At 44.7% G+C, this 140999-nt stretch overlaps 2 protein-coding genes across 4 annotated transcripts in view; one reads left to right on the top strand and one right to left on the bottom strand.

Moving 5' to 3' along the window:
- Positions 1-19415: 19415 nt before the first annotated feature.
- FAM169B (Protein) lies at positions 19416-76563 on the top strand. Of its 3 annotated transcripts, none has more exons than XM_087704366.1 (9): positions 19416-19581; positions 30604-30737; positions 36507-36606; positions 48116-48201; positions 49151-49325; positions 61679-61861; positions 65779-65907; positions 71585-71652; positions 76107-76563. In XM_087704366.1, the coding sequence occupies exons 1-9, from the start codon at positions 19539-19541 to the stop codon at positions 76314-76316; spliced, it is 1128 nt and encodes a 375-aa protein (XP_087560492.1). In that variant the 5' UTR covers positions 19416-19538; the 3' UTR covers positions 76317-76563. The 3 variants fall into 3 exon arrangements, with proteins under 3 accessions (XP_087560492.1, XP_087560491.1, XP_087560493.1); XM_087704365.1 differs by having other exon boundaries at positions 71573-71652; XM_087704367.1 differs by lacking the exon at positions 61679-61861 and having other exon boundaries at positions 71573-71652.
- Positions 76564-132950: 56387 nt separating this feature from the next.
- Positions 132951-140999, bottom strand: part of LOC148048485 (intermembrane lipid transfer protein VPS13C-like) — a 21266-nt gene continuing 13217 nt past the window's right edge. The window contains exons 23-32 of the mRNA XM_087707601.1: positions 139006-139162; positions 138563-138685; positions 138192-138295; positions 137689-137856; positions 136930-137234; positions 135730-135874; positions 135050-135206; positions 134479-134603; positions 133488-133657; positions 132951-133206 (exon numbers count right to left, since the gene is read on the bottom strand). Coding sequence (XP_087563727.1) covers positions 132951-133206; positions 133488-133657; positions 134479-134603; positions 135050-135206; positions 135730-135874; positions 136930-137234; positions 137689-137856; positions 138192-138295; positions 138563-138685; positions 139006-139162 — 1710 coding nt within the window. The remainder of the gene's footprint in view (positions 133207-133487; positions 133658-134478; positions 134604-135049; positions 135207-135729; positions 135875-136929; positions 137235-137688; positions 137857-138191; positions 138296-138562; positions 138686-139005; positions 139163-140999) is intronic.

The raw sequence follows: 140999 nt of genomic DNA, 5'->3' as shown, positions 1-140999 counted from the left end.
AAAAATGGTCATCATACAATTTCAGTGCCGTTGTAAGTATGACTGGTCACTGAACGAACTGATGTGAATTGAGGATTCTCTGTAATGAAATGCAACTGAGTTGACTTCGTGCCTAAGGCAGGACAAAAGCTCAAAGCTTTTAACAGGCTTTTCTAACCTGGTGCTTCACATCAAACTGACCCTTGTGCCTATTTAATAACATAAAACGTCCAATAAATCAGAGTGAACACGTAATTCCAAGAAGTTCAGAGACAGGCAAGCCCTTTTCGTCATCAAGTGGGAATGGTGGGGAAAAAGCATGGAGAGCATGGCAGGATGGCATGGGAAGTGACAGGGAGGATGTTTTTCCCTGTTACAGATGTGTGAATGGGACAAAGTAAATTCCTGCAATAAATTGCTACAATATCCTCCTTGCAGTAACACTGATTAGCTCAGCTCAATAAACTCTTTGAGCCAAACAAGTAAACCATTCTTGCTGGCAGAGTAAACACATTAGAACAGGGCCAGCTGTGTTTTTCCCAGGGCATTAAAAGGGCAACGGACAATCCATGCCATCCTTCAATAAGTATTTTATTTTCTCTCCTAGAAACTACTCAGATCCTGTTGGGCAAGTGGTTGGGTAACCAATTTTAAACTCTGTTTCTTTTTCTCTGCAAGAAATCAAGGATAAAGACTTGTGATAAAGCCAAAATATGGTTGTATTTTGGACTGTCAAGGGCCCTTCCGATTCTCTTGTTCTGTTCCTTCTGCCAATTTCCAAAGCTGTTTTCAAATAAAAGCTGCAATATTTAATGATGTCAACATGGATGAGGTTGAGATTTATTTGTTTTTTTATCAACCAAAAGAATTGATTCTTTGGGTGTAGTATATAGATGGACCAATGGAGAATATGTAGAAGAAAAGATTGAGATTTACACAGTACTTGAATCTTAATGCAATAATAGACAGATGATGATTGATTGATTGATTGATTGATTGATGTAGATAGATGGATGGACAAGCAGACAGACAGAAAGCTAGGGAGATGATAGAAGAAATAGATGAGAGAGAGACAGCAAGATAGCTAGAGAGATGATAGATATAGAGAAATAGATGATAGATATAGACAGATGATAGATAGTTAGATTATAGATAGATAGATAGATAGATAGATAGATAGATAGATAGATAGATAGATAGATAGATAGATAGATATAGAGATAGATTTAAAGATAAATAGACAGGGTTTAGGCATTTTCAGCAATGTTTTCGGTACAGCTAGATGCAATTAATAAATTCTAAAAAGAAACTAGAGTCCTATTTGACTCATTCGGGACAGCTGTGCCACAGAGATTTGTCTTATTTCTAATTGTTTCGAAGCTGGATTTTCAGTGAGAAGCTAAGAAGAAACAATTCTCTATTCATTAAAATGATTAAGGCAATATACTATAAACAAAATCAAAGGTGATAGTAAATGGAGATATGACAAAAAAGGTTAGCATAAGAAAAGGCACAAGGCAGGGCTGTCCATTGTCCCAACTATTATTTATACTGATACTAGAAGTATTAAACAGAAATATTAGAAAAGATAAGGATAGGAGGTATGGAAATAAAAAAGGAAGAATATAAATTACAGGCATTTGCAGATGATTTAGTTTTTATTTTAGAAGAACCCAAAAAACAGGGCCTAAATTGCTAAAAAGAATAGAAGAGTTTGACGAAGTGGCAAGTCTGAAAATAAATAAAGAAAAAACTAAGACCTTAGTAAAGAATATTATGGAAAAGCAAATTAATGAATAGAAGAAACCATTCTGTGTTTGAGAAGGCAGAAGGCAGAAGGAGTTAAATAGCCATGATTCCAGAGATGTGCATAATTAAAATGATCTCACTTCAATATGAAACCTGTCCCTGTTTGGTAAAGTGTTTTTGCCCTGACCAATAGGGGAAAGGACATTTGGAGCAGATGGTTAGAGAATATAATACGAGCAGCTGTAAGCAACTGGGCTACCAATGGTGACAGAGAAGAGCATTGCTGTGAAGAACTGAAAGCTTTATTTAGGAATCTGAGTTAAATTGGATAGGGTAGGGTAGGCTAGGATAGAATAAGTATAGAATAAGAATAGAATAGAATAGAATTCTTTATTGGCCAAGTGTGATTGGACTTTGTCTTTGGTGCAGATGCTCTCAGTATACATAAAAGAAAAGATACATTCGTCATGAATCATAAGGTACAACACTTAATGATAGTCATAGGGTACAAATGAGTAATCACATCATACTAGGAAACAATATAAATTGTAAGAATACAAGCAACAAGTCATACAGTCATAAGTGGGAGGAGATGGGTGATAGGAACGATGAGAAGACTAATAGTAATAGTAATGCAGCCTTAGTGAATGGTTTGACAGTGTTGAGGGAATTATTTGTTTAGCAGAGTGATGGTGTTCAGGGGAAAACTGTCCTTGTGTCTGGTTGTTCTGATGTGCTCTGTAGCCTCGTTTTGAGGGTAGAAGTTGAGACAATTTATGTCCAGGATGCGAGGCGTCTGTAGGTATTTTCCCAGCGCTCTTTTTATCCAATCCTCGGATTGGATACGAACACCGTGGTTGTTAAGGGTGAACCTTCAGGAAAAAAAAGAGACTTCTTTTATCCAATATAGGTCCTCGACTTACAACACTTTGTTTAGTGACCGTTCAAAGGCATGGGGAAAAAGTGACATGACCGTTCTTTACAGTTACGATTTTTGCATCATCCCCATGAACATGGGATCAAAATTCAGACGCTTGGCATCTGGTTCATACTTATGACCGTTGCTGCATCCCAAGGTCATGTGATCCCCTTTTGCGACCTTCTGACAAGGTCCACGGGGAAGCCAGATTCACTTAACAACCGGGTTACTGACTTATCAACTGCAGTGATTCACTGAACAACTGTGACAAGAAATGTCGCAAAATGGGGCAAGACTCACTTAACAAAGGTCTCAATTAACCACAGAAATGTGGGGCTCAATTGTGGTCGTAAGTCAAGTCCTTATCTGCTCTTTCACCCAAATCTTGTGCTGAAAATGTCTGGCATAGATATACTATTTCCAAATGGAAAATAACTCACTAGAGTATTGCAACCTGCTGGGGAAGTCAGATTCTATCTCCGTGGGATTTTAAAAGAACAGCGTGCAGGCTCTCTTCTATATCTCTGCACTCAGCCTCTTCTGAAAGTCTCTGTTGACATCGAGGGATTTCACCCTCTTGCCCCAAGGTGGAAGGACTTGTTATCATAAAAAAAAAAACCTACCTAGCAATGCTGCCTCCCAGCTCAGCCTCCAAGGGGGCAGCCACTTCAGATTCCAACTTTTCAGTTTCACAAGCAAGAGATGTTAAAGAAAAACCGATGAAGCAAGAAAGAAAGTATCGTCACACTGATACTTGAATGAATGAATCTCTCTCTCTCCCCTATCTATTTACCTAATCTCTATCTAACTGTCTGTCTATCTGCCTGTCTATCAATTTTATCTGCCTGTCTGTCTATCTTTATCATCTACCTACCTACCTACCTACCTATCATCTCTATCTCACTCTCTTTCACTAATCTCTCTCTCATCCCCCCCTCTCTCCCCATTTCTAATCTCTCTAATCTCTCTCTAATCTCTCCCTGTCTCCTATCTACCTACCTAATCTCTATCTGTTTGTCTGTCTATCTTATCTATCTATTTAGTCTGTCTTTCTGTCTATCTACCTACCTACCTCTCATCTTCCTACCTACTTCTCATCTCTATCTAGCTCTCTTTCACTAATCTTTCTCATCCCTCTCTCTCTCATCTTTCCCTCTCCCTCTCTCCCCCCTCTCTAATCTCTCTCTTTATTCTCTTTCTCTCTAATCTCTACCTCTCTCTTCATCCCCCCCTCTCTCATACAATGAGGTATAACAGAATAACATTTTCAGTAATAACTGGACAAAAGATAGTCCCATCTTTCCTTAAAGAGCCGAGGTGGCGCAGTGGGTAGAGTGCAGTACTGCAGGCTACTTCAGCTGACTGTTATCTGCAGTTCGGCGGTTCAAATCTCACCAGGCTCAAGGTTGACTCAGCCTTCCATCCTTCCAAGGTCCATAAAATGAGGACCCAGATTGTTGGGGGGCAATATGCTGACTCTGTAAACCGCTTAGAGAGGGCTGAAAGCCCTATGAAGCGGTATATAAGTCTAACTGCTATTGCTATTGCTATTAAAAACCTTCAGTGATGGAGCACCCACAACTTCTGGAGGCAAGTTGTTCCACTGGTTAATTGCTTTCAGTGTCAGGAAGTTTTTCCTTAGTTGCAGGTTGCTTCTCTCCTTGAAATGCATCTAAAAAAAAGGGAAAAAAGAAAGAAAATAAGGTTTCTTTCCTAGGAAAAAGCAGAGGTTGTCAGTAAAACTGCTGAATTTCTCCAGGAAAAATGGGAAGCAACTGCAAAAAGGAAAACAGCTAGGAGGGGGATACTGAAATTAACTCAATTTGCTTAAGGACTGCATGATTCGCTTAACAACTGTGGTGATTTATTTAACAACTGTGGGAGAAGAGGTTATAAAATGGAGCAAAACTCACTTAATAACTGCCTTGCTTAGCAACAGAATTTTTGAACTCAATTGTGGTGTTAATCAAGGACTACAACCTCGACAATTGAATGTTTGAATGTTGAATGTTTATTTCATTTGTATGCTGCCCTTTTCCCCCGAAGGGGGACGCAGGGCGGCTCACAACTCAAACCAGGGAAGGGGGGATACAGACAAATTAACAACAACACAAAACAATACATAATTTAAAACACGCAACAATCATACCATTCGAGCTAGGGGCAACGGTTCTTTAGCCCCAGGCCTGCCGGAACAGCCAGGTTTTAAGGGCTTTGCAGAAGGCCTGGAGGGTGGTGAGGGTGCGAATCTCCACGGGGAGTTCGTTCCAGAGGGTCGGAGCAGCCACAGAGAAGGCTCTCCTCCGGGTAGTCGCCAGTCGACACTGGCCGGCGGATGGAATTCGGAGGAGGCCTAGTCTGTGGGATCTAATCGGTCTGGTGGAGCAGCAGGCGGTCTCTCAAGTATTGAGAGTGAATTGAGCCAAAATTCTCTTGTCAAGTGAGATATTTGTTAAGTGAGTTTTGCCCGATTTTACGACCTATCTTGCGACATCTGTTAGGCACTGAGTTTTATAAATATGAGCATGACAGTGTAGAATAATCATATCCAAGGACCAGTGGTGGGTTTCAAAAAAATTTGGAACCTCTTCTGTAGGTGTGGCCTGCTTTCCGGGTCCACTGGTGGGACCTCTTCTAACCGGTTCGGTAGATTTGACGAACTGGTTCTACCGAATAGGTGCGAACTGATAGGAACCCAGCTCTGCACTGCAGCTGATAAGCTAGTAACATGGTTGTTAAGTGAATCTGACTTTCCCATTGGCTTGTCAGAAGGTTGCAAAAGGGGATCCCATGAACCTAAGACACTGCAATGGTCATAAGTACGAATTAGTTGTTAAGCATTTGAACTTTGATCACATGATTATGGTGAGGCTCCAAAGGTTGTAACTGTGAAAAATGGGCTTCAGTCACTTTTTTCAGTGCTGTCATTACTTTGTACGGTCACTAAATGAATTATTGTAAGTCAAGGACCAGGGGAGACAGGATAGCAATCTTCCAATATTTGAGGGGCTGCCATAGAGAAGAAGGGGCCAAACTATTTTCCAAAGCATCCGAAGGCCAGATAAGGAATAATGGATGGAAACTGAACAAGGAGAGATTCAACCTGGAATTAGGGATGAATTTTCTGACAGTGAGAACAATCAACCGGTGGAGCAGAAGTTGCCTTCGGAAGTTGTGGGAGCTTCATCACTGGAAGCTTTCAAGAAGAGGCTTGCCTGTCATCTGTCAGAAATGATATAGGGTCTCCTGCTTGGGTGGGGGGGTTGGACTAAGTGACCTACAAGATCCCTTCCAACTCTGTTAATTAAGGACTACTTGTATACTGTCCAGGGGGGAAACTCTGATCATCAAAAACCTGATATTCTCCCTTTACAACACACACACACACTCACACTTACTTTGTACAGTCACTAAATGAATTGTTGTAAGTAGAGGACTACTTGCATACACACACACAAACACACACACACACACACATATACATACATATATAATACATACACAAACATATCTATCTGTCTGTCTGTCTATCATCTATCTCTATCCACCCATCATCCGTCCGTCCGTCCGTCCATCCATCCATCCATCCATCCATCCATCCATCCATCCATCCATCTATCTATCAATCATCTATATCTATCCACCCATCATCCATCCATCCATCCATTCATCCATCCATCTATCATTATCTATCTATCATCTATCTATCCACCCATCATCCCTCCCTCCCTCCATCCACCCACCCACCCACCCACCCATCCATCTATCATTATCTATCTATCTATCTATCATCTATCTATCTACCCATCATCCATCCATCCATCCATCCATCCATCCATCCATCCATCCATCCATCCATCCATCCATCCATCCATCTATCTATCTATCTATCTATCTATCTATCTATCTATCTATGGTATATTTGAAGCAACAGCAAGCAGTTGCTTCTTCCTATAACACTAAATATTCTTGCCACTCCTGCTGTTAGAAACGAAGGGATCTGTGCAGCCCACAGTGTTTCCAAAAAGGATTACTTCTCTCCCCCACGGAGAGCTGATGCAAAAAATGAGCCGCATTGAAAAGAGAGCTAGTGAAAAAGAAGTAACTTTACCAACATGAAAGTATCTGGAGACAAAAGGACAATTGATTTTCTGGGATGATGTGATTAATACACATTTTACCTGCTGCGACTGGAAGATTACAAGCTGTACCTCTTCCCTTTAATTGCTGTTTTACAATTCCCATTAAATGCGGTTCTTTGCAAGGTGACATGGCTTTTATAGTGCATATTTGCCAGCTGAGATAATGTGGGGGATGCTGGTTGGTAGCTTGAAGGGGGCAGATGAAGGAAAACTGGGACGAGGTAAACAAGTTTATAAGTAAAGGTGTCAGATCCCTAAAAGTGATACTGCCATTCAATTGGGAGGAGGGGAGCCTCGGAGTTAAATCATTAGCTACATCTGAAACAACTGAGTTTTACAACTTTACACCTGGTTTCCTGTCACCGGGAGACTGAAGGTCCCAACATCTCTGGAGGGATGTTTATGGTAGCCATGTGGGATATATAACTTTGATGTCTAACTAGAGATAGCCATGGGAACGTGTGCTTTATTCACTCCCAGGGCAGAAGAGTTAAGGAAGCATCTTCACACTTGTGTATTGGTCAGAATCTGCATTCGGACAAAGGGGAGGGGTCATTATCAGCTTAATCCCATTTGCATGGCCTAAAGGTTTTCAGATGCTGCTTTGCTTCTAATGGTTTCCATCCCGCTTGATTCCTTTTGAAATAATCCCTTTCAAGAGTCTTTACTTTCTCAAGTTAGGAGAGGAGCCATTACATAAAGCAGCATCTCTCTGCAAAGTGGTCAACCAGGAGAGAAACATTTTTACTCTACCGAGGGGATCCAGCAAACCATGTCTGAGCATAACAGTGAACAAGGGGAAACTGACTGCTGGAGGGAGATGGAAACCCCTCCACAACCAGAGATCTGTTCCTTGTATCCTGACGGAGAGAACAGAGTGAGCTTAGAGGACCCCAAAAAGCCCCGTTGGTAAATCAGAATCAGGACAAAAGATGGCTGGGAAGGGAAGACCAGGGGAGTCACTCCAGAGGTGGGTTCCTACCAGTTCACACCTATTCAGTAGAACCGGTTCGTCAAATCTACCAAACCGGTTAGAAGAGGTTCCACCAGTGGACCCGGAAAGCAGGCCACACCTACAGAAGAGGTTCCAAAATTTTCTGAAACCCACCACTGAGTCACTCTTACCCAAGGTAGCCAAAAACCAGGGTGGAAATTGGAGTTAGAAGCCCCCTCTGACCAGGAGGAGCTAAATGAAGCCGCGCTGAGAGAGGATCTTCTGAAGAGGCATGTAACCCAGTTGGTGATGGAAATTTTGGAAAATCTCAACATCCGGGGGAAGCCAGACCGGCAACTGAGAAGCGTTGGAAGGACGGCAAACAGGGGTGATGCCAGGGGAACTAACCCCCCTCTTGTCCCTGTTGATCAAGCTGATGGCACAGCAGCAACAGCTAGGAACCCAGAAAACCCTCCCCCCCAGTTGGCGCATGGGTTGGGGGGCCACTCCGAACCAACCCTGAAACCTGCAGTTAGAAAGGAAAACTCCGTCCCTGGAGGTAAAATTTGATGGGAACCTGAAAAAATTGGGATTTTTTGTGGCACACGTGCTCACCTACATGCAAGAATATGGGTGTGATTTTCGAACCCAAGGATCCCAAGTGCGAGTGGTCACCCTAGCCCTGGAAGGAGCCGCCGCCAGATGGATGGTGACTTTACATGATGCCAATGCACCAGAACTGCAGGACTTTGATCGGTTCATGATGGCCCTGTGACGACGGGTCAAGGACCCCCTCGCAGAGCACAAAGCACGTGACCGCATTAAAGTTGTGAAGCAGGGACGCCGACCAGTGGCAGAATATACCGAAGAATTCCGAGACCTGGCATGTCATGTGAACTGGCCAGACGATATCCTGGTAAGCTGGTTCAAGGATGGGCTGAGTGATGAACTCTACAATGCTGGTGTGGCCCGAGGTGCCCCAACCCAACTACATGAGTGGTATCTTATTGCTGAAGAGGCAGAGATCGACATGGCCAGAAATCAGTATCGGGCAGGATGACTGTGGAAGAAATCCCCACCCCAATGGAAACAAGAACCTTTTAAACTGCAAACAACACCTTCTCCGAAATCCTTAGTCTGTTTCAAGTGTGGAAAAGAGGTGCACCGAGCTACAGAATGCTGTTCTCAGGCACTAGCTAAGAAACCAGATCGCCCATTGGGGGGAAAACCTACGAAACCTGACCAGCGCGGAAAGGAGATGGCCCTGAGGAGCAGGGAGACCGTAGAATTTCCACCCCTCCCTTCTTTGAGGAGGAAACCCTGGCTTCGCAGCAGGAAGAACCATACTCATCTGGAAGCGATCCAGAGGATGAACCAGGAAGATCCAGAGGGTGAATCTTTCCTTTTTCTAAAGAACGGCAGCATGTCAGATCCCTAAAAGTGATACTGCCATTCAGTTGGGAGGAGGGGAGCCTCGGAGTTAAATCATTAGCTACTGTACATCTGAAACAACTGAGTTTTACAACTTTACAACTGGTTTCCTGTCACCGGGAGACTGAAGGTCCCAACATCTCTGGAGGGATGTTTATGATAGCCATGTGGGATATATAACTTTGATGTCTAACTAGAGATAGCCATGGGAAAGTGTGCTTTATTCACTCCCAGGGCAGGAGAGTTAAGGAAGCATCTTCATACTTGTGTATTGGTCAGAATCTGCATTCGGACAAAGGGGAGGGGTCATTATCAGCTTAATCCCATTTGCATGGCCTAAAGGTTTTCAGATGCTACTTTGCTTCTAATGGTTTCCATCCTGCTTGATTAAAGGTTTCTTTTGAAATAATCCCTTTCAAGAGTCTTTACTTTCTCAAGTTAGGAGAGGAGCCATTACATAGGGCTGTTTCCCCCCACCCCCACCCCCTTCACCTACTACATCATTATGGTAATGATCAGTTACTTGATCTCAGTGAGAAAGTGAAAGGAGTAGGAAATAAGAAGCAAAAATAAAGTCCTGGATAGGAATAAACACAGATTTGGCTTGTTTTAGCTTTTATAGCAATAGCACTTTACATAGCTTTACAGCCCTCTCTAAGCGGTTTACAGAGCCAGCCTTTTGTCTCCAACAATTTGGGTCTTCATTTTACCCACCTCGGAAGGATGGGAGGCTGAGTCAACCTTGAGCCCATCAGGATCGAACTGCTGGCAGTTGACAGACTGTAATACTGCATTCTCTCCTTCCTTCTTTCCTTCCTTCCTTCCTTCCTTCCTTCCTTCCTTCCTTCCTTCCTTCCTTCCTTCCTTCCTTCCTCCTTCCTTCCTTCCTTCCTTCCTTCCTTCTTTCCTTCCTTCCTTCCTTTCTTCTCCAGCAATAGCACTTAGACTTATGTACCGCTTCACAGTGCTTTACAGCCCTCTCTAAGGGGTTTACAGAGTCAGCATTTTTGCCCCCAACAATCTGGGTCCTCATTTTACCCACATCAAAAAGATGGAAGGCTGAGTCAACCTTGAGCCTGATGAGATTTGAACTGCCAAATTACAGGCAGCCAATAGTCAGCAGAAGTAGCCTGCAGTACTGCACTCTAACGACTGCGCCACCATGGCTCTATTATCTATTTATAGATACTATTTATCAGATACTATTTATCAAATGCAGATGGATGCTGCCCCCCCCCCCTCCTTTCTGGGTCTTTAGGTTCTATGATGAACAATACTGATGAAGAATTTAACAGCCTTTGGTCTTATCGGTATACTGATAGTCCTGGAGTTACAAGCATTTGTTTAGTGACCCTTTGAAGTCACAAGGGCTCTGAGGAAATGTGAGTCACGCCTGTTTTTCACACTGATAACTCTTGCAGCATCCCCATGGTCACGTGATCAAAATTAAGACAATCAATCAATCAGAATAGCAATATAGCAATAGCAGTAGACTTATATACCGCTTCATAGGCCTTTCAGGCCTCTCTAAGCGGTTTACAGAGAGTCAGCATATTGCCCCCAACAATCTGGGTCCTCAGATTGAGCTGGAAGGGACCTTGGAGGTCTTCTAGTCCAGCCCCCTGCTCAAGCAGGAGACCTTAGACCATTTCAGGTAAGTGGCTGTCCAGTCTTCTTAAAAACCTCCAGTGATGAAGCACCCACAACTGCTTGTGGCAAGCTGTTCCACTGGTTAATTGTCCTGTTAGGAAGTTTCTCCTTAATTCTAGGTTGCTTTGCTCTTTGATCAGTTTCCATCTGTTGTTTTTTGTGCTGCCTTCTGGTGCTTTGGAGAATAATTTGACCCCCCCCCCTTCTTTGTGGCACCCCCTCAAGTACTGGAAGGCTGCTATCATGTCCCCGCAATCCTTCTTTTCTCTAGATTATCCCTATCCAAATCCTGCAGCCGTTCTTCCTATCTCCAGTCTCCTAATCATCCTGGTTGCTCTTTTCTACACTTTTTCCAAAGTCTCAACATCTTTTTTGTAACGTGATGACCAAAGCTGGATGCAGAATTCCAGGTGTGGCCTTACTAAGACTTTATAAAGCGGAACTAAGACTTCATGCGAAACGAAATGGTTCATATGTATGACGGTTGCAATTGTCCCGGGATAATCTTTTGTGATCTTCTCTCAAGCAAAATCAATCGGGCATCATTTAACAACCCTGTTACTAGCTTAACAACTGCAGTGATTCACTTAACGGTGGCAAGGAAGTTTGTAAAACGGGACAAAACCTATTTAACAGCTGCCTTGCTTAGTAATAAATATTCTGGCCCCAGTTGCCGTCGTAACTTGAGGATTACCTGTACATTTCTCTAGGTTGGGTTGTAGTCTCCTTAGCAGTTCAGAACTGGAGTGGGGCACTGATGTTCCTGTAATCCACCCAACTCCACCTGAGTCTGGGGCAGTTCCACTCTCTCCGGTTGACCTATTATCCAGTGCTGGTTTTCGAGAAAGTAGAATATAAATCTAACAAAGATTCTCAATACAAATTTGCCTCTAGGACACTGATGCCTAACCTTTTTTGGCTCCCGTGCCAAAAGCGGGGGGAGTGCAGGGGGGTCGTGTGCAGGCATGCCACACCTATAATGCTATGTGCCCACCCCCCCATTTTTGGTGTGCTTTTTTCACCCTCCCCAGGCTCCAGAGGCTTTCTAGGAGTCTGGGGAGGGTGAAAACAGCCCCCTTGCCCTCCCGGGGGCCCTCCAGAAGCTTCAGGACCTATGGGGAACCGGGAAGTTTGGAAATGGTAAATTCTGGTTTGTCAGTAGGGCTGATTTTAGACCTCCAGAGCCTTCAGGAGGCTTCCCTGAAGGCTTGGGAGGGTGAAAAATGGCCCTATGGACAAACCAGAAGTCCGTTCCTTCTGGTTTTTCAAGGAAGCCTCTGAAGGGTAAAGAGTCGTGGCACGACATAACTGCAGTAGACTAAAGCGCGCCAACACCGTGGCGCTAAAACCGCGATGTCAAAAGCGCGCCCACAACAGCGCGCCCACAACAGCGCGCTGACAGAAGCGCGATTTAACTTAAGGTAAGGTTTTGGGTTAGGTTTAGGTTTAGGGTAGGTTTAGCGTTAGGTTTAGGGTTAGGTTTAGGGTTATTTTTAGGGTTATGTTACAGCGCGCTTCTGTCAGCGCGCTGTTGTCGGCGCGCTGTTGTCGCACGGTTTTGACGGTGCGGTTTTGTCACCGCGCTTTAGTCACACGCGCTTTAGTCTACCGCGGTTTTGTGGTGGAACCTAAAAAACGGCCTCAAAAGAGGGCCAAAGTCAGCTGGCAGGACAATGCCTGGCGTGCCTTAACAAATGGCTCCGCGTGCCACGTGTGCCATAGGTTTGTCATCACGGCTCTAGGATGTGAAGAACCTGAGCCTCTAGCCCACATGTCTCTCTCTGGGATGGGCTTTCTACAGCAACTCAAATTGCAATCCTGTAATCCTGATTGCCAACATAAGGTCCATCTTGGGGGATGGAAGCCAAAACATATGAAGAACGGTGGCAGGAATTGGGTATATACAGGTCTAGTGAAAGGAAGGGACACGGTGGCTCAGTGGCTAAGACGCTGAGCTTGTCGATCAGAAAGGTCGGCAGTTCAGCGGTTCGAATCCCCAGCGCCAGGTAACAGAGTGAGCTCCTGTTACTTGTCCCAGCTTCTGCCAATCTAGAAGTTCGAAAGCACGTAAAAAATGCAGGTAGAAAAATAGGAACCATCTTTGGTGGGAAGGTAACAGCGCTCCATGCACCTTTGGTGTTTAATCATGCTGGCTACGTGACGATAGGAGATATTTTTGGACAGCGCTGGCTCTTTAGCTTTGAAACGGAGATGAGCACCACCCCCTAGAGTTGGGAACGACTAGCACATATGTGTGAGGGGAACCTTTACCTTTACCTTAGTGAAAAGAAAGACATGGGGTGACATGATAGCAGACTTCCAGAATTTGAGTGGCTGCCACAAAGAAGAAGCGGTCAACCAATTCTCCAGAGCACCTGAGGGCAGGACAAGAAACAATGGATGGAAACTAACCAAGGAGAGAAGCAACCTAGAACTAAGGAGAAATTTCCTAACAGTGAGAACAATTAACCAGTGGAACAGCTTGCCTCCAGAAGTTGTGGGTACTTCATCACTGGAGGGTTTGAAGAAGAGACTGGACAGCCACTTGTCTGAAATGGCATAGGGTCCCCTGCTTGAGCAGGGGGTTGGACTAGAAGACCTCCAAGGCCCCTTCCAACTCTCTTATTCTCCTATTCTGTTATTCTGCTTGGAGAATGATTGTTATTTGCTTGATATTCTTGGAGTTGCATCTGAATATCTCCAGGGAAGGTACTGAATTGCCTTCTGCTGCCATTGCTTGCCACTGAAAAATACTGTCTTAATTTTAGGGTTTTATAACTATGTAAAAAAAATGTGTTCTGCTTTTTATGTGGTTTGATATTCTGTTCTCCGATGCGGTCATTGACTCCAATAAAATTATACTGCTACCAACAAATCATCACATTAATCAAGTCCAGAGATGGGGGAAATCACTTTTATGAGTCACGAAGCAGCGAAGAAGTCTCTACAGGTAGTCCTTGACTTACAACCGTTGGCTTAATGACCATCTGAAGTTACAACAGCCATTGATATAAAAGTGATGTAGGTACGACTCATCTTTACACTTACAACCATGATGTCAACCCTGAAGCTGATCCGACTGAAACCATCTTGGAACTTCAGTGCTGCCACACTGGAGCTGAGGGATAGGAAGTGGGGAATAGAGATAGCTGAGGTTTTGTAGCCAAAACAAAATACGGACTATAAGACGCACCAAAGTTTAAGACGCACCAAGAATTTGAGGAGATAATTTTAAAAAAAAAGGTTTTTGCACTCTGCAGGCCTCCCAAACACTCTGCATGCCTTGTTTTTTTACAAAAATAAAAATAAAAACCCGGCATGCATATGCTTTGGGAGGCTTGTAGAGGGCTCCTAGAGGCTGGGGTGGGTGCAGAGGTGGGTTCCTACCAGTTCGCACCTATTCGGTAGAACCGGTTCTCAAATCTACTGAACCGGTTAGAAGAGGTTCCACCAGTGGACCCGGAAAGCAGGCCACACCTACAGAAGAGGTTCCAAAATTTTTTGAAACCCACCACTGGTCCTTGGATATGATTATTCTACACTATCATGCCCATATTTATAAAACTCAGTGCCTCTGTGAAAGGTAAGGATGACTACTGCGTTTGTGGTGCAATCAGAACATTGCGTGTGTTGAAGTTGTTTTAATGCAAACCAAAGATGCCTTTTAGAAAGCAAGTTTACATCATACTCTTATGAATGCCAGTGCTGTGTGTGAGGTAATTTAAGGTGGTTCTGACAAGTGTCATCGGCATCTTCATGTCCGGTCACATAGGCGGCAAGCCACTCCCATCCGGTCACATGGGGCAGCAAGCCACTCCCACAAAGGAGGCCACACCCACAGAGTAGATTCAAACAATTTTTGAAACCCACCACTGGGTGGGTGGGTGGGTGGGTGGGAATCTTGCCTGCACTTTGCAGGTCTCCCAAAGCCTATGCATGTCCATTTTTGCGAAAGGGGTGGGTTTCAGGAGGCCAAAAATTCTGTATTCAGTATATGACGCACCCAGATTTTCACCCTCTTTTTTTGGAGGGGGGGGGGAAGGTGCATCTTATACTCTGAAAAATACGGTACTTTCTCCTGGGAACCAAGGATATTCTCATACTTAGTTGGAGAGAGAATAGAAGTGACGTTACCAGGCAACCGGATGGCACCTTGATTGGACCCTGCGACTGATTGTTTTGGGAAAGGGGAAAACCTGTATACTGGACCCGTGTCCCTCCTGGCTGGTTGCCAACAGCAGTGAGGTGACACGCGGCTGGATCCAGGCGGTTGTTACCACCTCTCTTCGGGAGGGGCATCTCCCCACCGCGCTGAAGGCGGCGGTGGTGAGACCCCTCCTGAAGAAACCGTCCTTGGATCCAGCAGTTCTTAACAACTACCGTCCAGTCTCCAACCTCCCCTTTGTGGGGAAGGTTGTTGAGAAGGTGGTGGCCTTCCAGCTTCAGCGTACCTTGGAGGAAGCTAACTATCTTGACCCCTTCCAGTCTGGCTTCAGGCCCGGTTACAGCACAGAAACCGCTTTGGTCGCATTGACCGATGATCTCTGGAGAGCCAGAGATGGAGGCCATGCGTCCATCCTGGTTCTCCTTGACCTCTCAGCGGCTTTCGATACCATCGACCATGGTATCCTTCTGCGACGACTGCGGGAGGTGGGGGTGGGCGGCACTGTTTTGCAGTGGTTCTCCTCCTACCTCTCGGACAGGTCGCAGTCGGTGTTGGTGGGGGGGCAGAGATCGTCCCTGAGGCCCCTTACTTGTGGGGTGCCGCAGGGCTCGGTCTTATCCCCCCTACTATTTAACATATACATGAAACCGCTGGGCGAGATCATTCGGAGGCACGGGATAAAATACCATCAGTATGCGGACGATACACAGTTGTATCTGTCCGCCCCGTGCCAACTCAATGAAGCGATGGAAGTGATGAACCGGGGCCTTGAGGCTGTCAAAGACTGGATGAGAGCTAACAAACTGGTGCTCAACCCGGAAAAGACCGAGTGGCTGTTGTGTTTTCCTCCCAATAATTTGGCTAATGTTCCATCAATCAGGCTGGGGGGACAAAATTTATACCCCTCAGACAGGGTCCGCAACTTGGGAGTCCTCCTGGACCCACAGCTGAGTTTTGACCATCATTTGTCAGCTGTGACCAGGGGGGCATTTGCTCAGGTTCGCCTGATGCGCCAGTTGCGGCCCTACCTGAACCGGGAGGCCCTCACAACAGTCACTCGAGCCCTTGTGATCTCCAGGCTGGAATACTGCAACGTGCTCTACATGGGGCTGCCCTTGAAGAGCATCCGGCGACTTCAGCTAGTCCAGAATGCGGCCGCGCGAGTGATCATGGGCGCACCACGGTTCGCCCACATAACACCGATCCTCCGTGAGCTGCGCTGGCTACCTGTTGATCTCCGGGTGCACTTCAAGGTCCTACTTACCACTCACAAAGCGCTCCATGGTAGTGGATCTGGCTATTTGAGAGACCGCCTTCTGCCAATTACCTCCCTGCGTCCCATCAGAGCGCACAGGGTAGGCCTCCTCTGAATTCCATCCGCCAGTCAGTGCCGACTGGCGACTACGCGGAGGAGAGCCTTCTCAGTTGCAGCTCCGACGCTATGGAACAATCTCCCCGTGGAGATCCGCACCCTCACCACTGCCCAGGCCTTCCGCACGGCCCTTAAGATCTGGCTATCCCGTCAGGCCTGGGGATAAAAAATCTTAGTTCGTCCCCTCCCGAATGATGAATGAATGTTGTGCTCTATTTTTAATATTATGTATTGTCTTATGTTTTTTGTCTTTGTACCCCCTTCCCCGTGTTTTGTAAGCCGCCCTGAGTCCCCTCAGGGAAAAGGGCGGCCTATAAATTATAATAAACATTCTAAACAAACATTCTAAACAAAACTTTTACTTTTAATTAGGTGAAAACCATGGGAATCTTCAGAAATGGTTTTCACCAGTTTGTGCCAACATGATACATCCAATAAAACTATTCTTTGGGGAATCTACCTGCCTCGGAGTTTTGTTCGCTATGGGTGTATTTCTTGGAACCCTGGCATTAAACCGACTCTCTTAAAATTTTCCGCTCCAGTCGGAGCGGCTCTCTAGGGTCTTGAGCTGCTACCTAATCTACCCCGGAAGCAGGAAGATGAGATGGAGAAGAAATGTGATGAGAATGTGGATTCTGGGAAGCTGGCAATATTCTCAAGGTGACATCATCAGCAACTGGCATGTATTTATGATGATTGCAGCATCCCGGGGTCATGTGATTGTCCTTGGTGACCCTCCCACCTGCCTTCCGAAAAGCAAAATTAAAAGGGAAACCTAATTTACTTAATGACTGCATGATTCACTTAGCAACCACAACGACTTGCTTAATAATGTGGCAGAAAAGCCATTAAAATCAGGCGCCACTCACTTCATGCCTTGCTTAGCAACTGAAGTTCCTGGATCCATTGTGGTTGTAACTAGAGGGCTTACCTATACCTGAAGGTATACTTACACACACCTGTGTGTGAATGCATGGGCAAATGCCCACATCCACACCCACCCACAAGCCCATCTTAAATTCTTCATCAGTGACCGCTTATTATGTACAGGGCAGGACTACAAATGATCAGACTTACAACAGTTCATTTAGTGACCATTCAAAGTTACAGCAGCCCTTATGACAGTTTTTCACACTCCCGACCATTGCAGCCTTGCCTGGGTAATAGGATCAAAATTTGGATGCTTGCCAACTGATTCATACTTATGACCGTTGCTGTATCTCGGGGTCATGTGATTTCCCCTTTTGAGCCCTTCCGACAAGTAAAATCCATGGGGAAATTGGATTCATTTAATAACGTTACTAACTTAACTGTGATGATTAACTTACCTGTGGCAAGGAAGGTCGTTGTTGTTAGTTGCGAAGTTGTGTCCAATCCACTGTGACCCCATGGAAAACATTCCTCCAGGCCTTCCTGTCCTCTACTATCCACTGGAGTCCATTTAAGCTCAGGCCTACTGCTTCGGTGACTCCATCCAGCCACCTCATTCTCTGCCATCCCCTTCTTCTTTTGTCCTCCATTGTTCCCAGCATTCCTGGCTCTTCTCCAGCGAGTCCTTCCTTCTCATTAGGTGGCCAAAGTACTTGAGTTTTCTCTTCAGGATCTGGCCTTCTAAAGAGCAGCCAGGGTTGATTTCCTCTAGGACTGACCGGTTGGATCACCTTGCAGTCCAAGGGACTCGCAGGAGAGCAAGGTCGTAAAATGTGGCAAAACTCACTTAACAAATGTTTCACTTAGCAATATAAAATCTGGGCTCACTTGTGAGTCAAGGACTACCTGTATTCCTAGCCTCCCCAATGTAACCAGCCACCCATTTTTTTTGGTCAAGCATGTATTAGATAACAGATATTAGTATAAACATGATTATGAATACATGAAAGGCAGAAGACAGTGGTTGGGTGTTTAGTTTTGGCACTGTGTGCTCTACAAAACTCCACTTTTTGTTTTTGGTTTATATGAGCTACCATTGATGGCTAATGAATGTGGATATTTCAGTGTGAATTCAAACTCGACTTATGGCTGGGAACCTTGTGTTGGAAGAAATGTCCTTCTGGGTTCAGTTCCAACTGGGGAAAACGACACTGGAAACACGGAGGCAGCTTGGAAAGATGGTTTAATGGTGGACAGGATCACACGGCTTGAGCTCCTGACTAGAAAAGGGGGATCACATGATTCCAGATGTTGAGAAGAAGAAAAGAAAATGAGATGCTAAAAGTCCCTGGTTTTATGCCCTCTCTGGCCTTTGATCTTGTATTCTGATTGGTTGTCAGACTCCAATGGGGCCTTGCAGGGGAAACATTGTAGGCTGTGAGTCCACATTGGGGTTGAGCCTTGCTTCTTTCCAGGTTCCCTGTGGTCAGATGGGCAAAGGGTTAATACTATCATGCCTTAATCCCATCACCCTGGAGCTGAGGGGGATATCTTTGTTATGTAGAATAGACCAACCCAGGCTTTTTAGTGGCCCATTGACAAAGGTGGGGGCTATTAAGAGTGAGTCTGATTTTAGAATTTTTTTTATTTTCAAAACAAAAACAACACATAAAATCTTCCTTCTTTACATACTGTAGAAACTGTATCAGTTGGTTACAAAAGGTTTTCGTGCATCTGTTCCACAGTCATCAAGCATAATTCATATTAACTCAAGTATTCTAAAACTCTAAAATAAAAAATAAAATAAGAGTGAGTCTGATTCCTGCCTAAAAACATGTTTCTCCATTTCTTATCCAGGGAAATAGAATATTCTGCCTTTTCCATATTTCTCAGGAGATTTCATTGTTTTAGGAGACGGTGGGTTTTAACGTCCTACACTTGTATGAATTCAGCCCTGGATGAATTGCCATCCGCCGGTTTCCAAGCCCAACGACTGTCCAGGGCTTTAAAAAGTTACGCAACTGCAACACTTGGTTTGCAAACCGTTGTTTACAGCTTAGCGAGCGGGCTGAGCCGGCTGCAACTTGCAAAGCCTGCGCTGAGTGAATCCAGCCGCTCCGCTTCCGCATCCACCAAGCGCTGGAGTTCAGCCAGAGACGGTGCGCAAACGGCCATTGGTTCCGCCTGCTGCCCGGCCCCTCCTGGCGCACCGGCATTCCCGGGCCGGGCGCACGAAAGTGGGGCGGCTCAGCCCCGTCCCCGTTGCGCACGGACTGGCCGAGGGCGGTTCCCGAGCAAGCCCCGAGGGCGGGCAGGAAGGAAGGGCGATGGCGGGGGGCTCTCGCTTGCGCCCGGGGAGAGGCGGTGCCGGTAAGGAACCGGGACCGGTGCAAGGCGACAGAGAGGAGGCCTCTGGCCATACGCAGAATGCAGCCGTCCCCTTCTGCAACGCAAACTCTGCGGGGTTCGGGGAAAGGGTTGGAAGTCCCGCGACGCGGCCCCGGACTTGGGAAGTCGGAGCAAGCAGCCGCTTTGCGCCTTGTCAAACGCGCGCTCGGGGAGTCAGCGGGAAGTGTTGGGGCGCAGTAGGATGGGGCGCAACCGCAACCCTGTCGAGGAGGAGAACCCCAAGGGCAACCGGGGGTCTCAGCCCTGCCTTTGGGAGGAAAGGGCCAAAGGCTGGGGGGAAAGCCATATATATATATAAAATTACATTTTTTTCTTTCCATATACATTCACAAATATACATTCTCGCAGATACTTTTAACATTTATCTGTTGACTTCTAGCCTTTATCACAATCCCCTTAAGAATATAAAAGACACAATTGGGATCACTTTCTTGCCACCCCACATCTCCATCTTATTTTGCAACAACCCTACTCCTTCCTTCTTCCCAACCTCCTCCTTTCCTCCTCTCCTTCCTCTTCCTCCGAGAGAGTCGCTTTATGAGCGTGAAGCTGGAAATGTTACTACTGCTTTATAATGCCTTGGGAAGACCACCCATGACTCGGGAACCCTGCAACTGTCATAAATATAGAAGATGGAATAACAGAGTTGGAAGGGACCTTGGAGGTCTTCTAGTCCAACCCCCTGCTTAGGCAGGAAACCCTACACCACTTCAGACAAATACTTATCCATTGCTTCTTAAAAACTTCCAGTGTTGGAGCATTCACAACTTCTGGAGGCGAGTTGTTCCACTGATTAATTGTTCTATCTTATACTGATCTTACGCTTAGAATGCTGCATGCAGTTTTGATCACCGTATTATGAAAAAGATGTTGAGACTCTTAAGTGCAGAGAAGAGCAACAAAGAGGATTAGGGGGCTGGAGGCTAAAACATATGAAGAACGATTGCAATTGTGTCTGTCTGTCTAGTCTAGGTGAAAAGGACCAAAGGTGACATGATAGCAATGTTCCAAAATTTGAGAGGCTACCACAAAGATGAGAAGGGGGGGGGTCAACTTATTCACCAAAGCACCAGAAGGCAAGAAGAGAAGCAATGGTTGGAAACTAACCAAGGAGAGAAGCAACCTGGAATTAAGAAGAGACTTCCTAACAGTGAGAACAATCAACCAGTGAAACAACTTCCCTCCAGAAGCTCCATCACTGGAGGCTTTTAAGAAGAGACTGGACAGGTATTTGTCTGGAATGTTATAGGGTCTCCTTCTTGAGCAGGCGGTTGGATTAGAAGACCTCCAAGATCCCTCCCAACTTTGTTACTCTATTATTCTGTTATTTTGGATGTGTGTTTCTGAACACCACTACTCACCTTGGCCAAAGCTATGATGAGCAACCCCCAGAGATTAAATCAAAGTCATCAAAACTAGGTTGCATTATGAGGTGTGAAGAGGCCATCATACTAAGCCAGGGTCTCCAACCTTGGACACTTGAAGACTTGTGGACTTCAATTCCCAGAATTCCTCAGCCAGCAAAGCTGGCTGAGGATTCTGGAAATTGAAGTCCACAAGTCTTCAAATGGCCAAGGTTGGACACCCCTGCACTAAGCCACAGAATGGTGGTTTGGACTCCCTCTTTCTGGCTTCAAATATATATTGTTATACATTCTTGTTGAGCTTTCCTTAATGGGAAGGATATACAAAGACTTTTAAGATCTTGATAAAATCAATGTTTATATACTAAGCCAGGAGTATCCAACCTTGGCCACTTTTAAGGTTTGCGAACTTCAACTCCAGAATTCCCCAGCCAGCTATGCTGATTTTATCAAGTTTTTAAAGTTGTCAAGGTTGGACTAACCTCTGCACTTGGGTATAATATTTGAGATATTTTGAGATATTTTATTAATATTTATAGGCCGCCCTTTTCCCCGCGGGGACTCAGGGCGGCTTACATAAAATAGGGAGGGGGGGTATAAACAATAAACATAAAACAATACATAAGAGTAAAATAGTACACAACATTCATTCTTCATTCGGGTGGGGACAGATTGTGATCTTATCCCCAGGCCTGACGGGATAGCCAGATCTTGAGGGCTGTGCGGAAGGTCTGGATGGTGGTGAGGGTACAAATCTCCACGGGGAGATCGTTCCAAAGGGTCGGAGCTGCTACTGAAAAGGCCCTCCTCCGTGTAGTTGCCAGTCGGCACTGACTGGCGGATGGTATTCGGAGGAGGCCCAATCTATGTGATCTTATAGGTCGCAGGGAGGTAATTGGCAGGAGGCGGTCTCTAATAGGGTTAGGATATAATAGGTTGCCTAGTGACTCCAGTTCCTTTTCTAATTTGTGAGGTAGCAGGTTGGATTTGAACCCAGGCCGCTATGGTTTGCTGCATTTAAATGGCCTAAGCCAGTGATAGCTAATCTTTTTGCCCTCTTGTGTCAAAATTGCACTTGCATGCCCATACCACTAATGCAATGCACCCAGCCTCCCTGTGCATGCATGCATGATCTCCCCCATGCTCCCCCTTCCCCTTCACATGTGCGCCCCCCCATGTTGGGCCTAGCAAGCCTCCCTGAAGCCTCCTGAAACCAAAAATGAGGCGCAGGGGAGCACGCCACCTCCCCCACATTCCCCTCTCCCCCTGCACATGCATCTCCCACAGGCACAGCAGAGACCCAAAATTAGCTGGCTGGCGGGAGGCATGCGCGCATGCACGGTGGAGCTTAGCTGGGTAATGGCTTGCATGCCCACAGAGAGGGCTCCACATGCCACCTGTGGCACGCATGCCATAGGTTAGCCATCACGGGGCTAAACCAAGTCCTGGCTTGATTTATAACCCTGCCAAATGTGGTTTGCCATCTTGGATTAATGGCTTAGTGAAGTCCACCACTGAAGGCTTATTCAGCAGAGCTGAAAACAAATCTGGTTTATGGACACAAGCAAATCTTGCCGCAAATCTCTGTTTATTGATGCCCCCCCCCCCATGAAAATGTTGCTTTTGTAATTTACGAAACTAGTTGGGGGGGGGGCAATTTTAGCAAGAGAATATTGCCAGCAACAGATGACAAGTAGCTATGACATTCTCTTTTTCTTCCCCATGAAGAATTTTCATAGAATTTGCTGAAAATGAGTCTATATTTTGGGGGTGATGACGGTAGTAGGGAGATGGTAGAAATAAAAAACCCCAAAATGTTGAATTTCTTGGATCCTGGTGCTTTTTGGTAGAGATGGCGTGGTCGCATTGCTGAATAAATACACATTTGGTAACAATTAAAGGCTTGCCTCCTTTTAAGTAATGTTTATTATGTTGTAAGGGATGTTGTTTAGCAATGTAAAGTTTTCTAAGGGTTTGTGTTTTGGGCCTGATTGTTGTTTTCCCTGCCTTCAGTCCATCTGAAATCTAAAGATAGGGCATTGTTTATGCAAACTTGAAACAATTTTTACTCTGGAATCAAACTTTCATGTGGTTTGTTTTGATTTTCTTAAGATAGTCTGGTAATAATTCCTTTCCCCTCTTTGCCATTTCCTACTTAATCGAATTTTGAAGATCTGTCAGTCTTGTGCAAATCAAAGCCATTTCCTTCCTTTGTTAACAGTTTATTTATTCTTGTTAAAAAAAAAAAAAAACAGGGTATTAAAGCAACCTAAAATTAACTGAGGGGCCTAGAAGTTACATACTGCTAATCCTTGACTTATGACTAAAACCGAACCCAAAATTTTTGTTGCTAAACGAGACATTTGTTACAAGTCAGTTTTGCCCCATTTTATGACCTTTCTTGCCACTATTGTTAAATGAGTCACAGCCGTTGTAAAATGAATCTGGCTTCCACATTGGCTTGTCAGAAGGTCGCAAAAGGTGATCCCATGCGCTTGGGACACTGCAACCGTCATAAATACGAATCAGTTGCCAAGCATCTGAATTTTGATCTGTGACCATGGGGTTGTAAGTGTGAGAAATGGTCATAAATAACTTCCTTCAGTGCTGTTGTAACTTCAAACTGTCACTAAATGAACGGTTGTAAGTCAATGACTACTTCTAATTCTGTTTACAACAGTGTTTTTTGACCTTGGCAACTTTAAGAGGCATGGACTTCAACTCCCAGAATTCCCCAGTCAGCATCCTGGGAATTGAAGTCCACAAGTCTTTAAAGGTTGAAAAAAACATTGATCTGCAAGATAGACACTGATGGATGGCAAGTGTTTTACTTTTTTCTCCTCTGATTCTTTTGTATTCGAATTCTTTGTCAAAAATAAAATAAAATTCAACAAATCTTTTAATGTGATTTGAACCCTGCACTTCTGAACTGGAACTTAAAACATGCATCCCATTTCCGGTTGAATGATTAAGTTCTTTATTTTATACTTACTTTATTAAAACGTGGTTTATTGGTTCACTGCAGAAATCACAATTGGCTGGTACACAATGTATAGTGAGCCGTAAATTTATGTTTTCATACCACAGTGGTTGGTTTCTGGCTTAGCAAGCCGTAAGAAGAACTAAATTATGGGTAGTAAAATCATGAATTTAGCCTTTGCTTCTTGTACCGATTCACTGTATGCATTTTATACTCTTGGCCTCATGGTGAAAAGTAGAAATATCAGTAGAATTTTTTCCAAATTTCCATGACATTTTTTCCACGATACATCTGACCATTAATGGTGTATTAATGTACTTAGAGTGTATAATGTATATATAGTGTATAATGTAATTCTACTTTTGATTTTTTCCCCCCACATTTTCAGTCTGATCAGATTTATAATCTGTTTTTATTACTTTCTATTTTTTTTTATTCGGGGTGATAGCAGCATTCTTTTCCTCAACTGGTTTTATTTTATAAAATGAATACCCAACTGTAGCGTTTGATTTTTTTAAAAATACAGGTAGTCCTCAACTTAATGACCAAAATTGACCCCAAAATTTCTGTTGCTAAGTGAGAATCACTGCAGTTGTTAGTGATACAGTTGTTAAGTGAATCTGGCTTCCCCATTGACTTTCTTATAAAATTACATGGACAGAGTCTTGCAATTTTGAAAGTGCAAACTTCCTCCCCCTTCCTTTTCTGTCTGAGAAACTAGGGAGGGTCTCTTCTGAGCCTCCTTCCCCTCCTCCCATTATGCAGCTGTGGGCCATGCTGTCTCTTCTCTGACTGTTATTTTGGCTGGCCTTTTTGCCCAGTATCCCAAGGTCTTACTCACCTACCACTGCAATCCCTCATTCTCTTTCAGCCTACTTCCCATCCCCAGAAGTTGTACCATCCTCTGGCTGTTGAACTATCTCCAGATTGTGAGATATAAGTCTGTCATCTGCACCTCTATAACCAGGGGTGGGATTCAAATAATTTAACAACCGGTTCTCTGCCTTAATGATTTATTCCAACAACCAATTCACCAAACTGCTCAACCGATTCTCCCGAAGTGGTGCGGACTGGCTGAATCCCACCATTGTCTATAACTGTCTGGTTTGGCTCTGCAACCCAACAAGACAGACACAGACTTCAGAGGAAAATTAGAACTGCAGAAAAAACAATTACTACCAACCTGCCTTCCATTGTGGAGCTGGACATTGCAGGAGTCAAAAAGAGGGCTGTGAAAATATCTACAGACCCCTCACATCCTGGACATAAATTGTCTCAACTCCTACCCTCAAAACGAAGCTATAGAGCACACCAGAACAACTAGACATAGGGACAGTTTTTTCCCTGAATGCCATCACTCTGCTAAACAAATAATTCCTTCAACACTGTCAAACCATTCACTAAGGCTGCACGACTATTAATCTTCTCATCTTCCTATCACCCATCTCCTCCCACTTATAACTGTATACTAAGTTTGTTGCTTGCATTCTTACAATTTATATTGATTGTTTCCTAGTATGATTTGGTTGCTCATTTGTACCCTATGACTATGCGATGTCCCTGTGATCAGCAGAACGTAGACTTCCTGTTCACTGTCTCTCCGGGATGGTTTAGGTCCGATTGGACCACCCAGCAAGAAAAAGTATTGGTGGCGATCTCAGAGCATTGAGATCGGGTGACCATTTCGTAGCGACATAGGCTCCTCCTCCCACCCATCGCTTTGTTAATAACCCTTGCAGATTGTTTTTAAAACCACTCCGGGTTTATTGCAACTTTCCAACCAGAAGATCCTTATATATGAATCACTTTAAAAAAAAAAGTAATTCAACCTGGTAAATTCAGAAAGGTTTTATTCTCTACAGCTCCTATGTATGTATGTATGTATGTATGTATGTATGTATGTATGTATGTATGTATGTATGTATGTGAAACCTTTGTGGAAATGAGAAATTCGAAAAGTAAGACTGGCAGTTATTAAACAAAGGGACTTTCATTTTGTAATGGCTAGAATTCCTTCCATTTTTGGTCACCTGTCTGGCTGATATATTAAGTGCTTAGACAGAGTAATAGGATTGGAAAGGACCTTGCAGGAGACCCTACACCATTTTTGACAGATGGGAGTCCAGTCTCTTCTTGAAAGCTTCCAGGGATGAAGCTCCCACAACCTCTGAAGGCAACTTCTCTTCCACGGGTTGATTGTTCTCACTGTCAGAAAATTCCTCCTTATTTCTAGGTTGAATCTCTCCTTGATCAGTTTCCATCCATTATTCCTTGTCTGGCCTTCGGGTGCTTTGGAAAATAGCTTCACTCCTTCTTCTCTGTGGCAGCCCCTCAAATATTGGAAGACTGCTATCATGTCTCCCCTGGTCCTTCTCTTCACTAGACTAGCCACGCCCAGTTCCTGCAACCGTCCATCGTATTGTATTGTTCTGCCTCAACAAAATACTGCACAGCTAGTCCTTGCCTTGTGGCCACAATTGAGCCCAACATTTCTGCTGCTAAGCAAGACAGTAGTTAAGTGAGATTTGCCCCATTTTGTGACCTTTCTTGTCACCCTTCTGGAGTCAATCCCTGCAGTTGTTAAATTAATAACACGGTTGTTAAGTGAATCTGGCTTCCCCATTGACTTTGCTTATCAGAAGGTCGCAAAAGCGGGATCACAAGACCCCGGGACACTGCAACCGTCATAAATAGATGCCAATTTGCAACTGTCTGAATTTTGATCATGTGACTATGGGGATGCTGCAATAGCAACATCACTTAGACTTATATACCCCTTCACAGTGATTTACAACCCACAGAGTCAAGAGTCCTCTTTGCCCCCAACAATCTGGGTCCTCATTTTACCCACCTTGGAAGGATGGAAGGCTGAGTCAACCTTGAGCCTGGTGAGGTTCGAACTGCCAAATTGCAGGCAGCCAGCGGGCAGCAAAAGCAGCCTGCAGTTCTGCACTCTAACCACTGTGCCACCACGGCTCTTGTTCCTCTTATAATGAAAATAGCAATAGCCCTTAGACTTATATACCACTTTTCAGTGCTTTACAGCCCTCTAAGTGGTTTATAGATTCAGAGTCCTCTTTGCCCCCAACAATCTGGGTCCTCATTTTACCCACTTTGGAAGGATGGAAGGCTGAGTCAGTCTTGAGCCTGGTGAGATTTGAACTGCCAAATTGCAGGCAGCCGGCAGTCAGCAGTAGTAGCCTGCAGTACTGCACTCTAACCACTGCACCACCATGGCTCTGTGGTGCAGTGGTCATAAGTGTGAAAAACGATCAAGGGCGGTTCAGTGGCTAAGACGCTGAGCTTATCGATCAGAAAGGTCGGCAGTTCGACAGTTCAAATCCCTAACGCTATGTAATGGCGTGCACTCCCGTTACTTGTCCCAGCTTCTGCCAACCTAGCAGTTCAGAAGCACATAAAAATGCAAGAAGAAAAATAGGGACCAACATTGGTGGGAAGGGAACAGCATTCCGTGCACCTTCAGTGTTTAGTCATGCCAGCCACATGACCACCAAGACGTCTTCGGACAGCGCTGACTCTTCGGCTTTGAAACAGAGATGAGCACCACCCCCTAGAGTCGGTAACAACTAGCACATATGTGCGAGGGGAACCTTTACCTTTACAGTTACAAGATTCTCTTCCCCCCCGCCACCAGCATGGCTGAAATGTTTGCTTTCATCCAGCTATATTTCACAAAATGTGAATGCAATTCTTGGATTTTGGGGTGCAGCTTTACACATTGAAGATATTTGGCTGGCAAGAATTTTTTAAAAAATGTTTCCAGTTCAGAGTTTTCCCTGTGATGCTTTCTGTCTCTTGAGGTAGATCGCTCTCTGCCATAGGTCAAAGGAATGACGCTAGAGAAGGCTTGTTAGTTGGACGTCTCTGGAATTTTAAAGCGAATTTTGAGTTCTTGGAAGTGTTTTTATGAGAATGAGAAATACTCCGTCTATGATTCAAGCATTACTGGGAAGGAAGACCATGTACTGTGTGGAATGCCTTGTCTGTCACTGGGGATGGAAGCAAAACCTATGTGCTTTGTCAACTTCCATCGCTACATAAAGATGTTAAAAATAAGATTGCTGTTAATCCTAGAGGGCATTCTTCCACTCGCTAATATGTCAGCATGTTGAGTAATAACGATATCTCCTTCGTAGAGTAGGTACCCTTTACCTTATTTGGTCGCCCGAAGGATGGTGGCAGGAACTGGGGATGTCTAGACTAATGAAAAGAAGGATTAGGGAGATATGATAGCAGCATTCCAATATTTGAGTGGTTGCAAGCAATGGATGGAAACTCATCAAGGAGGGAAGAACTAAGGAGAAAATTCCTAACAGTGAGAACAATTAACCAATGGAATGGCTTGCTTTCAGAAATTGTGGGAGCTCCAAATCTGGAGGCTTCTAAGAAGAGACTGGACAGCCACTTGTCTGAAATGTATAGGGTCTCCTGCTTGAGCAGGGAGTTAGAATAACAGAGTTGGAAGGGACCTTGGAGGTCTTCTAGTCCAACCCCCTGCTTAGGCAGGAAACCCTACACCACTTCAGACAAATACTTATCCAATCGCTTCTTAAAAACTTCCAGTGTTGGAGCATTCACAACTTCTGGAGGCGAGTTGTTCCACTGATTAATTGTTCTATCTTATACTGATCTTACGCTTAGAATGTTGCATGCAGTTTTGGTCACCGTATTATGAAAAAGATGTTGAGACTCTTAAGTGCAGAGAAGAGCAACAAAGGCAAGCTGTTCCACTGGTTAATTGTTCTAATTGTCGGGAAATTTCTCCTTAATTCTAAGTTCCTTCTGTCCTTGATTAGTTTCCACCCATTGCTTCTTGTCCTGCCTTCTGGTGCTTTGGAGAATAGTTTGACTCCCTCATCTTTGTGGCAGCCCCTGGGATATCGGAAGACTGCTATCATATCTCTCCTAGTCCTTCTTTTCATTAAACTAGACATACCCAGTTCTTGCAGCTGTTCTTCATATGTTTTAGCCTCCAGTCCCCTAATCATCTTTGTTGCTCTTCTCTGCACTCTCGAGACCTCCAAGATCCAAGACTAAATGACTAGGTCCCTTCCAACTCCATTATTCTATCTTCTACATTCAGATTTGATTAGTACCTATGTAGACATTTTAGAGCGATAAAGAAGGTACAATAAACCTCAATTTAATGGAGCCCATCTTGTGGATTTTGAATGCAAATCTGAACACACACAGTATTCTTTCACCCATCTGCCAAATCCCATTTGCCGTTCTATGCTTGGATAGAATAGATAAAATATACATCTGTAAAATCTCATTCCCGCTTTTACATATGCATGGAATGCATGAGCTATATGCAAAGTAAGCATGCATAAAATCCCATTGCCGGAATGCATATTATAATAACATTAGAGCATGGAAAATCCCATTTGAATGAATGGACTTTCTGTTTTTTAATAGGCATCTCTTCCCCCATTGGGGCATTACCTTCCAAATTGACAATCTTGCATTTTAGTCTCCAGGCCTCATCTTAGTTGTTCTCTGAACTTTTTTCGAAGTCTCAACATCCTTTTTTAAAATAGACCATCAGTTACATTTTACTGGAAGACCCATTTGGGTTTTCAAAAAAAAAAAAAATCCACTAATAGCTGGCGTAAGGGTTGATGAGCTGTGGCATCCATGTCTGTTGTGACTCAGCAGAAGCTTGCTGTGAGTTGCATCAGGATGCAGGAATAATGAGCAGCTGTTGCTTGTTAGGGTCGTCTTCTGCAGATAAAAGACGGATGGTGCCACGCCTTAGTTGCAGAAGTCAACGTTTGTCGTTTGTGGTTCATCGTTTGTTTGTTCGTGAGTTCAGTTTCAAGATTCAAAGAGGCACTTGGATAAGTGATTTGCTTTCTGTAAACCTGGTTTACTGTAAGAGCTTTTTGTTTTTGCTTTTGCTGTGTAACTTTTTGCCAGAGACTTTATCTACGTTTATTTTTGGGCTCACAGCCAGCTTGAGCCAGGACTGATAAAGATATTTCCTTTGAAGTTTGGTCTGGCTGTCGTCTGTGAACGAGCGAAGAGTGGGGTCAGAACACATGTCTATTGCTAATATCAAAGCCCACCCAAAGTCTACATGGCTGGTGGTCAGAGTTGGAGGTAAGCTTGTAACAGAGATTGGTCATTTATCATTTTCCCAAGAAAAGTCCAAGGTAGAAAGAACTAAGGAGAAATTTCCTGACAGTGAGAACGATCAATCAGTAGAACGGTTTACCTTGTGGGTACTCTATCACTGGAGGTTTTTAAGAAGAGAATGGACAGCTATTTGCTCAGAATAGTATAAAGTCTCCTGCCTTGAGCAGAAGGTTGGTCTAGAAGACCTCCAAGGTCCCTTCCAGATTTACGATTCAATGATCTGTAGTTTTGTACTGTTTTGTAGGCATGTAGCACATATAACTCAAATTACTGAATTAGCTCCTTTTGGGGAAATTACACAATACATTCCGCCATAAAATGCACTGTGTTTGAACAGTGTGCTAGATACAAATCATGGTGTAAAAAAGTGTGGGATTTTGATCATCTTGGCATTTTTTGCTCACACAGCAGGCCCCTTTGGGGACCCGAATTTAAGCAACCTGCCTCAAGGTTGACCCTTAATATTCTTCCTTCTCCCAGATAGTCTTTTTCTGGTGGACATTAAAGATGAAAATCTGGAGAATCTGGAAACAGGGCTTTGCAACAACCAGGCCAAACGTATGGAAGAAGCCTTATCTGCCGCTGAAGATCTCTCTGTTCCAGGCCAAAAGAATGTAAGTATACCTCATTCTTTATAGATCAAAGCATCCGTACTGTTTCCTCCTGCTGTGTTCCTCCCCACAGGAACTGTGCGAGATAGAATGAGCTGTCCCTAGGTCAACTGTTGACTTTTGGAGTCTTCCCACCCTACATCCTACATCTTATCTCTAGCTATGTTGAGTCGAACAGATCATAGAACATAGAACGTGGAATAATAGGGTTGAAAGAGAGCTTGGAGGTCTTCTACTTCAACCCCTGCCCACGGCAAGAGACTCTATACCATTCAGGAGTTTCTTTGGACGTGATGGGATGGATGCACGTAATCATAGAAACCATAGAAAGATCAACGTTGACATCGGCATCATCCAAGGGTAATCTCCAGGTATGCAAGATTCTCCGTAATTCCAGATTGCTTCCCTCTTTGATTGGAAAATAATCAAAGAGGGAAACAACTTGGAATTGAGGAGAAACTTCCTAACATTGAGGGCAATTAAGAAGTGGAACAGCTTGCCTCCAGAAATCACGGGTGCTCCATCACTGGGGTTTTTAAGAAGAAATTGGACAGTCACTTATCTGAAATGGTATAGGTTCTCCTGCTTGAGCAGGGGGATGGACTAGAAGACCTCCAAAGTCCTACCAGCCGTGCTCTGCTCTATTCTGCCCTGTTCTGTTCTGTTGTGTTCCGTTCCATATTCCGTTCCATTCCGTAAAGATACCATGTCATCTGTTACTTTGGAAAGAAAGCAAAGAGGAACAAAGACAGCAGAAAGCAGATGATGGTTGGTTGATGCACAAGCTAGATAGTGATTGTGGGCAACAAATTTTATGCTGGTAGAGCTTTCTGCTGATGCGAGGATGGGTGGATAGTCCTTCAACGCAGTCATGTGAAGCAGCAGAACGTTGGCGATATTGTTGATATTGTCACTGTTGTTCAAGATAAGATAATATTGGGAGCCCTTGACTTAACCACTACAATTGAGCCCAAAACGTCAACCTAGAAATAAGGAGAAATTTCCTGACAGTGAGAACAATGAACCAGTGGAACGGCTTGTCTTCAGAAGTCGTAGGTGCTCCATAAATGGAGGATTTTAACAAGAGGCTTGACAGAAACTTGTCTGGAATGATATAGGGTCTCCTGCTCCAGCAGGGGGATGGACTAGAAGACCTCCAAGGACCCTCCCCACTCTATTATTATTCTCTGAGGTGTTTTCCAAAGCATCTGGATTTGTCAAGTGGGAAAAACACGACTGTTTGTGAAAAACCTGAGCCGTTACCCCAGAATGCGCACAGGCCCATCGGTTTGGGCTGATGCTGATCTAGGAGAAGAATTTGCATTGTAAATAGAAAGTTCTTACTGCATGTTCTTTGACTGCTTGGATGCAGTTGGTTTCCTTTCGGTATACCAGAGGTTTTTTATTTGTTTTTTTTCCAGCAAATTCAGTATTTTAGGATGTATCATGTTGTCATGGAAAATGTAAACCCACATGGCTTGATGGAGAAGAGATTAAAAAACGCTGTCCGTTTGTTCTTGCCCTACAAGCCATCCCCAGCTGAAGACAGAGAGAGAGAGAGAGAGAGGGAGGGAGGGAGGGAGGGAGGGAGGGAGAGAGAGAGAGAGAGAGAGAGAGAGAGAGAGAGAGAGAGAGAGAGAGAGAGAGAGAGAGAGAAGCAAGCAAAGGCTTCAAAGGGTCTTTGAACAGCAGCAACAGAAGAACAGCAAATAGACATTGGGGTTTTGAGCAGATACAGATAGATTAACAGACTTGGAAGGGACCTAGTAGGTCATCTAGTCCAACCCCCAAGCAGGAGACCCTACATCATTTTTGACATAAAGCAGTCCAATCTCTTCTTGAAAGCTTCCAGTGATGAAACTTCCACAACTTCTGAAGGCAACTTCTGTTCCATGGGTTGATTGTTCTCACTGGCAGAAAATTCCTCCTTATTCCCAGGTTGAATCTCTCCTTGTTCAGTTTCCATCCATTATTTCTTGTCTGGCCTTCGGGTGCTCTGGAGTATAGCTTGACCCTCTCCGCTCTGTGGCAGCCCCTCAAATATTGGAAGACTGCTCTCCTGTCTCCCCTGGTCCTTCTCTTCACTAGACTAGTCATGCCTGGTTCCTGCAACTGTTCATCATATGTTTTAGCCTTCAGTCCCCTAATCATCCTGGTTGCTCTTCTCTGCATTTTTTCTAGAGCTTCAACATCTTTTTTATAGTGTAGTGACCAAAACTGGATGCAACAGGAGCAACAGAACAGGAAGTAGAAATCGGGGCTTTGAACAATTTGAGTTTCCACTCAAACCCCTTCTCTAGTTATGCAAAACCCATGTTGGACACCCGGTCCTGAGTTTTTGCATAAGTGAGAGAAGAGTCAGCTTTGCATAAAATACACATCGATTGCCCCCTGGTGCCCAAGAAGCATAGTTGCTTCCCTGGGCTAAATCAAAAACAGGAAGCGAGGTTTGGAAACGAAAGAAAACGGGAAGAGGGTAGCTCTCCCTGTTGAACTTCCATGCAGAGTTGAGGGAGAGCCAAGAGCTTAGCATGTTGAGTGACACTGCAAACTTTACAACAGTTTAGGTAGTCCTCGATGTATGACCACCGTTGGGACCATCCTTTCTGTTGTTAAGGAAAAGTGGTTGTTTAGCGAGTCAGGCTGATGTTACGACCTTCTTTGCCACGGTTCTTAAGTGCCACTTTACACTGGTTAGGTGGCCTGTGCAATTGTTAAGCAAATTTGGCTTCCTTGGTAGGAAGCCGGCTGTTCTGACCCAGCTCTCCAAACATGACAAAGTCTCTGAATTGAACTCAAAAGATCCCTTTATTAGAAGTGCCGGCCGTTCTGGAAAAAAGTTTCTCTCTCACCGCAGGCTAACAAGTCCGTCTGGCTGGAAGATGAATAGTTGTCTGCAGCATCTATTCATCTCCACCCCCTGCCTTTTTTCCCCAGAGCTATGGTGGGGCCTCGCTAGCAGCAGTGGCTCTTCCATCCCAAGGACCGGCCAATTGATTTCCACTACTCTCCTCTCCTCTGCCTTCTGCGCATCTCCATGTCAGACACTGGACCCAGCTGTTCTTCCTCTTCCTCATCAGCCACCTCTAGATCTGGAGGCTATTGACTTTCCGTCTGAGGGCTGATGGATGGCCAGGCTCTGCCCCACCCTCTCCCTCCCTCCCTCCCTTCCTTCCCCCCCTCTCTCTCTGCCAGCTCCATTCCCTCTTCCCCCTAAGAGCTTTCAGGTTGCTTTGATGCTGATCCTAACTCCCATGCCTCCTCCTCCTCCTCTGATTTGGCTGCTGAAGGGGCCGGCAGCCGACAGGCCACAACACCGGCTGGGAAATACACAAATGGCAATCTTGTGACTTTAGTACAGTGCAACAATCCTAACTAAGTACGTGCCAGTACATCCCCCAAACTTGGAGATGCTGTTGTGGCCTGCCAGCGGCCAGTAGATTTGGCAGCAGAGTCGGACAGTGAGGAGGTTGGGGAGGAACCTGGGCCAGTCCTGGAGTCTGGGGAAGGCTCGGATGAGGGCTCTGTGTCGGAGACAGAGGGGATCAAGGCCATCTGAAGATTCTCAGCTGCCTTCAGAACATCAGTGAGGCAGAAGAACAGCTGGAGCCTGTTCCCAGTGTGCGCATGCGCAGAGCTGCCAGAGGAAGGGAACAGCTAAAGAACAGGGGTTGACTTGGGAGTAAAGCCACAGATGAACAGTGAATGGCCCCTCCCATAGGAAATAAAAGAGGAGCGAAAGGGGAGTGGGCATTTGAAGGAAACAATTTGTTGGTTCATTCATTAGTTTCAGGAGTGTGAAGATCTGTCTGTGAATCTCAGAGACTCTGTGCCTAGTCTTTCCTTGCACAGCACCTCATTTGGAAAATATTTACATGGCAGCTTTCCAAGCTAGATAAGGTCTGTGGTCATAAATTCACCTTCAAAAGACTTTTTGCCAGGCCTTTGCTGAATGTGAATGGGAGGAAGTCACATTCGTTCAATAAAAGGGGTTTTGTCGGGACCAGGACTCTGCCTCGTGCTTTTTGGGGAAGCCTAGGTCAGAACAGATGCAGTGATAGTCATAAGTGTGAGAACCAGTCGTAAGTCACTGTTTGCAGTGCCGTGGTACCTTTGCATGGTCACTGAATGAATGGCTGTAAGTCCATCTGTAGTCACAGGGTGGAATTTGGAGATAAACAGAGAAATTCTCCACAGTTTTCCAGCTTCACAGGCTGCAATTTGCTTTGGATCTGGATTAGGCACATTTACTGGAGCTTCCTGGCTCAGCAAACAGAAGTGTCAAAAATCAATCATTGGCATGAAAGATCTTTTCCCTCCACCTTGGTCTAGGTACTTGAAGTCTGTATGAATTTGAATTAAATTAGAATGAAAATATAAAGGCTGCAATCACAAAGGCAGAGAAAATTGGGTGCCTGGATGGTTTGAGAAATGTTGCGTTGAAAAGCCCTGTTACTTTTGTGAGGGTTTTTTGTTTGTTTGTTTGCAACAAGATTTCAGTGGAGGAATCGTGTTTTATCATTTCCATCCATTGTTTACATGAAGTGAAACCCACAGATCAACATTTTCAAGATGTATCATTGTTCAGGTTCATTGTTCAGGTTGAGTAAAAGCATGGTTGCTTAATCCAATTTTTTATTAACTTAGTTATCCAGGGTAACTTTTGTCAGCAGCCACCCTCCGGTAACCTGGCTATATCCAGTAGATGGAGAGATGGAGAGGGAGGGAGGGAGAGAGGGACGGAGAGAGAGAGAGAGAGAGAGAGAGAGAGAGAGAGATCTATAGATAGATAGATAGATAGATAGATAGATAGATAGATAGATAGATAGATAGATAGATAGATAGATTGATAGATTGATAGATTGATGATAAAGGGATAGAGAGATGGATAGAGTGATAGAGAAATAGCTAGAAAGATGCTAATAGATAGAACCCTCACCTGCGCCAAATGAAAGAAGTGGCTCATGGACTTCGGTTCTCCTAATCCTTTCCTTCCTTTCCTTCCCTCCTTCCCAACAGGTTGCTTCCCACAACAAACAAATATTGGAAACTGTAATTTGTTTAGAAAACAGACATTCTGCCCATTCCTTTAGCAGTTCTAGGGAGTTCCAAACCAACAACATCACCCTTTTCTAAAACCCTGAATTGATGTAATAGCAATACACCTTTTCCCATATTTGGAAAATCGATACCCTTTCCAAAACTGAATTCCAAATTGAGTGCTTCATAGGGTGGCCCAAAATATTGTACAGAAGCAAAAAAGAAAAGAAAAGAAAAAGCCAGTATTAAAATGTCATTGATAGAAAAGACATTTTAGAAAATTTAAATAGCATTCAGAATAGAATAACAGAGTTGGAAGGGACCTTGGAGGTCTTCTAGTCCAACCCCCTGCTTAGGCAGGAAATCCTACACCACTTCAGACAAATGGTTATCCAACATCTTCTTAAAAACTTCCAGTGTTGGAGCATTTACAACTGCAGGAGGCAAGTTGTTCTACTGAGTAATTGTTCTAACTGTTAGGAAATTTCTTTTTAGTCCCAGGTTGCTTCTCTCCTTGATTAGTTTCCACCCATTGCTTCTTGACCTGCCCTCAGGTGCCTTGGAGAATAGCTTAACCCTCAGATATTGGAACACTCCTATCATGTCACCCCTAGTGCTTTTTTTCATTAAATTAGATTTTCATTAAAAGTTTCCTGTGTTATAATTCTTGTTTTTGTTTTCGTAACTAGTCCACTTTGAGAACAGGAACATAAATATTCTCTTTGATTACAGATTAAAGTGGAGGCTTCGTCGATGAGTTTCCTTCCTCTGTGCAGAGATGACAGTGAATGCTGCCTCCTGGTACTCACTGACCCCCAAGATAAGAACAAAGGTTAGTAAATAGATTGCTTCTCTCCCCCCCCCCCCAATCCTCTCTTTTATTTCAGCATGGCTCTGAATGATCAGATGCACAAAACAGAATTTGACACCTGGGATGTGGGCATATGGAAAAGCATTTGGGAATTCTGTGCCAGCTACTCTGGGCACAGAGGAAGGGTGGGAGAGGAATAGAACTTGGCTTCTAAATGGAAAACACTGCGAGGAGTGACTTCCCTGAGAACCTGTCTGCTCTTCTCATCAAAATGACATTTTGAGTACTCCACAGGAATTTTTGTGACCAAATAGCAAATAGATCTTGCAACAAAATGTTGTGGCATCAGCATTCTAAATTCAGATTTCAGAGATGAAAACAGAACAAAGAACGGTTGTAGCAACTGAGTACGGCTAGTCTAGAGAGAAGAAGGACTAGGGGGGGTGACATGATTCCAGTATTTGAGGGGCTGCCACGAAGAAGGGGTCAACCTATTATCTAAAGCAGTGGTCTCCAACCTTGGCAACTTTAAGACCTGTGGACTTCAACTCCCAGAGTTCCTCAGCCAGCAAAGCAACCTAGAACTAAGGAGAAATTTCCTGACAGTTAGAACAATTAATCAACTACTTGCCTTCAGAAGTTGTGAATGTTGCTCCAACACTGGAAGTTTCTAAGAAGAGTTTGGATAACCATTTGTCTGAAATGGTAGAGAGCAGTGATGGCAAACCTTTTTTGGCACCGAGTGCCAAAATGGAAGCGTGCACACTCGTCACAACCAAGAAGAGGAGCTGCCCAGGTGGCATGTGCGCTCCGAAAAATGAACTTCTGGTTTCCAGCACATGCAAGCGCACCAGCCAGCTAGGCTTCTGGTTACTGGTGCGTATGCACATGTGACCAGCAGCTAGCCAGTGCACATGCTCGCACTGGAAAACGGAAGACCAGATCTTCCGGTTTCCGGCACTGCCCCATGCACAAAGGCCAGCCGATCATCTCACGGGCGTGCGAGCCAGAAACCCAGAAGTGGAATAGGTGACACCACTTGTGCCAGGTGTCATGGCTCTGCGTGCCACTTTGGGCACGCCTGCCATAGGTTCACCATCACGGGTTTAGAGTCTCCTGCTTGAGCCAGGGGGTTGAACTAGAAGACCTCCAACTTCCCTTCCAGCCCTATTCTGGTTGATTCAATAATCCCCTCTAAGATTAAGAATACTATTTGTGAGGATGTGGTTTCGTATCTTCCTTGCCGTCATAATGAATTTCGGTGGTGCAGTGGTTAGAGTGCAGTACTGCAGGCTATTTCTACTAAGTGCTGGCTGCCTGCAATTTGGCAGTTCAAATCCCACCAGGCTCAAGGCTTACTCAGCCTCCCATCCTTCCAAGGTCGGTAAAATGAGATTGTTGGAAGCAATATGCTGACTCTAAACCACTTGGAGAGGGCTGTAAAGCACTGTGAAGTGGGATATAAGTCTAAGTGCCATTGCTATTGCTATTGCGAACAAAGCAGCTTGTTTCCATACACAGTTGTCTTCATCAGACCACAAAAACTAGATATTTTTTATTCTAGGCTAGATAATAGTGCCAGCGTCGTGGCGTTTCAATAGAAATGACTTTCTTTTTCTGCCTAAGAATTTGTAAGTAGCGGAAGGAAGCCAAGAGAACATTGCAGCCTTGGTATTTTATCTTACGGTTTTTACGTGTACTTTTGAATTTTAATGTGTAACCCAATGTATAATGTCCTCTTCATCTCTGAGTCTCTAACTGTTCTCAGTCATGATTTGCCAGTTTTAATTTTGGGAACGGAGCGAGCCTTTCTTCATTGATTTTATTATCTCCCCGAGTCGAAATGTTAAGATTAGCCATTTTTTCCTTTAGCCTGATTGTGATTGTAATATGGTAATGGCTTCGGACGGGGAAGAAAGGAACAGGCTGTGTCTTGAGTTCAGTCAGATATAAATAAGGGGGAAAAAATCTACGTTTTTAATACGGTGGTTAAAAAAAGTTTTTATACTTGTTTTCTGGAACACTGTGTATTATAATAACTTCCTCCTGAATTATGAAAGGTGTAGGATTTTACAGCCCATGTAACTGGTAATAAAAAGTACTCTTTCTATGCTGGTTTTATTTTTTAAATTTAATAGAGAATAAAGGCTAGATAGATTCTGTAAGTTCAGTGGGAAAACAGATCCAGGTTACGGGAAGGGTGTGGCTTCGATGTTGCTAAGAAAGTACTGGTTACCTACACAGAACATGGAATCATAGGGCTGGAAGGGACCTTGGAGATCTTCTAGTCCAACCCCCTGTTCAGGGCAGGAGATTTATACCAACTCAGACAAACGGTTGCCCAAGCTGTTTTTGAAAACCTCCAGTGATGGAGCACTCACAACTTTGGGAAGCAAGCTATTCCCTTGATTAATTGGTCTGGCTGACTGATTTAAAAGGGGGATCTGGAGGTTTAAAAAGGGAATCTAGTAGTTTAAAAGGGGAATCTGGTGGTTTAAAAGGGGGATCCGGTGGTTTAAAAGGGAAATCCGGTGGTTTAAAAGGGGAATCTGGTGGTTTAAAAAGGGAATCTGGAGGTTTAAAAATGGAATGGTGGTTCAAAAGGGGAATCTGGTGGTTTAAAAAGGGAATCTGGAGCTTTAAAAAGGGATCTGGTGGTTTAAAAGGGGAATCCGGTGGTTTAAAAGGGGAATCCGGTGGTTTAAAGGGGGAATCTGGTGGTTTAAAAGGGGGATCTGGTGGTTTAAAAGGTGGTTTAAAAGGGGAATCTGGTGGTTTAAAAGGAGGATCTGGTGGTTTAAAAGGGGAATCCCATGGTTTAAAAGGGGAATCCCGTGGTTTAAAAATGGGAATCTGATGGTTTAAAAGGGGATCTGGTGGTTTAAAAGGGGAATCTTGTTGTTTAAAAGGTGGCTGTTCCCGATCATTGTAGCTTTTCCACTCAACTTGATCAAGCTTGACTTGGTACAATATAATACAATATTTTGTAAGAAGAGTCTTGTGTACATGCAGAGAATAGGAGACTGACCTGGAAATATTCAAGAACTTGGATAGGTAGTTACATTATGATTGTAAATCTTAATGGCCATAAAACAGGTTAGTTGCGTGAACCACCTGATTTTACAATGTTTTATTACCAGTAGTCATTAAGTGAATCACCGTGGTTGTTAAGTGAATCTGTGGCTGTTGAGTGAATGCTGCAGTTGCTAAGCAAACCAATGGTTTGCAGTAAGTGTCATTTTTGAAAAACAAAACCCAAACCCCCAAACCCACATTTTGGCAAAGCCATCCTGAAATGAGGCCACGTAACTGCCGGATTCTGCACAAATCCTTTCCATTCCCCACCAGCTAGAACCGAAGAAGCTTCTTGGATGAGAAGTGAGCTGTCTTCCAAGAATAGAGCAGAATAAAATAGGATCTGGAGTAGAATATCAGAGTTGGAAGGGACCTAGGAGGTCTTCTAGTCCAACCCCCTGCTCAAGCAGGAAAACCATACCATTTCAGACAGGTGGCTGGCTGTCCAGTCTCTTCTTAAAAGCCTGCAGTGATGGAGCACCCACAAGTTCTTGTGGCAAGCTGCTCCACTGGTTAATTGTTCTCACTGTTAGGAAGTTTCTTCTTAATTCCAGATTGCTTCTCTCCTTGGTTAGTTTCCATCTGTTGCTTCTTCTCCTGCCTTCAGATGCTTTGGAGAATGGATTGACTATCTCTTCTTTGTGGCAGCCCCTCAAATACTGGACTACTGCTATCAGTGTTGCTTCTCTCCTTGGTTAGTCTCCATCCATTGTTTCTTGTCTTGCCTTTCGGTGCTTCGGAAAATAGCATGACTGTCAGCATTCCAAATAGCATCCAAAAGTAAATCAGAGTCGAAGGCAAAGTATTGCTCAAAGTTCCAATTTATTAAGAGAACCATGTTGGCACATCTGGGAAAACCCGAATCTGAAAGCTTCCTGGTTTTCCCCACTCAATTGAAAGTTCAAGATCTTTCCCCCACACCCACATGCTGGCAGTTCCACTCATCCAGTTCCGGTCAGGTGCAGAGGTGCAAAGACAGGTGCAGAGGTGCAAAGACAAAGGATGACCTTGGCTTTCTAGAAAGGAATTTTGTTATGGCTACATAGCATCTAACTCCGTACAATCCCCCCCTCCCATTTTCCCACAATAGAAAATGCCTAGTAGAATAATAGAAACTGTGGCAGGCCAAAGACCCAAAAGAAAAGATGGCTGCAGGCCTGACAATGACCCTCTCCTGTGTGTAGGAGCCCTTCAAAGACTGCTATCAGCTCTTCCCTGTTCCTTCTTTTCACTAGTCTAGACATAGCCAAGTCAATCAAGAAAGTTCAGTTGCCTTTTTTGAAAGCTATGAAAGCACCATGGACAAGCATGACTTGAGTGACAGAGAACCTTCATAGGCATGGAGCATCAAAGCATTCTGCATTCAGAATACTAGGAAGTGAAGAATATGCAGATCCAGTGCCGGGGGTCCATCACATTATAGTGAATGTAGCTGCTTGCACAGACGTGTAAGATCTTCCCTGTCTACTTATGCTTTAAGGAAAGGACATAGAAGAAGGTAGGAGCCAGTTACTACAGTGTGACAGTTGATATGCTAACTTCACTCGACTCTCTGAATTGTTGAATTGTTTAGATTTTCCATAGATGTGTGTAGGTGTCCTTGGCAAACAGGCTTAGTGCTAGGTCAGCCTGCTCCTCAATGCAAGCATTCTCACAAACATAAAGTAAGGGTAAATTTTCCCTGTTCATTAGTGTTGCGGCCTGTTGGCCACTGGCCCCTCCAGCAGCCGAATCAGAGGAGGAGGAGGCGTGGGAGACAGGATCAGCATCAGGGCAACCTGGGAGCTTTGAGGGGGAAGAGGGGATGGAGCTGTCAGAGGGAGAGACAGAGGTGAAGCCTGGGCTGTCCGTCACCCCTCAGATGGAGAGTCAACAGCCCCCAGGTCTGGAGGTGATTGATGAAGAAGAGGAGGAACAGCTGGGTCCAGTGCCTTATGTGGGGATCCGCAGAAGGCAGAGGAGAGGAGAGTAATGGAAATCTATGGGCTGGTCCTTGGGACGGAAGAGCCACAGTTGCTAACGAGGCCCCACCCTAGCTCTGGGGATAAAAGGCAGGGGGAAAGAGTTGAATAGGTGTGGCAGACCACTATTGGGGAGCTGGGTCAGAACAATTAGTGTCCGACTGTAGGACACGGTACTCATCTCTGTTTCTTGGCCAAGGGAGCCAAGCATTGTCCAAAGACAATTTCCATGCTCATGTGGCCAACATGGCTATACGCTAAAGGCACACGGGACACTGTTACCTTCCTATTAATCTGTTCGCATTTGCATGCCTTTGAACTGCTAGAGGGGCAAGGAGCTGGAGCAAGTAGCAGGATCTCACCCCATCACGCGGCACTCGGGTCCCCAACTTCAGCTGTCAGCTTTCCAGCTGACAAGCTCAGCATCTTCAATGGCTGAGCCACGGCACTCCCACTTCCCAAATGTAGCGTTCCTTTTATCCCATTAAACCTGATCCTTGCTCCCTTTTTGTGCCTGTAACATGAATCGCCACTGAAGTTGTGGGTTGATTGTGTTTGCAAAAATTGGGTGCACGTTGTGAAGAGCACTGTTTGAAATTCTATGCATCCCACGATCCAAAGAACAAGGGCCAACCGTGCAAAAGTACTCTTACAACTTTGCTTTGTCCCGTTTTGCACCCACCGTGTGCACAGAACAGGTTTTGGCAAACCTCTTTGTAATTTACTTACAATAGAGATTAATGGAGCCATGGCAGTTTCCTTAGGAGCTCATTTGAATCATAGAATCAAAGAACTGGAAGAGACCTTGGAAGTCTTCTAGCCCAAGGCAGGCGTCCTTATTAAATGCTTTAGAAAGAATGTATTTATTCTAATGTATATTCTAATAAATAATGTATTTAATAATGTATTTACTAATACATTAATAAATACATTAGAATCCTAGAACATAAAATCACAGGATTGGAAGGGACCTTAGAGGTCTTCTAGTCCAACCCCCAGCCGAAGGCAGGAGACCTTATTTTATCCTGGGCAAAAGATCATCCAATCTATTCTTGAAAACCTCCCAGAAAGTTACATGTCGTCCTCAACCTACGACAACAATTGAGCCCAACATTTCTGTTGCTAAGCGAGACAGTTAAGATAATTTTGCCCCGTTTCATGACCTTTCTTACCACAGTTGTTAAGTGAATCACTGTAGCTGTTAAGTTAACAACATGGTTATTCAATTGAATCTGGCTTCCCCATTTGGGAGCTGTTCTGACCCCCTCTATACGGTGAGTCACGCTGACACAAGATTCCTGCTAGACAATTTATTCACAGTAAATTAACACACCGACAAGACTTTGGCAGCAACCCAGACTTCCACAGATAAGAAATACACACCAGAGCTTCTCCAGCTTTAGTATAACGGTTGTGTCCTGCAAACAGCCTCCTCCCAAAGTCTCTTCTTATATACTCCCTTGGGAGAGGCCTAATCACAACCACCTGGCCCCAACTATCTTCTATATCTCCGTAGTTGCTGTGAGCGCTTATCTGCCCGTCTTTGCCTGGTGTCCGGGACCACCTCCCTTAGCTCCTCCCCACTGCTCCAGGGTCTGACATCAGGGACAAACTCCCTTTGGCTTTCACTGCTGCTCCATGCCTCAGGCGCTTCCTGGTGGCCAACCAGCCTCTCTGATCCCTGCTTGGAGTCTGAACCCTGTCCAGGGTCCTCCACATCTTCCAGAGCCGACTCATAGGGCGCCTCACTATCGGAGTCTGTTTGCAGCTCCAACGGCTTCTGCTGGGCCACAACAGGGAGCTATTGAAGAGAAGCTGACCTAGGCAGATTAGAATTATCTCTGGAAACATAAAAAGTTTTTTTTTAAAAAAAAAAAGAACGGCAAAATAATTGTTAATGGACTTTTATTAGATGAAATAGTCTCCTTTCCCCACGTGTGTACTATTGTATAATTCTGCCCCATAATAAATAAATATCCTGTAACAGCCGATCCCTTTCGTAGGTGTTCCTTGGCAGCTTTGCTCTTTCTTTGATGTATTGTGTTTGCATTTCCCTGTTCTCTCTTGAATTAGGATCAAGGTCTGGTAATTTATTACGCTAAATCGGAAAAACAATCGGAGGCTTGGGAGCACAAACTGTACGCCCCTTTCCAAAACTCTGCTGTGTCTTCCAGAGCATTTCAAAAAATTGGCTGGTCAATTGTGATTTTTTTTTTAAAAAAACATTTTTTTTAGAGGAGCCAAAAAAGAAGTTACTGAATATAAAAAATAAAGACGTTAATAATTACTCTTCAGTCCATTTTAATTTAATTCAGTCAAAATATATTTCTTTTCAGAGAGGTAGCTCTTTTCATTTTTGGTTGGGTCCAGGCCCTTTCCCTTCATATTAAGTCTATGATTCATTCTCGAGATACTGTCAAGACGAGGACAACGGGACTTTCTGGTTTTTCTTTGAAGATGTTTCACTTCTCATCAGTGAAGCTTCTTCAGCTCTGACTGGATGGTGGGGAATGGAAGGATTGATATTCCTTGCAGACAGCTGGTCCTTTGCATCCTTTTGGTGAGACTTGAAGGTTTAACTGACCTCAGGGTCACCTGAGTGGTACTTCTGGTTTCTGTAGCCTGCATTTTTTCCCTCTGGAAATCCATTCCTACTCCCACACCATTCAAAGGGTCTTCATCCCAAATTGGATAGCTAAGATTCTCAGTCATCGAGGTCCTGGTTGTCGCAAAGGTGCCTTTTTTTTCAGGAGGCAACTGGATTTTCTTGTTTTTCTTTTGAAGACATTCCGCTTCTTCAGCTCTGACTGGATGGTGGGGAATGGAAGGATTGATATTCCTTGCAGACAGCTGGTCATCTGCATCCTTTAGAGCAGTGTTTCTCAACCTTGTCAACTTGAAGATGTCCGGACTTCAACTCCCAGAATTCCCCAGCCAGCGAATGCTGGCTGGGGAATCCTGGGAGTTGAAGTCCGGACATCTTCAAGTTGACAAGGTTGAGAAACACTGCTTTAGAGGGCCCTTCAGGCAACTGGATTTTCTTGTATTTTCTTTGAAGACATTTCACTTGTTATCCAAGAAACCTATTCAGAGCTGGAGAAGCTTCTTGCATTAGAAGCAAAACATCTTCAAAGAATAACCGGAAAGTCCAGTTGCCTCTTGAAAAAGCATTTTCATGACCCGGATGACTGAGAATCACCATAGATATATACTCAAGACAAAGATGGCAAGCTTTATAACCAACTTTTACAAAGCAGAGAAGAGCAACAAAGACGATTAAGGGACTAGAGGCAAAACCACATGATAAACGGATAAGGGAACTACTATAGGTATGAAGTACTAATACCACTCTATAAAGCCCTAGTAAGACCACACCTAGAACAATACTGCATCCAGCTTTGGTCACTATACTATAAAAAAGATATTGAGACTCTAGAAAGAGTGCAGAGAAGAGCAACCAAGATATTGAGGGGACTGGAGGCTAAAACATGCGATGAACGGTTGAAGGAACTGGGCATGGCTAGTCTAGTGAAGAAAAGGACCAGGGGAGACATGATAGCAGTCTTCCAATATTTGAGGGGCTGCCACGGAGAGGAGGGGCTCAAGCTAATCTCCAAAGCACCCGAAGGCCAGACAAGGAATAATGGATGGAAACTGAACAAGGAGAGATTCAACCTGGAAATAAGAAGGAATTTTTTGACAGTGAGAACAATCAACCCATGGAACAGAAGTTGCCTTCAGAAGTTGTGGGAGCTTCATCACTTGAGACTTTCAAGAAGAGATTGGACTGCCATTTGTCAGAAATCGTGTAGGGCCTCCTGCTTGAGGGTTGGACTAGATGACCTACAAGGTTTCTTCCAACCCTGTAATGTTCTATGATTCTAACAGATTAAAGAGACTTTTGATTGATCTTAAGACATAAGCAGTCAGTGCCTTTCCCTTATATTTATAATCTTCTTCTTGGAAATTTGTTGAAACTCAAAAATGATATTGGAATGAATGAGCTGGAAGGGACCTTGGAGGTCTTCTAGTCCAGCCCCCTGTTCAAGCAGGACAACCTATATTATTTCAGATAAGTGGCTGTTTAATCTCTTCTTAAAAAACTCCAGTGATGGAGCATCCATGAGTTCCACTGGTTAATTGTCCACATTGTTAGGAAGATTCTCCTTAATTCCAGGTTGCTTCTCTCCTTGATTAGTTTCCAACCATTATTTCTTGCTTTGCTTTCTAGGGCTTTGGAGAACAATTTGCCCCCCTCTTCTTTGTGGCAGCCACTCAAATATTGAAATACCGCTATCATGTCACCCCTAATTCTTCTTTTCTTTAGCCTAGCCAAACCAGAATCCTGCAGCCATTCTTCCTATGTTTTAGTCTCCAGGTCTTTGATCATCGTGGCTGCTCTTATCTGAACTTGTTCCAAAGTCTCAACATCTTTTTTGCAGTATGGGGACCAAAATGGTTGCAGAATTCCAGGTGTGGCCTTACTAGGGTTTGATAAAGCGGCACTAATACTTCACGTGATCTTAATTCTATGCCTCTGTTTATGCAACCCAGGATTGTATTCGCTTTTTTGGCTGCTGCCGCACACTTCCAGCATTTTCACAAACTTAAAGTACTAGCTGATAACCTGGGGTTGCCCAGGTATTTATTTATCCTAATCCATACATCTGTCCTCAGAAATAATCCCAGACCAAACGTAATTTCTAAAGTTGGATTTTCCCCCTTACCAGAGGGAGCCTCCTTTGTGAAGTACTGTGAAGCCGTTACTCCACCGTGCTGTACAGTAGAAGCCATTTTACGATAGTACGGTAGAAGCCACAACGGGCTGTATCTTAACAGAACATACACCCTGAGAGGTGTTAGGGGTGTTTTACCCCCACGGTATTTGTTTCCAGAGAGTAAGTCATCTGTGTACCAAGTTTGGTAGAAATTGCTTGAGGCGTTCCAGAGTTATGCTGTAACACACACACACACACACACACACACACACACACACACACACACACACACACACACATTTTTATAATAGATAGATGATAGATAGATAGATAGATAGATAGATAGATAGATAGATAAAGAGAGAGAGAGAGAGAGGTAGGTAGGTAGGTAGATAGATAGATAGATAGAGAGAGGGGGGGAGGGTAGGTAGGTAGGTAGGTAGGTAGGTAGATAGATGATAGATAGATAGATAGATAGATAGATAGATAGATAGATAGATAGATAGATGATAGAGGGAGGGAGGGAGGGAGGGAGAGATAGATAGATAGATAGATAGATAGATAAAGAGAGAGAGAGAGAGAGAGGTAGGTAGGTAGGTAGGTAGATAAATAGATTGATAGATAGAGAGAGGGGGGGGTAGGTAGGTAGGTAGGTAGGTAGGTAGATAGATAGATAGATAGATAGATAGATAGATAGATAGATGATAGAGGGAGGGAGGGAGGGAGGGAGGGAGAGAGAGAGAGAGAGAGAGAGAGAGAGAGAGAGAGAGAGAGAGAGAGAGAGAGAGAGAGAGAGATAGGATGGATGTTGTAGATGCAGGATTTTCTTCCAGCTGTTTTTTGAGGAACAGATCCTAGTGGGGGAGATGTGATTAAAAATGCAAACATTTAACCACTGTCCAAAGGATTAGAAGTGGGTTTAAATAGCCAGAGAGAGGGATGCCTTTTTATCACTGTTGTACAAATAGTCCTTGACTTATGACCAATCATTTAGTGACCATTCAAATTTATGATCTACACAGTAAAAAGGGGACTTTGGACCTACTTGTGAAGTTCTGATGGTCCAGCTCCTCCTGTGGTCATGTGATTGCACTTTAGATGCTTGGCAACATGACTTCACGACCGTTTGCAGTGTCCCACAGTCCCATAACTCTTTATTTTATGATGGTTTTGCCAAAAACTGACATTGACTCCCATTTTGAACAAAAACTATGCCATAGCAAATACTGGGTTCGCTTAATGACCGCAGCATTCGTTCAAGGACAACAGCATTTGCAGTCACGACCACCGTGTTTGTTTAACGACTGTGGGAAAAACATCATAAAATCTGTCACATCACTGACCCATTTTATGGCCATGGTGATTTACGACTGTAGTGGGTCGGTTCCCGTATGGTTGTAACTTGAGGACTACCTGCCTATCGAATGAAAAAGAAAAAAAAAAGAAGTTTTGCAGAATCTTTCCTGTTCAAACCGAGAGTTGTGGAAGAGCCAAACTTTTAGATTCTTCGGTGTAGACTCCAGTAGGACTACATGTGTTAATACTTTTCTCTCACATTCTCCCAAGACTTCTTAAATTCCACCACTGCTGAAAACTTGTGGAAGAAAAATGTTTTATTGCTGACAGAAATGTGAAAATAACGCAGGGCAAGAAATACAGACAAGCTTCCAAAAATTTATGAGAGCTGAAGGCACTCTTGGGACACACAGCCTTACTTAAACAGAAGTTCCTTGCTTCATTCATTCGTTCCTTTATTCCCTTTCTTTTTTTTAACAGTATTAGCAATTTATTTGAACAACTCCTGGCGGCTTCCTGAAGATGTAATGAAGACGTCTGATCCTTTCCGGAAAGGCCTGAAACAGGTGAAAACATCATTTAAACCAGGGATCTCCAAACTTGGCAACTCTACGACTGTTTAAACCTCACTTCAGATTTTTTTAAGCCAGACCAGTTATTCTTCTTAAAAAATAATGATGGATTCCTGGGCGTCTTCAGCTTACGACTGCAATTGAGCTCAGATTTTCTGTTCCTAAGCGACACGGGGAATTTTGATGACCTCTCTTGCCACAGTTGTGATGTGAATCCTTGCATATGTTAAAACGTTAGTCACATGGTTTTTAAGTGAATCCGGCTTCCCCTGGCTTGGCAGAAGGTCGCAAAAGGGGATCACGTAACCTCGGGACACTAAGACCGTCACAAATGTCTGCCGGTTGCCAAGTGTCCGAAATTTGATCACAAGACTTTAGGGATGCTGCAATGGTTGTAAGTGTAAAAAATCATTCTTTTCAATACCGTTGTCACTTCAAATGGTCACTCTGTTGTAAGCAGGGGTGGGATTCAGGCGGTTTGCACCAGTTTGGGTGAACCGGGTGCTAATTTTGCCTCTGGTTCGCTGAACTGGTAGTTGGAAGGACTGGCTGGCCCCTCCTACCCCTCCCCTCCCTGGAGTCTCCACGCGGCCCATTCATCATGCGCGGAGGCTCTGAGACGGCGAAAAACGGGCCTTCCGGAAGTCTGGAAACAGGCCTGTTTTGGTCCCTGGAGGGCCTTCAGAGCCTAGGGGAGGCCATTTTTACTCTCCCAAAGGCTCGAAAAAAACCTCCAGGAGCCTGAGGAGGATGAAAACGCCTCCCACCCCTGTGATGCAGAGGGCCAAGTAGGCCATGCCGCCTCCCCCATGGCCACACCCACCCAGCAAATGGGCAGAGAACTGGTTGCTAAAAATTTTCAATCCCACTCCTGGTAGTAAATCAAGGACTGCCTGCATTCTTTGTGCTGTCTTATATCTCCTCATCTCACTTGCCTTTCAAGGTTCAAACCTTTCAAGAGAGAATCGTTCTCTACGTCCTTAACTGCATCATTTTTGGCATGTTGGAGAGGAGCTCGACTGACGATACAGTCTTCGTTCCTCATCCTAAGAAGGAAGATGCCAGAATATTCTGGAAGAGTGGAGAAGCGGCGGCCTTTTATACCATCAAAAGAAGAGGTACGTCTTTGCTGAGGGCCCTTCTCAACTCTTAAGCATGTTTATAAGAGTCAAAAAGAACCAGACTACTTTGGATGATCCTATCTTGGCGGAGTTAAATAAATACATTTTAAAAACTTCTAGCCGATAACCCGACATGGCCAGGGTAATTATAGGGGGAAAATGTCCAGACCAAACATAATTTCTAATGTTGGATTTTCCCCCTTACCAGAGGGATCCTCCTTGTGTAGTACTGTGAAGCCGTTACCATGGCAACTCCACTGTACTGCACAATAGAAGCCATTTTACAGTAGTACAGTAGAAGCCCTTTTAAGGCACAACAAGCTGTATCTTAACAGAACACCTGCCCCCTCTTAAGGAGCATTAGGGGCGTCTTATCTCCTACAATATTTTTTTTCCAGAGAGTAAGTCATCTGTGTACCAAGTTTGGTAGAAATTGCTCAAGGCGTTATATATATATATAAAATTTAAGAAGATGAAAACCGTCTGGGTGACCTTGGGACACTCCCTTTCCTTTAGTCCAATCCATCTCAGAGGGTTGTTGTCTGGAAAATGGGAGGAAGAAGGAATATTAGATACGTGCCTTGCGTTGTTTATAAAAATACTAAAGATGGGATATGAAAAAAACAGAAACCAAATAATTCCCCCATGCTTAACTAATACGGCAGGCGTCTCAAGCTCCATGACCCGGTCTTGAGCCTTTTGGAACTGGGCCGCAGAGCGGGAGTATCCCCATTCGCATGAACAGTGTATGAGCGTGTGCATGTGTCCATTCGCACACACATTTGTGCTTGCTCACCACTCACATGGAACCATCCCCTCTCTGCTCCCATCCCCCCTGCCAATCCGCAAACCCAAAATAGGTTTGGGGAACTATGCTGTAGCTGTTTAAAGATCATTTCTCTTTCCTGTAAACTAGCTATCATAGCAGTACTGCAATATCTAAGGGGCTGCCACAAAGAAGAGGGAATCACTCTTCAAAGGCAAGGCAAGAAGCCATGGATGGAAACTAACCAAGGAGAGAAGCAACCTAGAACTTAAGGAGAAACCCCCTGACAGTGAGAGCAATTAACCAGTGGAACAGCTCCAGAAGTTGTGGGTGCTCCATCACTGGAGGTATTCGAGATTGGATAGCCAGCAGTTTGAAATGATATGGGTTCTCCTGCCTGAGCAGAGGGTTGGACTAGAAGACCACCAAGGTCCCTTCAAACTCGGTTATTCTGTTATTCTTTCCTCCTTCGAATTTCCCACAAGCTTCCTGTAGCAGAAATAATTTCTGGGTTCCAATACCATTGCCTTCTTTCCTGAGTCTTCACATCACCCAGGCTCGGGTCAATGCTGGGGCTCAGAACCCCAGACAGTACCCCAAAGTACCCCAAAGTTCGGAGGAGCTGGTAGAGTGGTTTAGAAGAGATTCAGGTTAACGTCAGGGTTCCAAGTGACACCCCCAACGGAAGAAGACTCTGAGGCTTGATTTTCCTCAAAGTTCCATTGTATTAGAGATGTCACATTGACCCATTTGGGAAAACCTGAATCTGAAAGCTTCCAGGTTTTCCCCATCCAAGTGAAAGTTCAAGTCACATGTTCAGCACCCACATGTCCATCACATGGTCCAATCAGGCACAGTCCAAAACTGGAGATGCCTCCCAGTCACCTCATCGCAGCTGCAGGGTGAGTTGACCTTGACTTTCTGAGAAAGAATGTTGTTATGGCTACATAGTATCTAGACTCTGTATAATCCCCCCCTCCCGTTTTCCCACAGTAGAAAACGTGGCAGGTCTGAAGTCCAAAAGGTAGAGGTGGTTTCCAGGTCTGAAATCCATGGACACATCCAACCTCATCTTTCTGTCATTTTTATTTTGTCTCATATATACCCCATTTTCCCGAAAATAAGACCTTCCCAGATAATAAGCCCAATCGGACTTTTAAGCACAAGCACTAAAATAAGCCCTTCCCCGAAAATATTGCCACACAGCAGCAGCCGTGAGGTGACCACGCTCGCTGCCTCTTGTATCTCAAAAGTAATAAGACCTCCCCGAAAATAAGGCCAAGCGCTTATTTCGGGGGTCAAAAGAAAATAAGACCCTGTCTTACTTATTTGGGGGGAAACGGTAATGTTTTTTTTTAAAATACAGTTTTGCAAAAATTGGTATACAGCATAATCTAATAAAAGGAATGCCTATGGCCGGCCAAGCCATGCCTTTCTGTAGTTAATATGAAGCCACCAGAGATGCTACATTCGTCCAAGTGTCAGCAGGCATAGACAGAACCCCATAATTGGTTGATTTTGGGCTCCTGTCAGCAGCGTCCTGCTCCCTCCAGCTTGACCAGGACACTCACTCCTTGCAAAAGGTTCCTCCAGGCCAACATCACCAAGCCAGCTTGTTAATTAGGGGCAGAGCTGGAATGTACAATTTGGTTTGGTTTGCATCCTTTAGATGTGGGTCAGGTTGTGGTAGGATTTTTCCCTGAGCTGCTGGATGTTTTCAAGAGCATTCATGGCCGCCTGCTTTCTCAGCCTTTGCAATTGCTGTTTCCCACTCTGCTGGCTTGTAAGTTAGTCATTTAGCCCCAACCAAAGAGATTAAAAGTCTCCCGGGGAGCAGGCTATATGAGGGCATCTTAAAGAAAGATCCTGATGTTCAGGATCCACCTGTGGCTTTACTCCAGAGCTGACCCTTGGTTCTTAGCTCTTCCCTTTTCCTGGGAGCCCTGCACATGCGCACATCAGGAACATCAGGACTTCCCTGAAAACATAGAATCGTAAGGTTGGAAGGGACCTTAGAGGTCTTCTGGTTCAAACTCCTGGCCAAGGCAGGTGGACTTAGGCTATCCCAGACAAATGGGTGTCCAATCTCTTGTCCAAAACTTCCACTGTGTTCTGACCTAGGCTTCCCAAGATCATGAAGCCGACTCCTTGTCCCGATAAAACCCCTTTTATTTAGACTAAAGGGAATTCCTCTCCAGCAAAGTCTCGGCCAACAATCTTTCAAGAGATTTCACAACTACAGAGCTTTATCAGGCTTGGAGAGCGGCCAGGCCGATATCTTCCAAACGCCACTCTGGCAGACCATACTTGGCAAGAAACCAGGAACAGATCTTCACTCTAATGAATTGAACTAATTGTCTCCTGCAAACTCCCCTCCTCTTTCCTCTTTATTCCTTATGGGAGGTGCCATTCATCATCCACCTGTGGCTTTACTCCAGAGCTGACCCTTGGTTCTTAGCTCTTCCCTTTTCCTGGGAGCCCTGCACATGCGCACATCAGGAACAGGCTCCAGCTGTTCTTCTACCCCACTGATCTCCGACTCCGAAGGCAGCTGATAACTGTCGGATGGCCCTGGCCCCCTCTCTGCCTCCAACACAGAGCCCTCATCGGAGCCTTTTCCAGACTCCAGGAGTGGCCCATGTTCCTTCCCAACCTCCTCACTGTCGGAGTCTGCCACCAGCTCTACTGGCGGGCCACAACACACTGATGGAACACACACTACTTCAAGAGGCAAGCCGTTCCACTGATTAATTGTTCTTATTGTCAGGTAATTCTTCTTTAGTTCTAGGTTGGTTCTCTCTTTGATAAGTTTCCATCTGTTGCTCCTTGTTTCGACCTCAGGTGCTTTGGAGGTCAAATATTGAAGCCCCTTAAATATTGGAAGACTGCCATCACGTCACCCTTAAACCTTCTCTTCATTGGACTAGACTAGACATACCCAGTTCCTGCAACTCTTCATGGTATGGTTTAGCTTCCAGCCCTGGTGGGGAGTGGTGGTCCATGAGAAAATTTTGGGGGTCTGCAGAAAAATTATTTGCATTTTTTATAGTGCACTAAATATTATTTATTTATTTTTAAAAAAATCATGTTAGTGGTCTGCGGGATTTAAAATTATGAATTTAGTGGTCCCTGAGGTCCGAAAGGTTGGTGACCCCTTAGCACAGGGGTCACCAGCCTTCCATTATGTTTCGAGAGAGTGAAAGAAGATTGACATTAATCATTGCTTTTCTCCATTCTGGTCCCCAAAGAAGGGAGAATCCCAAATCAACGAGTTCTGGAGTTTTTCAATATGTGGTTAGTAGCTGGGATCCTGCCCCCCCACCTCACTTTTATCTGCCATATATTGGTAGCGAATGGGTGGATGGCAAAAGATACAGAAAAGGAACTCTTGTGTGCCATCTAGTGGTGGTTCAAATTTCTGCATCTTCGAGGTAGAGAGCCGTAGTGGCACAGTAGTTAGAATGCAGTACTGCAGGGCTAACTCACTGCTCACTCCAGGAGTTCGATCCTGATGGGGCTCAGGGTTGACTCAGCCTTCCATCCCTCTGAGGTCGGTCAGTTGAGGACCCAGATTGTTGGGGGCAAGAGGCTGAGTCTGTAAACCGCTTAGAGAGGGCTGTAAAGCATTATGTAAACTGTATATAAATCTAAGTGCTATTGCTATGCTAGAGGTGACACCTGATGTGAGGGAATTAAGTCCCAATTTCCAGAAGGTTGCATTGCAGAGGAGTAAGAGACAACTCAGCTCAGATAGTTGGTGTGAGAGAAAAAGGGTGAGGACAGCTTCTCCCTAAAAGTTCCCAGAGTGTAGACTTTATGGAGGTGGTTGCATGCTTTAGTTTGGCAAGATTCTGTCTGTAGGTGTGGAACAATAGAGAAATATGCTTGGAAGAATCACAGTGGGAGACTAACACTTATGCATTTAAGGTGGCCCTTGTTTAGTGACGACAGTTGAGACTGGCAACTTTGTTGCTAAGCGAAGCAATTACTGAGTGGGAAGTCATGTGACCACAATCCACCTTCCCCCCCCCCTTTTGCGCTCTGATGCTGGGATAATTGTAATGGTTAGTCCCATATTTTACTTTCCATGAGGCCTTTTAACATTTTTCTTGTTTTGCCAAATACATTCCCTGCCTATTCTTCCTTGTATTTCTATTTTCATCTGGTGGGTGTGACTCGAAGTTGCAGTCTAAGATATCCAAAAGACTGTTATCTTCTGCGCAGGTCCATTTAGTTTTGTTAGATCTTTGTCTTCCTGATTTGTGTATCTCAGTTGTTTGTGATAAAGTGTCATTCTTCCACGACTCCATATTTCACTCTCTGTAGTGTCCTTTTCACTCACCAACCTGGGAATTCGGTGGTGGTTGCTGCTTTGTTGGGGCAAGAACATCACTGGAGGCTTTCAAAAAGAGATTGGCCAGCCATTTCTCTGCAATGGTATAGAGCAGGGGTGTCAAACTCCATTTCATTGAGGGTCGCATCAGGGTTGTGCTTGACCTTGGGGGGAGGGGCTGGGGGGGTCGTGGCCAGCACAACATCACTTGTGTCGGGGGCACCTGTGGTGGCTGGAGCTCTTTGCCAGCGAAAATTGGCTCCCGAATTCTGTTTTCGGCTGAGATTGCCTCCTGCAACCCTCTGTTAGAGAAAACGAAGCTCAGGAGTGCTGCATGGAGATTTCGTGAGCTGTTTTCGCTGGCAGGGGCACTACAGGCTGGTCCTTCGCTGTTTCCAGGGCAGCAGGGCGGTCCAGATCTAAGCACCCTGCGGGCCGCGTCCGGCCCCCGGGCCTTGAGTTTGACATCCCTGGTATAGGATCTCCTGCTTGAGCAGGGGGTTGGACTAGAAGACCTCCAAGGTCCCTCCCAACTCTGTTGTTCTGATAAGTGAATGGTTGAGATGCTAAAAGGCTGGTTGTGTTGACGATGACAGAGTCAGTGTGGAATGGGGCTACAGAAAGCACACAATCCCCTTTTAAGGCCATGGTGGACCTCGTGTGCAGACTCTGCCAGCTCCCCCCCATGAAGGGTATCCCATGGCCAGAGTGTGACATTTCTCTTGGACTGCCAGCCAGTCCAACTTGCGTTGGGTTTCTTGACTCATGGGAGACCTTATGCTTTTCTTAGCTCCGTCCATATGTTCAGGCCCTATGAGTAACGGGGCAGCAATGAGACCCACCCAAAGTGGGGACCTTATGCTGTGAAATTCCTGCAGAGTGGAAGAACCGAGCTGCCTTGTGAACGTAATCGCAAACACATACTTTTCATGCTTGGGCAGTGAACGAGGCTGTGAGTAAGCCCGATAATCTGTTGATGAGATCAGGGAAGGGAAGGAGAGCTTGCTTCCCCTGGACCTCAGGACTCAGGACTCAAACAAGAGCTGCTTTTAGCCAGTTGCGCAGACCTTGTAATTCAAGGAGTTCATTGACATCTTAGAACAGAGTCCCCCAACTTTTCTGGGTTGGCAGCCCGGAGCAGAGGGAGGGGGGAAAGGGGAGATGATTTTATGGGAGGGGCAAGCGCATGAGCAAAGCACCCCTAATGTTCATGGTGATGCCCATGGGAGGGGGGCCACGAGCACCCGCGACAACACCCTCGGCTGTACATGCGCATACCGGCTAACCACTCATGCGGTCCAGTGGCGATTAGCCTGCTGCCCCGGTAGTGGGCTGCAGCCCGCAGGCTGGGGACCCTTGTTAGAAAATAGAACAATAGGGTTAGAAGGGACCTTGGAGGTCTTCTAGTTCAACCGCCTGCTCAAACAAGAGACCCCCTACCACTCTGGACAAATAGTTGTCCGATCTCTTCTTGAAAACCTCCAGTGATGGAGCACCCACAACTTCTGAAAGCAAGCCATGCCAAGGATTAATTGTCCTCTGTCAGGAAATTTCCACAGCATTTACCTTATTGACTAATTCAGCCACTTTATCAAAGCAGGCAATAAGGTTGATCTGCTTTTGACGAACCCATGCTGGCATCTATTCATTGTCGTGTTGGTTTCCAGATGCTCGATGAGCTGCTTGGTTATCTTTTCCAGGATCTTCCCAGGTATTGATGTCAGGCTGATTGGTCTGTAGTTTGCTGGATCCACTTCTTCCCCCCCCTCCCCTTCCTTTTTGGGGGGGGGGGGTAGATTGGAATCAGGTCATCTTCTTTTCCCATCCTCTGGTAATTCACCAACTCTTCACGGGCTCTGAAAGATTATTTTGTGATTCTTCTTGGTTTCTCAGGAGGCATCAAACCCAGCAAAGAGCTGAAAAGGCCATAATAACTGATAACCATAATAACATAATAACCACACTATAAAAAGATGTTGAGATTCTGGAAAGAGTACAGAGAAGAGCAACCAGGATGATTAGGGACTGGAGGCTAAAACATAGGAAGAACGGTTGCAGGAACTGGGCCTGGCTAGTCTAGTGAAGAGAAACGACCAGGGGAGACATGATAGAAGTCTTCCAATATTTGAGGAGCTGCCACAGAGAAGAAAAGATCTCCCAAAGCACCCGAAGACCAGACAAGGAGCAATGGATGGAAACTGAACAAGGAGAGATTCAACCTGGAAATAAAGAGAACTTTTTGGCAGTGAGAACAATCAACCCATGGAACAGAAGTTGCCTTCGGAGGTTGTGGGAGCTTCATCCCTGGAGGCTTTCAAGAAGAGACTGGACTGCCATCTGTCAGAAATTGTGTAGGGTCTCCTGCTTGGGAGGAGGGTTGGACTAGATGACCTATAAGGTCCCTTCCAACTCTGTTATTTGTTAAAGTAGCTAAAGGAGAGTGAGCAGGTTGGAAAGGTCACACATTGTGGGAGATTAGTTGTGTGGGTCTTTGTGGGGCAGTTTCTTCCAAAACATGGTTGGAGGGAGGGAAGTCAAATTGTATTTTTGGAGTTGGATATATATTAATAAGTGGATTACTGATACAGATGCATCTTGTTTTCCATGCTTTGCATGAAGCCTGAAAATAGGATTCCATAATGAGGAGAAGAAAAAATTGTAAGTGGTTGTGGATTGAAATTGAATTTAGAACTAAGGAGAAATTTCCTGACAGTTAGAACAATTATTCAGTGGAACAAGTTGCCTCCAGAAGTTGTAGATGATCGAACACTGGAAGTTTTTAAGAAGATGTTGGATAACCATTTGTCTGATGTGGTGTAGGGTTTCCTGCCTAAGCAGGGGGTTGGACTAGAAGACCTGCAAGGTCCCTTCCAACTCTGATAGTCTACCCTTATTCCTATTTCTATTCCTATTTCAGTCTGTTCTATTTTTGAAGATGTTCACTTTTCCTCCAAGAAGCTTCTTCGGTTCTAGCTGGTGGGGAATGGAAAGGATTTATGCAACATCCTGCAGTGGAAATGGTATAGTATAAGGTTTCCTGCCTTCAGCAGGGGGTAGACTAGAAGACCTTCAAGGTCCCTTCCAAGCTATGTGATTCTTTATGAAATACTTAACATCTTCTACTCCAACACCCTGCCTGGAGGAAGAATCCTGATATCATCCAAGGCAAATGACTCTCCAACCTTTGTTTGAACATCTACAGCAGTTTAAAACAATTAGTTCCTTTTAATAAGTTAAACCATGCAGCTAAAAGAGGAACAGCAGTAATAATGCTTGCATTTGCTGCTCTTCGTCTTTTAACTCTATTGTTTAAATGTACAGCAGGGTTACTCCAACTTCAGCAACTTTAAGATGTGTGGACTTCAACTCCCAGAATCCCTCAGCCAGCATGCAGCATGAGGAATTCTGGGCCATGCCTCTTAAGGTTACGGGTAGTCCTTGGTTTACAACAATTCATTTAGTGACCATTCAAAGTTATAACAGCACTGAAAAAAATAACTTACGACTGTTTTTCACAGTTACAACCTTTGCAGCATCCCCATGATCACGTGATCAGAATTCAGACCCCTGGCAACTGATTCATATTTATGACAGATACAGAGTCCTGGGGTTAAGTGATCCCCTTTTGTGACCTTCTGACAAGCAAAATCAATGGGGAAGTCTGATTAACAACCGAGTTACTAACTTTAACAACCACAGTGATTCACTTAGCAATGGTGGCAGGAAGGGTCGTAAAACAGAGCAGAACTCACTTAACAAATGTCTCGCTTAACAATAGAAATTTTAGGCTCAATGATGGTTGTATGTCAAGGACTACCTATATTGAGGTTGAGAAACACAGACCTAAAGTGATACATCAAGAATTACTGAGTGGGAGGAGCCAACGTCGCAACGATTCATTGTTGGATTCGGCTGTCTGAATCCGCCGATGATACTTTTGCCCCTGGACGGTCCGGCAGGACCTAAACCATCCCGAAGAGACAGTGACTGGGAAGACAAGACCTTGCTGGTCGCAGGGATATTGCAAAGCCCCTGATCGACCAAAGGGGAGTGCTTCCAACCGGCGGCAAACAGGCAGCCCCCCCCCCCCCCCCGGCTGACATTGTTGGAGATGACTTCATGGAAGAGAGAATGAAAGTGTTTCTACTGGTGAGGGTTTTTTTTTCTTTTAGAAGATTGCCCTAAGAAACTCTTTTCTTAAGCTTAATTAGTTCATTAAGCAAGAACCAAGCGGCGTACTTAATCCCCATTGGACTGTCTTAGAAAGTTTTTTGCTCTTGCTTGTAATCTTTTGTGGATTGAGTGACTGCAACGCTCCTGTTTTTTCCACTTGAGGTGAAGGGATCTCTTTTTTCCTTATTTTTCTTTACTTTAACTTTTTTGGCTTAAATTAAAACTCTTTTTACTTCAACAAATTTCTTCTACTACTTGTTGCAATATTATATTGGAGATACTTAAGGAAAGAAATTTTAAAAGAATTGAATCTGCCACTTGAAAGCCCAAATCTGAAGCTCTTTTTTCTTTTGCTGCTGTGACAGTATTTTCTTTGTCCACCCTTATCTGACTATATTGACTGAGACTGTGCAACAAAAGGACTTGGAACGTCTCCTTCAAACCTGATAAGACTCAAGGTTACAAATACTGGTGTGTGGAAAATACTTTGACAAGAATTGGAAAAGGAAAGAAAAACTTTAGAACTCTTCTTCTTTGAAAACCATAAAAGAACATTCGTCTAAAATAAAAATAGATATACTCTTCAAAATCTGTGATAGGCTAGAGTGGCAGATTGTACCAAATTTCTCTTTTCTTCTTGCTCTTTCCCTATATTATTTCTAATTCTAAAAAATGGAGCAATACTCAGATGAAGAAAACTTGTTAATTCAAAACATTTTGGCTGGACTTCAAAATATCTCAGAAGGATTTGAGAGATTCTACAAGAAATGGGACAGACTATGGGATATTACAGAAAAAGATGACGGGGTTATAGCCCCAGAAATTAAGGAAGTGAATGGGAATACAGAAAACAAAGATAAGAACTTAGATGAACTTATAAATCAGTGTTTCTCAACCTTGTCAACTTGAAGATGTCTGGACTTCAACTCTCAGAATTCCCCAGCCAGCGAATGCTGGCTGGGGAATTCTGGGAGTTGAAGTCCAGACATCTTCAAGTTGACAAGGTTGAGAAACACTGTTATAAATGGAGTAAACGTGAGTGAAAGTGGAAAGAAGGGAAGCTGGAAAAGTGACTTTGACAATTTGGTGTTCCACCCCAAACTTCAAGATGTAGGAGAAAAAGAAAGAGCGAAAAAGATGGAGGTAATAAGACAAATCTATTCAGAAACAAACCTGACAACGAAAGTTAAGCTTACATTAATAACAACTCAAGGGCAACAAAACTACATGAGAGATCGTTCAATGTGCGGAGAGAAGTCTTAAACCCTGGAAAGGTTTTGGATATAGAATTGGCACAACAACTGGTGAGAGATGAAAGGCTATTTTGTTACTGGAAAGATACTGTTTAATAATGCCAATTGATGGGAAAAAGCTAGTTAATTTTTGACTGATTATTAAGTAGAGATTATAGTACGTTTTACACTGTTTTAAATTACCACTGAATGTTTATCCATTAACATAAATTTACTATGATACTAATAGAGAAATAATAACACTAGTTAGGATAAATAACCAGACCATAGAAATACTAATATACATTCTGGGTGTATATGTCAAGTAGAAATGTTAATATTTCTTAGATTGTCTTAGATGTCTAATGTTTATTTTCTTAGCCCGTAATTAACTAATTTGGGATTGAGGGAAAAGTCATATAAATCTTATTAATAAATCATTGTTTAAAGATGGTTATAAAGTTATAATATTGTGTGGGTCTGGAGACGAGAGGTGCGATAATTAGTAAATAACCTTTAGTTAACTACAATAATAACAATGAAATGTTAATGAACAATATTTAATGATACATACAGGTGTGTTACAGGGGGCGGGGAACGCTCAGATATCCTACTTAACCGAATTAATTTTAGAACATGTCTTAAAGGTGTAAGGGTATTGGAGATTTATTGAAATTGCAAATGAACGCCAGTAGCTGGTTGTGTCTTCTAATATAAATGATTCTAGATAAAAACATGTTTATACAATGATAACTAAATGAGAATTAGGATACAGAGATAGTAAAATATATAACTTTTTCTTTCTTGATTTAAAATGTCCAACATGATTTGAATGAAGTATATGTAAGGACTGTGGAATAAACGCACGGAATATATTTGTAACCAAACGATACGCTTTCAACAAGATGTAACGAAAGATGATTTTTTTTCTTATTTTTATTTCTGTTTCACTAAAACAATAAAAAAAATTCTCAAAAAAGAATTACTTTGGGTTAGTAGTTGAAGTGTTGGATGAGGAGCCAGAAAAAATGGCTTCTTGTCCTGCTTTAGGCCGGTCACTCTCTCTCAGCCCTAGGAAGAAGGCAAGGACAAAGCACTTCTGGAAATTGGCGAAAAACTAATATGGGGTTGTCCAAAGATTTGTCAGAAGTCAAGACTAACTGGATTTGGATGGATAAATAAATAGAAGCAAGATATAGTCTCTTCCACTGCTTAATAGGTCTAATTTATGCCTCCATATTTCACATTTTAGGGACGTGGTGGCTCAGTGGCTAAGATGCTGAGCTTGTCAACCAGAAAGGTCGGCAGTTCGAATCCCTAGCGCCGCATAGTGAAGTGAGCTCCCGTTACTTGTCCCAGCTTCTGCCAACCTAGCAGTTCGAAAGCACGTTAAAAATGCAAGTAGAAAAAATAGGAACCACCTTTGGTGGGAAAGAAACAGCGTTCCGTGCAATTTCAGTGTTGAGTCATGCCGGCCACATGACCACGGAGACAACTTTGGACAGCGCTGGCTCTTCGGCTTTGAAACGGAGATGAGCACCGCCCCCTAGAGTCGGGAACGGCTAGCACATATGTGCGAGGGGAACCTTTACCTTTACCTTATTTCACATTTTGATCATCCTCTGCCAAGCTTCCATCCATTGGTTCTTGTTCTCCGTGGAGGGGAAATCCTTTGAAGTTCTCCAGAACTTTGGATCAGGCAAGAGATGACCCAAAACATCTCTTGAAGAACAAAGGAGGCAGTCCCCAAAGGCAGGCCATGGATTTCAGCGGTGAGAAGGAGATTTGTGGAGGAAGACATTGTTCACAAGTTCCTTTTCTGAGTTGTTTTGTCCTCCGCCTGCAGGAAATTTGTGTGGAGAACACACCAGCCAATGTTACATGCTCCCAGTTTTGGACACCATGTTCGTACGAAAGAAGTTTAGAAGACGAGGACTCGGGATGCAGATGCTCCAGGATTTTTGTCAGTCTTTCCCCTCGGAGGATGCCTTGGGACTCAGCTATCCTATCTCGGCTGAAATGGAGAAAGGTAAAGTTTGAGGGTTCAAGAAAAGGAGAAGATTTTAAAGATTACAAATCCACGGCAGGCAAGAATCATAGCAAACAGCCCCAAGATAAATATTTGGCATTTTGAGGAAGGGCTGGGAAAGAAATCAACAGAGATAGCATTTTGCCAGAGTAAGCCTCTGTGGGCAGCATACCAGCCTCCTAGGCCATTCCCAAATCCTGTTTGCTGTCTCTGAAGATCCACCAAAATTTAGGGACAAAAATCACTGTGTTTTGGAGCAAACAAGCTAACATTGCTGGTTTGCATACACCTTAAAGAGGAGCATCCCACAATGCAATATTTAGCTTCAAGTCCCATATTCAAACTTAACTGGTGTCCCCCTCTCCCCCCCCATCGTACTTTTACAGCATAGAATTAATGGAAATTAATGGAAAACCTGGAAAAACTTACTTTTCATGGGTCAGCTTCAGGGTGTATTACATGGAACTCTGACATTATGATTCTCAAAAGTGGCAACTTGAAAAGGTGTTGAAATCCTCATAGCTTCAAGTTGTCAGAGTTTGAGAAACATTGGTTTAGAGACACATTTAAGGTGTCCTGCCTTGAGCAAGGGGTTGGACTAGAAGACCTCCAAGATCCCTTCCAGCCCTATGATCTTATATTCTAGTGCTTTTGTAAGCAGTCAGTTACCTTTTGGGATGGCTAAGAATTCTTAACCTTGATATGCCATTTATTGCAGAGCGTGGACTCCAAGAATTGGAGGATGGGGAATCCTCCAATTACGACCGTAATGAGAATGCCCATTGTTCGTTACCCAAAGAGTATTTTTGCAGAAAACCAAAAGTAAAAAAAAACAGCTTTTGGCAAAAACAACACAAATAGTAGTAGCACCTACACTATATACCGCTTCACAATGCTTTACAGCCCTCTCTAAGCGGTTTACAGAGTCAGCATATTGTCCGCAACAATCTGGGTCCTCATTTTACCCACCTGGGAAGGATGGAAGGCTGAGTCAGCCTTGAGCAGGTGAGAATTGAACTGCTGGCAGTCAGCAGAATTAACCTGCAATACTGCATTCTAACCCCTATGATACCATGCAATAGACTAGAATAGATTTATGAATGAATAGACTAATGAAAGAATAGAAAATAGAATAGAAAATAGAATAGAATAGAACGGAGCAGAACAGAATACAGAATAGAATAGAAAATAGAATAGAATAGAACAGAGCAGAACAGAATACAGAATAGAATAGAAAATAGAATAGAACAGAGCAGAGCAGAATACAGAATAGAATAGAAAATAGAATAGAAAGCAGAATAGAAAATAGAATAGAATAGAACAGAGCAGAGCAGAGCAGAATATAGAATAGAATAGCATAATAGAACAGAGCAGAACAGAACAGAGAACAGAACAGAATAGAATGCAGAATAGAATAGAAAATAGAATAGAATAGAACAGAGCAGAGCAGAGCAGAATACAGAACAGAATAGAACAGAGCAGAGTAGAATACAGAATAGAATAGAAAATAGAATAGAAAGCAGAATAGAAAATAGAATAGAACAGAGCAGAGCAGAGCAGAATATAGAATAGAATAATAGAACAGAGCAGAGCAGAACAGAGAACAGAACAGAATAGAATATAGAATAGAATGCAATAGAATAGAATGCAATAGTGCTTTACAGCCCTCTCTAAGTGGTTTTTCAGAGTCAGCCTATTTGCCCCCAACCATCTGGGTCCTCATTTTACCTACCTGGGAAGGATGGAAGGCTGAGACAACCTTGAGCCAGTCAGAATCGAACTTCTGACAGTCAGCAGAATTAGCTTGCAATACTGCATTCTAACCACCATGCCAAGATGTCATCAATGCGGAATGTTGCAAAACAGCTATACATTTTGGCTGGTTGCTGAGTGTCTGAAATGTGGTCACTTGACCATGGTGTGTGTGTGTCTGTGTGTGTGTGTATGTCCCTGGCATCCAGAACTTCAGAATTAATCCCTTTCGGGGGACCATAGTAACTTCAAATGGTTGCTAAGTGACTGGTTCTAAGTCGAGGTCTACATTTTGAGTGCGCCGATCAATAATGAAGATGGTGTTCATTCCTAAAAGCATGAAATTTCCAGTGCTGTCTTCAATTAAGCCAATGCAATCTTTCTTAACTTATTTTTGTTAGAATAATCTCTGACATTAGTCATGCTGTTGGAAGCTCTTCTCCTTATAAACAGCTGTGCAGCGTCTACTCCGATAAATGCCTTTTTCCTTTTCTCTTTTTTAAGAAAAGGGGAGGCCCAGATGCTGCGTGAAGAAAAACTGAGGGTTGACCGGAAGCCATAAATCAAAGCTTCCAGACAGGAGTTTTCACTGCTTCCAAATGTAGTTGGTAAATGTTCTGCAGGAATGCTTAGATGTCCCAGGCTGACATTCATCAGATCACATTCTTAAGGCTGCTTCACAGGCTCAGATATTAAATAAAGTGAAATAAAACAAGCAAGTTGTGGTGCTAAAGGGTCAGTTCTAGCCAGAAAATGATAGTTTCTTCCCGCTCTTTTCTCCTAAACGATTGTTGGAACATAGCGAGTTCACAGCAAGAAGAAGAACAGAACGACACAATTGGAAGGGACCCTGGAGCCCCCCCCCCGTCTTCTGTGGATCTCACCCCATTCCTAAGAGGTCTGTAAGGGGGCGTGCATAAGCGGACCTGATGCGCTTATGCACGCCCCCTTACAGACCTCTTAGTAATGGGATGAGGTCCACCGTGGACAGTTTAAGGCTGAAGCTGTGGGGGTTTGAGGATGTAATAATGGAGTCAGGTAGAGCATTCCAGGCGTTGACCACTCTGTTGCTGAAGTTGCATTTTCTGCAATCAAGTTTGGAGCGGTTTACCTTGAGTTTGTATCATTTGTCCATGTATTATTGTGGTTGAAGCTGAAGTAGTCATTGACAGGTAGGACATTGTAGCCAGTGGTGGAATTTAAATAATTTAACAACAGGTTCTCTGCCCTAATGATTTCTTCCAACAACCAGTTCACCAAACTGCCCAGAAAGATAACAACCGGTTCTCCCGAACTGGTGTGAACCCGCTGAATCCCACCACTGATTGTAGCGGACAATTTTGTGTACTACACTTAGGTCCGACCACAGGCGGCGCAGTTCCAGATTGTCCAAGGCCAAAATTTTGAGCCTGGTAGCATAAGGGATTCTATCGTGAGCAGAGGAGTAGAGTACTAGTCTCATGAAATAACTCTGGACCCGCTCAATCATATTAATGTCCGATAGACAGTGTGGATTCCAGGCAGACGAGCTGCATTCGAGAATTGGTCTGGCAAAGGTTTTGTATGCCCTAGTTAGCAGTACTATGTTGCCAGAGAAGAAGCTTCGCAAAATTAGGTTAACAACTCTTAATGCCTTCTTGGCAATGCTCTTACAGGGAGCTCTGGCACTTAGATCATTTGAGATGAGTACTCCAAGGTCCGTGACAGAGTGAGTGTCGTCTACGAGGTCGTTTCCACCCAACTTGTATTTGGTGGTCTGGTTTTTATTGCCAATGTGTAGGACAGAGCGTTTGTTGGTTGAGATTTGGAGTTGCCAATTATCTGGCCATTCTGACACATAGTTGAGGTTTCTTTGTAGGGCAGCAGCATTGTTGGTGGCGTTACATAGTTTTAAATAATTAGTTCTGGAAAACGCAATGAAAACCAAAACCGGCTGGTACTGAGAAAACCATGTGACTTACTTTACTGCAGCTCAAAGAAATAGTGATTCACAAGGCAGCTGTCTTCTTCCTTGTATACCAACTACGAGGAGAAAGACGAGCGCCGGGACGAGATTTCTGCTTCGAAATGCTTCAGATACCGAAATTGATGAGTTTTGAAACAGTCGAATACCGAGGTATGACAGTACATCATTACTTTTCCTGTTCTTTGTCTTCCCTATTTAGTTTGTCAAAAGTTCTTGGAGACCTACCCAAAGGAGCAGTCTCGGCTGTGGGAAGTGGAAGCACCTGGGGACTGGACCCAGCGTGTTAACATCTGGCTAAAAATGCAGCTGGAACAAAGCTTGCCAAAAAGTGAGTTGAAGAACCGTGATATTTGATACACCTGTTCATTTCTATCCTTCACAATTGAATATAAAAACGGCAGAGGGTCTCCTTGAGAGCATTTGAGCAATAAATCACTTTTTAGGAAATTGGCAGATGTGTTTTTGCACTACTGTAGCTGCATATCTGTCTCACTAACCAGATTCTGGTCCTTTTTGCAAGGAGAAAAGAGAATCGAAGAATCCTCACTTAGTGACTACCTTGTTTAGTGATTGCTTGCAGTTATGATGGTGATGAAAAAGTAACTTTAGCTACCAAGTCTTGCATTTACTACCTTCCCAAGTGTTGTGGCCCGCCAGTGGCCAGTAGAGCTGGTGGCAGACTCTGATAGTGAGGAGGTTGGGGAGGAACATGGGCCAGTCCTGGAGTCTGGGGAAGGCTCCAATGAGGGCTCTGTGTCAGAGGCAGAGATGGGGTCAGTGCCATCCGACAGTTATCAGCTGCCTTCGGAGTCGGAGATCAGTGGGGCAGAAGAACAGCTGGAGCCTGTTCCCAGTATGCACATGTGTAGAGCTGCCAGGAGAAGGGAACAGTTAAAGAACAAGGGTTGACTCAGGAGTAAAGCCACAGGTGGATGGTGAATGGCCCCTTCCATAGGGAATAAAGAGGAGCGAAAGGGGAGTGGAGTTTGCAGAAGACAATTAGTTCAATTCATTAGGGTGAAGATCTCTTCCTGACTTCTTGCCAACTATTATCTGCTACAGAGTGGCGTTTGGAAGATATCGGCCTGGCAGTTCTCCAAGCCTGATAAAGGTCTGTAGTTGTGAAATCTCTTGAAAGACTATTGGCCAGGTTTTTGCTAGAGAGGAATTCACTTTAAACTAAATAAAAGAGGTTTTATCAGGACAAGGAGTCTGCTTCATGATCTTGGGAAGCCTAGGTCAGAACACCAAGGGTAAAACATCTATCTAAGAATCAGTTTAAATGTAGTTCCTGTTGAGTGACCCCAGTTGGGAATGGCCATTTGGTTATTAAGCAGAACAGTTGCTATGTGAAACGGCACCTGTGTTTTGGATCAGACTTCAGCTTCCCTTGGTTTTACAGACCTGTGAAGCTCCTAAATGTGAAGATTGTTTGCAAAGTTCCTTTTTTCCATCACTGTCGTAGCTGCGAGGTCTACTTGCCCTTGCAAACTTCACAGATGCTCTTTGTTCCTGGACGAAGGTATTGCTCGTTTTTAGAGTCAATCTTGGCAAATGTAACTCCTGCTGTCAACCCTGAAGCTGGCTTGGCTGAAGCCATTTTGGAGCCTCAGTGCTGCCACTATGGAGCCGAGGGATTGGGAGGGGGGATTAGAGATAGTTGGAGTTTTTGTAGCCAAAATAAAATACTTTCTGTTGAGAACCAAGGACGTTCTCTTGGGCGGAGGAAGGAGGAGTGATGTCACCACCATCAGACAGTGCCTTGATTGGACCATGTGACTGATTGTTTGGGGTTGAGGGAAAACTTTTACTTTTAATTAGGCGAAAACTGCGGGAACCTTCAGAGTCGTTTTTCACCAGATCTGTGCCAATATGATATATCCAATAAAGCTATTCTTTGAGGAATTCATCTACCTCGTTGTTTTGCTTGGTATGCTTTTATTGCTTGGAACACTGAGACCTGTTTTTAATCACTGTACCAAACTGGACCTCTCTGTGATTAATGTATTAAATCTATTAATTATAAATTAATTTATTAATTTATTAAATGTATTAATCACAGGTTGTCTTTTGAGTCTGATATCTTTCTGACATATTCAGATAATTCCGTTTTTAATCTGTTATAGAGTCAGTGGATTTCCCAGAGTGGATCTCCTGTGGGATTTCTTTAGATCAGAGGTGAGCAACTATGACACCTTGATGACCTCTGGATTTCAACTCCCAGAATTCCTAAACATGAGTCGCTCAGGAATTCTGGGAGTTGAAGTCCACAGGTTACAAAGGGGGCCATAGTGTCCCACCCCTGCCTTAGATTCTTCCCATTTTGGACTGCATTTATTTTATTTTAAATCTTTTACCATTTCCCTTTTTGCCTTCTGACAAAATCATTTGCTGTTGAAACAAGAAACCCATTAAAAAAAGCAACAGCAATAATACAAGGGAAGAGATTAAAAATTTGAATTTGAATTTACTTTATTTGTATGCTGCCCTTTTCCCTGAAAGGGACTCAGGGCGGCTCACAATTCAAGGGAGGGGAAAAAGAAACAAAGTTACAAAATATAAAGACCATACACAGTTAAAAAACACAACAATCATACCATTCGAAGTGGGGCTGCAAGTCTTTAGCCCCAGGCCTGTAGGAACAGCCAGGTTTTAAGGGCTATGCGGAAGGCCTGGAGGGTGGTGAGGGTACGAATCTCCACGGGGAGTTGGTTCCACACACGCACACATAAAACCCATATCTTGCTGCTGGCCAAGTCAATAGTTAGTTTATCTTGTTGGATACTTCCATGGAACTAGAAATCTGCTCTTGCTAACTCTTATCTTTCTGCTTTTTTAGTATTTATCATTTGCTGAAACTTCATAAAATTTCTCAAGAGAAACCAAAAAGAGAGCTGCTTTGCATCTCGGAGGAGATCAGAGCAACCACAACTCCATGCCCAAGCCGTTCTGATTGCATATTATGGGATGGAAACACTATTCTTTATGCTGTTTGAAAACCTTCCCCTTACCCCACACCCCTTAATGTAAATGCAGGATATTATCTTGCACCACTAGTGTCATCTAGTGGCAGATGTCTACAGCTGGCCAGGAGAAATATCTGCAGCTTGCAATCGTAAACAGGGTGGATTTGATTTAAATCAAGTCTATTTAAATGATGATTTCAATCACTAGTGAAACAGGCTCGATTAGAAACAGAACCACACGAATTGCATAAAATTATTCAAAGCTCAGATAGAAAGATGATAGGGAGAATATATAAATTCCTCCTGAAGTATAAAATGGAAGAGGAAATTGTGAAAGAACAAATGATGAAATGGGCGCAGAACTTTGGCTATAATATTGAATTAGACAAATGGGAAATATTTTGGGGAACAAACTTAAAAATGACACTATCAGTTGCATACAAGGAAAACCAGTACAAAATGTTTTACAGATGGCACCTGGCACCAACAAGGCTAGCTAAAATCTTAACAAATACCTCCCCAAAATGTTGGAAATGCAAATCAATAGATGGAACATATTACCATTTATGGCGGACCTGTGAGGAGGCTAAAATTCTTTGGAAAAGGATCAAAAATTGGCTGGAGGCAATAACCTGAAGTTTTTTTATTACGAATAATGTCGGCAAGATACAAAAAAGAAATCTAGTATTTAATTACAGCGACAAGGGTTGCCTTTGCCCAGAAATGGAAAAACAAATTAATTCCAAGCGAAGATGAAACAATAAGAAAGGTTATGGATTGTGCTGAAATGGACAAACTAACTAAAGAAATCCAGGGAAAAGAAGAATCAGAATTCTACCAGATATGGGATAAATGGTATAGGTGGATGGAGGAAAGAAACAAGAATCAATGAAGGAATATAACAAAACTCAAAAATAATAGTTATGAGTAAAATAAGAGGGTTAAGAATGGTGAAATCCAAATGAAATATAATAGAAGGGGAAATAATATAAGGTGAGCAGTATCAATTGATAATTGCTATTATAAAGAACAGGAAGCTCCTGTTCATATTGTATTGTGTAAATGTGGTGTATGTCTTAAGTTTTGTGTGTGCGTATTTTACATGTTTGTAAATAAAAATATTAGAAAAATAAATAAATCAACTCGATTTAAATCATAATTTTTAAAGAGCAACTGTCATCTCTGTCCCGCCGCGGCTCCTCCTCTGACCTGCTGAAATTTTTATTTTAATTCAATATAAACAATCCATCTTCCATTAAACAGTGTGTCATCTGGGTACAAATATTTTGTGTGATGTTTAATGTATTCCTAGCTTAGTACAGATACCTTAAATGCCTAATACTATAAAAATCCTCTTCTTGATTTATTTAAGTCTCCTAACTATGTTGACTCTATTAATACATTTTCTATATTTTACACAACTACTTTTACTTCTAATTCCTATATTTATTCTCTAACCATCGATAACATGATTCCCATGTAGTATGATGATTAGTTTGTTCTTTCTCTTTAATTGCCAGTATTAATAGCAATAGCAATAGCAGTAGACTTATATACCGCTTCATAGGCCTTTCAGGCCTCTCTAAGCGGTTTACAGAGAGTCAGCATATTGCCCCCAACAATCTGGGTCCTCATTTTACCCACCTCGGAAGGATGGAAGGCTGAGTCAACCCTGAGCCGGTGAGATTTGAACCACTGACCTGCTGATCTAGCAGTAGCCTGCAGTGCTGCATTTAACCACTGCGCCACCTTGGCTCTTAATCTGTTCATTTCTGCACATTCTAATATTTTTCTAATCACATTCTCCTCTGTAGGAATCTCTTCACCTTTTCCAGTTTTGTGCAAATATAATGCCAGCTGCTGTTATTACATGGGTAATCAGATATACATTTTCTTTACCATAAGTTTCTGGTAAAATCCCCAACAGGAATATTTCAGGTTTCAAGTCAATATATTGTATCATCTTTTCCAAACACGTGTGTATTTTTGCCTAGTATACAGCCTCATGCTACATAATAAGCTCCATTTCATGCTGAATAAATGAAATTATTAATGTATCTTAAATAGAAAACTAACTTTAGATAGATTTTTACTCCCAAAGCATTTTAGTAAAAAAAATTGATTAAAAATGATTCAATCATTGATTTTTATCCACGCTGTGTAAGATTTCCTAAAAATGCCCTAGTTGATTCATGAGTATCGAGTCAAGTTTCAATACAAAACTAGTCATTTATTAGGAGCATCATAGGCAAGATATTTTCGGAGTCAGCTCTACACTTTGTTTGATTTATAGCTGATACCCCTGTTACTTTCCTCCCCTCAGTCTGTGTCATAAATCACATTCCCCTATGAGTTGCACCCCTCCCAAGCCTGCTGCAGTAATCTGAGATCCGACTTCAGCTGACAGTATGCGTGAAATGCACTCCCCCCCCCTTCTCTCACTACGACAATGCTGGGAGTTGACACCCTGATCCTAAATGACTTGATTTAGAATTTGGATTTCTTGTTGCAGTGAGTGTTGCAGTTTGGCCAAGATTGAAGCCTTAAGCAGGTAGGAGAACAGCAGTAATTCTGAACAGTTCTTAGCAACTGTTCAAAGTTACGAGGTACCTTCCCAGAGCTACTGACAAGGAATATCTGTCAGAGTATGAGAATTCATGACTTGGCAGAGACATGGCAACAAAGTCAGCCAATGAAAAGGCATAGCAACTGGGTCAGTTTGGAACAGAAACAGTATTTGCTATGTGAGCAACAAAGAGACAGCTAGGAGCCAGGGTGTAGCTTAGCTCTATAACTCTGAGTCTGTGCTGTACTCAAAACTAGTCTGCTGCTCTGAAGTGAAACTGAAACTGTTCTCTCCTCTGCCTGTGTTTGCTTGTACTCTCTACCACGTTGGAAGAACCTGCCTTTGGTATTGTATATTTACTTCATGTGTTATATTATATATAAGGAGAAGTTAATGAATCCTGCTGAATCAGTTACCTGTGTGTGGTTTCTGGAAGTGATTGCTGCAACAAACTCTGACAGTGTGTCTTCCAGATGCTGATCGAAGTTCTCCCATGCCAAAGGATCAAGACGATGAAGTCGAGGAAGGCCGGATAAATACAGTGAGTTGATAAAATTGGTATTTGTGTAATCTGTTTCAGACTATTGGACCAGAGTTGGAAGGATGATGAACAGATGCCTCCTGGCTGCTTAGATTAGTCAAGATTGGGTGAAAATATCTGTTGCAGTTAAAACTGCTCTTTTTAGCAAGACCAAGGAACCATAGATGGATTTTAGGCATGGTTCTCTAAACACCACCCAATGTTATGATATATATGTCAGGCCTGTAGTTATGTTCCTTTTAGGATCTTTGGCCTGCCACACTTTCTATTATTTCATTATGCTGTTTCATTAGTGTAGTAGTTGGGAGGGGGGAATAGAAAGGAGTAGAATTGTGGAATGTCTTGTCATTCTTTTCCAGAAGTCCAAGGTCATCTTTTGTCTCTGCACCTCTGCACCTGACCGGAACCAGCTGGGTGGAGATACCAGTGTGGCCGAAGAAGATTGGACCATGTGATGGATTTATGGATGGGGGGATAAGATCATGAACTTTCAACTGGGTGGAATCCCAAGAAGTTTTCAGAATTGGGATTTCCACAGATGTTCTAAGGTGTCTGACTTATTAAATTGGAACTTTAAGGATCGTTTTGCCTTGGACTCTGATTTAATTCTGCATGATACTTGGAACGCTGACAATATGTTTGCTTTCTGCTTTTCACTAAATGCTAGACTTGGTCAGTTGCAAAGCATCTTTGGTGTCACTTTCATGGCAGATTTTCTTATGCTATTTCTATTTCTTAGCCTTGGCTTTTTTCTAGTTCTAAATGGTTTTTAAAAAAATAATTATTATTATTGGAATTTATTAATTTTTTTAGCTTTGCTGTATGCCACTCAGAGTCACTTGTTTACTGAGATGAGTAGGTGTATACATTTGATATATCAATAAATAAAAAAAATGAGTGATGCGGTGGAGCTCTCGCCTCACAGTCAGGGGACTGTGAGTTCAATCCTAGGTAGAGGCAGCTATTTCTCTCTCTGGGCACAATGAGAACATATCTGCTGAATATAACTCCGTACTGCTGACAGGAAGGGCATCCAGTCAGTAAGCACTCAGCTTCATTCAGTTGCCCAGGTTCCACCCCGCAAGGGATTATGGGGTCATTAAAAGAAGAATATATCAATAAGTAAAATAAAAATATTTCCATAAACTCCATGCAAGCGTAAAATGTCTGCCCAGGTAGGATAGGATCTATCTCTGTTTCCATTCAGACATACACAAACTTTGGCATAGAAATGTATTTGGTGTCAGGGTTCCAAATAGCATCCAAAAGTAAATCAGAATCCAAGGCAAAGTGTTGCTCAAAGTTCCAATTATTATTATGTTGGCACATCTGGGAAAACCCGAATCTGAAAGCTTCCCGGTTTTCCTCAGTTCAAGATCTTGCCCCCACACCCGCTAGTTCATCCCATGGTCCAACCTCCCACTGCCATGCTGGCAGTTCCACCCATCCAATTCCGGTCAGGTGCAGAGGTGCAAAAAGAAAGGATGACCTTGGCTTTCTAGAAAGAATTTTGTTATGGCTACATATCATCTCACTCCATACAATCCCCGCTCCCATTTTCACACAATAGAAAATGCAAAGCAGAATAATAGAAAGTGTGGAAGGCCTGAGGTCCAAAAGAAAAGATGGCTGCAGGCCTGACAGATAGATTTATAACTTGGAGCTTCCTGTTCCTGCGTAAGAAATGTATTCTGATTGGTTGTCAGACTCCCATGAGGCCAGGTTGAATCTTGCTGAGGCTTTGGGCAATTCAGGTGCAGAGACAAAGGATGACCTTGGCTTTCTAGAAAGAATTTTGCTATGGCTACATATCATCTAACTCCGTACAGTCCCCCCTCCCATCTTCCCACAATAGAAAATGCATAGCAGAATAATAGAAAGTGTGGCAGGCCAAAGACCCAAAAGAAAAGATGGCTGCAGGCCTGACAGCTGGATCTGTAGAGTTGCTCAGTCATCCAGGTCATGGTTGTCCCAAAGGTGCTCTCAATCAGCAAAAGGGCTGAAGAAGCTTCTTGGATGAGAAGCAAAACTTCTTCAGAAGAAAAAACAAAGTCCAGTTGCTGCCTGAAAAAGCACCTTTGGACCAGGTATTTTGGTGTTTTACTGAGGTGAGGCCTGCCTATGAAGCACTGCCCTATGCTGAAGTTGGGAATAGAACGGAAAAAATCTTTAGAGATGCCTCTCCTCAAACTGGTATACAGAATATAGACTAACAGAGTTGGAAGGGACCTTAGAGGTCTTCTTGTCCAATCCTCTGCTCAAGCAAGGGGTGATATTCACTTACCTTCCCTACTGGTTTGCAAATGTGAGTTCATCCACGTCCGCGCATGACTCAGCCTTCCGTGCATGCACTTTGGCTAAAAAAGGGGGCCTAAATAGGATGCCATGGAGCCGGGGTGGGTAGGCGGGGCCACCCGCGATTTCCGCTACCGGTTGGGGCGAACTGCTCTGAACCAACAGAATACCACCTCTGGCTCAGTCAGGAGACCTTATACCAGTGATGGTTAAGCTTTTCGTCACTGAGTGCCAAAACTGGAGCACACGCACACTGGGAGTGCCAGAACCTGGAAGAGAGCAGCTGTCCAATGCGCATGCGTGTGATGGAATCTGGAAGCGCAACTGGTGATGTCGCACGTGCCCACAGAGTGGGCTCTGTGTGCCACTTGTGCCAAGCGTGCTATAGGTTCGCTCTCATGGCCTTATACCACTCTGGACAAATGGCTGTCCAATCTTTCCTTGCAAAAACCTCCAGAGATGGAGGGCCCACAACTTCTAGAGGCAAGTTGTTCCACTGGTTGATTGTTCTAACGGTTAGGAAGTTTTTCCTTAGTTCTAGGTTGGTTCTCTCTTTCATATTCTTCCACCTGTTACTTCTTGTCCTCCTCTCAGGTGCTTTGGAGAATAGGTTGACCCCATCTTCTACGTGATGGCCCCTCAAGTGTCATGTAAAAATAGCCATTATTTATTTATTTATTTATTTATTTATTTATTTATTTATTTATTTATTTATTTATTTATTTATTTATTTATTTATTTATTTATTTATTTATTTATTTATTTATTTATTTATTTATTTATTTATTTATTTATTTATTTATTTGACTTATATACCACTTCATAGGGCTTTCAGCCCTCTCTAAGCGGTTTACAGATTTTTAGCAAATTGCGTCAGCAAATTGCCCCCACAGTCATTTCACCCACCTCGGAAGGATGGAAGGCTGAGTCAACCTTGAGCTGGTGAGATTTGAACCACTGAACTGCAGATAACAGTCAGCTGAAGTGGCCTGCAGTACTGCACCCTAACCACTGCGCCACCTCGGCTCCTATTATATCACCCCTGTGCCTTCTCTTTGTTAGACTGGCATGCCTAGTCCCTTTAACCGATGCTTGGTTAGCTTCCCACTTCTCTTGCCTTCTGGTGCTTTGGAGAATAAGTTGATTCCTTGTCTGTGACAGCCTCACAAGTCCTGGAAGGACACGTCCTTGCTAATCCTCCTCTTCCGTAGGCTGGGCATGTCTAGTCCCCTCAATTGTTCATCACACACTTGAGCCTCTCCAGGCCACTAATCAACTTTGTTGCTCTTCTCTGCACTCTTTCCAGAGTCTCAACATCTTTTTTTTGTATTGCAGTGACCAGAATTGGCCATAATATTCCAATTATGATCTTACCAAGGCCTTATAAAGTGGTGCTAATAAATACTTTACGTGATCTTCAAACTATCCCTCCGTTGATGCAGCCTAGGATTGCATTGGTTTTTTTTTTTTTTGATAACTTCATGAAGACCACTATCTCTTGTGCCCCGCCCCATCCAGACAATGCTCTGCATGGATTAAAATAATCATCAGTTGGACTTTTTCCTATTATTTGTGTCCATGACTTCTAATGTACAGATCTCCTGCTTGAGCGGGGAGTTGGACTAGGACAGAGGTGTCATATTCGATTTCATTGAGGGCCGCATCAGGGTTGTGTTTAACCTCCGGGTGGGGGAGGGGGAGAGGGGCACGGCCAGCTTGACGTCACACATGACGGGGGCACCTGTGATGGCTCTGCCAGTGAAAACGGGCTCCTGAGCTCCGTTTTAGGCTGCGACAGCCTCTTGCAACCCTCTGACAGCGAAAATGGAGCTTGGGAGGGTTGAACATGGCCCTTGCGAGTTCCATTTTGGGCTGCAATGGCCTCCTGTAGCTCTGCCAGCGAAAACGGAGCTCCTTCCTGAGCTCCATTTTTAGTTGCAGAAACTATGCAGGCCAGTCCTTTGCTGTTTCCAGGGTGGCCCCATGGGCCAGATCTAAGCACCCTGTGCACCGCATCCGGCCCTCGGGCCTTGAGTTTGACACCCCTGGATTAGAAGATCTCCAAGGTCACTTCCAACTATGTTATTTTGTCGGTTATTTGGTTAGCTGTTCTGTTAGTTATTCTGACAGTTCTCCTGTTATTCTGCTTCTGTTTTAAGAGTCCTGGCTGTATCCCACATCTTGGAGCACTGCCAGACAAACCCATGGCACATCTTGGTGACCGTAGAGGGGCCCCAGACCTTCCTTCTCAGAGCAATGAACTTCAAGTTGAGTTGAAAGCTGAAGAACCAAAAAAATTGAAGAAGAGAACGGACAGAGAAGAACCAGCTGGGGAGAGTGTTGCAAAGCACTTGAGGACAACGTCCTAATTTTTGTAAACAGCAGAAGGAAGAGAAAACACACAAAATCTGAGGATCGGGTAGCAAGTTAGGAAATCTCCAGTGAATATTTCTTCATCGATTGGCATATTTAGGTGACTCTGCCCACTGTTTCTCCTCCATGGCAATTTGAAGAGATGTGGACTTCAACTCCCAGAATTCCCCAGTGATTGACTGTCAGAACAGCAAGGCGAAGGAAAATGTAGAGCAGTGATTCTCAAGAATCACTCAAGATATGTGGACTTCAACTCCCAGAATTCCCCAGCCAATCTAAGTGAGGAATTCTGGGAGTCAAAGTCCATATATCTTGAGTGATTCTTGAGAATCAATGCTCTACATTTTTCTACGCCTTGCTGTTCTGACACAGGTTCCCTTGAAATGACCTGTTTAACAGAGCCACTATAAAGTGTGAATGAGAGAATGTCGTACACGCATTGCATTTTTCTTAGGATGACCATAAGATCATTTATGTCCTAGTCAACTCCCGTCTTGACCATTGCAACACGCTCAACACGCGGCTGGTCTTGAAAAGCATCCAGAATAGGGGTGAAATTTAGCATGTTCTGGCAGGTTCTGGAGAACTGGTAGTGGAAATTTTGAGTAGTTTGGAGAACTGGCAAATACCACCTTTGTCTGGAGAGATTAGTAATAGCATTAGCCATAGCATTTAAACTTATATACTGCTTCATAGTGCTTTTACAGCCCTCTCTAAGTGGTCTACAGAGTCAGCCTCTTGCCCCCAACAATCTGGGTCCTCATTTTACCCACCTGGGAAGGATGGAAGGCTGAGTCAACCTTGAGCCTGGTGAGATTCAAACTGCCAAATTTCAGGCAGCTGGCAGGCAGCAGAAGTAGCCTGCAGTACTGCACTCTAACCACTGCACCACCGCGGCTCATAGATTATTGGTACTTAGGGTTGAATCCAGTGTGTCAAATCAATTTTCTCTCTTAATCTCCCACCCTGTCCTTTTCTCACCCATTAAGGAAGGTAATTTAGGATCATTGGATGGGTAATTTGTTCTGGGAAGAATTAGATAACCGTTGACAGAATTGAGACTAGGGCTCGATTAGTCTTCTAAGACCTATCCTGATTGTTTAGCAAAGATCAGCCAACCCATTAAGTACTGTTGGAAGAAATATCCATCTGGTTCAGTTCCAAGCAGGGAGAAAAACACTTGGAAACATGGAGGCTGATTGAAAAGATGGTTTAATGGAGAAGACCCATCAATCACATGGTCCTGGTCAGGAGTGGTATTCACTTACCTTCTCTACTGGTTCGCAAATGTGAGTGTGCATGCATTCATCCGTGCATGCACTTTGGCTTGAAAACATGCCTAATGAATAGAACCAAGGTAGGTGGGTGGGCCCACTGGCGATTTCCACTACCAGTTCAGGCGAACTGGTCCGAACTGTCAGAATACCACCTCTGGTCCTGGTGCACTGACCATATGGCGGAGAGGGAGGGAGGAAGAGAGAGAGGGGGGGGGTATTTATACCTTCTCTTGGGACTTGCCCTTGAGCTTCCTGTTCCTGTGCAAGAACATATGTTCTATTGACTGTAGTCAGATATCCCCTGCTAGGAGTTTGTCTGATATAAGTTTGGTTGAACCCTGGAGGATGATGCATTGTCCCCAGGTGATTTTGCAATGTGGTAGACAGGCTGCCCCAGTCCTCTTCAATGGGCACAAAAGATCTAGTGGGGACAGGGAGCTGCAGCTCTGAGTTTCTGTCTCCCTTAAGATTTCTCTTTTTTAGCGGAAATGCAAAATTTTGCCTTTTAAATGTTTCCTAAAACATTTCATTCTTCTAGAAAGAGGAGTGGGTACTAACTTTCTACAGTAATTTGTAGGAAGAATTAACATTTCTGATATGGGGGGGCAGAGGACAGTGGATTAGTAAGCTTTTGTGAATCTCCAAAGGGGGGGGGGAAGAATGCAAATGTATCTGGAATTCAACGTAATGAAACCTTTGTAATTCATGCTCTCTTAAACTGAGCTCACAGGGCTTTTGCAAGTTCACCAAGTCTGCTAATCAACCAAACGGCACGAGTGCAAACCTCGCCAGTGCCATCCAGTTTAAGTAATTTAAAGTAAAATAAGCCACTAGTTGGGTAATTAACCTAAAATGTATTAGGAGGGAACTACAGTTCAGTGGCTAAGATGCTGAGCTTGTCAATCAGAAGGTTGGCAGTTCAGCAGTTCGAATCCCTAGCACTGCATAACGGAGTGAGTTCCTGTTACTTGTCCCAACTTCTGCCAACCTAGTAGTTCGAAAGCACGTAAGAAATACAAGTAGAAAAATAGGGACCACCTTTGGTGGGAAGGGAACAGCGTTCTGTGCGCCTTCGGCATTTAGTCATGCCGGCCACATGACCACGGAGACGTCTTCAGACAGCGCTGGCTCTTCGGCTTTGAAACGGAGATGAGCACCGCCCCCCTAGAGTAGGGAATGACTATGTGCGAGCGGAACCTTTATCTATTAAAAATGCCAGGGCTGGCTCAGCATAGATTAGGAAGAGAATCACCTTGCTCTGAAGTTATTTTGCAAATCAAAACTAAAAGATTTTGGGAACCTCAATCCTTGGCACGATACAGTGGCAAATCATTAATTGCATTATGAGGAAAAGCTTTGGAGATGGTTTTAATTTCAGGTGGTCTTAGATCAGGCAAAACTCACCCCATTCATTAGCTTGAAAATATTTCTTATTCTGAAAACGTGTGTAGGAAAGGGACGAAGTTTTTAATCTTGGCCACAAGGTGGTGCTATTGCACTTTATTTGAATTTTATTTCCTCCCAGCCCACCCACCCCCAAATCCAGGCGGTGAACTTTTTCCTTCTTTGCTCTGAAGTATGTGTTTTCTTTTTTGATCCTCACGAAGTACATTAAACATGTCTTAAATATATTAAATAAAACAACATTTGCTGGTATTGTACTATATTTTTGTAGCTTTTGCGTAGCACCTGGTGATCAGAGCTACAGGTGGCACCAAGTATGGCATACAGTCATTAAATTCAAGGTGTGGAAGATACTTGTGGTCTATCTTGAATAAGGGAGTTTATTGCAGCTAGATATCGAACTTAACTTGGCTAATCTCAGAAAACGAAGCCAAGAAATTGCCCTGTCGGATGCTATCTAAGATAGATTTCAGAGAGGCCATCTTGAACCTACGGTAGACTACCCTGGAGTTGAGAAGTTTAAGATCCAGGATGGCTCTCCACCCCGAGCTCTTGGGGACCAGGAATAGGTTTGAATGGAATCCAGAACCCCTCTCCCCCCCGGGACCTTCTCTATGGCCCTGATATCTAACAGGTGTTTGAAGGGCCCGTTTGGCCGGATCTGCAGAGGAGGCAAAGGTACGGAATCTATTGGGGGGCTGCGACCGGAACTCTAGTTGGAGCCCGAGCTTAACCGTCTGGAGGACCCACTCGTCCGATGTGACGCGCTCCCAGGCATCCGCAAAAAGAGACAGGCAACCGCCGATGGGGTGATCTGCGAACGGATCACTTGAACCTGCGGAAGGGGCGACCGCCCCCTCCTCGAAAGGGCCGCTTGCTCTGCTGTTGGCCTCTAAATCTGTCTCTTGGGAACTGCCTATCCCCTTGTCTATGAAACCTGGGAGTCTGGTACCTCTGATTCTGGGCGTCCGTGTCAGATGGGTGGTAAGATGTTCTCCTGGGGTAAGGAGCCTGTCAGTGATCTGACCGTCTGGTTGTAGCCAGGAAGACCTTCTGCTTATTCTTGTCCTCCACCAAGATAGGATCCAGCGAGGCACCGAAAAGCTTGTCCATGGCGTAGTCAGCTCCTGCCAGGTGCCACTTAGCCTGGGACAGTACTGTTGACCTATTAAAAAAGGATGCAGAAGCGGCCGCCCTAATGGCCCAGGTTATTGCTTGGAATGACTTACTCATAATCATCTCCACCTTCTTGTCTTCTGCCTTTGGCGATGTCTCCAGTCACCACGGCCGAAGCTGAAGCTAGAGTGGCGACCGGAGTGTCCACCGCGGGAACCTGAAGAGCTTGGGCAAAGGTAGAATTGAGATTATAGAACCTACGCTCATTGCCCCTCGGGTTGGGAAAGGATCCTGGCTTAACCCACTGGGATTTAAGCACTTTTAGGAACATCTTTGGAGTGGGGATCTCCTCCTTCTCCACCGGTGGCCTATGGAAGGGCCCCTTCTTGTTACCCCCGCTAGTGCCTGGCGTGGCAGTTGCAGGCCTGGGATCTGGAGGGGTATCCAGGTCTGTTGTGGCCCTGGCATTATGAAGTATTTCATTCATTTCATTTCATTTATTATATTTATATGCCGCCCTTTCCCCCCGAAGGGGACTCAGGGCGGCTAACAAATCAAATCAGGGAAGGGGGGGGTACAGACAAAAAAGAAAAAACGAAACATAACAATACATAATTTAAAAACACACAACAGTCATACCATTCGAGACGGGGGCAACAGCTCTTTAGCCCCAGGCCTGTCGGAACAGCCAGGTTTTAACGGCTTTGCGGAAGGCCTGGAGGGTGGTGAGGGTTCGAATCTCCACAGGGAGTTCGTTCCAAAGGGTCGGAGCAGCCACAGAGAAGGCTCTCCTCCGAGTAGTTGCCAGTCGACACTGGCCGGCGGATGGAATTCGGAGGAGGCCTAATCTGTGGGATCTAATCGGTCTAGTGGAGGTAATTGGCAGCAGGCGGTCTCTCAAGTACCCAGGTCCAATACCATGAAGGGCTTTATAAGTGACGACTAGCGCCTTGAAGCGTATCCGGAGACCAATAGGCAGCCAGTGCAGCTCGCGGAGGATAGGTGTTACATGGGTGAACTGAGGTACACCCACAATCGCTCGCACGGCTGCATTCTGGACAAGCTGAAGTCTCCGAATGCTCTTCAAGGGCTGCCCCATGTAGAGCACGTTGCAGTAGTCCAGTCTAGAGGTCACAAGGGCACGAGTGACTGTTGTGAGGGCCTCCCGGTTCAGGTAGGGACGCAACTGGTGCACCAGGTGAACCTGGGAAAATGCCCCCCTGGTCACGGCTGACAAGTGGTGTTCAAAAGTCAGCTGTGGGTCCAGGAGGACTCCCAAATTGCGAACCCTGTCTGAGGGGCGTACTGTTTGACCCCCCAGCCTGAGAGATGGAAAACTTGGCCAATTAGTAGGAGGGAAACACACCAGCCACTCGGTCTTATCCGGATTGAGAACAAACTTGTTAACCCCCATCCAGTCCCTAACAGCCTCGAGGCACTGGCACATCACGTCAACCGCTTCATTGAGTTGGCACGGGGCGGACAGATACAGCTGCGTATCGTCCGCATACTGATGGTATTTTATCCCGTGCCGTCGAATGATCTCACCCAGCGGCTTCATGTAGATATTAAACTGGAGGGGGGACAGGACCGAACCCTGCGGCACCCCATAATTCAGGGGCCTATGGGTCGATCTCTGCCCTCCGACCAACACCGACTGCGACCTGTCCGAGAGGTAAGAGGAGAACCACCGTAGGACAGTGCCTCCCACCCCCACCTCCCGCAGTCGTCGCAGAAGGATACCATGGTCGATGCTATCGAAGGCCGCTGAGAGGTCAAGGAGCACTAGGACGGAGGCATAACCTCCATCCCTGGCTCTCCAGAGATCATCGATCAATGCGACCAAAGCGGTTTCCGTGCTGTAGCCAGGCCTAAATCCCGACTGGAAGGGATCTAGATAATCGGTTTCCTCCAAGGACCGTCGGAGCTGAAAAGCCACCACTTTCTCAACAACCTTCCTTACAAAGGGGAGGTTGGAGACTGGACGATAGTTGTTTAACACGACTGGATCCAAAGATGGCTTCTTCAGAAGGGGTCTCACCACCGCCGCCTTTAGAGCGGGGGGAAAGAACCCATCCCGAAGGGAGGCGGTAACAACCGCCTGGGTCCAGCCCCGTGTCACCTCCCTGCTGTTAGCGACCAGCCAGGAGGGGCACGGGTCCAGTACACATGTGGAGGCACTTACAGCTCCCATGGCCTTGTGTACGTCCTCAGGGGTAACAGCTTGAAAATCAATCCAGTGATGTCCTTCCAGATTCTCCCCTGGTGCCTCGGCTGGCTCTGCGCAATTGGAGTCCAGGTCCGTCCGAAGCCGAGTAACTTTATCCGCGAGGAATTGGACGTAATCCTCAGCTCTGCCTTGCAAAGGATCGCTCGTATCCCTCCTGTTTAGGAGGGAACGGGTTATCCTGAACAAGGCGGCTGGGCGCGACTCAGCAGAAGCAATCAGAGAGGCAATGTGTGTCCTTTTTGTCATCCTAATTGCCCGAAGGTAAGCTCTGATGCTAGATATTAAAAGTGCTTGGTCTGTCTCGGACTTACTGGATCTCCATCGTTGCTCTCGGCGTCTCTTTCTCTGAAGTTGGGAGAAGAAAAGCAGTGGTAACAGGTAGTTTTCAGAAACAACCGAGATGGAAAACAAGCAATAAAATGACTATTAAACAGGCTTCTACTTAACATGGCCCAGCCAGCTGGAAGGATGTTTTGGGAGAAAATCAGAAATATAATGACGTAAGTACATGCTAAAATGTACACATCACAACTTGGATTACAATCCGGGTCCAAATTTTTGTGCTGGACATTGCAGGCGAAGTGATTTAAGAACACAAGGGCTTTGTTGCAACAGATCAAAAACTATTTAGCATTTTGTTCCCATCGTGGCAATGAGATGTTTTTAAAAATGCATTTTTAATTTAATGCAGCCTTTTGCATTACATACACTTTGCAACACACACACATACACACACATCCAAACTCTGTTTTCCCCCTTGCCTTGCTTACATTCCCAAAATTATTTGTATGGGAGAACCGCTGAAGAAACTATGCTAGATATTGATTGGTGGGAGGCATGACAGATAAACAGGTATAAATGTAACGTTATTAATTATTGCTCATAAATTTCTTCAGAAAAGGATGTAAAACATACAAAACAATTTCTATCCCTGGATTTTAAACAATGACGAGGCTGAAAACACTTTAAAACGTATTTCCAGTTCCAGTACTCTTGTGAAAGAGCCTCCCAGCCTGTATCCCCCGTCTCTTCAATCAAAACAGCAGCGATCTGGAAGACTCCACGGTGAGCGTGCAGCTCACCTACTGGATGCCAAAAAGCATGCATAATACATTAGGAAACTAATTACCTTACGGTCTCTACCTGCACACCTTGGAAAGGCAGACCTTCTTCTTAGGAAGAGCCGGTGTTATGAATATTCAGCTGCCTGACCCGTTTCCCCTCCCCTCCATTTAAGAAAACACGGGGTTCTGGAGCATCTTGGGGCAGTTCAAAGACTAACAGACTGATTACTGAAGAAGCCCGCAGGGGCTCTAGCCAATCCAAGGTTGTCTCTCCCTTCACAGACTAACACAGGTGATCGTCCTCGGCTTCCTTTGGCCCCTTTTCCCTGGCAGCATGCTCAGCCTGCACAGCCAGGCAAAAATCCCATAGACTTGTCTAAGTGGTTCTCTGGTACTTTGCATTTCATATGAAGTAAAGAATCTATTTCCACACCTGATGAAAATGCACGGAGGTCCCCTGGCTGCTGTGCCAGCATTCAGACTCACTTCTCCAGACCATGTGGTCTCACGCCACTTCCTCTGAATATTTATGAACACTTGAGATGTGAAGAGGCCTCCAAGAAGAGCTTCTACGAAGGGAGAGGGGCTCAGAGAAGAGTGCAGTCACGCCAAGTGTCCCAATGCCGTCTGCAAACCGTGCTGGGCCGCCTTGTCCAGGGCGCCAAAGGTACAATTGCTCAGGTGTCTCAAATGGGGTCACCCGGTTTCCACAGCCTTGGGGGCGAGGATTTCTTCTTCTAGTTCGATTATTTTTTCCCCCTTTACGTCTATGTAACCTATTTAAATTGATTAGAACTCCTCGCATATATGCTTTACTTGCGTCCCAAACCATTTCCATAGATGTACCCTTGTTCATATTAAAAACAAAATATTCTCTTAGCAATTTTTTACATTCATTAATATTTTTCTCATATCTAAATAAGTTTTCATTCAATCTCCAAGTTCTTCTTGCTTGCGTCCCAAGTTCCAGTTCCATCCAAACCACATTATGATCTGATAAAGCTCTGGAACATATCTTCATCTTCTTTACCCTAGAAAGCAAATCATTGGTTGTTAGTATGAAATCAATCCTGGAAAAAGATTGATGTCAATCGGAAAAAAATGTAAAGTCATATTCTTCTGCATTCCTTTCTCGCCAGATGTCTCTCAGTTCAAAATCATCCATCATATCGAAAAAGGACTTGGGTAGTTTTGCTCACATTTGGATATTTTGCCAGAGACCTCACTTGTCTTTCTTGGTATCCATAACACCGTTCCAGTCACCCAATAATATGCAAGATCTATAGTCCCAATGTACCAAGTTAGTATGGAGCATTTTATAAAATTTATCTTGCTGTTGATTGGGAGCATATATTCCCAATAGGAGTATCTTTTTCCCTTCTAATACCAGTTCTATTGCAATATATCTTCCTTGAGAGTCTGCTTCAATTAATTTGGCTTTGATGTCCTTTCTTAAGTAAATAACTATACCATTTTTCTTCTCAGGAGCAGAAGCTACAAAGTGTTGTCCAAGTCTTGTATTAATCAAGTATTTCTGGTCTGTTGATCTAATATGAGTCTCTTGCAGGCAAATTATGTCATTCTTAAATTGTTTCAGATAATGATTTATTTTCTTCCTTTTCTGTGGGGAGTTTAAATCATTGACGTTCCAGGTTAAGAACTTAGTTGTCATCTTTAGCCCCCTGAAACTTTTTAAGAGCCATCTGGAAATCCTGTAGTTTGGTTTTCGGCCTGGCTCCACCCACTGCTTCTGAACTAAAACCTGTGAATTCTTGGATGGTAGCATGTGTTTGTTGCGAAGCTTGTTGCTTTTTTAGCTCTTGTTCCATTCACCTGGTAATCACACGGGTTTGTCTTTGCTCCTTCGCTCCTTGTAGTTCTGAGAGAGGAAGTTGGTCCAGCCTTGGTGTTCCTTGGGTAGCTTGCTGTCTATCCTGTCCTTCTTGTTCTCTTTCTCTGGGTTCTGGAGGGGGGGATGTCCAGCCTTCAGTATATTATTGTAAAAATATTGAGCCTTCCATACTGAGTTGAGACAATATCTTTGCCCCTGGTAAGTAACTGCAAGCCCAGCTGGGACCTCCCATCTGAACTTAGCTGACAATTTTTGAGCTCATCGACTAAGAAGGCAAAGTCTTTCCTCGATCTCAACATTTTGGTTGGTATTTCCTTCAAAACAATCATCTCCTGACCCCCAATTTGAAGCTTAGTTTTGTAAGACTCTTGCAATATCAAATTCCTCATATCTCTCATAGCAAAATACACCACAATCTCTTGGGAGTTGCTTTTGTCTGGCGAGCCAGGAATTAACATGATATAACTTGTCAATCTGCCAGTCAAAATTCCCTCCTGATCTTCCCATCAATTGATCAAAGGCTTCTGAGAAAATCTGCTTCAAATTTTCTTGATTTTTCTCTTGGAGGCCTCTTATCCTTAAGGCAAATTCCATCTGTCTATACGGCAACATTATAATTTCATTTTCTGCATCACCAACCTTTTATTGACCCACATCCATTTTCGTTACCAGATTAATATTGGAATCACTAAGATCTTCCAATTTATCTTCAATTCCAGAGACATAACCAGATAGGCACTTAAAAGCCTCAAGAATATCGTCTCTAATTTGCTGGTTCCGAGTCCGAACCGAGTCTATAAGTTCTTCTGACAATTCCTTATGAGCAGCAGATATGTCTTCCTTTATTTTAATTTCCATCGCAGCTGCATGATTTTTTAAGGCCTCGGCTAAGGGCATGCTTAGTTCTTTTTGTAGTATTTCTCAGGTCAAAGTTTCCCCTGTAATTTAGTCCCGGGAGCAGGTGAATTACCAGCGCTTTTAGAGGAATTAGGGGCAAGTTTCTGCTGCTTAGAAGCCATTCCACATTTAATCTTCTCCACCCAGTTACTAAATCCAGGCAAGCCACTTGTTCAGCAATTACTATTTAGTTTGGTAATAAATCACTACTGATTTAATGATCTTTAAATGTTCTGAGCTCTGTAGAGATCTGTGTCGTCAGAGCCTGACCCCTCCTACAAAGCTGCTCGGTGCCATTTTCTGTGTATTTCTAGCAAGTAAATTGTCAGAAGGAATTCTTTAAAAAATGGAGTTAAAGTCTTATACATACAATTAGAAGTTCACCAGTATCAGTTCTGCCCATTTTGGAATCAGTAATAAATCAGTCCTTGAACTGAGGGTGGACGTGTGCCTTCATTCTGCAAAAAAAGCAGAAGAAGTCCTTGACGCGGAGAATCCACTATGTTACCGGGCGGCTCCCTCTTCCAACCCCAGATTTATGTTCGGGGGGGGGGGGTTTAAATGGAGCACTGCCCAAACATAACTTAGCTCGCCTCCTCCTCCTATGCCCGGAGAAGTGGTAATCAAACTGTCAAACAGTTGATGGATACTGTTTAGACAGCTTAACGCAACCAAGGATCCAGAGCTGTTAAAAACAACAACCCCCTCAGGCCCCGCCCAAACCGGAAGCCGCTGTCCCTCTTGAATTCTTTCTAAAGTTAGTTATAAGTCAAAAGAGATGCCGGGATTCATTTGCTTTTCATTTGCTTGCCAGCTTTACAAATTCTATCACCTTATCACTGATCCGTTTCATCAGGGGAGTTAAAGATCTGTCTTATAAAAACAAAATCTATCTCCATTGCCCCAATCATGTTACATTTCTTCCTTCCTTCCTCCCTTGAAATGTTTGTACAGCTTCTAAGTTTGATTCAGTAATGCACCAGGCATTATTTTTCAGCCTTTAAACTAGTTAACAAAAGTCTGGGAATAAAACCAAACAATTCTGATATATCGGTGCTAAGATTTTTAAAGCCACCAAACACTCTTCTGGAGAAAGCACACATGGGAAGGCCTCGGGGGGGGGGGACACCCCAGAAAAATGGGGGGGGGAGTGTTTTTTCCTTTTTTCCCCAAAGCTATTTGGAAAAAACTGTTCCCCCCCCCCAATTTTTCTAGTTTTTTTCCAGGCCATCCCATTCCATATTCCAGGTACATCCATGTGCAGTCACAAGAAGTGAAGTTTTGTAACTGCTACACACAGGCCTTGTGGCTTTATGCAACTTGTTCTAAGCACACAGAAGAAAGGCTGAAGTATCTGCTGTAAAAGTGAGGAAATTCTACCCTCTTGTGGAAAGCAATAAAGCCCAATTTCCAAGGGTTTGACTGGTGACTCTCAACCACACGTCCCGTTGCAGGTAGAGTGAATTATGCAGCACCATTAGCATTCTTCAATGGTATCACAGAAAGAGTTGCATATAAAATATTTTTATTTGGCAGTATACATAACAAAAGTAAACACAGAAAATAGTACATTTTATGTGACCAACAGCCAACAGCCAAAGTCCCTGAGTGAACTAGGTAAGTTTGAAGATGTCTATATGCTTAACTCTGATCTGGCCATAATAGTTTTCATTTAAAGTTTTATATTAGAGCCTAAAATTATGTAGGCATTGATCCTGCTATTTTGTAAATAACAGTTTGTGCTACTGTGTTTTTGCTTGGGGCAGTGATTCTAGCTTAATCTGACTGTAACTGCTGGCACATAAATCTGTATCTTGTTCGTTGCAAACTCTTTGGCACTGAAGGATTATTCTGGGGTGTAAATAAGATGTGCTGAGATTATAAATGGAACTAATAATATCATTAACCAGTTCCGGCCATGTTGATGTTAATATTAACATGTTGTGAGTATGAAGGTGCCACCTAAAACAAGTGTGCAAAAAGAGAGCATTCCCCCCCCCTCCCGAAAAAAAACACAAATCATTGGGCCTAGGAAATACTGAAGGTGGAGCAGAAATGCCTGCATGGCAGCCCATCTGATTTACTATGTTACTTTGGCAGGAACAGTACAGATGGAGGAGTCTTTCTCAGAGGGGTTGAGCCACCCGGGGCCTGATCCCTGGCGAGCGCCTGGGTGCTGCTGAACCCCAACCTAAACTTCATTGGAGGAGAGATAAGGGAGCTGAGAGGCGGTGGGAGTTGAGGGTGGTGGGCTTTCAACCTCTGCGTTTGGTGGTGTGAGATGGAATGTGTCGGTTCGTTCTTTTAAGCCTAAGTATTTTTCTGTATACATTGTCACCAGAGAAACTGGTGGAAATGTGCAGAGAATTTATCTTCTAAGCCAAACATTCATTTCTGTACCACATAAATCTAAATAAGAGCGATGAACATAATTAGGCATTCTTTACTGACCGGCCTGAAGAAAGGAGGTCTATCCCTGATTACAACTGCATGGCTATCATCCACTAGTCCCTGGACAGTAAGGAAAAGCCGGTCTTCTGCATTACAGAAACCTCTCTCGGGCTAGACCGGATAGGAGGGTCACGAAAAAACTTATTTTCTGTCGGAGGCAGTAAAAAGGAATTTTGATTAATTTATTAAAAGGGGGATTGAAAGCAGAAGGAAACGGGGGATTTCTTTCTTTGGGGTCTCGATTGTCCAGGTTTCCTAAAAGCATCCCCACAACCGGCTGAAATCTAGAGAGAATAAAGCTGAGGCCAGGAACGGATTATCCCCCAAAGACATTTCCTAAAGGAGGGGGCAGAGCCTGCAAAGACCCTCCATGCCCCAGTCAAGTCCTGGATGTGCTCCTTTTCAGAGAGGCCTGCTTCACCAAGGTCTGCTGGTGCCTGCTGGCTTCGGCTGCATTGATGGCTTGACATGTTCTCTGCAAAGCGGAAGAACGCAGCAATTAGAAGAAAAAAGGAGCAGCCTTTTCTCGCAAAGAGGGGAAAACCCAGCTCTGTGCTGGCACTGCCACCTTCGATCAAAAGTTGCCACAATGAAGTGTTACACGTAGATCTTAGCGACTGTCCAAAGCGCCACCGGACCTACCTGGGGAGTATCTGCAATTCCAATTCACACTTCCGGAGTTCACCTCCCCCCGCACCTCCAGGGTCACATGACACGTTTATGGCCATTTGCAGTGACTCAGTCACATGGCCATGGTTTCTGTGAGTTTTGCTGAAAGCTGGCATTTATGTCCAGTTTTCTGCCAAACCATGCCCATAGCCCATTTTATGACCATCATCAGTTACAACTGCGATGGGCAGGATCCATTTTGGTTGTAACTCCAGGATGACCTGAGATTTGAGGCAATGCCTCTGCCTGCCTACTTCTGAGACTCAATGCTCATGATGCGCTCCCGCTAAGAAACGGTCAGAAGTGACCAGGATACTGACCCAGGGAGGGAAGGGTCATCCATCAGGCACCAAAAAGGACATTTTTCTCCTCCTATTCTAATTAAGCCAAAACGAATTCTTCAGTCTGGAGGGTAGAAAAAACGATTCCCCTGGAAACTGCCCTCGAAAGGCTGCAGACCGAACGGGGCCTTAATGTCTGCGCCTGAGGCAAGACCGCAATGTACAAATTGGGTCATCCGGGAAGTTGTGCAATAACCGTTCACAGGCAAAGACCCAGGACAGTCAGCGTCCAGCGTAGGCCCTGGCTGAATGCTTCAGGGGAGCCTTACCTTTGCGGCAGCCGCGTCCGGCAGTCGAATTTTCCTTATTAATTCTTGTCCCGAACTCTCCTTTTGGGGGAAGGGCAGTATCTCCTTGTCCTGTAAGAAATGGTACAAAACACTTAAAATATTCAACTATGTATCAGAAAACAAACCTGAAGGAATCTCTTTGTTTGCCTGATTTCACCTTGGAAAAACCTTCGCACCCGAAGTTAACCCCTCTGTTATTTTTGCCCAGCGAGTCTCCCAATACTCAGAAGATATTGATTAGGGCGCAAAGGACCGTATTTTGCCAGCCATGTCTTCTATTGATGAAGAGGAGAAGAGGGCGGACTTTGGTCTCTCTTTCAGAACAAAGTCAGATTGAGCCCCTCACTTGATTATTTCCAAGAGTAAAATTATTACTTATCTCACAAAAGGAGAGGCAGCATTTATCTATTGTTATCTAACTAACAAAATCAATAACCGCAAGGCTAATTTAAAATATATCCTTGAAACAGAGCAGAGGTTTTGGTTCTGGCTTTGTGTTGCTCTAGCAAGCCAGTTTGCTGATTAATAACAGCTGTTATGCGTTGGTTAAACTTCTTAGTGAAGTTCAGAAGATCTCTTACCTTAACAAAGATTTGCAGCAGGTTCTCCTCTGTCCAAGGGGGACGTGTAAAATCTTCATATAAGTAATCCCAATCTGTGGTCATGTGACCTAGGATCTCCACTTCTTTCATTAAGATGACTCTCCTAGAGTGACCGAAAGGTGTTTTAGGATTTCCCTTTCAGAAGGAACAACACACAATGGGTCCGAGACCAAGGCCTTTTAACCTGAATGAAACCATCTCTGTTCCACTAAAGAATAAATGTAGAAATACCTCCCCCTCCCCCGCATTCTACTTGTGGAGAGGCTCAGCTTCATGGCTAAACACAATCCCGCTTTGCAATGATTTCCAGGCATCCTTCCACTACTATCAACATAAGCTTCCGTTGAGGTCTGCTCAGCCAACTCTTTGCAGAGCATCTGCCATCTCCTTCAACAAGGGAATGATGAGAGAATGTGTCGGGACAGCAACTTTAAGTATTAGGCTCCCTCGATTGTTAAATTCCAGGATGAGCAGGGTTTAGAAACTCCTTCCGATTTGCTGGCCTGGCCATACCTGCTGGTGACCACAATGTAGGCCTTTCCTCTTTCTATGACTGGACAATAGTGCTGAAAACTCTCGGCCTCCAGCTTTTTGATGTGGGAGTTCTAGAGAGGAAGTAAAAATGCTTCGGATTAGATCAGAGCTGCAATATTTAAACTCTTACATAAGGCACGACTGGCTTGTCCTGGACTGGCCTCCCTCCCCCAAATATGCTGCTCATGGAGCCCCATCTGAGAAGCAGCGAAGACAGAGTGAAGCGGAGCCTCAAGGGAGACTCCCTGGAGGACTTCTGTCCTGAGCCAACAGAGAGCAGGGCATGGCAAGGTGAAGGGAGTGGCCACATGGGCTGACGAAAGAAGAACAAAAGTCTCCCATGAAGTTCAAAGGTGGCACTGGGAGGAAACAGGAGGTGAAGCCCAATTGTCCCCTCCCCTTCCCTCTACAGCTGGGTATCTTGGCTGAGGAAAACAGCTGTTGAAGGCAACTGCAGAGCATTGGCCCCTTCTCGAAATAGGGCCCCAATTCTCAGGGAAAGTGGCAGAGAAAACAACTGTCGCTCACCTTCAAAAAAAAAAAGTTCTCACAAGTTTAGGTACAAAAAGCAAAATTTTAATTCACCAGTTAATAGCATTATGTATACATTTCTGCAACATTACAAACTGAATACCTAGCAAGTGGAAAATATTGCCAAGAACTTGCTTTATTTGGGGGAGAAAAGCATTGTGGAGAAAGTGAAGGCTTCTCTTTCCTTGAGAGAGTGAAAGCAGCTCCACACAAGAGGAGGGCAGGGGACCATTACTCTCCCTCTGCTGCTCTAGGTGTAACCTTCGCTCTCAATAGTCACCGGATTTAGCACATATTCCAGGGGGGGGGGATGCATTCCTATTGTTTTGTTATCCCCAAAAACATCTGCAATAAGGATACACTGTCTCCCAAATTTAAAAACGTTAAAATAAATACAAAATCTGAGTACATCCTTCTTTTTCCGTACATCAAGGCACAGGTGTTGCTGTTTGAAGACAATCAACTGCCTTACCTGGACAGGACTCTTCAGATATCCCGTATCTAGCTACAAATAGTTGGAAAAAGTCAGATTCCCTACCAGACGTTCCAGTAGAAAATCTGTTCCAGTCAGATTTTGATGGAAGATGGATTGTCAAACTACAAGTCACAGAGGTTTCTGATTTAGGGTCCACAGGAAGACCCCCAAAATATCCACCCATGGCAAAACCGCTGCCTGCTTTTATCCATGCTGATGGTGAAAACTTGGGTCAGGACATCACAGCGTCTGTGCTGACTTTTTTGCACTTATGTTGCGACATTGAGCACAAGTGTACCAAACGCAGTGCACATTTCACCACCTGCCTGGGGAAGGCTGCACAGAACGAGATGCCCAGGAGAGGCCAGCGGTTTTATTATCAGACCCTCAGGCAGAGACCCTCCTCTTTGCATATCACAAAATGAAGTTCCAAAAATGTCTTTGGTCTCCGGTAGAAACCATTTAGGAAGAAGGGTCTCCTCCCACTCTTCCTACCCAGAGCCCCCTTTCCTAGCAGCTCCCTACTCTTGGCATGAAGAAATAGTTGCCCTGACATTCAAAATGAAGACTATCCAAAGTTGGTATGAACAATATGTAAAGGCTCAGGGATAACAACGCCCAACCAGTGAAGGTCTCCGGAATTAAGTCTTTTACATTTAAATCAAACCAAGTCAGATAAAGATGGTTAAGTTAATCAGGAAAGGAGAAACGTAATGGGCATGCTTGGAAGGAGAAAGGGAGAAACAAGAAGAAGAAGATTAGAAAGGGGTGTGGGATGCAAGTCAAAGATTGCACAACAAGGGGGGAGAGAGAACAATTTCATCACGGGCTCCCCACAGTCAACATCCACAAAAGCAACAGAAACCGCTTGCACACACACACACACACAGAGGCATATCTAGGCAGCTACATGTAAAGACTGTACCTCAAACAGGTCACAACCCTCGGCCTCATCTCGGTCATAGGGCCAAATGATCCTGTCTTCGCGAATCAGGCGAGGGGGGTGCAGTCTGGAGACTTTTTTGGTTGGCTTGGCCACCCTGTGAGGAGAGGGGAGGGAAGTCCTTTCTAGTGAAGGGACCAGAGGTGGGTTCCTACCAGTTCGCACCTATTCGGTAGAATCGGTTCGTCAAATCTACCGAACCGGTTAGAAGAAGTTCCACCAGTGGACCTGGAAAGCAGGCCACACCTACAGAAGAGGTTCCAAAAAATTTTGAAACCCACCACTGGCAAGGATCTTGTAACTTGATAGCTTTAAGACTTGCATGCTTCAATGCCAGAGTTTCTGAATAGCTACTTGGACTGACCTAAGTACTAATTCATAATTTCATATCCGCTCACTTGGGTGGCAAGCCACTGCCATCCGGTCACATGGGTGGCAAGCCACTCCCACAAAGGAAGCCACACCCACAGAGTAGGTTCCAACAATTTTTGAAACCCACCACTGGAGAGGACCTTCTGGAAAGATCTGTTTCCTCGCATTCTTCTACAGCCCATTCCAGAGGGACTCCGCTCCAGAAACTCTTTTAGGGAGCAGCAGCTAGCAGAAGGCATCCTGCTGCTCTGCACCGAAAGGCCCAATTCACACAACCAAGAAGACGGCATGGGGCTCGTGTGTGCCCATGTTCCCCTTCTCATCCGGGTCAAGTTCTCACATACCGATTTCTATGTGAGGCTGCCTTGGTCTCCTTCTGGGAAAGGAATCCTGGGAAGTGACCCCCCCCCCAGATGGCTGCCGGGCTCACCTCTGGATCCCTTGGAAGATACTGCTGGCCATGTCAATGATGCCCCCGGTTGGGCGGGCCACCACTCCCACCAGTCCCTTCCCGATGCCCTTGAAGAAGCCAGCCGCACCCTCCTTCTTGGCACCTTTCAGGATCAAGGGAGGGAAAAACAGGATGGCATTTTCTGACTGCAAACAGTGCCACTAAATTAAAAGCATTTTAATTTCATTTAATTTTTAATTTAAGCATTTTAATAATCAACACAAGAAGTGTTGGTTTTCTCTTTAACATTTCACTCTTTAGCGTTCTTACCTCTTGCTTAATGCTTCACTTCATGTAATGACCATATTTCAGGCGATTCAAATCAGGGACATTTAAACGGAACATGCAGCAAAGCAGTTACTAAAGTTGCTGTCATATTTATACGTGTCTTGACTGAATTATGTGAGAATTAACTTAACTCCAGTTCACTTACCTTCTACAGGTTTTGTGACTATCCCAGTTACTCCGCCAACAACTCCCTTAAAGAAAACAGGCGTGGGGGGGGGGGAGGGAGAGAGAGATGGTGCAGCAAGTTTGAATGACAAAGTTTCCCATTCATTTCACCCCAACCCTCCACTTTGGGGAAATTTTTGAGTTCACGGCTAAAATGGGTTCAGCCTACTCAAACTTTCATCTGAAGACAATTCATCAGAACCAGAAATTCTGATAATAAAGACAGCTAAATATACGACCCAGTCTGTGAAAAACAAGACTATATTCCACTTTTCATTTCTTCCCAAAGTAATTTGGGAAAATAGTGTGTCATATTAGCTATGAGAAGGTTGCGTGTCAATTCTAGGAATTCCTCAGCATGAATCCAGCCTACCTGGCTGGAATAGGCCTAAACCCCAGAGAATGGATGGGGTTCTGTGTGGCTGGAGATTATCCAAGAACTGGCTGTAACTTTTGCCAGGTTCTGGTGCCAGGAGGTCTTCTGGGCCACTGGCTTGCTGGGCAGAAGAAGTTAAACAAGGCCTAGGAATTCCAACCCAGCTTCCTGTTTCTGACCTGTTCGAAAACTCTGGTCCATAGAAAAAATTGCCAAATGCTGTAGGGTCAAAACTCCTAATTGCATTCTACATCACGGCACCCTTTCATCACTACTACTGCTCCTGAAAAGGGGCCCCTGAAGGTGACTGGTACCCAGGGATCCTCAGCTTGCTCTCTGGGGAAACTCATTCCCCACCTTCAAGCGGGCTCTCCCACCACACCCACGCACACACAAAGGACACAGAGAGGGAGGGTACATCTTGTCCCCAAAATGTCTAGGAAACACTTAACGCTTGAAAACGATATCAAAACACAATGTTACTGCATGTAATTAATAGTTCTATTTCTGTTGTTTTGGTAGGCTGTCTGGTTTTTGTTTTTTCTTTTACTCACTAGCAGGAGAAAATGAAAGAGACCCAAAACACAACAAACGTAGCACAGGTTGGAGGTGGGGTTCATTTAATACAGTAGGGCAGGGGTGTCCAAACTTGGGAACGTTAAGACTTGTGGATGTCAACTCCCAGAATTCCCCAGCCAGCCCACGTGTCTTAAAGTTCTCAAGTTTGGACACCCCTGCAGTAGGGGGTAAAAACCCAGAATCCCAAGCAGTATCTAAAAAAACAGCCTACCCGCAGAAAACCCATTCCACCTTTGGCGAGGCTGTCCCCAAAGTCCCTCGGCTGGCGCCCCATCTCCTCTTGTCTCTTCTGCTGGAACTCCTCATCCATGGTGATGGCAGCCAGGCCCATTCCGACCAAGTCAGTGATGCAGGACAACAAGCCTGCTGCATCCCCTGCAAGCCAAGGGAAGTTCAGGGACGCCGATGGAGAACAGCTCCAGGAAGCTCCTCCACCCACCCAAGGTGCCCCACCTACCGAAAGTGTGGCCAAGATGACTCCTCACGCCAATCACAAACCCCTCGGCAAAATCTTCGCGCAAACGGACAGTTCCCTACGGAGAAGCAGATCCCAAGCAGACTTTGAGAGCAAAGCTAAGCGTTAAGTGGGCATCCAGCACCCTGGCCAATCGTGGCTGTGGAGGGCTTGGGCGGCAGCTGAACCCTTGAAATGAGTTACTTAAAACTACATGGCCACTAGCACATGCTCCTTGCTGGAGCCCCCAGGAAAAAGCCAGAGTGGGAAAGGAGCCTCCACATCCTGAGTCTTATTGCACACTGGCAGCAGCCCTGAAGGGAGTCATGAACGAGAGCCGAGATTTCACGGATATCCCCCTCCCCCCGGAGTTTATTAGTCTTCAGGGCTTCTGTCCGAAATAGGCCTTTCTTAAAAATGCATTTGGGCAGGGGGATTTGGTGGGGTGGGAAGGTGGAACCTTGTTCCAAGGTTTCCTGCTTTTAATCATTGCCCCACAATGGTCTAAGGCCCTACCTGAAAGGGCTCGTAGAACAGGGCCTCCGTCCCTTCTGAAAGGCCTCTGATTAAGCCGAAGGGGTTGCCCAGGACATCCAGCCCCAACACAAGGATTTACATCTGCTTCAGGAACTTTAAAGAGACAAGCAAAAAATAATACAAAAAACTTACCTGAACGGTCCTTCTATGTGCGCTGCAAGGGGAATCCAAGCATGGGTTAACCTTGTCCATTAGCCTTGAGACTGAGTTATGCAAATTGCTGGCCATGCCTCCTCTGACTGGACTGGTTCAGTTCTGCACAAGGGATCCGCCGGCTTGAAAGAAGCAAAATAAGTCTAGAAGTCAAGGTAAGTCAGAATGTCATAGGAAAACATGGAAGTCAAGGCCCAGAACAGCCGAAGCCGAGGGTGGGTTTGGATTCCCCTTGCAGTGCACATAGAAAGACCATTCAGATAAGTCAATGGTCGTTCTCTTGTGCGCTGCTTGGGGAATCCAAGCATGGGACATGCCAATGCGATAGACTTCAGGGGCTGGAGCGAGGCTGGTCTGGTGCTGTAGCTGAAGAAGCTACCCTTTGCAGCACGCGCTGTCCAATAGATCCCTCACCCGAGGCATAAACGTCCACCTTGTAGTGACGGATAAAGGATGACGGCGATAACCAGGTCGCTGCCCTGCAGATGTCTTCCACCGAGGCCTGCGTTACCCAGGCTGCCGTCGTGGCTGCACTCCTGGTAGAATGGGGCGTGATACGACTGGGAACTGGTCGGGACTGGCAGTCATAGGCTAGGACAATACACACCTTCAACCAGCGGCCGATGGTATGTGATGATGCCTTGTGACCCATGGTGGCAGGTTGGAAGGACACGAACAGGACCTCTGTCCTTCTGAACGATGTAGTGCGTCTCACATAGCAGCGAAGTGAATGACGAACATTGAGATGATGCCAACGCCGTTCTCGGGGGTGAGATGGCCGTGGACAGAAATCTGGGACAGTGATTTCTTGGGACCTGTGGAACTACGAGTTGACTTTTGGAATAAAGGTCTGGTCCAAAAGTAATACGACCTTGCTCGGATGGAAGATGCAGAGGTCGTCTCGGATGGAGAGCGCCGCCAACTTCGACACACGCCCTGGATTGTGGAGATGACCCTATCAGAGAAATGCTGCTGACTCAGGATCGCCCGCTCATGTGCCACACGGCTAACTGTAACAGCTGTGGATTCAGGTGGATGAGAGCTCCTTGTGAGAGGTTGTCTGGAATTCTCCATGGGCGGGAGACAGCCAGATGGACAAGGTCCATGTACCAGGGGCGTTATGGCCACGTCGGTGTGACCAGCAGCACTTCCGCCTGCTCTATCAGAATCTTTTGGATGACCAGCAGCACAATTGGCAGAGGCGGGAAGGCATAAAGTAGACCCACCGGCCAAGGGCTTTGGAGAGCGTCGGTGCCTTCCGCTTCTGGTACCTGGTACCTGGTGTAATAATGCGGCAGGTGTGTGTTGTCGAGTTGGGTGAACAGGTCCGCCGAAGTGGCGGGACAGTTCTAGGAACAGAGCTGGGTGCAAGCGCCACTCTGCCTGATCCACCGTGGCCCTGCTCAGCCAGTCTGCTTGGACATTCGCAGTGCCAGGTATGTGTTCCGCTCAGACTGACAACAGATGGTTCTCTGCCCAGTGATATAGGCGCTCTGCTTCCATCATCAGGACTTTGGACCTCATGCCCCCTTGGTGGTTGACATGCACCTTGGAGGCCACGTTGTCGGTGAGTATTAGTACATGGTTGGAGGTGACCATGTCTCGAAACTTGCGGAGGGCTATGTGGATGGCCCGTAGCTCCAGGCAATTGATGTTGTTGTTCAGCTCCCGGACAGTCCAACAACCCTGTGCCACTCGATTCAGGGCGTGGGCCCCCCACCCAAATTGGCTCGAATCCATTGTAACCACGATCCGCTCCGGTTCCTTGAAAAGGCATCCCTTGAGGATGCGGGACAACAGCCACCAACGGAGCAATAGGGACACCTTGGTCGGTAAGCGAACCCTGGTCAGAGAGTGACTGGTGTGAGCCCTTTAGAATGGGAGTATATACCACTGCAGTGATCGTGCGTGGAACCGTGCCCAAGGTACATCTATGCAAGATATCATCTCCCCTAGAAGTTGGGACAATACTGCAAGGGAAGGTGGATGTCAGCCTCCGCTTTGCCACTGCTTCGTCTGCCATTGAAACGGGGAGGGGGGGCTTGGTATTTGGGAGGGGAATCATTGTTGTGCTGGAGGAAGTTTCTAGACTTTGAGCTGACCACCTTACTGCGCATGTGAAGGAGGAGTGTTTCCCGCCAAGGCCAACAGTCCAGCATTCCATCCTGGTGATGCCTTTCGACGTTATCTCACACCTGACATTTGGCAGAATTATGATTGGACTGTGCATGGGATGCCAAGGGAAGGGGAATGGATTATTCAATATATTATTTGCTTTCGCGCCTAATTAACCAGATTTAGCTTAGCTTCTCATCTATTCATTTATAATTAGTAAAAGTACACTTGATTTCAACAAATGGAATCCTGTGGTTTTCTTTCCTGATTATTGAATGAAGAAAAGCTGACAGTGACCTCTGCTTGAGCACTTGACTTACCAGGGATTGCAGGCTCTGCTGTCTCTCCCTTGAGAGAGAGACCACACAAGTCTCCGAGTTGACGATTGTCCTGAGATGTAGCAGGGATGTGGTCGGGTGCAGGTGGCTCTTTGGAAAGTTCAGCATGAATCCGTGATCCTGTAGGGCGTCGATCATCAGCTGTAAGTCACGATAGGCCTGGTTCCGGGAAGACGATAAGATTAAGATGTCGTCGAGATAACAATTGACTCTTATGGGAACTGACCTCAGAGAGGCTGCAATCACCGCTAACAGTTTGGTGAAGGTCCGCGGGACTGATGATAGGCTGAATGGTAAGACGCGGTACTGGAAATGATGCCCCGCGAAGTGGAAGCGCAGAAACTTTCGATGGGTCGGATGTATTGGAACGTGCAAGTAGGTCTCCTTGATGTCGATGAAGGTGAGGAGATCACCTTGGCAAATGCTTGCCAGAATACTCGAGTGTCTGCATTTTGAATATTTGGTATTTGAGGTAGAAATTGAGCCATTTCAAGTCTAGGATGGCCCGCCATCCTCCCGAGGCCTTGGAAACTAGGAATAGTATGGAGTAGAAACCTAGACCCTCCTGTCCCCTTGGCAACTGTTCTATTGCTCTGATGGAAATGAGATGCTGGATTTCTGTGACCATCAGGTGCCACTTTACCTGGCACCTGGGTACCGGACATTTGATGAAATGTCTCAGGGGAATGGCCAAGAACTCCAGAGTGAGGCCCAGCCTCACAGTCTGAAGAGCCCAGGTGTTGGAGGTTGTAGTTTCCCATTGGCAAACGAAGGTAGTTAAGCGCCCACCAATAGGGCCAACCTCTAGCGAGTGACCAGTACCTATGAAAGGACCGGTTGTTGGCGCCACGAAAGGGCTGCTGGGCCTGGGCCTATTGTTGGTGCTGGTTCCTATCTCTGTCCCTAGTATTGGACCTGTCCTGAAACCTGTCCTGGGACTGGGAAAAAGATCTATTAGATAAGGGGGTGTAGGGGAGTACCCCGACTCCCCAAAACGAAAGGGCTGCCTCTGAAAGAAGGCGGGGCTTAGCAGTGAGAAGACGGAGTTTCAGGCCATTCCTGAAATTCCCCTATTCCGGAAGAATTGGACAGGTTGTTTACGATCCTAGCTGTCCCGGAGAGACAGTGAAGGTTTGGGGATATCCAGTGACCTCAGAGACATTCGCAGGTCTCGGGGGGGCTCGGATTTCAACCCCTTTTGCCAACCCTTCCTGGATTAGCTGTATGCTAACCGAAACTGCAGGTAGCCCCTAAGAATGGTAGAAGTGTTTTCAACTGGTAAGCTGATTTTATTACTCAAAGAGAGACAGTCCGCATTAAAATCTAAGCTAATTGAAACCAAAGAAAAGAAGAATCTAGCGGCGAATTGGTTTTTTAAAAAATGGATTTATGGCTGGTGGTTACCCTATTTCTTAAATGCTTTAAGGAATTCTTCAACATTTCCCCCTGATTCTTTCTAAGTGGGTTGTAAAACTAACGATCTGACACTTTTATTGCTTGGCTGTGTTGGTCTAAGATCAGATAAGATCGCACAGCTCCCAGCATGTTTTTACTTGCAAATATCTTAGAGTCTCTAACTGCGACACAACATGGCGTCGAAGTATATTCCCAAGGGCTCGCTTCATACACTTCTTTCTGCATTTCGAAAGCTGTTTGATTCTTATCAAAGATTTGAAAAAAATTGGATTATTTGACTTAAAACTTGAAGGAAAAGGTGAGAACGCTGAATGTTTGAATGTTCCTGAAATACAAATGGAAAATGTGAAAATGACGTCTGGTCTATCTCGGAGGAAGGAAGAAATGCTATGCTGGAAAGGGGGGGAGCTAAAGAATCTACACTTTATGAAACATCATTGGCAGATTTCATAATTCCACCTTTGAGAATTAAAGTCAATTTGAAAAGTTTAACAAGCCTGGGACAACATTATTATCTCATCAGAGACATTCTGAGCAAAAAGGTGCGAAGATATCCCTGTTTGGACTTGCTTATAAAAACATTTGGTAAATCTATTCAACGAATGGCAATAGGACTGAGAAGGTTTTGTTATTGGAGAGACATAGGCTGACAGATGGAAGAATACAACTTAAAATTAGCTAAATCTAATTAGTCTTATTTGTAATAGATATAGCTGAATAATAACTGATATTGATAGTAATGTATATAATGTGGAGTTGATATGATAAATAATAATTGGATATGAGAAAGGAAGGTTGGAAATACTTTTGGACTATATATAAAGGTTATTAATTACAATAATTACCACTATTAAAAAATAAAATATATACAGTTAAATATTAATTAATATGGGGAAAATGTTATGATATATGATATAACTACATAAAGAAGGGAGAATGATAATAAACTATACTGCATGGAAGATAGACTTTTTGGTATTAAATATTATGGATGCTCAGCTAAAATAGGATATGAGGATTTGATGTTAATAGAGGATTTTACAAACAAGTAAATGAAATGTCAGCAGGTGTTATGGATTAATTCTTTGGCATAGTTAAGGATGAAGGATGTTTAAATAACTGTAGTCAACTAAAAGTGGAGGTATAATGATGTTAATATGGTAAAGTTAAGATATTTGAATTCATATGAATTAATGGAAGAGATGCACAAAAACATGTTGTAACCAGCTGATATACTTTTTTTATTATATATATAATATATACCTGTGTTCTTTTTTTTGTTTGTTTTTGTTCTTTGTTTTGTTTTTTCTTCCCTGCCTTGTCTTTTGTTCTTTTTGTCTTTTTTCCCCCCCACTGATGTGGGCATGTATTGTTTAAGATTATTATTTTTATTAATATTTTTAAATAATAATTACAGTCAAATGAAAATGGATATATGATGATGGTGATATGTATGAATATTTGAGTTAAAATGCTTGAGTTAACATGAGCTATGTTTGTTGACTGGGGAGGAGATACACGAAAGTATATTTGTGACCGACTGACACATTTTCTATAGCATGTAAAGAAAGATGTTGTACTTGTTTTAAATTAAAAATTAAAAAAAAATTAATAAAAAAAAACAAAAACAAAAGGGGTGCCTCTGAGGATACAGTTGTTGCCTCCGATCCGTGCGCCTAGCGGTCGAAGGCAGCACCTTTCACTTGTCCCTTGTTTCAATCAGTATAGGATCTAGCGCTGCACTAAATAGGGAACCGCCCTTGAAGGGGGTGGAGGCAAGGCACCATTTGGATAGTACGTCTGCCTGCCAATGGCATAGCCATAACAAGCGACGAGAGGCTATGTTGGATGTCACAGCTCGGGATGCGAACTTGGCCACATTGAGTGTGGCAGCAGAGGGGAATTCCAAAGCTGCCACCAGTTGGACCACATCCTGATGAAAGCACAGGTCCTCTGGACCTAACCTCTTCTGTAGTTGTCTTGACCAAACTAAGGAAGTTTTATTGAAGAATGAGGCTTCTGTAGCGGCACGCAATGCCCAGGCAGCAGCCTGGTGCGTTTTGCGAATAACGAGCTCCTACTTGCGGTCCTCCGCCTACAATCTCTCTGAAATTTCGGATGGAATAAGGGCAGGGGAAGCCAAGGCCGCTATTGGTGGGTCAACAGTGGGAAACTGTAAAATGGCATCCAATTCCATTGTGGAAGCATAAAGCTTTCTATCGCCATTGCTGGGGGGCAAAACTGTGGTGGGCTGGGCCCACTGTTTCTTGATTACATCCAGAAACAATTTGGGTGATGGAATAGCCTCCTGTTCTTGCACATGTTCAGTGAACAAGCGCCCCGTGGGATCAAGGCCCACGTCAGGGCTGGCCTGGGTGGTTCTTCCCCCCAAATTGGAGGTGGCCTTGGCTTTGTAAAGAAGAGATTTGAATAGGGCTGGTTTGAAGAGGCCCGAGAAGGGAACATTATCTTGAACCAGCCCTTCATCATCCAATAATTCCAAATCCAAAATCTCACCTTCCTCCCCTAAAACAGACCCTTCACTATAGATGGAAGGCAAGGGAGAGGGGGGACGTTGACTCCTACGCCGTAACTCTGCATCTACTCCCCTAGATATGGCAGTGGCAATCATGTCCCTGAGCCCAGGGGAGAGATCAAACTCTGGAGTATCCTCCGGTCTGCTGCTAGCAGCCATGGGAGTAAAGGTGGCTGAGGCCCCTGAACGGGAGGGGGCTGGATCTGAGCCGGGCCCTGGAGAATCAGACGAGCCCTGAAGGCCTGAGCTAGGTCCTGCAGTTGTAAGATCCTGAGAGAGGGGGAGGTCTGGAGACCAACCTTGAATTCCAGCTAGTCCGGAGGTAGAAGGCCCTTCAGGCAGTAGGATAGGAGGGGGCCTGGGAGTTGAGGGATCCCTAGGCCCATTCTTGGACTTACTGGTGCGCTTAGTAGCCCTGGCAGGAGCTGCTGAGGTGGCCCGGGGTCTGAGGCTGGTGGCCCTGGTGGGAGCCCTGCCCACTCTAGATGAGGCCCCACTGGCATCGGAGGACAACTGAGGAAAGGTGGAAGCCCCAGCACTGCCCCTGGTAATAGAATGATCCGCCATTTAAGTTAAGTTGAAAGGGCTCAACCTCATGTTCACTGAATGTCAAATGTTGATCGCAATCGAAACAGGAGGCTGTTAGGGATCAAACTTGTGCTCCAGTAGAATGGTGGTGAACCCACCTCCGTGGAGCAATGAATCTGGTGATTCTATGTCACTGCGGGCAGGGAATTGAATCCACGCCCAGCCGGACTGGTTGTCTGGTGCAAAAAAGGGCTCCAAAATGGCCACCACGAGCACAGCAAAGGCGGGAGATTCAAATCGGCGAGGCACAAAGGCAGTCGCCAGAGTGGAAAACGCCTGCCTCGATTCCTGTCAGTGACCACAGGCGTGGCCTCCAGAGGCTCTGATGGGATGTCCGGGCTCCACATTTCGTCGAGCAACCTCGGGGTGGTGGTGGGGGCAGACAGTGGTGAGAGTGGCCATCGTGGGGCGGCGAACCGAACCCCAACGCAAGACAACACAAAGGCGGCGAACCGACCTTCCCACAGTAAACAACAGTGCACCCCCGCCTCCAACAAAGAGGTTCCCTGGCCCCGAAGGCTCCGGGAAGGCCAAAATCCACTCGTCACTGTAACCGAGGAGAAATGAACCCCTTGCATAGATATTTACCCTGAAGGGAACTCAATCCAGTGAAGTGGAATCCAAGCTGAAATAATAATGGTGAATTTGTCTAGCATGCAACCGAAATAATAATGATGAATTGGTCAAGAACCCAACCTGAAATAATAATGATGAATTTGTGAAATAATAAGGATGAATTTGCGTGTAAACCTGACAAAAGGGCGAACGACAAAACTGCTCCAACTAAACCGCGTCGCTAAAACCGCGATCTCATCAACGCGCTGACAACAGGGCGCCGACAACAGCGCGCCGACAGAAGCGCGATTTAAGTTAAGGTAAGGGTTAGGGTTAGGTTTAGGGTTAGATTTAGGGTTAGGGTTACAGCGCGCTTCTGTCGGCATGCTGTTGTCAGCGCGCTTCAGCGCTCATTCGTCGGCGCGCTTTAGAACTCGCAGTTTTGTCACCGCGGTTTAGTCAGGCGCGCTTTTGTCGTTCGTCCTTTTGTGGGTGAATCGAATTTGTGAAATAATAATGATGAATTTGTGAAATAATAATGATGAATTTGTGAAATAATGATGATGAATCTGTCTAGTAACCTAGAAAAAATTATTTTGCGTCTCTTTAGGCTGGACTGAGTTAAAAAACTGAACTAGTCCAGTCAGAGGAGGCCTGGCCAGCAATTTGCATAACTCAGTCTCAAGGCTAATGGACAAAGTTAACCCATACTTGGATTCCCCAAGCAGCGCACAGGAGAATGAGTGTTTGAAATGACACCCAGACCTGTCCTGGAAGCAGGAGAGGAGGGAAGTATAAGAGAAGGGATTCCTAGGTCAAAAGGAGGAGCACTTAACTAGGAGAGAAACTGCAATGGCTCCGGGCTGCACTTGGTAATGGGGTTTATGCAAAAGGGGGGGGGGAGGGCAAAGGATCGGGACTACTTACTTGGCTGATGCAATGGCTGATGACTCTCCGCAACAATTCATTTCTTTTGTAAAACTGATATCTGATTTCGAAGAAAGCGAGCCTGAAAGCAGCAGATAAACAATCTCATGGAGAATAATGGAGATCCATTGCTTAGAAACCCATCGTCCTCTGCATTTAAAGAATCTTACAGGATCTACTCTGTAGGACACCCTTGTGGAGCAAGCTACCTTCATCCCCTTCTACTGAAACCCAGCAGATCTGACAAGCCATCCAGCAAGCAGATGGGTGGTCGAAATCACTTTTCAGGCTTGGCCTTCCTCACCATGTAAGAGCATTTGGCATTTGTGTGGGTGACAGTCCTTTCCCTGCTAACAAAGCCCAGGCTGGCATTTCCAAGAACTAACACATGTGATGGCAAGGAAACGGGAAGCAATGCATCCCTGCAAAACGTCCTCCTTTAAGGCATGTTTGACAAGAGGCCCCTGGCTCAGGCTTCTCTCTCTGTGACAGCCCTGTCTGTCCTTCCCAGGCCTTCCTTGCAGGGAAGGTTCTGCAGGGACCTAAACTCCTGCCTGAGATCTTCATGGCTGCGTTTTAGAAAACCTTTGTGGATAGATACATTATGAAATCCAATTCCTCTTGCAGTTTGGGACTTGATTTCAACGGAGTTTGTATCTTTTGCCTTGGAAGGTAGTGTAATTTTGATGTGGTGTGTGGATTTTTCAATCCATATTTATCAAATGGGTCTTTTTCTGTTCCAATCTGAACTGACAGGAGCAGCACAAAGCCCAGGAAATGCAGGAATCCATGCCTGTGGAGGCCGGGGCCCATTGTCCCACTGGAAGCAAGTAATGGTCCAAGTCCCCTGGGAGTCCCTCGGCTGCTTCTACTGCCAGGAACCGCCAGAGACGAATCCCGGAGCCCCTTACTTGAAGATAAGGTCATCCAAACTGGTCAGATTGTCTGCAAGGCTTTTCAGGAGCAGATTGGACTCGAACGCGTCGGTGCCAGAGTGCAAGGAACAGCTTAAGTGGAGCTGGCAAGAGAGAAAGCAGAGCCTAAGAGAGCTGTTGAAGCTGAAATGCTTTCTCCCCTTAAGGAGAAGAGAGGGTTCGTTCCTTGGAGAAGTCCCTGGTGCTGGGAAAGGCGGAAGGAGAGAAGGGGACGGCAGAGGAGGAGGAGGAGGTGGCCAGGTAGGGTCATCGACCCAATAACCGTGAGTTTGGGGAAACTCCGGGAGACAGTGGAGGGCAGGGAGGGGGCTGGCATGCTGTGGTCCATGGGCCACAAAGAACTGGATATGACTTAGCAACTGAATGACAATCACAACAAGAGAGCCACGGTTAGTTATTAAGCTTTGCTGAATGCAGTATTCATTTAAATACCACCTTTTTAAAAAAAACTATTATTGAGTTTTCAGTTAACTCATTTTTGACAGCTTTTTAAATTCTGGCAAGTTTCATAGACATATTCATTCATTCGTACAGTCTCCTTTCAAAAAGTTCAATATCAACCTTATTTCAAAGCTGGCTCTGGATCCTGTTTGCATTTTATTAAATTGAGGAGGGAATCAAAGAATTCCGCAAGGAATGTTCTGCTGAAATTTCAATTTAGCATTTCTGCACAGAACTTAAGAAATTTAAATGCAAAGCCGTCTGATAAAAAAGGCACTTTTAAAATATTGGGGGACAGGGAGAAATAGAATTAGAAATAATGCCTTCTATTAGGGCCATGATAATGAAAAGCAAATTATGGAATTTGTGGTCCTCTAAAAGAAGCCTTTAGGCTCAAAAGTGTAACCGAACCAGAATTTAAACCAGAATTTAACGCCAGTTAAACCAGAATTTAACGCCAGTTCCACAAATTATTCCAAATTAACCCAAGAGATGTTTTCTTCCATCTAGTTAGCTAGATAATGGAGAAAGAAATTAATCATTATCATATATGAAAGCAGAGCTAGAACGCCACAAAGCCATTTTCTCCCTGCTGGGCTCATGTAAGGATGTAAAACAGGAAAATGAGGAAGGGGCTGTGTGGTTCTCCTCAGAGGGGGGGTCTCAGGCGATGCTCACTGGAGGGAATAAGTACTCTTGGTGCTAAAGCCTTGGCACTTGGGCCGAACCGCAAACTTCAATGCTCTGACATCCATAGCTGAGAGGCATTGGGGCAAAATGCTTCGCCCCTTTCAGGTGCCCTGGAACTGCCTTGTGCCAGGGGAGACCTTTGGGGGAGGAACTGCTGTTCTATGATAAGATACCTTCAGTGGAGAAATGTGGAAGTGCTCAAAGAAACTAAGAGTGGATACGTCCATCAAAGAGGATTCCATCAATTCCGTGTTAAGAGCATCGATATCTTTCTGTATCAACCCGGCCTTTTAAAACAGAAATAAGTCTGAACAGATATCCTCAATTGGGTTCAAGCACAAACATTACACATTTTCACATCTGTTTACTGAAGCTTCTTCAGTTAGTATCTTCAAGCCTTTCAAAAAGCTTGTGCTTTTTTCAAAGGGGGGGAGGGTTCCCTTTTTCTTTTTAATTCCTCCAGTTTTTAATACATCCCTCCCAAGTGGAGACGGCGACTACCTTCTGCTTCTTGACTTCTGGGTCTTTGGCTGGAGTGAAGAGGTCAATCACAGCTATTAGTAATCTCCAATCCACCTTCAAGGCCATTTCCTGGATGAGAACCATGAAATACCTGGCAGAAGGAAATCAGAACTGACCCAAGAAATCTGCAGGAGAGCAACTCTGGAATAGGGGGAGCGGGAAGGGCTCCTGGATTTTATCTGCCAGGACCTGCCATCAGACCCCACATCTTCTAGAGGGAACTGTGGAGGAAGTCATCTTGAAATGTTATGCCAAAAGCTACACCTACGGAATCAGTGGACTGTTTTACCTTTTCTCTGAATGGGAAGAACATGGCTATTGTGTTATTAGGAACCAGACAGATACAATGCCTGTTTCAGACACGGCTGAATATAATTTACTTACTTGAACTGCAACACTTTGCTGTATTCATTGAATCGAATGATGATGCTGACGTCAATGAAAGGTTTCGGTTCTAAGTCAAAGAAAGAGAGAGAGAGAGAGAGATGAATTGAATGCCTGTTTTGGTTAATTCAGGAATGTCCAACCTTGGCAACTTTAAGTCCTTTGGACTTCAACTCCCGGAATTCCCCAGCCGGCTGGTCTTAAAAGTTATCAAGGTTGGGTATCCCTGAATTTGTGGGTCAATTGGTGCTTGAAATTCATCTCACCTGAATCGAGTGCGATGGATTTGGGAGGAGCCACAGGGTGAAACACCACGGGGAACATGGAATCGGGGAGTTGGTTGTCCACCTTCAAGGGAGGGGAACATGGATATAGGGAGGGCATTAACCAGTTTGCCAGTCTAGCCGTTATTTCTAAACAAGGAACTTTGCAGGCGGGATGTGCCAGCCTCTATTTAACTAAAATGCCAATGGATTGGAAAGAAGGTAGAGGTGTGTCACCAGATTAAGAGGAAAACCTAAGAGGATTTGCTGAGGAGGAAATTGTGATGTTAATGTTTTTTATAAAACACAGCTGTAACATTTTTGATTGTCTTTTCTCTTTCAGGAACACCACCAAGTGGATTTCTAGGAGACAACCCTGGATAAGTACAGCGATAAGGGCCTTGAGGCGATCATCTTTCGGAAACCCAGCGTCTTAATCCCTGGGGGGAAGAGAGATTAGCCTTCTCCAAGAGCAAAGGCACCTACCTGCAGCCAGTGTAACTTAGCCCGTAAGCTCTTTTGATGTGCGGACTGCTTGAATTCAATTTGGATGGCCGACAAAAAGACTCGCTTGATTATGCATTTGAATGGTAGGCGCATTTCCATTGGCACCTTATCAAAGTTTATCTGGAAATAGAAAGCAGAGCTACAGAGCTGCTATTATGTATTGCTCCTCGCTTCATGACCCAAGATACAGGAATATTTCAGCCCAAAATGCAACTCCTGAGAAACAGTGAAAATCTTCTTCCTCTCAACTGTCACCCTGTTATTGTGTCTGTCACTTCTTTTTTAATTGAAAATTTTTATTTTACAAATATATACCTCCCCTAACCCCCCCCCCAACCCAACCCCCCCAAACCCAACCTCCCAGAGCAAATACAGGGTATAAACATTAACATCCATATTCTAAGATAAGCTAACAGACTTTAGCATCATCCCTCACTTGTACTTTAACTCCCCTTTTATAAAGCCAACTTTAAGCAAATTGTATCCTTGCTTGCTCATTCATTCATAAGCTATCTGGAATTTCTTAGACCCATATTTATTCTGAATATAATCAATCCATCTTCTCCATTCCAGCTTGTATTTCTCCTCTGAATGGTCCTTAAGATATGCTGATATTTTAGCCATCTCTGCTAAGTTTGTTACTTTTAGTGTCCATTCTTGGATATTAGGTAGTTCTTCCTTCTTCCAGTACTGCGCCACCAATAATCTTGCTGCCGTTGTAAGATTAAATTCATATTAGTCTCTATAACTGTACAGTCTGTAATTATACCTAACAGGAATACCTTTATCCTTTATCCAGAATGCTTTAACCTTTTTACAAATCCACCATATATGGTAATACATAGCATCAACACAATCACATCTCCAGCATTTAGGTTGCAAATTCGGATACATACAAGCCAATTTTTTAGGATCTAAGTGCCATCTATAAAACATCTTATAGAAATTCTCTCTCAGGTTTTGGGCTTGCATAAATTTTGCATTCCTTACCCATATCTTTTCCCATGTATCCATTGTTATTGGTTCTTCAAAATTTTGTGCTCACTTTATCATACAGTCTTTAACTAATTCAGTTTCAGAATCTATTTCTATCAATATATTATATAACCTTTTTATATGCATTGGGCTTTGATCCCTAATCTGTTTTATTAGATTGTCTTTATTCTGCGTGATGCTAATTTTCTGGTCTTTTTTCCATCTGGCCATACTGAAACCATGTTTGAATTACCCTTTCCTCTTTTAATACATTCAGAGATTTTAACTGTAATGTACCTCTTTCTGCAGTAAGAAGCTGTCTATATGTGGTTACATCCTGTTTTTGTTGTATGCTTATATTCTCTACTGCGTGTCTGGGAATTGCCCACATGGGTATCTTGTCATTTAACTTATATTGATATTTTTCCAGACACGCAGTAGAGCATTCCTTAAAATATGACTTATAAAAGTCTTATCTACCTTTTTATCATATATCAAATAAGCAGGCCAACCATATACCAAATCATACCCTTCAATGTTCAGTATGCTATCTTCCGTTGAGTTGATCCAGTCACTAATTATTGATAAAACTACTGCTTCGTAGTATAATTTTAAACCTGGCATTTTCAAGCCTCCTCTCTCACGTACATCTTGCATTATTTTAAGTTTTATTCTTGGTTTCTTCCCTGCCCAAATTTGTTAATACTCTTCTGCCAATCTACCAAATTTGCATCTTTTTAAAGTATTGGTATCATTTGAAAGAGAAATAAATACTTGGGCAAAACATTCATTTTTACTGCTGCTATCCTTCCCAAAAAAGACAGTTGTAATTTTTCCCATTTTTTCATCTCTACCTGAATTCTGTGCCATAATGGTTCGTAATTATACATATAATTTCCCATTTTAGGTTGTAATATAAACTCCTAAATATTTAACCCCTTTTACTATCTCACATCCTGTTATTCTTTCTAATTCTTCTCTTTGATTTGTGTTCATATTTTTAACTAACATCTTTGTTTTGCCTAAATTTATTTTAAACCCAGATACTTGACCATATTGATTAATCATATTCATTAAGGCCTTAGTAGATTTCCCTGGTTGGGTTAAAATTACAATTGAGTCGTCCGCAAATGCTCGGAATCTGAATTCGTGATGTCTAATCTTAATTCCCTGTAAATCATCTGACCCTCGTATTTTATTCAGCAATAACTCCAGGGTTAAAATGAACAATAATGGCGATAGGGGGCAACCCTGTCTTTTACCTTTTTCAATTTTAAAAGGTTCTGTTAAGCTACCATTAACTATAATTTGTGCTGTTTGTTCCTGGTATATTGCCTTGATAGATTGTATAAAGTACTCTCCAATTTGCATCTTTTGCATTATTTTCATTAGAAATTGCCAATTCACTCGATCAAATGCTTTCTCCGCATCCAGAAAGCGCTGCGGGGACTTGGTTATTCTTTCCCAGATACGTCAATATATTAACAATTTGTCTTACATTACTTCTCATTTGTCTCCCTTGTATAAAACCAGTTTGATCATTGTGAATCAGTTGCTGTATAACTAACATCAACCTGTTTGCTAATATTTTGGCAAAAAAATTGTAATCTGTGTTAAGTAATGATATAGGCCTATAATTTTTTGGCTGGCTGAGATCTTGATCTTCTTTGGGAATCAGGGATATAAAAGCTGTTCTCCAAGATGGAGGTACCTTTCCTTCCATTTGGATTCTGTTAAATAATTCCTTAAGGGGTTCTACCATTTCTAATTGTAAATTTTTATAATAAACCTGTCAGCCTCCGCTTTGCTGCTGCTTCGGGTGCCATTGAGACAGGGAGGGGGAGGCATGGTATTTGGGAGGGGACTGATTGTTGTGCTGGAGGAAGATTCTGGAGTTTGAACTGTCCACCTTACTGCGCATGTGGAGAAGGAGTGTTTCCCGCCAAGGCCAACGGCATCTGCATTCCATCCTAGTGATGCCTTTCGAAGTTATCTCACACCTGACACTTGGGAAAATTATGATTGCACTGTACATGGGATGCCAAGGGGAGGGGAATGAATTATACAATATATTATTCACTTTCGCGCCTAAATAATCAGACTTCGCTTCTGTTCATTTATAATTAGTAAAAGTACACTTGATTTCTATCAATAGAATCTTGTGGTCTTCTTTCCTGATTATCGAATGAAGGAGTGCTGACAATTAAGCGAAGTCTCACATTCCACCCCACCAGGAGCTACAACCTACCGAGGGGGGTGTTCTCAGAAGAAGAAAAAGAATGTCTTTGCATGTGAGTGATGAAAAGGAGACTGAAGGGGCAACCACAGAACCATCTTTAACTGAAAGGCTGGCTGGCCTAAGAGTGGAAGAGCCTACTGTTCGCCCCCGATGGACTTTGGGTGTCGGGTAAAAAGAGGAATCTGAGGAGTTGGATGCAGGAGTCACAAGAAGGAGACCAAAAAAGAAACCAGCTGAATGGGATGAGGCTGAGGACGAAGATTACAAATTGTCCCAGGCAAAGCAGCTCCTTGAGGAAGCTATGTCCGAACGCAAGACCCATGGGAGAGCAATGGAAAGGGAGCAAGCGGAAGAATTTGAACAAAGGTACTCCATGCATAGATTAAGGAAGGGTGAAGAAGCCGAGGGAGGTTGGGAGCAAGGAAACCCAGAACCAGCCTCCCCCCTCCCCCAGCCAGGGCTGCTGCCAGAGTAGGGGGGGCCCTAGGTGACGCCGAATGGCAAAAGTCCCTCCCTTAACAGTGAAATATAATGGCGATCCCAAAAGGTTAGGGTTGTTTGTCATTTAGATTTGGAATTATATGGAAATTTATGGTCCGGATTTAGAAACGGATGAGATGAAAGTAAGGATGGTCTTACTCTCATTGGAAGACAAAGCGGCCGACTGGATGGTGAGCTTACACCAATGCAATTCCCCTCTCCTGAGGAATTTTAATGACTTTATGGCTGCACTGAAGAGGAGGTTTGATGGCCCGCTGATTGAGAAAAGCGGGAAGGTGAAATTTATGGCCCTAAAGCAGGAAAATAGACCAGTGGCTGAATATATTCAGGATTTTCAACAGCTGTCAGCCTATATGAGGGGATGGTCAGAAGAGTCTTTATTGGATCAGTTTGCCTTGGGATTGAATGAGGACATTTACCAGCAGTACATTAACAGACACCTTCCCCGACGAGTTGCTGCTTGGTATGAAAATGCTGCAGACGTTGAGTTAGATTTGGCCAGACTTCAATGCATGAAAGAGGGAGAAGCAGAGAGGTCGCCCCCCCCTCAGCCCAAAAAGCCCCGATTCGCATCAGAAGTGAAGTGAAGGGAAGCTTCACCGGCAAGACCAAGCCTTTCACGTGCTTCCGTTGTGGGAAGGAATGCCATCGCGCTGTGAATTGCCGCATTAAACTGGCTCAGACCGCTCCACCCCCTCCCAGAAGGGAGGGGAGGGCAGGCAAGGCCCCGGGGAAGAAGAGAGAGGCTGCGTGCGCTGCTGAGAATGTTCCCCAGCGTTTCCTGCCTGAGGAGGAGGAGGGGGATGTTACCGCCAGCTCCTCTGACGAATCTGATGACGACACCTTGCATCGTTGGGTGAGTTCAAATAAAGGCCCCATGTTAATCCCTATTGAATTAAGGGTGCCATCTCCTGGCGAGACGGAGAAGCTTTTAGCTCTGTTGGACTCTGGCTGTTCCCGATGTATGATTAGTCCAGCAATGATGGAGAAACTGGGATTGAAGTTGAGGACTTTGAAAACCCCTATTGTTTTTTGCCAAATTGATGGTTCCATTGCGGGTGGGGACCCTGCCCATTTTTATACTGAGCCAATGGAAATGAAGATGGGAACCCATCAAGAATTAATCTCTTTTATTGTGGCACCTGGGATGGACCGGCCCCTTATTTTAGGACTCCCCTCGCTTCGTAAATGGAATCCTCGCATTAACTGGAGGGAGGGGTGGCTACGCATTTGCACTAGCGCAGCATCTGATGGAGAGGTTGAAGCCCCAGAGCCTACTGGCTCCAACCCCACTTTGGCAGCCAGGGGGCAGGAGAGAATCGAAGGGGAAGAGAAAATTCTGAAAGAATATTGGGATCTAAGAAGAGTTTTTAGTGAAAAATCTTCTGATAAGCTCCCACCCCACAGACCCACTGATTGCACCATCGAGATTTTACCTGGAGTGGCGCTTCCAAAACCCCAGATATATTCTATGTCACCCAGGGAGATAGAGGAGATGAGAAAATTTATTGACAAGAACTTGAAGAGGGGTTTCATTGAGCCAGCTAGACCCAAGGTGGCTGCTCCTATGCTATTCAGAGAAAAGAAAGATAGCTCTCTCAGATTATGTGTGAACTTCAAAAATTTGAATTCTGTGTCAGCCCAAAACCTTTATCCATTGCCACTGATGAAGGATATGCTGGCCCAGCTGGGAAAGGGGCACATTTTTACTAAACTGGACTTACGGGAGGCATACTATAGAGTCCGTATTAAGGAGGGAGACGAGTGGAAGACAGCTTTCAACTGTTCCCTGGGTTGTTTCCAGTTCCGTGTGATGCCCTTTGGCCTGCAGGGGGCGCCTGCGGTCTTCATGCAATTGATTAATGAGGTCTTGCATGACCATCTTTACAAAGGCGTTATCGTATATTTGGACGATATCCTTATTTACATGCAAACACGTGACGAACACGTCAAGCTGGTTTGTACGGTGCTGAAGAAGCTCCGAGCTGCGGAGCTTTATGCCAAATTGTCCAAATATGAATTTCATCAGGAGAAGGTAGACTACCTTGGCTATCGTATCTCCCACGCAGATGTGGAGATGGACCCCGCTAAGGTCAAAGCAGACACTGAGTGGGAGGTGCCTCGTACGCGCAGGCAGTTGCAGAAATTTTTAGGCTTTGCCAATTTCTATCGCCAGTTCATCCCTTCTTTTGCTAAAATAGCTCTTCCCATCACTAACTTGTTGAAGTCCAAAGGTGGGCCGAAACCCAGACCTAACAAGCCGTTGGATTGGACCATGGAGTGTCAAGCTGCTTTTGAGAAGTTAAAACGACTTTTTGCCGAGGAACCGGTTCTGAAGCACCCGGACATGGGCAAACCATTTGTGGTTCAAGCTGATGCCAGTGACATGGCGGTGGGGGCTGTATTGCTTCAGACCAACGATCAAGGTAAATTACAACCCTGTGCATACACCTCTCGTAAACTCACTGACACAGAAAGGCGTTGGGCTATCTGGGAAAAGGAAGCATTTGCTGTTCGTTGGGCTTTAGCCACATGGCGTCATTTCCTAGAAGGCGCTAAGCACCCGTTCGAGGTGTGGACTGACCATAAAAATTTAGAAGCTTTGAGAACTCCCAGGAGACTTTCCCCTAAGCAAATGCGCTGGGCTCAGCATTTCAATCATTTTAATTTCACCCTAAAGTACATACCGGGGGGGGGGGGGACTTCATGGCTGATGCTTTGTCCAGGCTCCCTCAGTACAACTGTTCTAAGCTCAGCATGGTCCAGCCGGTTGTTCCCACATCAAGCCTCGCTGCTCCTGTGGTTACTAGACAACAGGCACGTTCTAAAGTGGAAATGTCCCAGGATTTTCTCTCCAATCTCAAGAACGCCCTTGCTCATGACGATTGGTTCCAGCAGCATAAAAATGAATGCACCTTGAGGGATGACTTACCATGGATTGGGGCGAAACTTTACGTCCCTGCCTCTCTTCGTCTGGTGGTTCTCCAACGGGCTCATGATTCCAGGATGGCGGGGCATTTTGGGTTCGTGAAGACGCTGCATCTCGTGAAACGGCAGCTTTGGTGGCCTTCTTTGAAAAAAGACATTGAGCTTTATGTCGCCAGTTGCCCCGTTTGTGCTGCCGCTAAATGCTCGCCTGGAAAACCGCAGGGTTTGCTCCAGACTGTAGCTCGCCCTGTCGCCCCATGGAGAGAGATCTCTATGGACTTCATTGTCGAACTTCCTGAGAGCCAGGGGCACACCATTATCTGGGTGGTTACCGACTTGTTCTCCAAGCAAGTTCATTTTATACCTTGCCCCAAGATTCCTTCTGCTAAAGCCCTCACAAAAATGTTCATTTCTCACGTTTACCATTTACATGAAGTGCCTGATCGCATCATTTCAGATAGAGGCGTACAATTCACCTCAGTATTCTGGAAAGAATTTCTTAAACGGATTGGCTCTGCCCAGGGCTTAAGCTCCGCCCACCACCATCAGACTAATGGGGCTTGTGAGAGGACTAATTCTGTTCTAGAACAGTATTTATGTTGTTTCATCAACTACCAGCAAGATGATTGGGTGGACTTGTTACCACATGTGGAGGTGGCTTATAATAATTCTGTGCATAGCAGCACTGGTTTCACCCCTTTCCAGGTAGTGTCTGGACAGGATTTTGTCCCTATTCCTGAAGTTCCTCGTGAGCAGCTGCAAGTTTCATCTCTCTCTGAGTGGAGTGATCGTCTTCAGCATGTTTGGCCTTTAGCACTTTGGACTTTGGACGCTGCACATCGCACACATAAGAAACAGGCAGATAAGAAACGTGCTAGGCCTTCTGATTACAAAGTGGGTGATCAGGTCTATCTGTCCACCAAGTTTCTTCAAACTACCCAGAAATCCAAGAAGTTAGGGCCTAAGTATGTTGGCCCATTTCCTATTGACAAGGTCATCAATCCTGTTTCTGTTCGCCTACAGCTGCCTAAACACCTCAGCTGGGTCTATCCTGTTTTCCACGTTAACTTCATTAAGCCTGTTCGCTTTTCGTCTTTACATCCACCGGTTGATCCGCCACCTGCCCCCGTGTTGATTGATGGTGAACAACATTTTGAGGTTCGCGAAATTTTGGACTCTCGCAGATGGCGGAATTGGATTCAGTACCTAGTGGCTTGGAAGCATTTTCCCCCGTCTCATGCCGAGTTGGTGGACAAATCACATGTCCGGGCCCCTGAGTTGCTCCGCCAGTTCTATTCTGCTTATCCTGACAAGACTTAGTTTTCCCATATTTCCTGACTTTTTCTCTCCCCCCCCCGTTTTTCCCTTTCTGTTTCTTGTTGTTCGTCTGTTTGTTTGTGCTTTGTCATTTTCCAGGTCTGACGACCTTTTTCCGGAGGAGGGCCAGATGTCAGCCTCCACTTTGCTGCTGCTTCGGCTGCCATTGAAACAGGGAGGGGGGGGGTCATGGTATTTGGGAGGGGACTGATTGTTGTGAGGAAGATTCTGGAGTTTGAACTGCCCACCTTACTGCGCATGTGGAGGAGAAGTGTTTCCCGCCAAGGCCAACGGCATCTGTATTCCATCCTAGTGATGCCTTTCGAAGTTATCTCACACCTGACACTTGGGAGAATTATAATTGAACTGTACATGGAATGCCAAGGGGAGGGGAATGAATTATACAATATATTATTCGCTTTCGTGCCTAAATAATCAGACTTCGCTTTGCTTCGCTTCTGTTCATTTATAATTAGTAAAAGTACACTTGATTTCTATCAATGGAGTCTTGTGGTCTTCTTTCCTGATTATCGAATGAAAGAGTGCTGACAAAACCGCTGTCAAACCATCTGTACCAGGTGCTTTCCCATCTTTAAACTGTTTAATTACCTGGAGGATTTCCTCCGAAGTTATTGGTTGGTTCAATCTCTCCCTTTGCTCATTTTTAACTATAGGTATTTTTTCTTTCTCCAAGTATCTATCTATATCTAAGCTTTGTATTTTATCACCAGTGTACAGTCTTTGTACAGTCTTGTGTAAAATTCTAAGAAGACCTTTTTGATCATATCCTGTGATGAACTTCTTTACCTTTATGGCCTATTTTTTTGTATGGTACAAGATTTTTGTTTTTTCCTCGTCATATATGCTAACCATCTGCCTGGTTTATATGCATTGCAAAAAGTATTATGTTTAGCATATAACAAATTAGTAGCCACCTGGTCTGACATCAACATATTAAATTGCGCTTGTAATAAGGTAGTTGCCTCTTTTGTCTTCTTATCACCTGGGTTGGATATTAACTCCTGCTCTTTCTTCTTTATCTCTTCCTCTAGTTCCTTTCTTTTTTCACCCTGTCTATATCTATGTAGCTTATTTAAATTTATTAGGATTCCTCTCATATACGCTTTGCTTGCATCCCAAACCATTTCCATAGATGTACCCTTGTTCATATTGAAAACAAAATATTCTCTCAACAATTTTTTACATTCATTGACATTTTTCTCATATCTAAATAAATTTTCATTTAACCTCCAACATCTTCTAGATTCCTTCCCATATTCCAATTCCATCCAGACCGGGTTATGATCTGTTAAGACTCTGGAACATATCTTCGTCTTCTTTACCTTAGAAAGCAAATCATTTGTAGTTAGTATAAAGTCAATCATAGAAAAAGATTGATGTCTATCAGAAAAAAATGTAAAGTCCTGTTCTTTAGCATTCCTTTCTCGCCAAATATCTCTTAGCTCCAAATCATCTATCATATTGAAAAAAGACTTAGGTAATTTCGCACGTGTTTGAGTATTTTGCAAAAGACCTTTCTTATCTTTCTTGGTATCCAAAACTCCATTCCAGTCACCCATTAGTATGCAGGATCTGTACTCCCATTGTATTAACTTGGTATGGAGTGTCTTGTAGAATTTTTCTTGTTGTTGATTAGGGGCAGATACTCCCATTAAGAGTTATCTTTTTTCCTTCTAACAATAGTTCTATTACAATATATCTTCCTTGAGAGTCTGCTTCAATTAGTTCAGCCTTTATATCCTTTCTTAGGTATATAACTATACCATTTTCTTCTCCAAAGCGGAGGTCACAAAATGTTGTCGCAGTCTTGCATTCATCAAATATTTCTGGTCATTTGTTCTAATATGTGTTTTTTGCAGGCAAATTACGTCATTTTTGAATTGTTTCAGATAATGGTATATTTTTTTCCTTTTCTGTGGTGAGTTTAAGCCATTGACATTCCAAGTTAAAAATTTAATTGTCATCTTTAGCTCCCTGAAGCTTTTTAAGAGCCACCTGGAAATCCTGTAGTTTGATTTTTGGTCTGGCTCCTCCCACCGCTTCTGAGCTAATATTTGTGGTTTATTAAACCATTGCCTGGGCTTGTTGTTGGCCTTGTTGCTTCTTTAGTTCTTGTTCCTTGCATTTGGTAGCCGCTTGGGTTTGTCTTTGCTCCTTAATTCCTTCTGACTCCACCAGAGGATTCAAAACTTGGGCCACCTCCAATGATCCTTGGGCATCTTGCTGTCTGGCCTCTCCTACTTTCTCCCTTTCTCTAGATCCTGGAGACGAGGGGTAACCAGCCTTTAATACGTTGCTGTAAAAATCTCTGGCCTTCCAAACTGAGTTAAGACGGTGTCTTTGTCCCAGGTAGTTGAGCACTAATCCGGCTGGGGCTTCCCATCTGTAGTGTATCTGGTGGTTTTTTAGTTCGTCCACTAGGAATGCATATGTCAGCGTTCCAGATACCATGCAGAATTAAATCAGAGTCAAAGGGAAAACTATGCTTACAGTTCCAATTTAATAAGACAGGCATGTTGGCATCGTGCTGTGGGATTACAACTCTGGAAGTTACATCAGAATCCCACCCAGTTAAAAGTTCGTGATCTTGTCCCCACACCCACAGTCCATCACATGGTCCAATCTTCTTCTTCCATGCTGGCATCCATGCCCAACTGCTTCCGGTCAGGTGTGAAAGTGCGGAGACAAAGGATGACCTTGACTTCTAGTAAAGAATGAAAAACAATACATTCCACAATCCTACTCCTTCTATTCCCCCTCCCATCGACTATACTAATGAAACAGCATAATGAAATAAGAGAAAGTGTGGCAGGCCAAAATTCTAAAAGGAATATAAATGCAGGCCTGACAGCATATTATTTTCTGGATCTCAACATTTTGGGTGGAATTTCCTTCAATACTATCCCGCAATCTGCAACTTGGTTTTATAGGACTCTTATAGTATCAGGTTCCTTATGTTCCTTGTGGCAAAGTAGACTACAATATCTCTTGGAAGTTGTTTCTGTCTGGCAGTCCATGAATTAACGTGGTATATTTTGTCTATTTGCCAGTCATAGTCCATTTTTGGTTGACCTACTAATTGATCAAAGGCTTCTGAAAGAATCTCCTTCAGGTTTTCTTGATTATTCTCTTTAATTCTCTCTTATTCTCAGAGCAAGCTCCATCTGTCTATATTGTAGCATTGTAATTTCTGCTTCTGTATTGTCGACCTAGTTTTGAACAGTCGGGTTTCAGGCCTGGTTACGGCACGGAAACTGCTTTTGTCGTGCTGATCGATGATCTCTGGCGAGCTAGGGATAAGGATCATTCCTCTATCCTAGTGCTTCTTGACCTCTCAGCCGCCTTTGATACCATCGACCATGGTATCCTTCTGCAACAGTTGCGAGAGGTGGGAGTGGGAGGCACTGTCCTACGGTAGTTCTCCTACTCTCGGACAGGTTGTAGTTGGTGTTGGTTGGAGGGCAGAGATCGACCCCTAGGCCCCTCAATTATGGGGTGCCGCAGGGCTTGGTCCTGTCCCCCCTCCTATTTAACATCTACATGAAGCCACTGGGTGAGATCATACGCTGGCATGGGATTAAATACCACCAATACGCAGACAATACTCAACTGTATCTGTCCACCCCGTGCCAACTCAGCGAAGCAGTAGAAGTGATGTGCCAGTGCCTGGAGGCTGTCAGGGTCTGGATGGGAGCGAACAAGCTTGCACTCAATCCCGACAAGACTGAGTGGCTATTGATGCTCCCTCCCAAGGATGGTCCCGTTATTCCATCTCTTAGCCTGGTGGGGTGAAATTATACGCCCTCAGAGAGGGTTCACAATTTGGGAGTCCTCCTGGATCTGCAGCTGACGTTAGAACATCATTTGTCGGCTGTGACCAGGGGAGGCCTTTGCCCAGGTTCGCCTGGTGCACCAGTTGCGACCCTATTCTGGACCGGGAGGCCCTTCAGATGGTCACTCACGCCCTCGTCACCTCAAGACTGGATTACTGTAATGCGCTCTACATGGGGCTGCCCCTGAAGAGTGCTCGAAGACTGCAGTTGGTCCAGAATGCAGCCGTGCGAGCGATAATGGGTGTACCTAGATACACCCATGTTACACCTATCCTCCGTGAGCTGCACTGGCTCCTCATTGGTCTCTGGACACGCTTCAAGGTGCTAGTCATTACTTTTAAAGCCCTACATAGTTTAGGACCTGGTTACCTGAGAGACCGCCTCCTGCCATTTACCTCCCAAAGACCGATAAGATCACACAGATTGGGCCTCCTCCGAGTGCCATCGGCGGGTCAATGTTGGCTGGTGACCCCCCGGGGGAGGGCCTTCTCTGTTGCTGCCCCGGCCCTATGGAATGATCTCCCCCTAGAGATCCGGACCCTCACTACTCTTCCAGCCTTCCGTAAAGCTACTAAGACCTGGCTGTTCCGGCAGGCCTGGGGCTGTTGATCAGCATCCAACCCCATTTTAAGTGGTATGTATGTTGTGTAATTTTAAATAACTGTATTTCTATTTTTTAATTTTTATATTCCCTTGTTGTCTGTAAGCCGCCCAGAGTCCCCGTGGGAGTGGGCAGCATACAAATGCCAATAAACTTCCAAACTTCTTCCACTTTATTTATTAAACTGACGTTAGACTGGTCAATTTCTTCCACTTTATCATCCAATAAAGATACATAGCCAGACAAGCCTTTAAAGGCTTCCACAATATCTTCTCTGATCTCTTGGTTGCGAATCTGGATTAGCTCTTTGATCCCCAAAATTTCCTCCGAGACAGGCAGCTGAAACATTTTCCTGTATTTTGAGTTCTAAAGCAGCTGCCTGGTCTTTTAAAGCGTCTTTTAAGACTCTTTGCAGCACATCTTGGGTTAAAACCTCTGCAGCCAGAACAGGAGGGGGAGGTAATAATGACTGTAATTTATTTGTCGGGGCTGGAGAGCTACCAGCACTTTTTGAGGTCGTTGTTGTTTTAAATTGTTTTGAAGCCATTTCTAACCTTCAATTAAACTTATCTTCCACCAAATTATTAAGTCCAAACAAACCGCTTATTCCAATTATTACTCTTGTAACTTGTTAATAAATCAATGCTGTTTTAAGTGATCTTAAGTTCTGTAGTAGTTTGTTAAATTACGATTCAGCCCCGCCTTCAAGAATCCGCGCCATTTTATCTTCTATCTCATTAGTTTTAATAGAAGAAATTTTTAGAAAACGGAGCTAAAGTTTAAATATACCTACAGTTGTAGATTCTCCGGTATTTGCTCTGCCTGCTTTTTGCTCAGATATAAATCAACCTTGTGCAGGGGCGGTCGTGAGCCTTGGTTTCTGCGATAAAGCAGAATGAGTCCCGGGTGCGGAGTGTGCCAAGCTGCAGGGAGGCTCACACCTTTCACACCCCAGAATTATCTCCTGGGGGGGGGTTAATGGAGCTCAGCAGCTCTCCCCCTTCCTCTTCACCCGAGGAAAGGGTTATCAAACTGTCAAATGGCTGATATACGCTGTCCAAACAATGTAACGCGATCTTGGGGCTGGAGCTTCTCAAAAGAGCCGCTCTTCAGGCTGCACGGAGCCACACAACAGCATGACAAAGACACCGGATTTCCCCTTGCCCCTCTGAAAACTACACCTTGACTAACCCAGCCGTGGACTATTTTGCTTGTCTTCAAGGCCCAAAGTCAGGCATTGTTCAGGAGCTCAAATGTCAATCACCTTGATTCAAAGCTATTCAACAAACCTTAAATGCTGAAATATCCTCTTGGCTGTCCAGAACCTGAAACAGTGTTTCTCAACGCTCAAATGCCCTGCCCTGGACTCAAGAACTAGCATTAGCCTAGCACTGATTGTGTTACCTAGTTCGATAATGAAATGTTTGCAAGGAGACTACCAAGCTCAGAGAGCACCGAGGACCCCACAACTCTAGAACGGGCTGGAGGTGTTTCTCACTTCTGAAAGGGAGCGGAGAGTCACAAAGAAGAGATTTTGCCCAGCAACTGAGGCTCAGCTGCACTTCTGCCACGTGAAGGACTTGACCTCCACCTGTGGCTGCAGCCTACCTCAAAATTGTTGTTGATTTTAATCCAGCCGGAAGGCTCCGTGCTCTGCGCAGAGATACGCCTTTGATAAACCTGTTCCAAGAGGTTGATGTACTTCTGCTCAAAGGGCTTCCACCTTTGCTTTGTTTTCAATTCCCAGACAAAGCCTGAACTGCAAAAAGGAAAGGGAGAATCAGATGCAAAATCCTTAGAGGCAAATATACTGCACGTCGTGAAAGGAAATATCTCTTAATTATTTAATTTCTAAAGTGGTGATGCTGCTGCTTCTCTGCAATATGACCGAGACCGAATGCCACTTAGGAGTCAAAGAAAAACCTCCCAAATCCGTCATCAGCAGCTTTTTCTTTTTTATATTAAAAGAATCCAAAATGGGCATTTGATTAGGGAAATACGACCAACTAAAGCTTTGCACCAAAAGCGTTACCTGCAACACCCCCTCCCCCCGCCGACCAACGTTACCTGGTGATGCCTATGTAAGCGATCTCCTGCTTCCTGGTGTTGTTGACCAGTGAAAGGCCGAAGCCCTGAAGAGCGATGCTTATTTCCTGGTGAGGCTGTTCCATCTCCTCGGCCTGCTTTACTTTGGACACCAAAGCCACGTCCTCTGTGAACAGCAGGACCCTCTGCCGCCCATCCAGGAAAGAGACCCAGTGGATGGGGGTGTTGGCGTTGTACGGAAACTGCCCACACTCGTCCTGAATTGGCAAGGGAAGAAGAAGCAAGGAGAAGGATGGTAAGAGCAAAATGAAAACCCTTTGCATACATTTTTGTTAAAGTAGTGAATCCTTTAAAAGGTAAAGGTTCCCCTCGCACACATGTGCTAGTTGTTCCCGACTCTAGGGGCCGTGCTTATCTCCGTTTCAAAGCTGAAGAGCCGGCACTGTCTGAAGACGTCTCTGTGGTCATGTGGCTGGCATGACTAAATGCCGAAGGCACATTGAACGCTGTTACCTTCCCAGCAAAGGTGGTTCCTATTTTTCTACTTGCATTTTTTACGTGCTTTTGAACTGTTAGGGTGGCAGAAGCTGGGACAAGTCACAGGAACTCACTCTGTTATGCGGTGTAGGGATTTGAACCATCAAACTGCCGACCTTTCTGATCAAAAAGCTCAGCGTCTTAGCCACTGAGCCACAGCGTCCCTCAGTGAATCCTTTAATTTAGCTTTAAAAATAGTCTTTGGCTGATTAGCAAGGAAAAAGGATTGAAGAAAGTAACATAAATATTGCTGAAAAGGGGTTGCTAGGCTCTAAAATAATCAGCTGCCCAAATGAATATATTGAGCAGGAGGCTTTTGGATTCAAAAATTAAATGCTATTTCCAGTAGCAGGGAGGGAGGGAGGGAGGAAGGAACATACAAAGACTGAGACTGCTAGATTGACAGGTTTTTTAAAATATACAGATTACCTTGAGAAGATCCAGTTCACCAGTGTTTTGTGCATAGGTCCAACTTAATTTTCTCATCCCTGTAGGATCTGCCCAAACAAACAATCTAACTTCCTTTGGCTTCAGTTCCATCACTTCCTGCAGGCCGCTGCATGGATGAAAAAACACCGATGGGAAACCCCTGGGATGCCCCGTGCTCTCCAAGAGCAGTGCCTCTTGCTCAAGACATGGGCGCATCCCCACCTACCTCTGCTGGTACTTCAGAGTTGCCCACGAAGTCTGGTTGATAACCAATGCAGGGGCAGCCCCCTCGTAATAATCGGAGAAGTTGATAACGATGGAATGCTTGGCCACGCTGACGTTCACCAGGATACCCGTATTCTGTGGGGAGGAACAGAAGTGATGGTCTGCAATTTCACTGCAGCTCCAGAAGAGGCAGGAAGCCCCGTCCTGCTGTTGCCCTTCCCCATGACTCCCACCTGCAAGGTCAGGGGGATAGGCATGCCAGGACCACAGGTTGCTTTCAGTGCCTTAAAAGAGAAGAACAAGCTTATCTGTCATCTTACCATTTTTTCCAGGCTCAGCAAGGTCCCGTTGTCCTCTCGGTTGTAGAAGAAGGGCTTGGAAAATTGTTTGGAGCTGCTCGCTCTGATGCAGAGCTTGCCAGAGGGACTTTCAGGCCAAAATGCAACACACTAGCAGACAAAAAGAGAACAGGGGTAGATAAAGAAATAAGTAGGCCAACTGTTTTGATTAATGTCTTGTAAGAAGTTGGAGTTGGCACGTTCTCCAACCTGGCGCCCTCTGGAGATTCCACATTAGCTGTAGAGGAAGGTTGTGAAGTTTGGTGATAAATTATTTACCACTTTGAGCTCCGTCTGAATGTGCTGTTTTAGTGTTCCAACAGATTGGATTAAATCAATAATAAGCAATGATCATTCTTAACAAGAGAGCTGGACATTGAACAACTAACATCGCAACTATGTTTTACAACTAGAAACTCTTAACAAGCCCTTGTTTCAGAAAACAGGACATTGAGAGCAAGACAGCTAAACTGACGACTTGGCCTTCGGACGCTACCTCTGAGGGTGAGAAGTAATTCCATTTATTAGTAGGAAACGATCCATCAGCTCCTATTTCTCCAAATTCCAGCTCCAAGGAAGAGGAGTTTGTGATGGTGTAGAATGGCGTCAGAGTGACGATCCGAGTCAGGTTGAAACTGCTCATTTGAATAGTAATGCCAACCTGCGGAATGAGGTTACCGTTTATATTTCACTCAGCAGAATGTGTATTTTAACATGGTTTAGAAAACTTTTGGCTTTGTGCTGATCTAAGGGATGGCTTTGGTTGTGCACTGCCAGGAGGGGGGAGTCAGATTCCCCAGACCAAGGATCACCCCATCCCAGTCACTGAGAGGAGAACAGGGCAACAAGCCTATCGCTGGAACAAACAAGAGCAATTTGTCAAAGCAGGGAGGAAGGAAGGGCAGAAATCCAACAGTACCAGAAAATCCATGTTGCCGGCTGGACACTTCACACATCTAGAATTTCCCACTGTATCCAGGAAGAAATTGTTTGACCATGTACTGGTGGAGATGCACAGCTGGATCTAGACAACAAGGGAGGACCAACAGGTTTGGAGGACAGAAAACAAAGAGTTTCTTTCTGAAAATCAGAATAAGTGTAGAAAATTGCAAGAAACCAGATCTCACATGTTCTTGAACGCACGAAAAGATAAGAGAAAAAAACTTTAATTCACCGCTGAGGTGGCAGTGAGGGAGAGAGAATGGATCCATACTCGGATAACTGCAGGCATAAACAAAGAAAATTGAGATCCATTCAAAGCAGCATTCAAATTGCTCATTTCCTATTAAGAAAAATGAGGAGGAAATCTGCAATAAAGTAAGAATTAGTAAAACCAAATAAGAAAAAATAAAGCTATAAAACTAATTAGGAAACATTTAGTCCAGCGCTGTCTAGAGGGTGAATCAATACCCAGCTGATTAAATATATTGGAGCTTCTTCAAAAACAGGGGGCTATTAGCCAAGGGAAACAGGCAATTTTTAGAAGCAGGCTGAGCCTAACCTTTCCAAATTACAAAAGAGGCTATTAGGGAAAATCACCAGAGCTGCAGAGCCCAGAGCTTCTTCAGGCAAGTTGGCCAGAAACTCAGCCTCCTACCTTGTTTTTACTGAAAATTTTCTTTTTCTTGAAGGAGAATAAGACGGTGGCCCGAGAGTCTGCTGGGTGTTTCACATGAACGTCCTCGGCGCAGTACTGGAGAACCCGGGAAGTCTTGTTGATGATCCAGTAGGGACTATACACCGAGAGAGTGGTGTGGGTGCTGGATTTCTTGACGTGAAGGTAAATATCCAACGTAGCCACTTCGGTAGAATGTGAGGTGAAGCAGACAGGGAAGGACTCCGGCAGGGCATCATGGACACGAAAGCACCCATTCCAGTCTCTGCCCTGGTATTTGACCACGATCAGCTCCATGACCTCCCCGCTGATACTCGAGTGGAGAACATCGGCAGTGCTTCCTTCGTGCAGCTCGTGGGCCTTTGCGGTGCCCTGCGGAGAGCATCGAAAGCCATCAAGGGCCTGAGAAGGTGAGCAGAACCGGGCGGGGCCGAGCGGGTGGAGGGAAAGCTTTTTCTTGGGACATAGAGGCAGAATTAGACCATTGATGTTTGCAATGCACAGTTCAAATATTGTAAAAACAACTTGGGGACACCATATGCATGTAACAGTGCAGAAGTACCGTAATGTTTCCAGGCAGAGTATGAAAAACAAACAGGAACAGGAATTCTCCATCACGGCAAAATTTCGAGAGCGTGGCACAACTCCTAGCGGAGTTGCTCCAGTTCAGCTAGACCAGCCTTTCACAACCTCAGCAACTCTCAGAGGGGTAGACTTCAGTACCCACGCTGGTTAGGGGAACTCTGGGAGTTGAAGTCCACACCTCTGAAAGTTGCTGAGAAAGAAGTGGACTAGACCAGGGGTCTCCAACCTGGGCAACTTTAAGCATGGAATTCTGGGAGTTGAAGTCCATAAGTCATAAATTTGCCAAGGTTGGGCGACCTCTGGGCTAGACGGTCTACACTTGCCTCAGACACAACAGCTCATGAACTCCTTCTTGTGCGCCCACCCAGACTGCTACAGGTGCTACCTGTAACCTAGAATATACTAAACCTGGGGCTTTTTTTTAAAAAAAAGGGAAAAATGCTCTCCAATTCATCACCTTATGTTTGAAATGCTTCTCAAAATGATTTCTCTTTCAAGAGGATGGAGAGAGCTAAAAGCTGTTGGGGCAAAGTTAAGTATCAGTAAGTAGAGTTGTGGAAGAAAGAAAATTTGAGGTGTTGCCAAAAAAAGGGGTGGGGATGTACTGAATGCTGAAATCCCCTGGGCTTTTTTGAATTGCATCACAGCCCCTCTTGACTAAGGTACCTCAAGGATGTATTGCAGAGAGTAAGGCAGAAGATTCTGCAGGGTAAGCATGGGGTAGAAATGAATAATGTAGGCCAACTCCCAGTTCTCCTTGTGAATTGCGCTATTGAGCTCATCGGGCACGGCCATGGCTTTCAAGCGGAGTGGCAGGAAACTGTTATCGGTGGCTGGGCATTGAAGCATACAGGTAACTTCACTACTCCTGTGCAGTTCTTCGTGCCAAGATATATAGGTTGTGGATGGCTCATATTGTCCCTTCAAGACGCCTGTTGGCTGAACAAACAGCTGACATCTAAGAAGCAAATCACAGAAAGCAGAAGACATTGGAGGAAAAAAACAGTGCAAATCCTTGGAATCCTTTGCAATAAATAGAACTGCTAAGTATCTGAATGAGTGAAATATTTACCGATATGAATCCAATGGAACATGAAATTCCTCTTTTGGAAGAGACACACCTAAAGGCCTCAGCTGTTTAATATCCTTAACAAATTTGTAGATTATAAATGGGACAGAGAAGTGGTTTTTAATCTGAAATGGAAAATAGAATATGAATAATACGTGAATAGATTCATGGTTCCAATAGAAGAGAAAGAATTTCTGTCGTTCAGGGTAGAACTGTAGAGTTCTTGATGGTCTCTAAGCTTGGTAGTTTTCTTGCAGGCATTTCATGGCTCGACTAGGGAACATCATCAGTGCTAGAAGGGAAGGGGGTTTTCTCCCTGATTCTATACAGTACCTTGCCTGCCGGTAGGGTGTGGTTTTCCATATGGGATTGGTGCTGCAGGAAAGCACCACTTTTTCACTGCACGCTCAAGGTGTGCACACCGAAGCAGGATCACAAGACATGATTTACCTGGAGAGGGGAGCGCAGGGTAATCACTTTGTTCCCTTTTTCTGCGTCTATCTGCACCACGACCAAGTTGGAGGAGCTGCTCTGGGGTGCTCTCACACCATGGAGCCTCCGCCCTGGCTTGGCGATGGGAACATCTGAGACCTCACTGTAGCCTTCAGGCCCTGTTTTGCATCAAAACAATTTTCTTTATGTTGTCCCTTCACCTTGGTTTCTTATAAAACATAAAATCAGTTTACAACTCAACTATAATTCAGGCTCCAGAAGCTGACAGCTACTGTACATAACTTGATCTGTTTACAAGGAAAATACAATATTTATTGTCACAGGACTGTGATAAACCAAAGGAAGCGTTTAAAAAGTTATTGTCTGAAAATCATTCTCGATCATTTGGAAATGCTTCTTTCACCTCCCCAAAGCTCAGTATATTTGACTGATTATTCCCTTTTTTAAAATAACAGAAAATATGTACTGTAATATATACCCCCACAAATATAACTGAGATGTAGGAGATGACCAGGCCGAGCTCGAGGGAGGGGTCAAATACCTAAAAAGTTTGATGAATCCCTGCCCCTCTGCAAGAGAGCTGAGTCCAGCCCATCCTTAAATGCTTCCTTAATTCCCGCTCATTTCCCTTCGCTGTTAGTAGCTCAGGTTTTTGTAGGGAGCTTAAGCATGCAATCAATCTTTATACTCATTCGAACTGCCTGAAGCTCCTGATTTCTCTGGCATTTGACAACAAATACACTACGCATAAAAAGTGCTTAAGAGTGAAAAAAAATAAAATGGAAAAAAGGATGAAGAAACAAAATATGGCATTATAGCAATGAACAGCTGCAGCTCCTTACCAAAGCTCAGGGTTAGCAGAGAGCTGTCTTGGCGACGTAGGATTCTAAGCCTTCTTTTGTCCAGGGACTCCAAGGTAGTACATTCCAGTTCTAAGCTCTGGCCAAGTCCGATCTCGTGGATGTTCTTGCTTCTAGGAAACCCCACGGCCTGGAGGCTCCTGCAGGTGTGGACTCTGACAGGGATCCCCAGAGCGTTTCTGACCGTGAAGGGAGCCCGGTCTTTCAAAGTGGCGTTGAAAGTAGAAGCGGTTCCTTCCGAGAAACACTAGCAACAAAGTCCAGGTTTACTACTTGGAGAACGGTGATGAAAGAGCAGTCAAAGGAATTAAAAGGTGGGAGAATTCTGTCTGAACCGTAGGAGGGGAAGGGTTCCTTCTCCCATCCCATCCAACTTACCTTGGCTAGATTATTAAGGACAGTTAAGCAACATTTGGATACGGTGATGTTCATGGTGTCTTTTGAAGAGATAGAGATCAGCTGCTGGGCTTTAGGATGAACAATGAAGTCGTCTCCTGGTAAGAGAGCTCTGTCCTGCTCGGGGTTAGTCTTCATCTAAGGAGGAAGAGGAGAACGGCCAATAAATGACCCTCGGAACCCAAGGAAAGGCCCAGTTTGGGGTCCCAGGTTTGCTTTGGACAGTAATTCGTCCTTTGGCTCATGAATGTCTAGAACAGAGATGGCAAACCTTTTTGCCACTGAGTGCCAAAACCGGAATGTGCGTGCATGTGTGCGTCTCGGAGAACAAGAAACCCAAAGACCAGCTGCCGGCATGCACGTCTGTTTTTTGCCTGTCTTTTGGGCCTTTTGGGCCGTTTTAGGCCATTTTTCAGGCTATTTTGGGGGGCATTTTGGGGGGCATTTTTGAGGGCAAAATAGCTCAAAAAATGGCCTGAAAATGGCCCAAAAAGCCCCCAAAATGACCTGGTTTGGGGGGCTTTTTTGGCTGCTTTTTAGGCTGTTTTCCAATACTTGGGCGCCCTCAAAGACCAGCTGGTCAGGGTGTCAGAAACCAGAAGAGCAGCTGGCAGTGGTGTGCGTGCTCACAGAGAGGGCTCTGCATGCCACCTCTGGCACACATGCTATAGATTCGCCATCACAGGTCTAGAACAAAGGCAGCATTATACCCAAATTGTGAACATCCTTATTTCCCCAAAAGAAAAGGAAGAACTATAAATGCAAACAACACGTTCCTTTAATCTTAGAGGAAGGAAAATAGCAAGATGAGACAAATTTAAAGGGAAGCAACTTCTTATTTTATATGTGGTGTTTTAGTATTAAACATAATATGGAACAATACATTTTCTTCAGCTATTCGAACATTAGAGAAAACATTTGCATAAGTGCTTACACTGAATTAATGTTAATTCTGGTCCTGAAAAGCTCTTCATCTGGGAGACTAACTGAAACAAGGAGATGAAATGCAGCTATCCCCTTGCCTCATGAAGTTCCAGACCACCAATTCTCCCAAAGTATGGAAAAAATACACTTTGCATTTTTATCATGCACAGAAAACAAATGGGCAAAAAGGATCATTAAAGGATTGCTTACTTCCAGCTTTAAGTTCCAGCAACGTCCTTTTCTATCCACTTGTTCTATCAGAGGTTCCCAGAGTGCGTGGTTTTCATTGTAGTAATTCACCTGGGGGCAGGAGGGAACACAAAGCTGAAGCACATGGAGCTTTCTCTTCCCGACTAACAAAAGCCAAACTCAAGAGTCATGGAAGCCTGTGACGAGGTCAAGGGACAAATACAGAGGGACTGGCCCTATTTACGTACCTCCAGTGTCACATCAGCTTGGGCTGACATGAGAGAAGACCAATTTTTCACCGTTCCAGAAAATGCAGATTCTGCTAACAGTAAAGGGATGGTACGATGTCCCAAGCCGCACTCCAGAGTGACTTGAACCGATTTCACCACCACCACCAAATGTTCCTTTTTTTCACTCTGCTCGCTGACTAGCAAGGCTTCTGTGGCTTTCGTGGCCATGTCAACGCCCAGGAACCAACTCTGGCATTCGTCTACGGATTTGACGCTCCAGAGGTCCACAGGATTACAAGGGGTCCCTCCAGATTCCTCCTCCTTGACCTGTCGCTTTATAGCAGCCAGGATAGTCATTATAGTGTTGAGAATGATTGGCGACACCTTAAAAATGAAAAAGGATACTAGAGCTGAGCGATTCCCTTATAACATAGGCAGTAATTGTGAACCAGTGTTTTTCAAACTTGACAACTTTCAGAGGTGTAGACTTCAACCTCCACAATTCCCTGGCAACTGGATCCTGCCTGCAGTGTCAGATTCTGGATTAAATTGAGGGTGTGGAACATATCAGCTTGCCTTGAGGAGCTGCTATTTACATATAAATTCAGAGTGAGGGTGAGATTTTTCCTTATAAAATCAAACCAATATTTTTACTATGGGGGACCAGAAGGCAGAAGCTCAGGACTGTGTGTGTATTGCAGGGTTCCTCCCTGGAAGAGTGGATTTTCTACTCTACACACTGTAGATCTCATCTCAGCTGCAGATTTTTCTAGAACCCCCCCCAAGCATCAGGGCGAGCAATCTGTTACTAACTTTGACAACCAAGGTGTCCATGTTCACATCCACGCTTTGCACTCCGGAAGTATCCATCGTGGCTTCCACAATTAAAGAGCATGGCTGCACCACCTAGAAGAAGACCAGCAGAATGTTGGGCTCAATGCCCCCTTCCAATGGGCGGGAAAGAAGCTCCCTGCAGAGGGGAGGATCCCGCCACGGGGCTCACCGTGGTGACGTTCTGCTTTGCCGCCCCCCGGAGGAAGGGGCAGGCCAGCACCCTGAGGTCCAGGACCCGAGCGGTCATGTGCTTCGCCTCGGAGCCGCCCGACAGCATGAAGCTGCCCTGGAAGGAAGCTGCCAAGGCCGGCGCATCGGCCTTGGTCAAGTTGGCTACAAACACAATTTCTGGGTCCAAGATGTGCGCTACCACCGACATGTTTGATGGCGCAGCTGCAGCTGTAAAAGTTCAAATTCAGTTTGTGGCTCTATGAAATGGTTATCACAAGAGAGTAATAGCACACCCTCATCCCCCCCCCATGGCTAATAAACATAAAGCAATCCCTGCCTTGGCATCTCATTTCATTTATTAAATTTATAGGCTGCCCAATCCCGGAGGACTCCGGAGGCGGCTTACAATGAAAGAAGAAAAAAAGAAAAGCAAAATAAATAAATAAATAGTTTAAAATACACAACACACATACGTTCTAATCGGGGCTGGACCTTAACGCTAAGGTCAACAACCCCAGGCCTGCCGGAACAGCCAGGTTTTAACGGCTTTCCTGAAGGCCATGAGAGTGGGTAAGGTCCGGACCTCTGGGGGTAGCTGATTCCACAGGGTCGGAGCAGCCACAGAGAAGGCTCTCCTCCGGGGGCCCACCAGCCGACACTGACCGGCTGACGGTATCCAAAGGAGGCCCACCCTGTGGGATCTTATCGGCCGTTGGGAGGTATGTGGCAGTAGGTGGTCTCGAAGGTACTCTGGCCCTAAGCCATGTAGGGCTTTAAAGGTAATGACCAACACCTTGAATTGAGTCCGGAGACCAATTGGCAGCCAGTGCAGCTCGCGGAGGACAGGCGTAATATGGGTGTACCTCAGTGCACCCAATATCGCTGCATTCTGGACTAGCTGTGGTCTCCGAACGCTTTTCAAGGGTAGCCCCTTGTAGACCGCTGCTCTGCTCTGACCATGGAGCAGCACATCCAGGCCCAAACCAGAAATAAAGCCAGTGGCTTTAAGCGTGGAAAACTGCGCAGTGAGTAAGGATTAGAGATATTCAAAGCAGCCGACCTTTCTCGGGCTTAGGTTTTCCCTGGGAAGCCGCCTTCAAAGCGAACTGGGCAGGTCTTTCCGCCGGTCTGGCTGCTGGCATGGACTGAATGAAGAAGTCGGCCACTGTCAGCAAAAACTTCATGCTGGCACACAAATACAGCTGATCCAAGACAGCTACGATGTCGGTCCTGTTTTTATCTTGCTTGTAGTGGATATCAATCATCACACTATTGGCTTTACCATCCCTTTTGGCCAGCATTCTGCAAAAGAGAAATGTATTCCTAGACGAGAGGGTTGAATTTAGGAGGGAAGAACTCGGAATAGATTAATCCAGTTTTGTATCCTCCGATTACCCCGATTCCTAGAATTTCTAGTGAGAAGGCCACCCTCTGCAAGACCTCAGATTCAACAGACCTTGAACAAATCCCAAATCTCCTCTGTACAAGATTTTGTTTCATGGCTGACCAGGTGTGTTAAACAAAGTGCTGATGGCCCCCATGGCAGAGAGGTGGTGTGTTCTAATGACTGCTGGACAGCTGACCTTGCAGTTGCTTTCGCCACCCCTTCTCTGAGATCGTCCAAGGTGCATGTTTCCATCTTAGTGCTGACATCTAGAGAGCCGTCCGAAAACATTTGTCCTGATGACCTCATGAAATGCAGCCCCAGTTCTCCAAGGCGTAAATGGCTATTGTGAAGCGAAAGCTGAGGTTTCTACGAGGTATAAAAATGGCCGAGATAAAGGGATTAAGTCTCACAGCTCAGAGACTCCACACATCTCCCAGTTTGGGCTATCTAGCCGAACGGAGAAAGAACACGGATGAACACTTTTTCTATTAAAACAACCAAATTCAATTAACATAGAAGAAATCTCCCTCTCAAGAAAAAAGTCTTAAGACTTTGACATCGCGTAATGCCCAGGTTGTCAACAGAGAAAGCCCCCAAAATATCAGAAGTGAGAAGGAGAGAGGGGGGCAGGAATTGAAATGGCGCAGAGAAGGCTGGACGCCATATCAACAGTGTGTGTGTCAGGTTTCTGAAAGATGTCCTTATTAATTCATGAGCCTCAAGCCAAATTTCAAAAGAAATCCAGTCATTTATTAGGAACACCATTTCGGCAATACCCCATTGCAGTCAGATCTGACCTCATTTTAATTATGGCTGAACATTGCCCCTATTTCTTCCCTCCCCTTGGTCTGGGTCATAAATCACATTCTCCAACGAGGTGCACACCTCACAAGCCTGCTGCAGTAATCTGAGATCCGATTCTAGTCAAAGGTATGCACTCCCCCCCTTCCCTCACCATGGCAACTTTATGAGTTGACATTGTCTGTGTGTGAGTGAGTGCGTGTGTACACATTTATGAAGAGGCACACACAAATGGCTAACAAGCCCTAAAGATAAAATTTCACATGTTTTTGGAACAAACTCTCCTTTTTTGGACCACACAGATCTCCTTGGCCTGTGATATTTCTTTTGTAATGCTGTATCTCGGGGTCCCAAGGAAATTGGCTTTCAAGAATATTGTCACCAACCTGGTTCTTATCGGCATTGTAGAGAACAACGGAGAGTGATTCAAAGTTGAAATGAAACTTCACAGCCACACTTTTCTTCAGCTGGGCTTCTCCAGGGGCTTCCTCTGCAGGAATCTCAGGGGTTCCTGGACGATTGAGTAACGAGAAAGGGGTTTAAAAGCAGCCGTGACTACTGCTTGTCTGAGGACTGGTACTTGAGGTCATTCTCTTCCATTCAATGCCAACCCCGTTTGATCTGATTTCACAAATGGAAGTTTTATTAGAGCCCAAGACCAGCATACGTTAGGCCATTTCTTTTTATTCCACCTTGGTTTTTTGTTGAATTCAAGGTGCCGTTCCCATCTAATGTTCTCTTCTCTTATACATAACGACAACCCTATGAGGTTGTCTGGCTGGGAAAGAATGGCTGGCCCAAAGCCACCCAGCCACTTTCACGTCCAAAGACTCCCGGTTTGTAGCTAACACCCCAAACTTGTTTTCCCTAGTGCTTCCCAGGACTACTTTGTCCTGATGGTGGTAACAAATAAGTGATGTATTTTGCAATTCTTTGAATTAAATGCTCAAGACGTACCTTCCTCAAGGCCAGCCACAGCTTCAGCTTCGGGCTTTTTAGACTTCTGAGCATCTGGCAAGGTTGAGGGTGTGGCTTTGGGATCTGCAGCAGCTTCACTCAGATTCTCCAGCAATATGTTCATGAGCAAAGTCAAGTCATCCTGACTGAGTGAGAACTGCAAAGTGAAGAATCTTTTATTAAACTGCTTTCCTCCAGCAATGCTACCCATTTTGCCTCCCCCTCCCCAACCTGATGCAAATAGTAAAGATCAATCTTAGGCTGGCAAAAGATCTTCCCACAACAGTTAAAGCACCTCCACAGGCCAGATGGCAGACTCTTGGGAGGGGGAGGGGAATGCATTTCATTGCCAGTATAGGTAGGAAATACCTGCCTGTCACTCTGATGGGTCTGCATGGATTAGCTAGTACCCAGTAGTAAACATATAAGTACAGAGTGATTGCGGCACTGTCAGAAAAGGCAGAAATTGTTGGTTTTCTATTGTGTTTACAACGGCAGGAATGCTTCCACCCAGAAGGGAAAAAAAACCTTATGTAAAAAAGTTGTAAGTGGAAATAAGCCTAAGTGGAAAATCAAAGCCCCCTTCAAGGGCAAAACCAGTGTAGCCTCTATTGGAACACAAGCGATTGCTATAATCCAGAGCTTATATCCATGACTCTCCTGGATTTTTGTGACCTTACCAGCATGGCCTTTAAGTCTCCTTGGATGGCGATCCCTGGAATCTGCAGATACCAATTGGAGGTCAAGTTCCTCTGAACTGAGAGCTGTAGATTGACCGGCTGCAAAATCTCGATCTCTGGCTGAGGGCTGCTGCCCACCACTGTCCTACAAATGAAAGGGGAACGGGTGGATAGTCACCAGGTGGCCCTCTGAGTAAAGCAGCCCCTCCTGCCGGCAGGGCACGGCATCATTGGGAATAGCCCTTCAAAGCCTAAAGCTCACTTACTTGGGATGCTGGCTGGGAATTCTGGGAGTTGAAGTCCACAAGTCTTAAAAGTTGCCAAAGTTTGGACAACGCCTGCTCTAATGCAAACTCCGCCAAAGGGGCCTTTCCATGGAGGGAAGTCTGCTTTGGTCCCTGGTTCCTGCTTTGCCCCAAAACAATTTAGCTCAATCGAGGGGTCCTGTCCTGACTAAGCCCTTCGGAAGCCCTCCCTGTGTCTGATGGGGAAAGAAATGCAAGATGGCTTGCTTAGAACTGCCACTTGCTCTACTTTATGCTTGCATTCATAACCAAAGGTGGAGGAAGACGGCTAAAGACAGCAGTTGCGCTTCAGACCACTTCACAGGGCCGGGCAGGGTCTCTTGTCAAGCCTTCAAGGAATGGCTTTGTCAGGCCTGCAGCCATCTTTTCTTGTGGTCTTTGGCCTGCCACCCTTTCTATTATTCTGCTATGCATTTTCTATGGTGGAAAAATGGGAGGGGGGATTGTATGGAGTTAGATGATATGTAGCCATAACAACATTCTTTCTAGAAAGCCAAGGTCACCCTTTGTCTTTGAACCTCTGCACCTGACCAGAACTGGATGGGAGGAATCTGTCTTCGTGGCAGTGGATGATTGGACCATGGGATGGACTTGTGGGTGTGGAGATGCAAGATCTTGAACTTTCAACTGGGTGGGGAAAACCGGGAAGCTTTCAGATTCAGGTTTTCCCAGATGTGCCAACATGGCTCTCTTAATAAATTGGGTCTTTGAGCAATACTTTGCCTCAGACTCTGATTTAATTTTGGATGCTATTTGAAACCCTGACAGACTTCTCTGCTGCAGAAAAGTGTTCCCACTGCCAGGAGAAACCCCACAGCAACAAGCAAGGAACACTCTCAATGGGCAGCCATCTGTCTGCTGATCTGGAGGGGAAAGAGGCTCACAACATACATACCTGGAGATCTTCAACTGGGTGAGTTGGATATCCATCTCGTCAATCACGGGAGGAGATGTCTTCTTCTCCCCAGAGACCAGGGTGAATTTGTTCCAAACTCTGATTAAGCCAAGATCAGCTATCAAAACTTCATTGGACCCGGAAGACTGAGGGATCAGGATGACGGGAGCTTTCAGGTTGATGTCCATCGAGAGGCGAAAGCTCTTCTGAGCAAAATCCTTCATGCTGGAGGTGGCCTTTTCTGCGGCTTGAACCGTGGCCGCGTTCAGCGCCTCCTTGGCCGTTTGGAAGTGGTTGAGAAAATGCTAAGCAAGGACAGAATTACAAGGCTAATTAAGCAGCGCCGCTGCAGGGAGGTCAAGAAAGAAAAGTGCAAATGGATCCCCCACGTGAGTAAAAAAAATATATGAAAATAAGTATTAATTGTGTAAACTTTCCAACCATCTCATTCTCTAATGTCACAATGTAAAGAAAGAAGAAGTAATGACCAAGCTCTGCACTGTGGGACTGATGCTATTCTTTTCCATCCTTTGTTAGGAGGCCAGGATTTTGGGCCTACGTATTTGAGAACCGCAGCGTCAGGCAGTGTTTTTCCACTTTAGCAACTTTAAGATGCCTGGACTTCAACTCCCAGAATTCGCTTCATCTTCCGGATCTGAGAGATGAAGTGAATTCTGGGAATTGAAGTCCACGCATCTTAAAAATATTCAAGGTTAGGGAAGGCTGATGTAAGTTGACAGAAAGAAGCGTCTCTCTTACCAGAAGCGTCATGAAAAATTCATGCACGTAGATTATCTGAACGCAGCCCACTTTCAGAGACATTTTGCCATCAACCTTGGACATGTCCGTGTAGGCCTCTCCTTCAGTGGCATCGGAATAAAGGGACATCATGAAATGGAAGACTTCATCTCCCACTATCGAGACTGGCTGCAAAGATCACATGTACCACGATTACCTCTCACTTCGATATCATCCATTGTGGTCTGCCCTGCCCTGCCCCTCAGCAAGGAAAAAAGGGTCCCTGGGGTGTCAGCCCCTGCCCCTCAGAAGTTTCCAGCTCCACCAGGCCCCCCTCCCTGCCTCCCAATTCAGTTTCTCCATCTCGAGGGGGAAAGGCGATGTGTGAACAGGCCAGAGTGTGCAATTCTACACTCAGTGCACTCAGAGGTGCTCCCCCCCCCCCTCTGACCATCTCTTCTGTTCCTAACTCTGCCAAACTGGTCCATGAGGCTCATTCCGAGGCCTCCCAATGCCAGGCTCACCTTTTTATGAACCGTTTCCGGATCGACGTTGGTTATGATGAAATCCTGAAGCCGCACAGAGACTTTGGTGTGCTTTGTGGTTGTAAACACACAGGCCTCCATGCCTGGGGAGGAAGGAGGATAAAAATAAAAGGGGATGTCTCCCATTTTTGATTGAGGTTTGGGCACTGGGACTTTTCTTAGGGAATTTACACTTAATCTATTACTAGTTCTCCTCTCTTGCTGCTATAGGAAACTATTTGACCCAAGGACCGAACGAGAAGAAGAATTCCATCCTACAGCAATAGCAGGGTTAAGTAACTAGGAAGGAGGACAGCTGAATACTGCTTTTTTTTAAAAAAATTCCCGTGGATTATTTCAAATGTGCTTACCTTGAATTTGTATGTCTGCAATATTAGCTTTCTGGTCGCAGACCAAAATGTTAAAGGCATTTAGTTTGGCAGTGAGCTTCAAGTCAAACACGTCATCAGAAATGGCTGCAGGGCCAGCAGCATCTGAGAAGCAAGAAGAGATCGGTCAGCGTGGTAGGCCTATTTCCCCCAGCCGTGTTCCTCATTCTTCTTCCTCCTCCCTGGTCTTGGAGCAGTGAACACACCAAGGTTTTGTGACACCCCCCCCCCACTCCTTCTGCTTCAAACCCATGCAAAGAAACTTGGAAATTCAAAAGGCTTCTTAAATTTATGGATTTAATTGGCTCATCATGGTCAAAAGGGATCACCTTGGTTCCTCAGTATTAAATGGGATTGGCGGAGAGAGAGAGGGAGAGGGAGGGAGAGAGAGAGAGGGAGAGAGAGAGATATCAATCCTCAGATACCTGATTTTGAAACAGCTATTTTGGGGTCTTCTGATGGCCGCTCTACATCAGCCCCCTTCTCAGCTGGCGTGATACCACTTGAGGCAGATGTGAAAAAATTCATGATAGAAAGCAAGGCTTCGGTGTGCAAAAGTAAGTCTAACGAAGAAAAGGATACCTGAAAAAAAAAAAAAAAGGAGATAAATGAAGGAAGGGCCTCTCACCTGAAAACAGGTTTTTATCATTTAAAAAGGCCCCTTAGCCCATGTGGGATAAATGTGAGTTATTGGGCTTAACAATCCAATTGGAATCTGAGCTCTTTTAGTTCAACAAGTATTCGTTCTCCAAAGGACACCCTCCCCTGGGTAGCTAAGACAATGCTCTTATTGACAATACTCACATTCAGCAACTGCTTTGTTCTGTTGTAAACGGTGTCAAAGTGAGGACCATCAACATCGGCCTAAACGAGAAACTCAATTTCAGTTTGCAGCAGATGGCGAAGCAGCAGCAAAGCACATGCATGTTCACGCAAACTGTTATGTTAAGGCAGGGACGTGCGCTTGAAACATTCAAGGTGTGGGATACGACATTGCAATCAAAGCTCCTCTTGGTCCGATCCCACCGCTGCGTCATCCCCTTGTCACTTTTTACTGTATCCTGCAGGCTGCCCTGGGTTCAACATCTACCTATTTCTGCCAACTGCTCTCAGTAGAGTAAGCCCCACACCATGCCCCCCCTAGAAATGCCGCAGAAGAGACCAGTGAACAGAGTTCAATTCCCAAGAAAGAAAAAGGGGAAAGGAAGACGTGTTGCCTTCCTCATGTAGGAATAAGAGGCGAGTCCCCCTCTGCATGCAACTGACACAATCTAGCCTCCTAGCAGAAATTTTACATGGTATTTGGAACACTGACATCATTCCAACTTGCTTGATTCATGGGTTTGGAGTCACCCCTTGGCAGCTGTGGGGAGGTGCATGTGTTCCAGGCCTCTTTCAAGCACTCGTGGGGCCTTCATAAAGTGCTACAGATGTTGTCAGATGGGGCACAGAGCAACAGAATGCCTAGCTCCAGCTCCTGTTCCACAACAACGCCAACCATCTGCCAGCGCAATGAAGAAAAAAACAAAAAAGCCACCCGAAAAGAGCCGTTTACTACAGCAGCCAATGGAGGTGGAGAACCCTGCTATTGAAGAAGCCTCTGGGGCCTCGGAAGAGGAGGATGAAAATGCCGGACGACCCAATGGTGAGTGCACCTATTCTCTCCTTTACCATAAAATCACAACTCCAAGTGCCCAGAACAGGGGTAGAAGGGAAAGTTGGGGCGATCATAGACACCGGCTGCACCAGATGCTTAATCAGCATGTCAATAGTGGAGCAGCTAGGTATACACACAAGATCCCTAACCCATCCTATTCAGTTCGAGCAAGTAGATGGAACCCTAATTGGGGGCGCCCCAGCCACAAAGATCACTGAATTAGTAAAGTTGAAGATAGGCCGACACTATGAGTTCATCACATTCATCATGCCCCCTAGAATGCAGGAGTCAATTATCTTGGGACTTGCATGGTTGGACAAATGGGCACCTACTATCAAGTGGGAGGACGGTGTTAGAAAATTGATCATTGATTTTTGGGCCGTGATCAACCATGGAACGTAAAGGCCACCTAGTAACAATTAGAACCAACAGCCCAAACCATCCAGAACCTGCAGCTCCCACAGCAGACACCAAACCTCCGGGGATCCAATGAGTGCCAAAGGTTTTCTGGGACTTGGCGGGGGTGTTCAGTGAGGAAGGCGGAAACTACCTTCCACCTCACCGCCCCACAGACTGTGCGATAGACTTCAAACCAGGGGTAGCCTTACCAAAAGCAAAAATGTACTCTATGACTCCCAAGGAGATGACTGAATTGAGGAAGTACATCGACACCAATTTAAAAAGGGGTTTTATTGAACCAGCCAAGTCGAAGGTAGCGAACCCAGTGCTCTTCAGAGAAAAGAAAGATGGCGGAGTTCGCCT

Source organism: Thamnophis sirtalis, unplaced genomic scaffold (genome assembly GCF_051295495.1).
Source record: "Thamnophis sirtalis isolate CommonGarterSnake01/CBP01778 unplaced genomic scaffold, rThaSir2_p1.2 scaffold_2, whole genome shotgun sequence".
Taxonomy (NCBI): Eukaryota; Metazoa; Chordata; class Lepidosauria; order Squamata; family Natricidae; genus Thamnophis; species Thamnophis sirtalis.
This window is presented reverse-complemented; position numbering and strand designations above follow the sequence as displayed.

What these genes read in the sequence shown, in the direction of transcription:
- FAM169B (XM_087704365.1), top strand. Translation starts at nt 19,539, where the DNA reads ATGGCGGGGGGCTCTCGCTTGCGCCCGGGGAGAGGCGGTGCCG. An exon ending in CTGTTCCAGGCCAAAAGAAT is followed by an intron (nt 30,738 to 36,506) that starts GTAAGTATACCT and finishes CTTTGATTACAG; the next exon opens with ATTAAAGTGGAGGCTTCGTC. An exon ending in AGGAAGGCCGGATAAATACA is followed by an intron (nt 71,653 to 76,106) that starts GTGAGTTGATAA and finishes TTCTGTTTTAAG; the next exon opens with AGTCCTGGCTGTATCCCACA.